The following is a 144,179-nucleotide window of genomic DNA, read 5'->3' as shown; positions in this document are numbered from 1 at the left end:
CAACGTCACAAAGTTTTACCCCTAGATTTTATTTTAAGAGTTTTATAATTTTACCCTTGCATTTACTTATTTGACCCATTTGAGTTAATTTTTGTGTATGGTGTAAGGAAGGGGTACAATTTTATTATTTTATATGTGGATATTCAGTTTCTCCAGTATCATTTGTTGAAAAGTTTGTTTTTCTCATTGAGTTGTCTTGGCATTTTGTTGAAAATGAACTGTCCATAAACGTGAGATTTATTTCTGGTCTCTCAATTCTAGTCTATCGGTCTATGTCTTTCCTTATGCCAGTACCAAAGTGTCTTGATTACTGTAGCTTTATAGCATGTTTTGAAATCAGGAATTATGAGTCTTTCTATTTTATTCTCCTCTTTCAAGATTGTTTTGGCTATTTTGAGTCCCTTGCATTTGCGTGTGAATTTTAGGATCAGCTTGTCAATTTCTGCAAGAAGTTTCTCCAGGATTTTAAGAGGAGTTATATTTAATCTGTAGATCAGTTAGGGAATATTTCTATCTTAACAACATAAAGTCTTCTGGTCTATGAACACGAAATGCCTTTCTATTTATTTAGACCTTCTTTAACTGCTTTCAACAATGTTTTGTAGTTTTCAAGATGTAAGTTGTATACTTCTTTTATTAAGTTTATTTCTAAGTATTTTATTCTTTTTGATGCTGTTGTAAATGGGATAAATGAATCTCCTAACCAAATTAGCAAATATTTATATTATATAATATAATTTGGATGACAGTAAGAATACGGAGCTGTTTCCTTGGGCATTAGAAATTATATTGTATTATTTAGGCAGTAGTGTACCTTGCCTTCTCCAAAGCATGTTCTTTGTTTTTTTGTAAGCATGTTTCTATTATTATTGTTATACACATAAAATGTCTAACTCAGTGCTTGAATGATTATTGCTTTCCAATAAATAATTGTTATTTTAATATTGTTATTATCATCATTAATATTAATTCAATATCCTCAGATCCAAACAGTTGCAAAATCTTTTTTTTTTTCTTTTTTGATACCACACATGCAGTGATCCGAAGTCTTTTAACTTTTATTTTAAGTTCAAGGACACATGTGCAGGTTTGTTACACAGGTAACTTGTGTCATGGGGGTTTGTACAGATTATTTCATCACCCAGGTATTAAACTTAGTACCCATTAGTTATTTTTCCTAATCTTCTCCCTCATCCTACCCTCCACCCTCCACTAGGCTCCAGTGTGTGTTCTTCCCATCTATGTGTCCATGTGTTCTCATCATTTAGCTCCCACTTATAAGTGAGAACATGTGGTATTTGGTTTTCTGCTCCCGTGTTAGTTTGCTAAGCATAACGGCCTCTGGCTCCATCCATGTCTCTGCAAAGGACATGATCTCATTCTTTTTATGGCTTTATAGTATTCCATGGTGTATATGTACCATGTTTTGTTTATCCTTTCCATTACTGATGGGCATTTATGTTGATTCCATGTCTTTGCTATTGTGAATAGTGCTGCAATGAACATATCCGTGCATGTGACTTTACAACAAAACAATTTATATTCCTTTGGGTATATACCCTGTAATGAGATTGCTGCATTGAATGGTATTTGTGTACTCAGGTCTTTTGGTAGCAAAATCTTATCTGAACTGACTGAGAAGTTATTCATGTCTTTATTTACTGTGTAAATAACCATATGTTTTGCTCTCTAAATATTAATGTATTTATAGTGAGAAAAGATATTTGGTTCAACTTCCTGAACTAGGTTTGCCTATTTCTTGGTCTGAACTCCAAAGGATGTTCTGAATAGAAATACAGTCAGGTGTCAAGCTAGACACCACAGATATTTAAATGTTAAAATAGGCAATAAGGAAGGAGATTATACATACAGACACACACAATTGTATATAAGGAATATATTACACACACATATGCATATGTATATCACACAAAACACATAAGTATCTTCCATTATTCATGAAAATAATATTTATGGAGTGTCTACTATATGCCAGGCACTATTCCCAACCCTGAGGGTATAGCAGTAAACAAAACAGAGATGTTTGGCCAGGCACGGTGGCTCACGCCTATAATCCCAAAACTTTGGGATGCCAAGATAGGAGGATCTCTTGAGGCCAGGAGTTCAAGACAAAACAGAGATGTTCCATTTTCATGGAACTACTATGTTAGATTACTTTGTATTGGCCACAGCAACTAACACATTGAGAAGCACACAGGATATGCTTAAACCTCCTGATTATCCTGGGAACACTATCTGCATCAGTCAGGGCTTGGTCAGAGGGGCACAGTTCCCTGAGAGTTATGGAAGAAGGGGATTCTGTGTGAAATTGACCTCAGAGAGTTGCAGGAGAACCTGGGGAAAGATCTAGGGAAGGAGTCACTAGCCTATCAGTCTGAGAAACCAAGATGTCCAGCCACAGCAGAGGGGCTGAGTGGAGGGTGATGGGAGCCACTGCTTTCATGTTGCTGTTGCCTCTGAAGGTCTTCAGTCAGTCTATGGGGTAGGCTGGGGCAGCTGTTGGCCAACATTTGAGAAAAGAAGCTGGATAGGAAACAGAGGAGAGCAGGACCTGCTGACACCGGCTGGGCATTTCTGCAACTGTCCATCACTGCTCTGACTGTGGCAACATCAGAGATTAATGGCCACTCCACCTGACATCCAATCTCATAGATGTTCTACAGAGACAAGATTTTCCCAGCATAACAAGGTTGATACAGTACAAAACACCACACCTGCCATCAAGACAATAATATGTTGTGTGGACAGACCCTAGGGTGGTCCTCATATTTCCTGCCTCCTGTTGTCAGTGTCTTTGATTAATTCCCTCCACTTGAGAGCAGGTGGGACCTGTGGCTTTCTTCTAATCAATAGAATGCAACAAAGGTAATGGAAGTCATTCCTGTGATTATGTTGCATTATATAAGACATTCTTAGCAGATTGGGCAAGCAAGACTCTCCTGCTGGCTTAAAGAAGCAAACAACCATGTTGTGAACTGCTAGAAAGAAGGTCACAGACAACTCTGTGATCTGTGAAGGAGCAGCATACTGAGAAACACAAATCAATCACGGAAATCACACATTCTCACTTCCAGCTTCTAAATATACTATTTCTTTTTCCATCCTAGTACAGAGTTTCATTAACATTTTGGGCCAGATAATTTTTTGTAGGGGACTTTCTTGTGCATTGTAGGAGATGTAGCATCATCCCTGGTGTCTTCCCTCTAAATGCTCACCACCCTCCCTTCATTGTGACAACGAAAGATGTCTCCAGACATGGCTAAATGTACACTAAGAGGTAAAAATGCTCTGGTTGAAAACCACTATTCTCATATATAAGAGCTACTGCAGCACTATGTTCTTTGTAGCCAAAGAGAAATCTTAAAAAAGAGAAAGATAAGCCTTGGGCGCAGTTAATTTGCACACTAGAAAATCTATTTTCTGGCCGGGCACGGTGGCTCACACCTGTAATCCCAGCACTTTGGGAGGCCAAGACGGGTAGATCACGAGGTCAGGAGTTCAAGACCAGCCTGGCGAGGTTGGTGAAACCCTGTCTCTACTAAAAATACAAAAAAATTTAACCAGGCGCAGTGGCAGGTGCATGTAGTCCCAGCTACTCGGGAGGCTGAGGCAGGAGAATTGCTCCGAGAGGCAGAGCTTGCAGTGAGCCAAGACCACGCCATTGCACTACAGTCTGGCCACAGAGCTAAACTCTGTCTCAAAAAAAAAAAAAAAAAAAAAAAAAATCTATTTTCTAACTCTACATCCCCAATTTCAGAGCTGGTGTTTGCAACCCTAGGTCCAGTGGTTTTTTCACTTTGCTCACCAGTTGATAATGAACAAAGTGCTCAGGTGAACACAGTATAGGTACAAATTGTTTGAAAAAGAAAACTATATTTTTAACAACACATGTGGAAGCATTTGACTTAACCATTGAATAACACAGTGTAGATGTAAGTCCTATTCAAACAGCTCCCGTTCTGTAGGAGAATGCATGAAAAGACAGACCTTGGGAGCTTCTGTACAAACAACTAAGTATACAGAGGGTCTTTCTGAAATATTTGCTTGGGATTTCAGAATATTTTCTCATCATATTTCAGCATACGCTGCTGTGCTGTATAAAGTGTTGTGACCCAGGTGATATTTTGGGATACTAATGCTGATATGAAATCCTATAAGTAGCACCAATTAGGCACAGAATTATTTTGAAACATGCCCTATATATAGTTGTGCTAGCAAAACCAGTCCTTTAGTAAAAGAGCTCTTTTAAAATAAAGTCAGCCAGAGTAAGAACTAATGGGTGGATAAATTCATTCTTGCAACCAGTCTTTATTAAGAAATGACTACACATCAGGCTCTCTTGTTGTTGTCAGAGACACACTAGGTAAAGGCAAAGATTTAATGGCTAGGGCTATGAACATGACAGGCTCATTGTCTGATGGGAGAGACAGAAGAGTAAATGGGAAAACAGGTGAAGTAAGTACTATGATAAGCCACGCACAAGGCACTGTAGGAGCTGATAGAGAAAGCACCTAACTCAGCATGGAGACCAGTGGCACTTCCCATAAAAAAGTGAAGGATTTGTTTGTTATTAGTCAAATGAAGAAGCTGGAGAAGTTGTGTGGCAAATGGAAAGACTGCTAGAAACCTGATTCAGGTAGGACTGAAGAAGAGACCAGGTGTATCCAAGTGGAAGGAAATGAGGCTGGGTGGGCAGGAGGGGCCAAGAGATAATGATGATGCCTTTTATGACATTCTCAAAATGTTTAAGTGCATCCTGAAGGTGACAGGAACCACTTTGTATTTCACGCAGGGCTGTGACATGACTGAATTTGCATTTGTGGAAGAGCTGACCTCTATATGGAGCATGGACTGTGCCCAGGCAAATCCTGAGGCAGGAAGGCTTTTAGGAGAGTAAGGCTCAAGTAGCTCAGAAGATACTCATCAAAGCAGGAATGGAGAGGAGAGGACCAAGAGTTTCAGCAAGCTCTCAGCTCCTCAGTGCTGGTCTGTAGAAGTAAAAAAGAAGAATGAGTTACTTTTCAGAGACCTTTATTTTTTGGGAAAAGAACAGGGTGGGTAACTGCTTCACTGGCCTTCACAGGACTCTGTGAAGTCCTTCACAGGACTCTGCGCCCCGTAAAAAGAACCATTCAGATGTGGACAAGCCACTGACACAGACCTTCAGAGCCTGCCTCTCTTGAAAAGAGAAGAAAGGAAGAAAGAATTAGCCTACTTGGGTTCTGGACGGAGGAAATACAACTTCCTAAATGTCTTATATAATTACTTTTATTATAGAGAAAATACATTTACTCCCCCTATAAGAAAAGATGTTGTTTGGAACACATGTTCATTAAAAAGGAATTATCATATTGTACTTTACAAAGTCAATCTGTCTACTATTGTCAAATAATGCCCTTAGTATCTCTGAGGAAAATCACCAACGTAGATATGCATGTAAACCACATGTCATTTTTCTCCCTTAGGCCTAGTCTGTAGACATCACTCAGTGTAGCAAACAATAAGTGATCTATTTTATACATTTGTGCTGAAGGAAAACTGCTGGATTCAATTATATTTCAAGTGGCGGAGCAATAACCCATAAATACGGAAAGTAGCAAGATGTTCAAACTAGGTACTTAAACAGTTTGAGGGCATGTATTTATTGTGGATGTCAAGGTGCTTTTCTGCTATAATAAGAATTTTTAGGTATATCATGTTGCTGACTTGGCACCAGTTTGTAACTTTAAGCAAAGACTTATTCTTCACCCATCCCAGGCCCAACAAATGGGCTAATTTTAAAATGATGGGAAGCAGAGATAGAATGTGATAAACTTACTTATATAAATATAGTACTGAAAGACTCGAGGATTTACAGTTGATTTGTCCAGAAACCACTAGACCTATACTTATCATTGCCTACATCATTTAAAATAGAGTGTACTCTAGATCAAGACTGAACTGGCAGAACTGCTCCAGTTGTTTCTAATTTCAAGTTATCTAGGCTGATCTGAAGTTTAAATACATTTTTAAGCTTAATTAAATGAAACACTTAAATTATACAAGCATTTAATACTTAGTTGGAAATTGAAAAACAGATACCATGCAATCCCTAGGTAAAAAGAAAAATCCAGCAACATCTGCTAGTTCCATTTCTCTATCACATGGGATGGATGTGTTTATAAAGACTCAAATCTTTAAATAACCAAATGCCTCTGAAATGATTTTAAAAAAACAAAGAAGAACCTCTTTTGCTCAGTAGTGCTTGTTGATGGAAAGGCCTGGAGATCCTTACAGAGCTGTTCCCCGGGGATGTTTTATAAGTCATCAGGATGAGACAGCACTCACCACAGGTGTTCTGATCATCACTTCTCGAAACTTAGAAACTCTGGAAAAGGCAGATCACGAGGTCAGGAGATCGAGACCATCCTGGCTAACATGGTGAAACCCCGTCTCTACTAAAAATACAAAAATTAGCCGGGCGTGGTGGCGGGCGCCTGTAGTCCCAGCTACTCCGGAGGCTGAGGCAGGAGAATGGCGTGAACCCTGGAGGCGGAGCTTGCAGTGAGCCAAGATCCCACCACTGCACTCCAGCCTGGGGGACAGAGAGAGACTCCGTCTCAAAAAAAAAAAAAAAAAAAAAAAAAAAAAAAAACTCTGGAAAAGGTAGGAGAGAACCTAACTCCTGGTCAAGGCTGTACCAGAAATCAAAGAGTGCTTACAATTTTGGTATGAATTTTATAGTGATCCATTTATGGAGGTTTTTCTCCCTGACATTTAGCAGTGCTTTTTTTTATAGTGGTGAAAAGGGAAAGTGATTTAATAAGTTATGGGGCAATTACAGGACAGTGCCATACACGTACTCAATAAATATTGCTTTAATGAATTAATAAACAATCAGCAAGAGCACCACTTCTTACAAAATAAAGCATGAGAAACAGAATTTGAAAACTGTAAGAAGCTTTGGCATCTCTCTTGGCATCTTGTGTCACCACACACATCCAATTTTAGAGATGCATAAACCAAGACCCAGAGAGGTTAAATAATTTGCCTAAGATCCTGCAGTTAGTAGTGAGAACTAGACATGCAACACAAAGGAGAGGAAATTATTCATTTATTTGCTCACTCCCTAGTGAATCAGCTGACTTATTTATATATACTAGGACCTCCCCTTAAAAGCCTGTACATTCTATGTATCCAATAAATGTGAGTGAAATTAATTATCTGGCATGTTTTTTATTTACTCATTTATTCACTCATTCATTCATTCAGTCATTCATTCATTCAGATCATCTGTATCTAAATACCTTGCCTTTGCCAGGTATCAATTATATCATCATTTGGATCTTTTTCTCCTTCCAAATAAAATATACTAAACCAAATACATATGTTCATTTCTTGAGAAAGAATTAAAATTCCTACTTGAAATCATATTATTAGCCTGTCTAGTACTATACTCTGCCTCCAACACAATTCTGTAGCTGGGATCTTGTGGGAAAGTTGAATCTCCCCATCCCAAAGCCCACGTAGCCCATTATGCAATGCTTTGCATCACCACGGGGTCCTCAGCTGACTGACTACCTTGGGCTGTCAGTTAATGCTCTGCTTCATAATATTTGACTACCCTTCTTAACGGTAGTTTACATAATGGCAAATGTTCCCTGGTAACTGCAAAAGAATTCAGCTCTTTCAAAATAGCTCTGTCAACCCCATGAACAACTCACTGAATTCCATGGTAAGCATAATATAGAATGCTTCTGTTTACCTTTATGTTATTTATAGCATGTGTCCTTTAACTTTATTACTTTTTTAAAAAATCTACCTTAACTTTTTAACCTGTTAAGTTTTCAGCCCAGTCTACTTTTGACCTTTCAAAAATCAGATTAGCCTATCTTAACATATTATCATGCATATTCTTGCTTAATTGAACAGTTTTTATTTCAAACATTACTACTTTTTTTGTCATTGTAGTATTCCATACTACACCCTTGTGTGCTTACTATAAGCAAAAATGTATTATATTTCATCCTGGGTCATATGCATTACATAGATTAGCTTGCTGTATCAAACATAATTTAACACATTCTGAAAAGAATTCTAGATTGGTCAAGATGACAATCACTACACTTTTATTTTCTATTAACCAGGAGTTCTCAAACTTAAGTGTATATGAGGATCACCTGAAGGATTTGTTAAAACACAGATTGGCAGGTGGAAGCAATCCAGTTTCCACTGATGGATGAATGGATAAACAAAACGTGGTGTATATAGACAACAGAATATTCATCAGCCTTAAAAATGCAGGAAATGTGGCCGGATGTGGTGGCTCATGCCTGTAATCCCAGCACTTTGGGAGGCCAAGACGGGTGGATCACCTGAGGTCAGGAGCTCGAGACCAGCCTGACTAACATGGAGGAAACCCCGTCTCTACTAAAAACACAAAATTATCCGGGCATGGTGGTGCATGCCTGTAATCCCAGCTACTCTGGAGGCTGAGGCAAGAGAATTGCTTGAACCCGGGAGGGGCAGAGGTGGTGGTGAGCTGAGATCGTGCCATTGCACTCTAGCCTGGGCAACAAGAGCAAAACTCCATCTCAAAAAAAAAGAAGGAAATTCAACACATGCTAAATGGATAAACCTTGAGTACATTATGTTAAGTGAAATAAGCCAGCCACAAAAAGACAAATGTTGTATGATTCCACTTACATGAAGTACCTTGAGCAGTCAAATTCATGGAAACAAAAAATAGAATGGTGGCTGCCAGGCACTGGGGGAAGTAGAGAATGGGAAATTGCTGTTTAATAGGTACAGAGTTTCAGTTTTGCAAGACGAGAAGAATTCTAGAGATTGGTTGTGCAGCAATGTGAATGTACCTGACACTACTGAACTGTACACCTAGAAAGAGTTAAGATTCTCACCATAAAAAAAAAAAAAATTAAAAGTGGCCAGGCACAGTGGCTCATGCCTGTAATCCCAGCAGTTTGGGAGGTCAAGGCAGGTGGATCGCTTGGGTCCAGGAGTTTGAGAGCAGCCCGGGCAACACGGTGAAACCCCATCTCTACAAAAAAGTACAAAAGTTAGCCACGTGTGGTGGTGCATGCCTGTAGTCCCAGCTGCTGGAGAGGCTGAGGTGCGAGAATCGCTTGAGCCTGGGAGGCAGAGATTGCAGTGAGCTGAGATGGCGCCACTGCACTCCAGCTTGGGTGATAGAGTGAGACCTCATCTCAAACTAAAAAAAAAAAAAAAGTATGTAAGGTGAATGTGAGGTGATACCTATGTTAATTAGCTTGATTTAGCCATTCCACAATGCATATACTATTTCAAAACAACACGTTGTACATGATAAATATAATTTTACTTGTCAATTAAAAATAAATTTTAAAGTTATTAAGATGGAAAATGTTATGTTCTGTGTATTTTACCACCATTACACCCACACACACAGATTGCCAGGTCCCACACCCGAAATTATTGATATAGTAGGTCTGTGGTAGGGCCTGAGAATTTGCATTCTGGGCCCATAGTCTGAGAACCACTGTGACACAGTTTGGCTGATAAAATCTTAAATTGCAGCTCCTGTAATTCTCATGGGTTGTGAGAGGGACCCAGTGGGAGATAATTGAATCATGGGGGCAATTTCCCCCATACTGTTCTCGTGGTAGTGAATAAGTCTCATGAGATCTGATGTTTTTATAAGGGGTTTCCCCTTTTGCTTGGCCCTCATTCTGTCTTGCCTGCTGCCATGTAAGACATGCCTTTCGCCCTCCACCGTGACTGTGAGGCCTCCCCAGCCACGTGAAACTGTGAGTCCATTAAGCCTCTTTGTATTTATAAAATTTTCAGTCTCGGGTATGTCTTTATTAGCAGTGTGAGAACAGACTAATACACGCTGCAGTGAACAAAGTTAGTGATGACTCCAGAATTTCTGTCTAAAAGGAGTTTATGAGTAACAACCTGGTTGGAAGAAGGACGAGGGGATTTGCCTTGCCAGTTAGCACAGCAAGCACAGGGTCTTCAGATTGTAAGTTTATTTGCAGAAGCTTTCATGGGAGAGCTGAAGAAATGATGACCAGCTGCACACACCCACGAGTCGCTTCTTGGTGACACAGCTGTACCTTGCTACTTGCTCAAGGCATCTCATAAATCTTAAGTATAGTGGGGAAAATATAAGAACTTGACATTTTTGCACTTAACAGATATATTCTCCTTTCTTTTATTTCACAATTTTTCTTTTAAATTGGAAGAAGAGTAAGTAGGCATTGGAAAAAGAAGATAGGAAAATATGAAACATAAATCAAATGAAGAGCTAAGTATCGAATACCTACTATAAACAGAACAGATATTTATTGTTTTGTGAAAATCAAGCATGAAGCAATGTGATAACCCCTATGACATTAAATTAAAATTCCTAATTAATTTATTAAAATTAAATTTTAATTAAAATTCCTGATGCTCCCTGGGAAGTGGTAGAAGAGCAGTCTCATCAATGCTGCTGAGAGTATATATTACCACAAGCACCCCGGAATGATTTGACCATATATGTGAAATATCCATATCCTCTCACTTAGTAATTCCATTTATAGAGATCTACCTTAAAGAAATAAAGTGTAGAATATAAGAATATTTAGATGATATAATGTATGCTAGCAAAACATGGAAACACCCTAAATGTTAAGGTGGGCACCAGAGAGAGGCTAGATTAATTTCAGTGCATCCGGACAACATAATTTGCAGCTATAAAAGATATCTGTTGTTTTAGAGTAGCCCACAACCTTTTGGCAGGGAAGGTGGACCTCAGCTTCCTTTATTCTGCTTGTTTCAATCAAGAGAACTCCCTATCACCTTCTCTGACACAGAGGAGGTGTTCACAGCTCAGTGAAAGTCAGAGTCCTTTTGTAGGGACAGATGTGGATGCTTGACAAGAGAAGACCTCTTGCCTTGTGAGACTGCAAGCTGGAAGGGCAATGAAAACCTGGCTAACACTGAGGAAAGCAGAGGCCATAGATGGGGAGAAAGAAAGATTCCTGTCAATAGTGTTTGAGTCCCTGGATCTCATTATACCTGACTAGCAAAGCTGCCTTTGACTTCCCAGTTATATGAATCAATGAATGCCTCACTTTTTTCCCTCTTAAACTCACAACTAAAACATTCTTAGCTAATACATTGTTATTAAAAACCACATTTTATATGAATGCATGTACATGTTACATTAATAACTCAATTTTTATATAGACACATCTTAAAATGTGTATATATAAAATTTAAGGAACATTAAAATGCTTTATGAGGTTGTAGTTTTATAGATAATCAAATATTTTTACTTTTAAAGATTATTCACTTAGGCCAAGAACGGTGGCTCACACCTGTAATCCCAGCACTCTGGGAGGCCAAGGCAGGCAGATCACGAGGTCAGGAGTTCGAGAACAGCCTGACCAACATGGTGAAACCCCAACTCTACTAAAAATACAAAAATTAGCCAAGTGTGGTGTTGTGCACCTGTAATCCCAGCTACTCAGGAGGCTGATGCAGAAGAATCGCTTGAACCCAGGAGGCAGAGGTTGCAGTGAGCCAAGATCGCACCACTGCACTCCAGCCTGAGCAACAGAGTGAGACTCTGTCTCAAAATAAAATAAAATAAAATAAAATAAAAATAAAAAAGATTATTCACTTAAAAGGTTTGCCAATGTCTTAATTCCCTGGCTATTGAGTATTCTAAGAGAAAAGGGTTATTGCATAAAATATAACCACATATCTTACTGGTCACTTGTAGAAATAAAAAATGGTACAATGCCTATGGAGGGAAATCTGGCAACACCTAACAAAATTACATATGCATTTGTCTTTGACCCAGCAATGCCAGTTCTAAGAATCTCTCCCACAGATACAGTAGCAAAAATATGAAAAGATGTGTGCATAAGCCTATTAATTGCAGCACATTTATAATAGAAAATGTTTGGAAACAGCCTAAATTTTCATTGATAGGGAACTGATTGAATAAACTCAGGCACATCGATGCAATTGAATACTATGTAGCTGTAGAAAAAAATAAGATCTTACTACACTGTATTATACAGAGATCTCTAGGATATACTAAGCGAAAAAAAACAATGTGCATAACAGAAAACAGTATATAGAGAGAGTTACCTTTTGTCTAATAAAAGGGCAAAACTAAATAGTAGAAGAATAAAGCAAAAACTAGTATACATGATTAGTATAAAGGAAAAACAAAATGAAAGCATGGTGAGATACCTACCAGAATGGCTAAAATTAATAAGACATAAATTATCAAGTGTTGTCAAATATGAGGAACAAATGGAACTCTTATACACTGCTGGAAGAAGTGTGCATTGGAACGTTCACTTTTGGAAACTCTTTGGCAGTATCTACTAAAGCCTGAACATACACGTACTCCATGACCCAGCAAATCTACTCCTGGGAGTATACCTACCAGAAATGTATACATTGTGTATCAGAAGACATGTACAAGAAGGTATTAAGAAGCAATATTGGTTAAGCCAAAAATGAGAAACTCATTTCTCCATCAACAGCAAAAGTCATAAACAAATTATGATATACTGTATGTTCAATATGATAGATTATGGTAACAGGAATAAAAAAGATAGAACATTTCTACTACACACAACATGGATGGATGTCATAAATATATTGCCAAGTGAAAAAAACCAAGCACAAAAGAACACATACTGTATTATTCCACTTACAGTTCCACATCTGGCAAAGCTAATTCATAGTGCTTTAGGAGAGCAGTTGTCTCTGGGGAAAATGGAGAGTAGCAAGCAGGAAGGGCACAAGAGCAGTTTCTAGGTTGCTGGTAATATTCTGTTTCTGCACCTTGCTGGTGGATACACAGGTATGCTCAGCCTATGAGAATTCATCAAACTCCACATTTATGATGTGATTCCATCATTATATGTATATTATACTTTTAAGATGTTTAAAAACATCAAAGAAGTCTTGTTTCCCAGTCCATCTCCTCCACCCTTCCCCTCCTTTCCTTCAGATGGGCTGGGAAACAAGATTTCTTTGATTCTGTCTTGTTACACAGTTTTGGCTTCAGAATAATGTGCATGTTTTACATATGCAAAGAAATAAATTATGTAAAAAGAAGAAAAATTCATAAATGCATGTATTAAGTGGCGGTAATTAAAACTATGTTTGGCCAGGTGTTAAATTCCAAAAGGTGTGTGTGTGTGTGTGTGTGTGTGTGTGTGTGTGTGTGTGTGTGTGTGTGTGTGTCTGTATTTTAGGGTTTAAGTAAGTTCAAAAATGGATGAGGCCAAGTCTTATGAAATTTAGAATGATAATTCTGGATTTGGCCTAACAGCTTGAAAATAAATCATGGATGCTAAAAGCTCAAGCCCTAGGGAAACAAAGAAGGAAGGTAGAAAAATAAACAGCTGGACAAGCGCTCGTTATTGTCCAAAACAAACAGATGTACTGTGGTTAGGCACGTAGTAACCTAATGGCCTTTTTGGAACTGACAAAAATGTGTTTCAGAAGCCTTAACATCAAGCCAGGCAGCTCTATGAGTTGAGCATTAAACTCAATGCCCAGACAGAGCCCTTCCCCACTTGTTTGGCTTTGGGCTGAGTCAGTTATTGAGTATGTTTAATAATACTGACTGCTGTGGAACTGTGCAAAATGGTGAGTGAAAAAGATAGTCAAATGGTTCACAATTTTTTTTTAATCAGGAACTCTAGCTCTTCTGCCAACTACTTGATGCCCAAGAGTTTCCCAAATGGTCCTAACTAATACAGAGTGGAGGATAATGGGAAGAAGGCTAGAATTTTCATCTTTGGGAGAGTCAAGGAATGTGATTATACAGGTGAATCAGATGAGCAACTGGAATCTAATCTATAGAGAATTCTGACCCCCAGTGGATCCTATACCACAAATGGGGTCAGAAGTTTGAACAGTCTTCTAGTTTGGGGGTTCAGTTCAAATCTAGCTCTGTAAATTCAAATTTTGTGACTTTGGCCATGTATCTTAATCTCCTTGGGCCTCAGCTTTCATCATCTGTAAAATGATAAGGAACACTGTTGAGCTGTTCTAGGATTAGATCAGTTAAGGCACATGAATAACTTAGTACTAAGTGTTTAAGACATCTAACACTATCCTTCTACCACACTGTGTCTTATCTTTATGCATTACTAACTAGAAAAAGGTGAATGGAATGGATGAACATTTATTCACCACCATTATTCACCTATTATTATGTGCTGGGTGTTTTATTAAGCATTTAAATAGTATAAATTTTATTTATTTTCTTTAATCTTTACAGAACCCTTATGAGGTAACAAGTGAAGAAGTGATGCTCAATGTCACACAGCAGATAAGTGGCAGAGCAAGGATTTGAGCCCAGAAAAAAAATATTTTTCTTTGTCTCTAAAACAGCAATCATCAGGAGGAAAAAAGAACCATATCAGGATGGTAGCCCATGATTGCCAAAACAGCATTCATTGGCCATTCATAAATTAGTTCCTACACGTATATCAAGAACTAAGGAAAAGGACTTTCTCCTTCTAAGAGTGGACAGAAACAGTTCTATTTGGAAGATGGAGGCGGCTGGAATGAACAAAGTGTGGGTAAGCTGGAATTGGGCCTGGAGAACAGAGTGCCTAACACAATAAGTGTCTGTTGAATGAACGAAGATATTTAACATAGAAAAAAAAGAGGTCCCCAGTCACTGTCAGTCCCTGGGTTAAGCTGAGGTCAGAATTTAGTGGACCAGGACAAAAAGAGGACTTAGGCCAAAAGAACATAAACTCTACACCAAAGCCAGGAATCATAGAATGTAAAATTAAAATTGCCCTGAAAAATCCAGGAAAGATGAATGGCTGCTGTAGATATAACCAACAGGTGGGCTCAAGTTGATGTTCGGAGCTCAAGTTTAGCCAGGGGTCATAAGTGGAGAAGAATATATGTATAAGGCATGAACAAATGCAGTTCAGGCTGGTCAGTAAAATAAACAGAAAGGGAAGAAAATATAGACTAAGCAGGAAAGCATAATCAGCTTTCATCTGTGGATCCCAGGACAGTGATGTTTGTCCACTGTTCTGGTTTTAGATAATAGTAGTAAGAGTAAGTACTGTTTCATGAAACTTCCACAGTGTGTTCTAGATTACATTGTAGAATGTATTTTATTTATTTATTTATTTATTTATTTTACTATGGACTATGGCCAAAATATTTGGAAATCTTCTACTTTAGGGACTATGCTACCTACTAGAAAATTACATCCTTGTCATTGGTAGTTAGGCAAATTAGCTACAGTAGTTGATTAGGAAAGAATTATGGTCTAGATATGCCTCAAGGGGCAGTGTTACTTTGATAAAATCACCATGTTCCAAGGTCTATTTTCACAGCTCCATGGGTAGGGAAATTTGACTATGCAGCCCATGAAGAGATGATCAGTATTTTAGGACTGACTCATTTACTAATTTCCAAAGAGAAATATGGATACACAAAGCCATTTCGATAACTTGCTCCCTGTGGGAAAAATCTGCCTGAGATGTCATATAAGAATGTGGCTTGGTGCACATTGAATCAGAGTAACAGTAATTAGTTTAATATTGTAAGTAGTGGTGACATTTGCGTAGGAAGCCTCTCTATGGTAATAATAGCAGCTAACATTTGCTGAGCACTTACTGCAGGTCAGGCATTGTACTCATTTTATACCTCATTTCATCCTCACCCTATGAGATTTTTCACTGCAGAGATATACCTGCCAAGCAGGTGACATATTGATGTCAATTAATCAACCTACCCCTCTTCTGAACACATGCTAACAAACTCTCTTTGACTCTATTTTCCCGAACTCTGTTAATCCTGCTTGCTAATACTGCTTTCCCACCCTCACCTAAGCATACTCCTAAAGGTACCCAAGGAGTGCCAGCAGGCACACCAACCACAGAATAGCATGGAAAATATTCAGAGAATCAATCTTACTTGATGGTAAACAATATAAAATATTTTTATATGAAATAAATTGGATGCATTAGAAAGGATAATGCAAAATTTTCCAGGCGCGCTGGCTCATGCTTGTAATCCCAGCACTTCGGGTGACTGAGGTGGGCAGATCATCTGAGGTCAGGAGTTCAAGACCAGCCTAGCCAACATGGTGAAACCCCGTCTCTACTAAAAATACAAAAATTAGCCGGGTGTGGTGCCACACACCTGTAATCTCAACTACTCAGGAGGTTGAGGCAGGAGAATCATCTGAACCCAGGAGGCGGAGGTTGCAGTGAGCCATGCCATTACACTCCAGTCTGGGTGACTGAGTGAGACTCTGTCTCAAATAAAACCAAAAAAAAAATGCAAAATTTGAATGAATGTTTAAGGATAAGTCTAGAAGAAATTTTACACTTGAAATTAAAATCTTGAGCTCTCTCTTTTTTGGTATTTAGTGCAAAATTTTGAAAATCATGATACTACACACAAGGACAACACAAAACAGCTGAATAGGCTTAAGTTTTCTAAATTATAATCACATATTTGTCAATCTCCCTATAACACTGCCCAGTTCTCTTTGATTGAATAGGGTGTTTTAAATTTCATGAGTCTTATACTGACAATTAGCTCTTAGGTTCTATCTATAACTAGTTTTATCCATTAACATTTTTTCAAAATTAGAATTTATTATCTTTCTCTGACTAAAAAAAGGAGTACAAACTTATTGTGGAAAGTTTAGAAAATCTAGAGAAACATAAATTTAAAAATTGGAAGTGCCTTAAATTCATCAATTAGAAATAAGATTATTAACCTGCTATGATCCTGGGCTACACTATGAACTAGATAGTCAAAATCCTTGCCTTAAAGATATTCTTCTTCTATTCCTGTAGATATGAGTATTAACATAGACATAGATATACAAATACACAAACATTTTTATAAGATTGGGATACTACTAAACGTATTCTTTTATTAGGTGAATTTATTTAATAGTATGCTATAACCATTACTGTGTTTTGTTTTATTATATTTTTATCTACACCATAGTTGTTAAAACTGCATGGTAATTTATTTTGGGGACATGATATATTATCTAATAAACCTCCAACTTATTGTTCATTGTTTTCAATTTTTTATTCTTATAAACATACAGTGAATTTTTATAGACAAATTTTTCTGCATATCTATAATTATTCCCTTTGGATGAACTCTTTTCAGAGCAACATGATCCTCGTTTGGAGTCAAAGATTAAGGATATTCTCAAGGCTTTTGACCCATTGCTAAGTTGTATCACAGAAAGATTTATACCAGCTTATATTTCCAAATGCAGTTTATGATGTGTATTTTCCCTTACCCTCAACAACATTAGGTATTTATTAAAAATTTTAAACCAATTTGTAGGTGAAAATTGGTTTCTTGTTTTAATATGCTTTTTTGATCTCTTATGAGGTCAAACATTTATTGGCCTCCGTAGTTCATCTTTTGTGAATTGCCTTTTCTTGTCTGTCCCTTGGCCATATTTCTGTTGGGATGGTTAGCTTTTCCTTTCCTATTTGTATGGGTCTTTTTTTTTTAAAGTATATAATGACTTTTTTCCTGACACTTATGATACAGCTATTTTTCCTAGTTTCTAACTTGCTTTTTCATTTACTTACTGAGGGTTTTTTTCTTTGAATTTTTGAATTTTATGTAGACACATTTATCAATAATTTTATAACTTCGGTTTCATAGCTTAGAAATTCCTCTACCACCTCTTCATCTATTATCTTTTTATTTCTTTCTAACTGAAGAATAACATCACCAAATGTGTTGGACACATTCTGAGTATCTTCCAGGTTTGACAGAAGCCACATGATCCTTCAGTTTTCAGAAGAAGGAATTAAGGGGTCTTGGGGAGTTGATGTACAGGCCTAGAGACAGAGATAGAGAGACAAATGGTAGATAGTGCTTTGAGGCATGCATATTTACTGGCTTTTTTTCCTAGAAAGGGACAAGGCTCTAATCCAGTGGTTTTAGATAGGGCCCAAGAACTTGCATTTCTGACAAGTTCTAAATTGAGGCTTGAGGCTTCTCTAGGTGAGAACACTGGAATTAATGTAACAAACAATTTGAATTCATTTATTTCTTCCTTTTCTAATCGAATGACTTTCTCTAATTTGATATATTAAAATAAGCTTACATGACCTGAGCAAATATTTTCTGATCTCTGTCCTCACTCAATAGCGACCACTCAAGGCTCAGCCAAGTAAGAAAAACCTTGTCGAGACACTAAGTTTCCAGCAGGGCTGTGTGGCTCCCTGAACACCTGTGATGTTCCTGAGTTGTCAGTGGCCTTGTCTACTTCTGACTGAGTACTGGAAGAGGGTAATCTTACTTTCCTGCCTTAGCAATCATTGTGAGATAATCTTTGTGGTGAATGTTGATTTACAGCTTCCTCTGAGCTAGAAAGCGGTTCTTTTCTTTTGAAGTAGCAAACCAAATTTCCACTTCTGAGATTTGTATTTCTTTTTTTAAAAATAGAAGATGATGGCAAGTCCAACCTCAAAGCTGGTTAATACCAACCTGCCTCTCATCCTCATCCTCCTTGTCTAAAAGGCAAGCCCCTCGGCCTTAATCTTCAATTCATGCTGTTCTATGTGTCCTCCTCAAAGACTGCTCTGCTTTGTTTGCACTGTGCTTTCTGAAATCCCTTGTTCTACTTCACATGAGTCCCTCTATATTTTCTCCTACTTTCCTCCCATCTGGGAGTCATTCCAGACCCCTTACTCATTCCTTACATCCAGACATCAAATCTGGGAGACTATGTCATCTCAGTGTCTCTCAAACTGGTCCAGGCTTTGGTTCATCATCATTATTGCCTTAATCCTAGCCCTCACAGTCTGTCCCCTGGAAAGCCAGTATGGTGCAGAAATAAACACACACATGATTTGGTATCACAGAGACCTGTGTTTGGATCTCACATCCATTCTTGTTAACTGTCTGATACTGGGAACAATAACTTGACTTTTTTGAGGTGGCCTCCTGTTTAAAATGGGAGTCATATCTATTTCATAAGCATGCTGTGAGGGTTAATAAGATACCACGAGTGAAAGCACTTCATATACTGCCTCCACAGGGTGCATTTTCAACAAATATTGGTTTTCTTCCCACACCCATTTGTTTGTTCTTTGGTTTCTATCAATGTTTCCTAACAGGTCCTCTCATCTCCAAACAAAAATACACACTATGACCACAGCAGCCTTTCTAAATCAGATATCTAATTTTTTAAAAAAGTAATTCGATCTTACCATTGCTCATAGGACAAAGCCACTCCACAAGGTGCTCCCTCCACTCACTGTCTTTCATCTTCATTTCATCTTCTATGCCTCCCTACTAGATGCTTCCCCAACTGCACACATCAAGTTGTTTCATACCTTCCTGATTTCCCAGTTCTCACCACTATCTCAAATATCTTTCCATTTTCCCAACCTTATCTAACAACTCCTTGCTACTCATTCCTTAAGTACCACCTTGGCTGGGCACAGTGGCTCACACCTGTAATCCCAGCACTTTGGGAGTCCAAGGCAGAAGGATCGCTTGAGGCCAGGAGTTCTAGACCAGCCTGAGCAACATGGTGGGTCTCTGTCTCTACGAAAAATTTAAAAACTAGCTGGGTTTGGTGTGTGGTGGTGCATGAATCTGGTAGGGGGGAGGTGGGTATTGTGGGGAGATCACTTAAGCCCAGGAGTTTGAGGTTACAGTGAGCTATGATCATGCCACTGCACCCTAGCCTGGGTGACAGAGTGAGGCCCTGTCTGTTTAAAAAAAAAGAAGTCCCACCTTAAGCATCTCCAACTCTAAGAAATTTTCTCTGAATTATTTACATAATTCATCTTACCTCCTTTTTTGTTTCTATTATACTTTGTATAAAACATAAGTACATCCTTTAAAACACTGTAGTGTAATAATTATTCGTGTGTCCATTTATCTATTGGACTGCATTCCTTGAGGATTAAGAGCACACGTTAAATAGCTTTAAATAGCCAACACCTAATAAAGAGGAACATTTTAACTCTAACCCATCTAGACTGCATCACAGTTTATACAAAATTAAAATGAACTCCCATTTCACAAGTAATACAACTCTTGCTATATTTTGAAAATATTTTATAATTGTGCTTTGAAAATTATTTAGCTACAAGCAACTGGTTTAATTCTAAGGGCTATGATTTCAAGGCAGTTATTAAGCAGACCCAAAATTATTGTTAAATATAATGAAATAGTAACTTAACAATAACATTTCTGTAGATATTTGACTAAACACTTCTTCTCTTAAAGTTGCCATTGTTTTTTTTTGTTTGTTTTTCATTTGTTTTGGAACTGATAAAGAGGTTTTTCAAGTCTCAAATATTTTCATACCCTCGAAAAGCTCATGGACCATAGGACTGTTCTTATGGTGTATAACTGACAACAGCAATCGTTCTACTGATACATATTAGGTACTAAATAAATAAGTGTTTTCATGAATTAACAAATAGCTATGGCCTTTTTATACTTTTAATATTTTGCTACCATTTATTTTGCCTTTGCCAGCTGCCTTGTACTGTACTAAGCAGTTTCTATATGTTTTAACTTAATGCTCACTATTATCTCCATCCTTACAGATGGAAAAACTGGATGCTCGGGAATATCAGGAAACTTGTTCACTCAGTTAATTGATGGCAGGGCCAAAATTCACCAGGCTGCCTGACTCTCAGGCCAGGTCTTAACCACTGTATAATCTTTAGTAGGCCCATCAAACAATCTGACTTATAGCTTCCTCACTTATAAACTTGAAATAATTACATATTTCTCAAACTGTGTATATTTTGAACAAGAAGTGAAAGGAGTCTAGCACAGTACATGGAACATAGTTGTTATTCAATAAATAATTTTAGTTTGTTGGGGATTGAAAGTAATTCCCCTGTGCTGGGATAGTAAGTGAGTTTGGCACTCCTATTATTTGCTCCCACAGCAGCCTGAACTTTCCCTATTAGAGCACCAGTATTGAATCTAATATACTTGTTTGTTTCATTGTCTCCCCATCTAGACTCTGAGGTCTGTGAGGACAAGACTCATGTCGGTCTCTGTCATCTTTGTAACCTAGTTCCCAGCCCGTTATCTGCCATAGGTATTAGGTGCTGAAATCAATATTAGTTGAATTGTTAATTTAGAAAGCACCTACCTCGTGGTAGGATTCCTTTCCTTTCGAAGAAAGGAATTGAAGTCAAGTCTTACGCTCATAAGTAGCCCACACCCTAGTTGGGATGAAAAAGTCATAGGATGGTATTTCTAAAGCAATACATACTAAAATCAGTTATACAGTAACATCTCACAAAACCTTACCACTTTTTCTCTCTGTAGAATCCCATTAAGAATATAATATGAAAAAAAACTGCCGTAATTTTACTAATATTCTTTAAGCATACTAAGATATGCTTAAGATGTAAGAAGAAAATGAAAAACATCAAACCCATAATGATATGCAAATGATATTGATCTAATCAGTCATGTTTGCTATCATAAAGAAGTCCACATGATTACAAAATATTTCACATATTGTGTGAGCATTATTATAGTGTACATCATCATCATTAAACACCCATCTGTGTAAGGCACCCTGGTAAGTACCATGAAAAAGACTTGAATTAAAACAAGTTAAATCCCTACACTTTAGGAATCAAATTTACTCAAATAATCCTCTCTGCTCAAAAAAAGAAGTTCCCTAATACTTTAAGTTTTAAATTTAAAGAAGAATAATTTGGGCAGCTGGATCCTATCCTATTGACACTTTCATTAACCTTCATAAATCATCGAGTGTAAAAAGATGAATCCTAAAGAACACTGATTCAACCAAGCTTACATTTGTCATTTATTAATTTAAACTGGATTTAGTTACTTATGTTTATACTAATTTTTAGATATTCTTTGTATATGAAGACTCTGAACACTTTGCAATGACTCAACTTTATTTCTAAACTTATTATTTAATTTTCAATTTTACTTATGGTATCTTTTTTCCCAAAAAATTCATCTAGTCACAGTTTTTAGTCCTTCAATTATAGTTTCTATCTTGGTATAATGGTGTATTTCTCTTTTAGGTTTAAATCTTTAGTTCAACTGGAATTTATTTTCTGAATGGTAATTTTAACATGTTTTGCTAATTATCTTCAAACTATTTATTGAGTGATCCAAACTTTTTCTACCAATTAAAAATAATCAATTTTGCATTCCTAAATTTCCATATACACATGGGTTTATGTCATGACTACTTTATTTCATTAACCTATTCTTTCTCTAGTACTCTATGTTTAAATTGCTTTGGCCTTATATTCTAATTTCTGGTATGGTACATTTTTCTTTCAATTGTGAATGGGATATTTTCTTTTTCAGTCTAGTTTTCTATCTAGCTATCATATATACAAAAAAACCAATTGCATTTTATAAATTTTGATTAGATCTACCAAATCTTTCTTTTTATTATTTATTATTTATTTTAGTTGATTATCTTGGGTCATCTAGAGAGACAATTTCATCATAAGTAAATAATGATAACTTTATCTCTCCCTTCCAATATTAATACCATATCTCTTACTTATCTCTTTTCTTTCTTATCTTATTGCACTGGCTAGAACTTCCAGATCAAGGCTTAGCAATAGTAGATAAAATGGAAACTTTGTCCTTTTTGGGAGGAAAGATAATTTAATTAAGAGCATTCTTTGCTTCTAATTATGCACCAAAGTAAATTAGCAAATGACTATTTGCTGTCCTACAACTACACTTTTGTGAAAATAATAATAGTAATTATACTCTTCTCTGAAAAAGCAACTATATCAGGCATTTGATGGGTTTAATTAATAATTCTTAAAACACCCTGCAAGGTAGGCCTATTATACTCATTTTGCATTTGAGAAAAGAAAGATTCTTATATACTGAAAAACATTCCTAAGGTTACTCAGCTCATAAGTGGTAAATCTAGAAATAGAACCTAGAGTTATCTGATTCTAAACTCTTCTTTTGTACCATATTACCTGCACTATACAAATACTATTATGATTTAATTCTGATACATACAAATGGATCTGTCTCATTGGTCAATTGGTATAGGGTTGCAATGATATACTTAATATATCTTAGGTATTCAACTTGTGAGAATTATAATACTGACTTTGACAGAAATTATAATTATTACTCTTAATTTAAAAATAGAATTAATCAAATAAATATTAAGTACCTACAATATGTCAGTGTCTTCATAATTATTTACCTAACTACATCATTTAATAATATACAGGTTGAGCATCCCTAATCTGAAAATCTGAAACTTCCTCAATGCCAACATGATGCTACAAGAGAAAAATTCCACATATAAGTACTTAACACAAATGTTATTTTATGCATAAAACTATTTTAAATATTATATAAAATTACCTCAGACTACGTGTATATGGTATATGTGAAACATAAATAAATTTCATATTTAGACTTGGGCCCCATCCCCAAGATATCTCATTATGTATTTGCAAATATTCCCAAATCCCAAAAAATCTGAAATCTGAAACACTTTTGGTCCCAAGTATTTCAGATAACGGATCGTTAACTTGTATTGATTAGACTGTGACTTAGTATTTCATAAAGGTATAGATTCTGCCCTAAATAAATCATCTATAAGTCAGAACTCTATTGGTGACAAGTGATGGAAACTCAACTCAAATTATCTTAAATTTTAAAAGGTCTCATGAATTTATGTAACCAGAAAAGTCTAGAATTAAGGCTGGCCTCACGCATGACTAAATTTTCCCTTTTTTGAGATTCTCAAAGTGTTGATTTGAAAAGAGAAAAAAACAAATTATCTTTTTTCCTACTGCAGTACAGAAAAATCCAAAATTTTCTTTATTTAGGTAACATGTCTACTTCTTGCACTAATCCCTTTGGCTGAAGGGATGGGGCACTCTGATTGACCAGGCCTGGGTCACATGGCCACTCTAGTAATTTAAGAGTATGGGGAGGATATGGCGATTAGTAGTCCCACCAGAATCTAATGCAAAATAGATAGCCTTTCCACAAATTCTACATTGTTAAAATACACACATACAGTAAGTCTGTAGATTGTGGTGGTGAATCTGAGTTAAATAACATGCTACAGAGAACCTCTAATTGTGGTAACTCGTATTATAATTCATTCCAGTTGAATTGACCTGAAAGTTACAAAGCACTCTGTGTATGAAGTGTGGGAATGAGCAGGAGTTTTGCAGGAGAGCTTCTTTAAACACTTCCTGGTTCTGAAGCCTGAGCCGTTAACTCCTCTTCACTTGTTTTCTCATTTGAAAAAGGGGAGTAATAGTAGTGATCCCCATGGGATGCTCCATATAAAGGGTATACACCAGTGTCTGCCACACAGGCATAAGCTCAATAGATAGTTGTTATTCACTATTATTACCAAAGCAGGATTTTTTTAAAAGACCTGGTCTTTCATATTTATAAACAGCTGATATTTTAAGGAAAAACTAAATGCCCTGTACTTCCTAGCATGAAGATGGCATTGCTTTAAAATGGGCCATTAACTTCCCAGATTGTTAACAGCCAAAACAGCTTGCCATGGCTGCCCTGACTCATACACATACACCCCGACTTCCATCATTGTTTCCAGGTCCCTTATCCTATCCATCTTTCATTCATTTATTTACCAAAAATGTCTTAAGAGCCTACTATGCATCTTCATGACTTGATCTTACCCTCATGACTTCTCCTCAGTCCTTTGGAGGAGCATCGGCCTCACATTTTGACCCTTTGCTTTTATGTTTAATCACCATTGACACCCTTTTTGTCTGTCATGCCAGAAGACTCTTCCAGAAGACCTCCAAGGCCCTCCAGGACTTCGTGCCTCTCTGTGTTTTCAATGGGGAAAGGTACACACTATACTGACACTATATATTTTTACAAATTTTTAAGAAAGGTTTTTCCTGTTTTCCTATTTCTTTTAAATTTTCTTTTTGATACTTGAGTAGAAGGATTTTTTTTTCAGTTCACATATATAATGGGAGAGGTAGAATTTAGAAGCCAATTTTAAATGAGGATCTAAAAGAGTTAATTACATATAGATGCCGGCTCCTGGTGAGATAAAGTCAAGCTGCTCAATTAAGGTCCCCGCTTGAAATCTGATTGTCTTTCTAAGAGCTTTTCATCTGTAACTTGCATACTCTGGAACAAGTGTTCAATTGTAATTAGCAACATTTTTCACTTAATTTTATTTAATTTTAGAAGTCTACCAACTAACAGGTTTATCTGTTTCAATAAATGAGCAGCTACTATGTGCAGTACTATGCCAAGTACTACAGGCTTTCCTGTACACAGCACCCTGGATTTTACCTGCAAGAAAGAAGGGGATGGGGCTGAGTGGTGGTAAAAAGAATGCAAAGATAAATATTTGAAAACATAAATGATGCTTTTATGAAGCAAAATAGGAAAGGAGCTATAAGATGCAATTAAAGTGCTACAGGAGTTCAAAGGAGAGCAATTACAGTAGTCCTTTCTTATCCAAGGGGGCATCCATTCCAAGCCCCCCAGTGAATACCTGAAACCATGGATAGTACTGCACTGTACATATTTTATATATATATATATGGTTTGCAAAATTAATGATGCTAATGGAAAAGTAAATTAATCTTTGATGCGTGGTTGAGGATAAACACAAAAATCACTGTTTTGGACAATGGACCTTCTTAATACATCTCCTCAATAGTATTTTCTCTCTCCCTTCCATGCCTGTATTCCATGCCTGTATTGTTCCTGTATTCCTGCTCCCAAATGTTGGGTCTCTGGTAGATGCAGAGATAAAGCAGTTGGCCAGGAGTGGTGCCAGCTTTAAGTCAGGAAGGTCTGCATGTAATTTGAGGGGCAGAGCCTCCCCTAACCCTCCCTCCCTAAAACTCCCTCAGTTAACATCATTCCACTTGCTGGGAGCAGGGGTAGAGTAGGTTAGGACATTGTTTCCAGAAGACCCTTGAGGAAATAAAAGTGCACTACTAAGGATCAGTAACACATCTGGAAATGACCAAAAAAATGACAAAAAAACCATAGTACATATATATATAGCACTTTAATATATATACATATATATACATATATAAGATATATATATTAAAGTGCTACAGGAGTTCAAAGGAGAGCAATTACAGTAGTCCCTTCTTATATATATACAGTACTTATATATATACAAGTACTATGGTTTTTTTGTAGACATACATACCTATGATAAAGTTTTTAATTTATACATTAGGTACATTAAGAGATTAACAATAACATAATAAAATAGAACAATTATAACAATATACCTTCATAAAAGTTATGTGAACATAGTGTCTCTCTTTCTCAAAATATCTTATTGTACCGTACTGAGGAAAACTGAAACCCTGGAAAGTGAAACCATGAATAAGGAGGGACTGGGGGACTACTGTACCTCTGTTTGAGGTGAGGCAGAAAGGGTTTCATGGAAAAGGAGGGTGTGAGATGAGCACACATGCTTGGATTTTGGCCAGCAGAGATGGCAGAAGGCAAAAACAGGGGTAGAAACATAAAGATACAGATATGACTAACTAGAATATCCAAACAGGGAAGCTTTGACTGTCATTGTGAATGACCTTGTAAATGGGGTCCCATAGGCAGTGAGGAGACAGGGATAAAATGACTGGCACCTGGCAGTCAGGACAAGGAGGCCCTGAGGCAGGGATATGAGTTAGGAGACTCTGTAGGACTAAAGGAAATAAACAAGAGAATCCATTTCTATAATTTTGAGAAAGTGGACTGCAAGGGATTTGAATATGTGTTTGCTCAGGAGACAGTAAAAGGAGGTAAAGGAAAGGAAGGTGCCAGAAAAACCAGCAGGAGCAACCCATGAATAGCTTATCTAGATGGAGATTTTCAACAGCGAGTTGAAAATATGCCTCAAGGGAGAATAGATACAGATGTGGAAGCATTGGTGCTAGAGTCCTAAGGATCCCTGGGATTCTCAAGATAAACAGTACTATCTGCTCTTTTTAAGTTTCTCCTCAAAAATTTATTTCATTCTTAACGGAACATTTTTCTTTAGGAAGTAGGAGATAATGCAACAAGGTAAGGGTCAGAGATGGAACAGTCAGAGAGGTCGAAAGAGCGCCCAGGTGGTATGGTATCAGAGAAGTTAAAGGAAAGGAGAGGTTTAGAGAGTGGGAGTATGAGAGATTAACCTCCTCAAACACTGCAGAGAAGTTCAATGGCATGAACACTAAGCAAAGACCTTCCCCACTAATTCTGTCATATACTATTAAGACACCTGGCATAGCACTTATGTAATATTTTGCTTATTATTCTTCACCATTAGGTAGGGACTACTTGATATGGTTAATTTTTTTATTTTCAGTATGCTTCACTAGTAAATGAGTGAATGAATGGATGAACACATGAATGAAAATGTTAATTGTGATGGAAATAGTAGTTTCAGTAGAGAAGTGGGTGTGGAAGCCCAATTCCAATGCCTAAAATAAACAAATAATGGTAAGAAAAGTCAAGGAGATATGCTGAGATATATAGTTTTCTTTTTTAAGGAAAAACCAAACAACCCCAAAACTCAAGTTCCTATAATGCTTGGCTTTAATTGTGATGATTAAAAAAAAAAAAAAAAAAAAAGAACTGCCATTGTATCAGGAAATGTTTTTTCAGACAGCTAGTTTAGAGGAGAAAGTTCTGCTAAGACATTTCTGTTTGAGACAGTTGACCCATTGGGACTTTTGGAAAGATTTAGATTATAAGAAAAGCCTCTGACAAATATCTATGAAAGCAAGATTAAAACAATAATGTACACAATCAACTGAGGTCCAACGGTTTGTAAACTAGTGCCAGTCGGGATGCTCAGAGCTGGGAACGGTGATCTTCAGGCAGCCAGGTGAGACTAATCTGGAGAAGCTTTAGGAAGGAGATAAATTTAAGCTGTTTTGAAAGGGGACTATTCTAGTCAATTGGCAAAGAGTCTTAAAGCACAGGATTAGGAATTTTAATTTGATTACTCGAGGTAATTTGGAGCTACCCCAGTGTTGTGAAGACTTGGTATAAATGTTGTTTGGAAGATGATTAATTTCCACAGTTCTTAACCCTGGCTGCGTATTAGAGATATCTGGAGAGCTCTGAAAAATCCTGGCACCCAGGCTGTGCTCCAGAGCAATTAAGTCTGGGATGGCACCAAAGCATCAGTGCTTTGTTTTGTTTCTTAAAGTTCTCTGGGTGATTTCAATGAAGAGCCAAAAATTAAGAAGCACTGCTCTGAGTATAGGATAAATTGCAAGGAAGCAAGAGAGAGGCTAGAATTAGAAAGGTTAGCAAGGAGGCTGGAAATTGGAATCTGACCTAGCTTTGTGAGCAGAGATAAAAGGAGTGAAGCTAAATAAAGTATTCTGAAGGAAAACTTGGTTGGACTTTGTGATGCATGCCAGTTGCATTTTTAAATAAAGCTATCCTCCAGGAGTGTCACTGCTTTTACTATGATGGATTAGTTGAAAAACAAGCACACAGGATTTGCTTTTGCTAAAATTTGAGGCTATTAGCAAAATTCTCAATTTCTGTAGGAGCAAAGCAGGTCACAAGAGAAAAGAAAATGTAATCACATTAAAAGTGTATGTTGTTTATATTTGAAGGAGGAAACAAAGTTGAGTGATGGATGCTCCTGAATTAAGAATCAAAATTCAAATTTTAAATTGAATTACCGTTGGGAGATACCGGGCTGTGGTAAAATTATGATCCCTTTAGAGTAACCTTGAAGGAAATGAAAAGTCAGACTATTAAGGACACTGAAGAGAAAGATCCACCATCATTCTCAATCATATCATTCCCCTTTCTTGGAATGAAGAATTTGTAACGGGTATGGGAAATGGATGGTGGTGTCTCAGTATGATGACCTCTCAGAAAGCTGAGTTGGGAAGCAATGATGGGAGTTCCAATGTTTAACTGAGAACACTTTAAATTTATCCTGGCATGTCCCACCTTTAAAGTTTAGAGGAAGGGCAGAATGTTATAAAATTGGACTATTATTTATAAAAGGAAATCGTGTTTCCTTATATAACTGTATACGAGTATTTGATACATATATAGACACTGAGAGAGGAACTTCACTGGCAAGAGCTTTCTGAAGGGGAGCAATCAAAGATAGTTATTGGAGCAAAATAATTTTTCTGACTCTAAGAATGAAGCTGAGTCTTACGGCAGTGATAAGCCTCCATCTGATAGCTGCTGTCATTACTTAGAGCACAGACTTGGAACTGTAAATGAAAGATAATTGTTCCTGTATTCCTGCTCCCAAATGCTGGGTCTCTGAGATAAAGCAGTTAGCCAGGAGTGGTGCCAGCTTTAAGTCAGGTAGGTCTGCATGTAATTTGAGGGGCAGAGCCTCCCCTAACCCTCCCTCCCTAAAACTTCCTCAGTTAACATCATTCTACTTGCAGGGAGCAGGGGTAGAGTAGGTTAGGACATTGTTTCCAGAAGACCCTTGAGGAAATAAAAGTGCACTATTTAGGATCAGTAACACATCTGGAAATGACATTCATACCCTACCTCCCACCCCAACCCCAGAGAAGCTTAGGGCAAGTAACTAAGTGGCTGGGTCCAAGGCGATGTGTTAAGGTTAAGGGTCAGAAGGGAAAAGAGTTCACAAGCATGGGTAGGGTACAGCAGGGTGGACCCATGGGTGTCCTGTGGGAAGCAAGTGGGCCTGGGGCAGCAATAAGGACCTGAAAGGTCTTGCTGACACCCCGAGAAGACAAACCCCATCCTTCCACTTTGTCTCTGCCTTGGGCTCCGAGCCCACTCCACTTCATTTCATCCCGCTAGCCTGACTACAGGGGGCCCAAAGCTACTCTGTGCCCTGGGCACGTTTGAGTCTCCTTAAATGCTTCCAATTACCTTTGCCTGGGTTTGTGGTTCCAGGAAAGAAGTTTCTAAATTAACACTGTACAAGGCCCCCCTGCATGTTGGTTTGCAAAATTAATGATCCTAATGGAAAAGTAAATTAATCTTTGATGCTTGGTTGAGGATAAACACAAAAATCACTGTTTTGGACACTGGACCTTCTTAATACATCTCATCAATAGTATTTTCTCTCTCCCTTCCATGCCTGCCACATTCACAAAGAGAGGAGACAATACAACTTATAACTTCATCGCTGAATCCAAAGGGCCATGATGCACGCATTTATTCTGCAAACATTCATTAATGGTCTGGTTTGTGCAAGGTGCCCAAGAGAAGCCAGGAAAGGCTGCACAGAGGAGGCCACCTGATAACACTCCTCACACGTAAAGTTTGACTTCCACTTTCTACATTCATGGTTTGAAAAGACTGCAGTAAGCATTTTGTAAAATGTAAATTACATTCTTCAATTTTAGGAAGAACACAATAGTTTTTCCAAAAGCCGCCTGTCACAGGTCTGAGGGTTCACAGAGCTCTTTTAAGGGGATCGGAAGTTCTCTAGCTGCCTTGCTATGTTTTTCTAGCCAGAAGTCTCTGCTGCAGTGCATTGCTCAGTTCCTTTCAACTGAAAAATTAAATCTGCACTTCTGTCAAAATGTGTCATCTACACACTCGGACACTCATCACAGTTCACCAAGCTCTACGCAGAGTCCAGGCTGAAAGGATGGCATGCCCTCCCCAACCCCACCCTTTTGAGGTCTGGGAAGCCCAGGTGCTGGGGAGGAGCTAACAACTGTGTCCAGGGAGTGTCTGACAAAGCCGACCCAGGGAGTTCCACGGGAGCCTCGGTGCTATGAAAAGAGCCAGTGTCCATCCATTCCACCGTGTGTGAATCACACTGCCCTGTCGGGCCTTTGGGGAAAAAATTAATGAAGGACACAGTCAGCGCCGTAGAACCTGCCAAATACACATCAGATCCAGTGGAGTCTGTGAAGGGGGAGGGGGAGATTTTTCCAGAGGCTTTTCTTCTCGTTCCATTTCTCTTTTGTGCCCCACGACCGGGTTCTTGAATGTAAAACTCTCAGAAAGGTCAGGGCGGAGCCTCTTTTATGCCCCGCGGAGTATCTTGCCCACCCGTAAACGCTGACAGACAGCGGCGACTTCGGCCCAGGAGACCCGGCGGGGACTGGGTCCGACCAGCCCTCTCTCGCGGGCGCAGGTCCGGGACCCCTGAAGCGAGGCGGCCGGGCGCAGAGCGCAGTCAGTCTGGGCGCTCAGAAGCTGGGAGGGGGCTCCACCTGGGCGCCCAGCCGCGGCGGGAGGGGCGGGGCCCGGCTTCCCGGAGGCGGTGGCACCTCCCCGCGCCCGGGCGCGCGCTCCCCGGCGTCCGGCGCACGCGCGAGGCCGGCTGGGAGCGCGCCCCAGCGGCGGCGGCGGCGGCGGCGGCGGCTGGAGGAGGAGGAGGAGGAGGAGGAGGGCGGCTGAGGGGAGGTTGGCTGCGCGCGCGGAGGCAGCGGCGGGGGCGACCGGAGCTGGGGCAGAGTGGGGAGCGAGGGAGGGGGAGGAGAGAGAGGGAGGCGGAGGGCAGTGAGAGACGCATTTCCAGTTCCCAACTACGAGCCACGAGTTTGCAGATGGGGCTGCTCGGCGGCGCCTGTGGCTGAGGGAGAGCAGCGGCGGCGGGGAGCGACCGGGAGCGGCGGCAGCGGCGGCGCGGAGGCGGCTGAGGTGCCAGCCGGTGAGTTATCGGGGCCCCCACGCCGCTCGGGTAACGGTCGCGCCGCGCGCCGGGCCGGCCGGGGGCGCCCTGTTGCTCGCCGCGGCGCGCCACGCGGGGACCCTGGTCTGCCCCGCCCCCCCGGCACCTGGGCTTCAGCGGGCGCGGGGAAGAGGGGCCGGGCAGGCGGAGGCGGCGGCGGCGGCGCGGGCGGGGAGGCTGCTGGCCACCCCCAGCCCGGCCCGCGCGGAAGGGGCGCTCGGCCGGGCTCCTGCCTCTCTGGCTGCGGGCGGCCGGTGAGGCCGCAGCTCGGCAACGTGTCTGGCCCATGCTGCTGGCCGCCGCTCCCCACGCGCTCCCTGGCGCGGCCCCGACTGGGGCTAGGGCCGCAGACGCGCGGGGCTCCTTTGGGCGCGGGCCTCGGGTGCCGACACCTCTGCGGCGGGAGTCGCGGTGGAGCCTAAATGGAGAGCCGGCCCGGGGGCGGCGTTGCTGTGACTGACACCTCCGGGGTCTGTCCCGAGAGGGGGCGATTCCGCCGGCTCCCGGTTCTCTCCCGAGCTCGGAGTTCCTAGGGGAGGAGGCTTTCTCCAACTACCGCCGCTACTTCCGAGGTACGAGACTCCAGTTGTTTGGCCAAAGTGGCTGTGGGCCCAGCACACGCTGCCGCGGGGGCGTTCGCTGCTGAGATCGTGCTCGCGGATCCTCGGTACGTTTGTTTGAAACCAGATAGGTGCTGGGGCTTTTTTTATTTTGGCTGGGTGGAGGGTCAGTAGGGGAGTCGATTGAGGTATCCGACCGTGTGGTGACAGGATGTGGATTGGTTGGTAGATGTTTTTTTGCCGAAGGACTTTTTAACACTTTACTGGGAGTTTATTCTCAATCCTACCAGTTTCTGGGATTGCAGCTCGAGATTACATTTGTTAAACTTCCATCAGTTGGGTGTGCATCTGTGTAGGGGGTGGGAGGTGAAGCGAGGAAGAGAATTGAAGACTGCCGGGGAAGCTCAGAAAATTCTCCGCATTACTTATAAACAGCCGGGTAAGGTCAGGCTAGCCACGTTTTATTCTTTCCTAGGCCTTTGGAGAGTGTTGGAATTTTACTTTGTGCTTCAAGTATATTACAAGTGGTCTTGTAATGTAGCTGAGAACGTTTGGGGTGCGTTAAAAGGCTCTTCAATTGGAGTATGATTTAGCAGCCATTTCTTCCCGTGAAATCTTGCAAATCATTTGTAAACTTATGTTGGTCTAATATGCCAGGCGAAGTAACATTGTTAGTAATGCGGTATATAGTTTCCGTATATGGGTATAGCAACGGACCTCAAGTAATATTGCTTATTGTAGGCATCTACTGTGCAATGATAGGGTAGTGGGTAGTGGGCCTGATTATAGTTATGTCTTCTGAGGCCTTGTTAACAGTAAACAGAGAAGTTTTGTGGGTTGTGTCATTTTGAGGTCATTTGTACCTTAAATCTATCATATATTTAAATAGGTGTTTAAATGCGTGTTTGCACGATGTGTTACTCTTTAAGGTCCATGTTTCTTTTATTCTAGACTACAGTTACATAATACACAAATGGTAACACTTTTAATTGTTCAATTTTGTCCTATGGAGACTGCAGACCATTTTTATGAAAGAGGTGTGTATGTGTCCTTACTGATGCCACCGAATTCTTGACATCTGGAACGTCAAAATGAATTATTTTACATTCTAGGTTAAATCAACACTGGAAAAATTAAGGTGCTTAAGCAAGTCTAGTAGCTCTATATAAGACAATCTTTTTTTTTTCTTTAGGCCAACTGTTGGATTTTTAAAAATGAATCATATTTTTAAACATTTGAGGGAGCAGTTTGCTTCTTTCTGAGTCTCATTTTAGGCTGAAATTGTTCCAGAACACTACATAGCCTGCTTCTCTCTTTCTCTCCCCACTCCCCCTCTTTTTAGCTTGAGATAACCAAGAAGACATAATTGTGACTCTATGTGTTATCTTTTTAAAAAGTTGTTTTAAAATTGAAGTTAATTGTTTGAATATTTACTATCCTTTACATGCTTTACTATTTAATAATGGATTAGCAGAAGACAACAGATGTTTTAATTAAATGCCTTTCATATTTTTGACATCTGAGCTTTGTTAAAATGGAGTAGCATCATATTATTGCTGAGAGAGTTACAAATAATACAGGGTTAGTGCTAGTCAAAGGCTAATTGTAAAAACACAGCCAGAAAATAAAATTAAAAGAAGTAAGAGGACCCATTTATGCTTTTGACATCACTTACTCTAATATAAATTACCTATTGCTAGGTGACTTTTGAAAAAGAGTATCTTGTAAAATTCACATTAGGTATATAATAGTTAATAATTTTTCCTTCCAGAGTGATTCACTTGATGAATGACTAGATTTTTTTTTTTTTTTAATCAGAACTCTACTTCAGGTAAGTAGTTAACCATGTAAGTGATGTGCTGATGTTTATTTCAGGAAGAATGAACACTTACCCATTTGATAAATACTGAACTGTTTGGGAATATGTCAGTTATTCCTTAAAACTTAGGCGGAGAAAAATTATGCTAGTTTTGTTTTAACTGTAAGTTCTTTAGAAAAGTAGTCTTCACATTTATAAATAGAAGAGCAGATAAGCACAAGAGATCTCTTTCCTGATATGGTGCTAGTATTGAATTAAAGATTTTATTTTTTTGTTGTAGGGACCAGTTTTGCTTAGTCTTCCTGTTCAGTCTCACAGAAGCTGCAATGATTTTCCTCCTTTTCTGTTACTTGTATCTGACCACTGGGGGGAGACTTTACAATTGGGCTTGACCATATTCCTCCTTTACATACATTGGCTGCTAATCATCCTGGGCACTTTGCCAAACTGCTGGTAAGTGTGCTGAGGAGGATGCACTCTGAAGCAAGTCTCAATCAAGGTATTTAATGACTTTTCTTTCTTTAACTCACACCACGCTTAAAAGTATCATTCTTTATAGACTGTGTTATTAACAGTCTACTGTTAAGTGGTCTAAGTATGCCTCTAACATAATGAAAGATAAGATTCCTGAATACATTATAGCTTTCAAAGATCCGACTTTACTTGCATTAATCTTAGAAGCAGTGTAGGTTTAATTACTTGCTTAGAGTACACAGATATTAGTTGTCTGGAACGATCTGGAAAGATCATCACTCCTCCGTGAAGTGTATCTATATCCAAACCTCTTTAAACAAATTGGTCTCCTCTTATAAAAAGCTTTTGGAGGAGAAGATATTAAAGCATCCCATGTAGCTAATTTTAGTGTTCATTTCACCACAGAGGGGAAGTTCTTCCTTTATCATAGTCATAGAGATAAGATTAAAGCCCACTACTTTGTTGATCATTAAGCTGTGACCATTATTACCAGATGTAATAAAGTCAAAAGCCTGCTTTCTACTTTTTCTTTTCTGACAGTATTTAACCTTGTTAATGTCCAATTCAATAATAATGAACTCAGTAAACAGAGGCTGTTACATTTATGGTAGTTTAGAAAGAACTTAAGTTTTATGGCCTTCCTTAATTATGATAGACTAATTCAAAGACCTTTCTATAATCTTTATCATAGTAAGTATATTCACAGAGTAATGAACAGAACAAAATTAGTTTCTATTGTTCCGTCATCCTAGGTTATTTTCCTTCTTTCCTTTAAGATGACTTTGCTTTCATCCGAAAATTCTTTTTTCCTTTTTCTTTTTAATATAGTGTACTAGAAGAGATACTTTCTGCTTAGGAATATATTCATTTCTGGCTAACTTTAGGATTGTGTTAAGTACTTGGGAATGGAAGTTTCTAAAAGCCTATCTGTCAGTTATCACTGATACAAGGCAAAATGAGAATTAAAGACAATATAATCTGTCAGAGTTATCACTGATACAAGGCAAAATGAGAATTAAAGACAATATAATGAGTATTTCATAAAGCTCAAGTTATTTTCAAATCCTTTCTACTGTTTGCTAGTTTTATACATGATTTAATCCCTCCTTCACCAGTTTACATCTTTTCCTCTTAAATCTATCATTTCTTTACCCTCTTCCTCCACTTTTTGCTATATTTCATCTACATTGCCCTTCATTTTGTTCCTCATCAATGCCATGGCTTGCTCCTAACTTAGGGCTTTTGCACTATGTTCACTCTGTTGGGAACTCTTTTCCTAAATCATTACATGAGTGACTACTTTTCATCATTTCATGTTGTAGTTCAAATATCACCTTTTCAGACAAGCATTGCTACCTAACCATCCTTCCAGAATGACACTGGCCTCATCCCCCTCAATCCCATTACCTTTTTTACTTAAAAATTTCTGCAAACCATTTATCACTGTCTGAAATTATGTTTTTATATTATTTTATAATCTCCATACTCACTAGAATATAAGCCCCGTGATATCAATGATCTTGTCTCTTTTTGTTTTTGAGATAGAATCTCACTCTGTCACCCAGGCTGGAGTGCAGTGGTGTGATCACGGCTCACTGCAGCCTGGAACTCCTAGGCTGAAGTGATCCTCCCACCTCAGCCTCCTGGTAGCTAGGACTATAGGCAACAACCACCATGCCCAGCTAATTAAAAAAAAAAAAAATTGTAGAAATGGAGTCTTGCTGTGTGTGTTGCCCAGGCTGCTCTCAAACTCCTGACCTCAAGGGATTCTCTCGCCTCAGTGCCTCAAAGCACTGGGATCATAAGCATGAACCACCACACCCTGCTGATCTTGTCTCTTTTGATTTACACTATGTTTCAAGGACTTAGACCTGTTCCTGGCACATAGCTGTCATTAAATAAATCATCTTTTAAAAAAATCTGAGGTCATGTTCTTTCTGAGGTTTAGGTGTTCAAATGCTCCTTTATAAAATGATAGTAGTATAGTAAACAGGCCTCTTTTGGCCATAAGTAATAGAAATCCATTCTAGTTGTTATAAAGGGGATTTATCGTTCAAATGCAGCCAATGTCCAATGGAATGCAAGGACTGGGACTCCAGTGCCTGCAGGGCACATCATATCTTTTCTCTCTTCTTCTCTGTGCATTTGCTTCACTCCTTCTCTTGCTGCAGAGGACCACTTCTAGTCCTCTTAGTGGAAAATATGGGCACCATTAGTTTCTGAGTTTTCATGATACCAGCCTGGGAAACTGGAGAAAGGTTCATCTAGTTCTTCCCTGTTCAATAAACTATATCTCATTATTAGAACTTGGTTGTACTTGCTGTAACCACATGTAATGGGATTAAACAGACAATCCAAGTAGGTGCCCCTGTGATAATTAATGTTCATACTTACTCATCTGCTGCAAAACATTCATCTCTCCTCTTTTTAAATTTGATCTTGAAATCTGAAGTATCTGAAAAGCACTCTCCTGGAGATATAGAAAAGAAATGTGATGTCTTTCATGGGGATGATTTGCAGTTTGATTGAGGAAGATAAAATATATACAAAAAGGAAATAAAATAAAAATAGCATGATGATAACGGAGGAACTGGTAGAAATATTTGCAATTTGTATGATAAATAAGAGTCTAACTTCCTTTATATAAAGTACCTGCTAACCAATTAGGAAAAGACCAAGCATCAAGTGGGCAAAGATCATGAACAGAGTAATTCTCAGAAAAGGAAATGCAAGTGTTTTGTAAGCATCTGTAAAGGTATTCAACCTCACACATAATACAAATATTATAAATAAAAACTATGAGATACTGTTTCACCTACTGACAGATGGAAAATGTTTGATAATACTTTTGAAGAGGATATTGGTTAACGGGCTTTCACATTGTTGGTGGAAACACAAATCAAAATCTGATGTGGTTGAAATTTCTGAAGAGCATTAAGGTAAATAGAAAAGGCTGGAAATATGCATTAATTGATATAGATGTTTGTGAAAGTGTAAAAAGTTAATACACAACTTATTTGAACACTAACTTGCATTGCTTTGTTTTTGGCTAAAGTCATAAACAAACTGAAACAGCAGGCTTCCTCCCCCAAAAAGAGATACCTTTTGGGTGGTATTTAGTTATGCCTTTCCATTTTCTCCATTCCCCTTTCTTCTACCCCAGTACTGGTAAAGTTGATTATAAATCACTGAGATTTTCCGATACTTTGTATCCTTCACACAGCCCAGCACTTTGTTACCTACTTAGTAGCACTAAGTAAAGATTTAATTGAAGGAGCTTAGCTTATTACCTTTTTATAGACCCAGTTCATAATTGTTATGCTTTTGGAAGAAATCTTTTATAAAAAGTGATTTTCAATTTCATTTGATAAATGTACTTAGAATATTTATTAGAACAGGCACTAGAGCAATTTTTTATAAATCTTGGTTTATTGTATAGCATATAAATGGAACTTTACTTTTTCATCGTTGCTTTGTTCTGTAGGATATTATTAGATATTAGTTGGGTAGGATTAATATTTTTAAAAGATAGAATAGGGCAGCTGGAGATATGTGGGACTTTTACAGAAAAATGTATGAGAAAGTGTGGGGAAAATGATTCTCTGAGCAGACTGGGGGCCATATGCTTAGGAAAGGAAAAGTGAAGGGTGAGGGATTTGTTTAGAGAAATTCCGTGGTGGAACTCAGAGGGGTACATGTTGGGAGAAGTTTTAACTTAGGAAAATACTAAGCTGATTTACTTAAATGCATACTTCAAGGATAAATATATACTTTATATTTTGTTCTGTAGGTCATTTTTACCATGAAGTGACTCTGGCAGGGATTCTTTACCTAAGTGGGCATCAGAATCCTTTGGAGCTATCCTACACTAAAGGATTCTAATTTAGTAGGTCTGGTATGGGGCAGGAGCATGTTTATATTGTTAAAATCCCCACGAGCCACTATTTGAGTGTAAAATAATACATCCTGTGGAATATTCCATTTTAATAATGAAATCATTCAACAAAGCTTTTGAGGTTGTATATCATTTAGGTAACTCTAATGCTGGGAGTTGGTCTCTCACCAGGTCAATACGTTTGCAAATCTCTCATTGATCCCCATTGCTTTACTCTCTTGCATACTCTTCCCTCCTCTGCTTTCTTGTTTCTTTTCTACTAATGAATATTCAGGCATGGTTCTCCAAGGAAGCCATCATTAGGTGGCCTCATCCATAATTTATCTTTTCAGTACAGAACAAATTATAACACAGCGCTTATACAGCTGGCAAGTACACTCATCACATGAGTAGATGATTTATGTGTTTTCATTCATATGAGCCTTGAACAAATATACCCAGTTTTACTATTTGAGCTTCCTTGTTTTTTCTTCTTGCTGTCAAGAGGTTGGCGTTTAGTCATAGTTAACGCTGATGTAAGCATTTGATAATATTATTGATACCACCATGTTTCAAGGTCTATGTTAAATGCTCTCCACGCATTATCTCATCTGCTTGTTGCAGATTTTAAAATTATATTTTTTAAGTCACTAAAATCTTTTTATGATTGTATTAGTTTTCTGTGACCGCTGTGACAAATTGCCACAGACTTAGTGGCTTATAAATAAATGTATTCTTTTACAATTCTGAAGGCCAGACATCTGCAATCAGTATAATTGAGCCAAAATCAAGGTGTCAACAGGGACATTTTTCCTCCAAAGAATCTAAGGGAGAACTTACTTGTTGCCTTTTCCAGTTTCTGGTGGCTTCTGGCATTCCTTGGCTTGTGGCTACACACTGCAGTCTTCAAGGCCGGCATTTGAAATCTCTCAGCTCTGTGTTTTTCATTTCCCCTCGTGTGTGTGTGTGTGTGTGTGTGTGTGTGTCAGAAAGAGAAATCTCCCTCTGTAAATGACACTTGTGAGGGCATTTAGTGCTCTGTGGAATAACCTCCCCATCACAAGATCTTTAATCACACCTGTGAAACTTTCCAAATGCGGTGACATTCATAGGTGTCAGGAATTAAGACATAGATATCTTGTGGAGGGGGAGACTATTATTCAGCCTACCATAATGGTAATTTAAATGGTTCGGAAAAGGGAGGAGGAGTTGATAAGTCTTTTTGTCCCATCTTCATCACTTTCTAAGTCAATATTTCTCAATCAGGGATGATTTTGCTGAACACTCTCCAGGAATATTTGGCTGTCACAACTGGGAAGGTGTTGCTACTACTATGTATAAGGTATAGGTCAGGGTTGCTGCAAACAGTGCACAGGGCAGCCCCCCTCAACAAGGAATCATCCAGCCCAAAATGTCAGTAGTGATGAAGCTGAGAAACGTTATTCTAAAGGCAACTATTGCCAATAGCTTTTTTGGGGTATCCAGAAAAAATTTTGATGCCTCTATTACGAGTAAAAGCCTTTAATCTGATTTGATCAGAACTGGTGGTAGTTTTGGCTGACTGAAAGTGATTTAAGTGAAGAGTCATAAACGATTGACACATATCTTAAATAATATATTACTTGAAAATCTACATTCATGTGTCAGTCTTTTCTTTGACTGTGTCTTTTCTTTGAGTATGTGTCTTTTGCCAGGAACTCTGGGTCATCATTTTTATATAAGCCAATGCATTATCACTGATTACCAGCTTTAGAGTGAGAACTTAAAAGTTTGTGAAGCAGTCTTGTATATAAGATCTAGATTTCTAATGTTTTCAATTGTTTATACTTGTTTTACCCTTAATTTTACAGCAGTTTATCATTTTGTTTTGTTGTTTTGTCACTTGCTTTTTTGGGGTCTTTCCAAAGCATCAACTGATTTTCATATAAAGAATATAACTCCCGTCATCTTGTATCAAATACAGCATATGATGCATATAAAGAAAATGAAATCCTATTCTGTAATAATGGCTTGCTAAGGAATTGGGAGTACTAATTCTAGTCGCAGCTCATTTGAACAGCATCCAATCTGGTGATATGGTGAGGGCTAATGTCAGTTGTTTACAAATTCTTGAATGTTTCACAACATTTTGTTTTAGTTCTGTAATGGCAGAGTTTATAAATAATCTATAGAATATTACTATAAATATTGGTATTACCAGCTTAGTGCTTGAGTTACTTTTCTAAAAGAAACATTGATTTTTTTTCATTAACTATAATAAGTATTATTTGAAGTTTGAATGTGGCTATCTTCGAGTGGATTTGTCTTCTTTTTATTTACTAGAATATGTATGTCTATATGCACATAATAAAATGTTATATGGAAAATCTAACTTTAGTTACATAAATAAAAAATTATTTGCCTTTTTTTATTCCTCTTTTAATATTCTTCTATCTTCTATCCTTGCATAAGGAGCTAGAAGGTATAAGAAATTCCAATAATTGGGTTTCTTATGAAGAGCTTTGATATAAGAAACTCAGATAATTGAGTAAAGAAGTTTAATTTATTAAAGTTGCTTATTTTTGAAATGATAATCATGCTTTTTTTTTTTTTTGAGACAGAGTCTTGCTCTGTCACCCAGGCTGCTAGATTGCAGTGGCGTGATCTCGGCTCATTGCCACCTCCACCTCGCGGGTTCAAGCAATTCTCCTGCCTCAGCCTCCTGAGTAGCTGGGATTACAGATGTGTGCCACCACGCCCAGCTAATTTTTGTATTTTTAGTAGAGACGGTTTCACCATGTTGGCCAGGATGGTCCTGAACTCCTGACCTTGTGATCTGCCTGCCTCGGCCTCCCAAAATGCTGGGATTATAAGCGTAAGCCACTGTGCCCGGAAATCATGCATATTTTTATACAAATCAATTTAAATGTTTTTTATTTTTTAACTAGTAATCTTTTGGAATGGAGGTCAGTAAAAAAAATGTAAGCCCTATTTTTAAAAGGTTGGAATATCTTGTGAGACAAAGTAGTCTCAGTTTGCCATCACCAACCAATCCTTAGCATTAAGCTCTTGAAAACCACTAGGTAGAGAAATTTTCTGTGAAGGAGTTTAATAATCTTTATAAAGTTTTACTATTCACCCAGTTAAAATGTTAGATTATCATTTTATGCTATTCAATTTGGAAATACCAGATACTATACAATTAGTTTCCATTCACCATTACTTTCTTGAAAGAAACTTTTCACGACTTTCAATAAGGTCCCCCGCCCCCAAATAAAGTGCTTATAAATCCTAGGAGGCATTTTTGAGGATATTTTATTCAGATCCTTTCTTATGTTCACTTAAAAGTTATTGATTCCAACTTCTGTCCTAGAGATAGCATAACTTGGATGTTTGAGATTAAAAAAAAAAAGCTTTTAGTAACCTTTATTTAACTCACTCAGCTTGCTATATAGCCAAGTCGGTATTTGTAGTTTGTTTCCACCCTTGATAATTTCATGCCAGTACTCATCAGAATGTAACCATGGAACACTGACTTGGCTCTGTCTGTCCTTATTCTCATCTCCATCCCCTCCTTTCCAACACACTGCAATTCTAGATTGAAGACTGCAAATTTATTTATTTATTTTTTTTTTTTTTTGAGACAGAGTCTCACACTGTTGCCCAGGCTGGACTGCAGTGGCAAGATCTCGGCTCACTACAAGCTCCACCTCCCGGGTTCATGCCATTCTCCTGCCTCAGCCTCCCAAGTAGCTGGGACTACAGGCGACTGCCACCTGCCTCTGTTATCTCTTCTAAAAGTGTGCACCACTAACATCTTCTACTCCTACTCTGCCATCTATCTAGTTCCCTTCTCTTTTATCATCCAAACCTGGAGTTCCCTCTTTTGCAAATTATCTCCAAAAAGAGCAACTTAGAATTTGTTACTCTCCAGTAGAAATTTTCACTAAAAGCAAGTCTGTTTATATATGTATACACTGGTATTACACAAATACAAAGATTATGTAGTTTATTTGAGGGAAGAAGCAGTTTCTTTGTATTCCCCCAGTCAGGCATCATCCATGAACATAGGCTTTGCTATTTTTTTTTTTTTTTAATTGAAGATGTTAGGGGAAAACACAGTTTAGCCATGTAAGTAGTGTTTTATCATGTGTGGCAGACTGTAAGTTCCGAAAGAATTCAGAAGAAGAAATGTTCACCTGTGGGGAGAGACTTGCTACTTATTTGCTACTTGATTGACTTAATTTTGAGATGAGTTCAGGGACTCATTTTAGCTCTAAAATTTTGATTCTACGTAAGCAAGAAATAGGTCATAAGCTGTGTAAGTATGGAATAACCAAGGAAAAAAAGTAGTCCTTAGATGGAATGAGTAACAAGAGTGAAGGCAATTGGGTGAGAATTAGATACGTGGTTGTGCATATAGGAAGTAAAATGATCAATGTGGTTATAACAGAGAGTTTATATTAAGGAATAAGAGTGCATTAGGTTGAATAGATGGAAAGCTAGATATTAAGAAGAGAAATTTAAACATCCCCAGATGATAGAAAATCATGTTTTTCTAATGCAATCTGGTCATTAAAATGATTTTTTAACATGATTGGTGTGATAGTCTTACGCCGAGTAGATTACAGTGAAGAAGAGAACAGTAGAAGAGGCTTGTGGTAATAATTTAAAAGTGAATTAAGGAGAGCCTGAAAGACAGTGGTGGCAGAGGGAAGGGAGAGTAAAAAATATAAGGACATTGCAAATTCACCAAGACAAACCAAATGACATAGGGTGTCTTGAGGTTTTCAAAGAATTCCTAGGCAAAGGCAGTGTCTGGATTTTCAGGGTTTGGAAATTCCCCGCCTGCCCTGCCCCCCAAGATTCTAGTTTTTTCCCCAAAATAAACACAGGTCTTGTTTAAAGGTTTTTTTTGTTTGTTTTGTTGTTGTTATTTTTATTTTTAAATAAGTTGTTATGGCCCCTAGATTTGAGCAGGTTGTTCTCATATTTGACTAAGTTAATACTAAAGGATGGAAAAGTTCTTTAGAGACTACCTACTTGGCTATTAATTTATCATTTATCCCTGCATTATATACTGTTAAAAACAGTGGAAGGACAAAGGACGTTAACTGGAATGACGATGGATGAGCGTGGGTACTGTCATATAGGGGAGGGGAAAGAGCAGAGGAACTTTTAAATTATTAAATTATTATTATTAAATTAGAGGAACTGAGAAAATAAAGATACTGATAGTAAGGAATATGTTATTTTTAATTTTTTAATTTTTTTTAGACAGCATCTCCCTCTGTCACCCAGTCGAGTACAGTGACCTGATTGTAGCTCACTGCAACCTTAAATTTCTGGGCTCTAGCGATCCTCCCAAGTAGGTGAGACTGCAGGTCCACACCACTATGCATAGCTAATTTTTTTTTTTTTTTTTTTTTAATGTTTTTAGAGTCCAGGTCTCACTGTGTTGCCCAGCCTGGTCTCAGAACTCCTGGTCTCAAGCCATCCTCCCTTCTTGGCCTCCCATAGTGCTGGGATTACAGGCATGAGCCACCATGCTAAGTTTTGTGGGGAAGTGTGGAAAGTACGTGGCTTGATTCTTATCAGAAAGTTTCACTTTACTTTTGGTCTGAGTCTTCCTCTCTGACATCTTCTTTTCAATTTCATAAAAGAACACTATAGCAAATACATCTTACAACCATGACCATACTGTCTCTAGAAAGCCAGAATATTATGAAACATTCAGTAGGTGAGCAAGAAAAGTGGAGTGATTCTGATGCCAGAAATAGCACAGAGCTAATACAGTTTGATCTATTTGTTATTTAGAATATACCAGTGATTCTCTAAGGGGGCAGTTTTGCCCCCTAAGGGACATTTGGTAATATTTGAAGCCATCTTTGGTTGTCACACCTAGGGGTGGGGTGCTACTGACATCTAGTGGGTAGAGGCCAGGGTTGTTACTAAGCAATTCATTGGGACAGACCCCACAACAAAGAATTATCTGGCCCCAAATGACAGCAGTGCGAAGATTGAAAAACCCTGGAATGTAGAGTAGGCAGGTTCTTCCCTGGACATGTTTGGAGACATAGGTTGATTTTTTTTTACTTCCTTTTCTTCTAGGCTTGACCAGATATCATCCTGCCAACAGCTTACAATACCATATAGATTCTTACTCTTTGTTTCATTGTGTTCTTATCTTAAGGGTATATCTTAGACACTTCAATTAGACAAATATTTCTAAATATTTCTACCCATCTTCATTTAGGGTTGCTTTTTTCTGCTAAGTTTGTTTTTCTGTTTTACCACTTTATCTCTTGAGGGATCACTCTAGTTTTAAATAATTGAGGGCCTCTGATGATGTATTTAGGTATTCTCTTTTACAACATTTTCATGTGCTTCAAGTCCCAGGTCTGGGTTGAGCTAGTTCTTGAGTCCAGGCTTTTTTCATATACTGTTTGAACCTGTTCTGATTTTTTAGTATATAAAAAGTTTAAACAACAAGACCCTTAAGGGAAAAACTATCTTGGAATTCTTTTAGAATAATTTTATTCTTGCCAACAGATGAAGATTGCCATACATATAACAGCTACATACAAAAAGACTTTATAATGGTTTATAGCACTAAGTGGAAAACACTGAAATTCTAGAATGAAACAGGGTTTGCAAGGACTTCTGTTTGGCTTTATTGTTTTTGTTAAGCAGAGTCAAATAATTCATCATAATATGAAGATAAAAGTTGAATGAATGTATCATAATTGAGAAAGGGGTATGTTTTTAGAAAAACAGTTTATTTTTTCCTTATACCACCTCCATTTGATGTTGATGTAAACATATTGGCCATTTAATATAAAATATAATTCCAGTCTGCCTATGTATAACAACTACACTGTACAATAAAAAGAGACGGAAAGCAAAAGTATTTCTATACTGTAGTGGTCAGGATGTGATTTGTAGATCCAAATTTTGTGTGTGTGTGTGTGTTTGGAAAATTTGGGAGGCAAAGTTCTCGAGTAAGTGCAGATCTTCTTTTAGTAGATACTTCCTGTCTGCTTCGTATACACATCAATTATATATTCATCTTCCATTTTCACCTGTACAGGTGTTTCATTAATTGGCCTCCCATCACATCCAAAACCAAGTTGCCTCATTGATAGATCAGTTGTTAACAATAGGCTCTCATTAGTTTGCTAAGTGATATACTCTTGAGCTGTACCACTGAACCATTCCAGCCCACCGCTGCAACTCTATATGGTTATTTTTTTGGGTCTTGACTCCTTTCTTGGGCTTTTTGTCAGCCATGAAAAACATTACTGTTGCAGCTGCTGCTTCTCGAAAGAAGTTTCAGGTACCTCATGCATGTGCACACAACCAGCATTAGTAAGTAAGCGTGTTTTAATTCTGGAGATATTTTACCTAAGAAATATTTAAGTGTATGAAGAGACTACTTTTCTGAGCATAGAAATTTCAGGGCAGTCAAATGCATTTCTGTATTCTTAATACTCTGAACAAGCTAGTATACCTGGAGGGAGGAATTTATGTTGGTTAATGAGTAACATAGTTCTGCTATCCCATTACTTATTTATGATCAATTTATTTTTAATTAAGCTTTTAAAATTATTAATGCTACATGACATGCAAAGTTAAAATCAGCATGGAAGAATGAATGTACCATGAAAGTTAAAGGTTTCTATCCCTACTCTTACTTCATAGAGTTAATCATGGTTAGTAGTTTCAGATTTAGTTATATTAGTAAAGTGGTTCTTAATTCATGACTGGCATTTTTGGCAGTACTATACTTTGCAATGCAGAATTGTCCTGACCTGAACACTACTCAGGTGTTTAGTGTCCCTTAATATTTGGTTTTCTACCACAGTTACTGAGACAATCAAAAATGGCCTAGTACCTTTCCAAATGCTCACTGGGGAGAGGTGGTATGCTAATTTTAAAAAATATACATCTTAGAAAGCATACGTTTATGTTTTCAATTTCGCACAGTAAGTATTGACTCTAGTATAAAAGAATATTTAAGTGCGCACAGACTTCTTGAGGGAGGCCCAGAGAAAGTCCACTTGGGAGGAAGTGTGCTTACTTCTAAAGTCTTAGATTATAAGATTTTTCAATCTTACCTGCTTTCTTTCCTGATAGTCTTACTTTCTTGTGTTTTCAGCTACCTGTCTTTTTGTTACTGTTTTATGATTTTTGAATTGTGTGCACTTGCTTCGCTGGGTTTTATTGGAGGAAATTCTGTGCAGCCCAGTTAGAGGACACATTCTTTCCAAGGTTTGCCAAGGCTTTTCTTTGGCACCTGTGGAAGCCACTGACCCAAGACCACTTTGTAGTTTTTCTGCTTGGGGTGTTCCGAACTAGGCAGGTAGGTATATTTGGAACCCTGAATCCTTGAGAGTAGGCTGTAATTACTAATTCTCAGGTGCTATTTTTTCTGCTAATATGGAGTCCAATCTGAGACAGGCCAACTTCCTTATTGTCTTCCGTGGCCAACAGGCATGTTTTTATTAGACTACTCTTACAAAGTAGGGGTTAGTCGTATAAGGTCTCAGCTTCATGTGGGAAGGTCTAAGTTGCATTCTTCATCTTGAACAGGCCAGGGCCTAAATGGCAGCTTCTGAACTCCTGGTTACTGAAATCCTAAACACCCCAGGGCAGTCATAACTTCAGTACCTACTTACTAGTTTGTTTTTTCCCCTTCATATTGGCCCACAGGGATATTCTTGGGGACTTTTTTTTTTTGAGAGGATGTTTTCAGTATTTTATTTTGCATTTTTAGAGGTTTTGTGAGGTAATTATTTTCAGATTTTCAAGGGTACCTTCTTTGCCAAACCAGCAAGCCTTTCTTATCTGTTTTCTAACTTCTAAGCAGTTCCTAAAACTTCTGGTTTGCTAGTCTCTTTCTCTTTTATTTTTGTCTCACCTCCCCTCCAGTATTACTGCTGTTTTATTCTTTTTTAAAATTATATACCTGTTTTGTCATTTCAGTGGGACCTCAGGAGGGAGGGAACATAGGCATGTGTGTTCAGTCTTCCACTTTAACTGGAAGTGTGTCTAATAGTTTTGAGGTCTACTATGTCTATTAGGGCCAACTGACCTGAGGAAAAATCAATGTAAGTACCTTTCCATTTAACTGTCATTTTAAGTTTAAACTTAAAAAGCATGGTCTTTGGCTGTAAAAGAGGGACAGGGTCGGGAATGGAGGATGACATGCAGACCATTATGCAGTTGAGCAAGGCCTCACTGAGATGGGGGGCAGTGTGTAGCTTGACCTACATGGGCTCTTACCATAAGGTCTAGCTATATAGAGCAAATCAGATTACAATGATGAGAAACCAGAATTTTAAAATTTCATCCAATGAGTATTTATTAAATATGATGTGTCTGGAGTAATACTAAGAATTAGAGTACAAAAATAAATAAAATGCCATATCCTCAGTGAACCCACTAATTTTGTGTTAGAGATAGGCATGTAAATTAAAATAGTTAGTTCTCATTATTCAAGATAGTTATGGTGTATAAAGTCTCTGCAAATGCAGAATTATCAAATACTGAGCTGTGTTGCTTCTAGGGGAAATGCAGGGTTAGGTTCCTGCAAGCCTTTAGTCACAGTATGTTCATCAGCTGGTCAATCAATATATAGCCTTTTTTATGTGTATTTCTCTTTAAAGATACTTTATTATATATTATTGATTCATTAACATTGTACTCATAGCCAAGCTTACTATATCTTATGCCTGAACAAAGCTTCTCTAATATGTATGTTTTTCTGTAAAGCACACCAGAGCCTTCTCATGATAAACACTAGATAGCACTTCAGTGGTATGATTGGGGACCATTTCGTGAAATCACAAACAACAGAAAAATGCAAAAAAAAAAAAAAAAAAAGTGGCACAAAATAAGCTATGAAAAAGATACTTGTTTTTAGTATGAGAGCTGAAACAAGAAAGCAGAGTATTGCTTTCTTCCACCTCAGCTGGGACTGTGCAATATTGGGTGACTCAAATTTTTCACCACTCTGTGCATATCCACTAATGACCACAAAAGCTCTGTAAGTATCGATTATTGGGTTAAGAGTAAATTTTAGCAAGTAGGCAAATTCGCAGACACAGAATAATGAGGATCAACTGTACTGTATAATGTGGTAAGTGCTGTATATTGTAAATCTGCTAGGATGGGTCAGGGAAGGCTTCATTTGAGACAATTAAGATGAATTTACAGCAGTATGAAGCAATGAATCTATGGAAGGCAAATAGTCCAGTGTGATTGGAATAAAAGGGCCCCTGTAAGGAGAGGCAAGTGGGGATGTTTGGACTGGCCAGCTAACAGAGGAGGATGTGAAGACCCTTATGCTATATTAAGGAATTTTGATTCTATAGGTGATGGGAAGCTATTGAATGATTTTAGCCAGAGGAGAAACATGGTCATATTTGTATTTTGGAAAGCGCACACTGCTAGTGGTATTGGGTATAGATGAAGTAAGGAAAATAAATACAGGCATACCTCAGAGATATCATGGGTTCAGTTCTAGATCGCTACAATAAAACACATATCACAGTGAAGCAAATCACACAAATTTTTTTATTTCCCAGTGCATGTAAAAGTATGATTACACTACACTGTAGATTATTAAGTATACAATAGCATTATGACTAAAAAATATACATACCTTGATTTAAAAATACTTTAAAGCTTAAAAATGCTGATAATCATCAGAGCCTTCAGAGAGTTGAAGTCTTTTGCTGGTGGAGGGTCTTACCTTGATGCTGATGGCTGCTGACTGATCAGGGTGGTGGTTGTTGAAGGTTGGAGTGGCTGTGGTAATTTCTTAAAATAAGACAGATATAAAGTTTGCCACATTGATAGACTCTTTTTTCATGAAAGGTTTATTGGTAATATGTGCTGCTGTTTGAGAACATTTTATCTATAGTAGAACTTCATTCAAAATTGTAGTCAATCCTTTCAAACTCTGCTACTTTACCAGCTAAACTTATGTAATATTCTAAATTCTTTGTTGTCATTTCAACAATATTTACAGCATCTTCACCAGGAGTAGATTCCATCTCAAGAAACCACTTTTTTTGCCCACTTGTAAAAACCAACTCCTCTTCTGTTAAAGTTTTATCATGAGATTGTAGCAATTCAGCCTGCATCTTCAGGCTCCACTTCTAATTCTCATTCCCTTACTTTTTCCACCACATCTGCAGTGACTTATCCGCTAAAGTCTTGAATCCCTCAAAGTCATTGATGAGAGTTGGACTCAACTTCTTCCAGACTCCTGTGAATCAACATTTTGAAGGATATTTTGCCCTTCTCCCATGAATCACAAGTGTTCTTAATGACATAAATGGTGAATCCTTTCCAAAAGGTTTTCAATTTGCCCACATCCATCAGAGGAATCACTATCTATGGCAGCTATCGTCTTATGAGATGTATTTCTTAAATAAGATTTGAAAGTCAAAATTACTCCTTAATCCATGGGCTGCAAAACAAATGTTGTATTAGCAGGCATGAAAATAACATTCATCTCCTGTGCATGTCTATCAGAGCTCTTGAGTGACAAGGTGAGTTGTCAATGAGCAGTAATACTTTGAAAGGAATCTTTTTTTCAGAGCAGTAGGTCTCAACAGTGGACTTAATAAATTCAGTAAACCTTGTTGTAAACCGATGTGCTGTCATCAAGGTTTGGTTCCATTTATAGTGCACAGTTAGAGTAGATTTAGCATAATTTTTATGGGACAGGATTTTTCAGAATGGTAAATGAGGATTGGCTTCAGCTTAAAGTCACCACCTGTATTTGCCTCTAACTAAAGAGTCAGACTGTCCTTTCAAGGTTTGAGGCCAAGCATTGACTTTTCACTAGCTATGAAATCCTATATGGCTAATAAAAGGCTATTTTGTCTGCACTGAAAATCTATCTGTTGTGTAGCATAGTCACCACCTTCATCAGTGATCTTAGCTAGATCTTTTGGGTAACTTGTTGCAGCTTCTACATCGGCACTTGCTGCTTCACCTTACACTTTTATGTTATGAGATGATGTCTTGCCATAAACCTCATGAACAACCTGTGCAAGCTTCAGACTTTTTTCCAGTAGCTCTTCACCTCTCTCAGCCTTCATAGAATTGAAGGGAGTTAGGGCCTTACTCTGGATTAGGCTTTGGTTTAAGAGAATGCTGTGACTGGTTTGATTTCCAGACCACTCAAACTTTCCCCATATCATCAATAATGCTGTTTTGCTTTCTTATTCCTGTGTTCACTGGAATGGCACTTTTAATTTCCTTCAAGAACTTTTCCTTTGCATTCACAACTTGGCTGTTTAGCTCAAGAGGCCTTTCAGCCTCTTTGCTTTCAACTTCTCTTCCTTATTAAATGTAATCATTTCTAGCTTTTGATTTAAAGTGAGAGACTTGCTACTCTTCCTTTCACTTGAACTCTTAGAGATTATTGTAGAATTATTAATTAGCCTCATTTCAATATTGTTATGTCTCAGGGATTAAGGAGGTCTGAGGAGAGGGAGACGAGGAATGGCCAGTTGGTAGACCAGTCAGAACACATACATTTATCAGCTGTCTTATATGGGGGTGATTCACGGTGCCCCAAAACAGTAAACAGTAGTAACATCAAAGAGCACAGATGTGATGGATATGGTAATTACCTTGACCCTATCACCATACTTTATATGTATCGAAATACTACCCCATGATTGTGTGCATTTATTGTCAAGTTTAAAAAGATTACTGATCATAGATCATCATAACTGGCATAATAGTAATGAAAAAGTTTGAAATATTGTGAAAATTACAAAAATGTGACACAAAGACGTGAAGTGAGCATATGCTGTTGGAAAAATGGCTTCAATAGACTTGATCAATGCGGGGTTGCCACAAACGTTCAATTTTTTTAAAAACAATATCTGTGAAGCACAATAAAATGAAGTGCAGTAAAATGAGGTATGCCTGTAGAAGGTTTTAGATATTCAGGTGAGAGATGATGAGAGAGTGAACTAAGGCAGTGACAGTGGAGATAGAGAAAATGGAATATTATTTGAGAAATATGCAAGATTTAAATTAAAAGTTCTTCGTGACAGATTAGATAGAATAAAGGAGATCAAACAGCCATTCATGGTTGCTATTAAGATAGGCAATATGGGAGGAAGACCAGATTTAGGAATTAACATGATACTTTCTGGATATGCTCATTTTTATGGTGCCCATGGGAGATTTTCTGTGGAGATGTAGGCAAGGAAATACGAATCTGAAGCTTGGGTGATATAGCTTTGAGAGACATCAGCTATATATATATGTAAAATATATATAAATATATATATTTGAATGTCTGCTGTGTGTCAAGCACTGTCCTAGTGCCAGAGGAGACAAAACAATGAGTGAATTTTTAGTGAGGGGAAGCATAAGCTAAAAATAATTTCAGATGAGTACTGTGATGAAAATGAAACTAATAGGATGGAGAGTGACAAGACTGTATGTAAGGGTGGTAGCGTAGTTTAGATTGAATGTTTGGGTTTACTTTCTGGGGAGGTAATAGTTACACTGTGACAAAATGAAGAGAATATTGGTATGTGTGTGGATCTCTGGGAAGAGCATTTCAAGGAGAGAGAACAGAAGTTGGTAAAGATGGGAAATGAGAGATGGGAGATGAACTGGTCTAGTTTGAAAACAGAAAGGAGCCCAGTGTGACTGGAGACAAGCAGACAAAGGGAAAGAGTTGGAGAAGTTGAACGCAGAGAGGTACAATGGGTGACAAATCATGAAGGCTCTAAGCGACCATGGAGTGTGGCTAGTTTTCTAAGTACAGTGGGAAGCCTTTGGGTGGTTTTAGCAGGAGAGTAACAGAATCTGTTTTGTGTTTTAAAATGATGGCTCTAGCCACTCTGGGGAGAATATTATTGAGAACGAGAGTGAAAGTAAGGGAACTGGTCAAGCGACTACTGCAGCAGACAGGCAAGAGATGATGGTGGCTTAGAGTAGGGGGATAGCAGTGAATGGGCAAGGGAGTCAGATGGCTTTTCTTCAGTCACCTCCATTGTGACTGAATTGAAGAACCAGTTTATCATTGGATCTGTTATGAATTCTAGGTATTTTTGTAAGTATATATATAAAGTATTATTTTGAAAACAGACCCTATCAATGAAATTTATTCTAAAATTGCATAGTTTTGGGATTCAAATTAGAATACTTGATAAAATATCTCAGTGATTCTATAATCATATTTCACATTTATGAATGTTTATTAGGTGTGTAAAACATTTTCAAACAATTTTGATTCATTATACTATATATTGTAAAATAGTGAAGCTTTGACTTGCTTTGTTAATTAGTGGTTGGGTGAATAAAAATTTACTCAAAGCAGGACAACTACATTGTGAGAGTAAATTGGCAACAGTGCTATTTATTTGAGCTCTGTTTAAAAAGAAAAAAAAGGGCTCTCCGTATAGCTAGCTTTCTCCTGTGTGAGCACTATACTTTAACAAGGGTATTTCTGGACATAGTAGGAAGCATGGACTGTGGTGGGGAGAGATTGGGGATTAGTATACCAGTTAAGAGGCTTTTAAAGTAGTCTAGGCAAGAGAAGATTAGAAACTCTAAACCAGACAGTGAAATTTTTAGAGTGGAATTGTGATGAGGATTACTTTGAGACTTTTATGAAGTAGAATGAAAAGATTTGAAGAAGAATTAGATGTCTGGAGGTTAGGGAGAAGAAAAAAATTGGATGATTCTGAGATTATAAGCATCAGAGAATGGGTAGTTGGTGATGTCATAATATAAATGAGAGGTAGAATCTATAGTCGCGGTAGGCTTGGTTAGAGTCAGTGAGTAGTTTTGAAAATGGTAAATTAAAGGCACCATCTTTGGGACTCCCTGGGGAAAAACGTAAAGAAGGCAGTTGAAGAAAGGTGAGTGCTGTAACTAATACTTGGAAATTGTCATCATATAGAAACTAGATGAAGCCTCAGAAATAAATGAGATCACTCAAGAAAAGAATGAAAACCTGAGAGATAGCATCAGCAGTGATAGTCTGTCCTTAAGTAGAATGAAGACAGTATGTGATTGGTTTGTCAGTTGTCATTCCTGATCTTTTCCAAGAAGTTTGAGGAGAGCTGTGGCTGAGATGGCACGGGTGGAGAACTGGAAAGATAACGCACAGTGCAGACTACTCTTTGAAAAGTGTGGTGGGGAAAAGGAGAGAGATAAGGCTGTGACTTAAAAGAGAAATGAGGTTCCATATAGGGATTTTTAAAAGTTATTATTTAAGGATGGAGAAGATGTCAGCACATTTATAGATATGCAGAAATATCAAGTGAAAAAATATTGAAGTTTTAGAGGAATAACCCATGGATCATGGTCCCACAGTGGGTGGGAAGGAGTTGATTCATTGACAGGTAGTAGCCTTGTAGAGGAGAAAGGGCATACTTTCTCCTGAGATACAAGGAATAAAGAATGGTGGTAATGTATTTGATTCTGCAAGTGAAAGGGTATTTCAGTAAATCATAGGTGATAAGCTCTTTTTTTCCTTTTTCTTCTGACAAAGTAATCTTTTGACAATTTAGTGTGGTAAATGTTTGAAATAGAGAATATGAGAGAACTTGAGAAGGGGCAAGTAATAGGATTGTGCAGCAGTATTTGGGAGCTTGTTTCTTTTTGTGGGACCAGGGCAATTTGAGAATATTGCAATACTTGGGGATAAGAATAGGAAGGAAGGCCCTGGAATGGAGGAAAGAGCTGTGGAAAATAAGAGGTGAGGGGAGATGATTACTTCATGATTTGCCTAGGGCTGCCTATATTGAAATGTGTGCAGGCAAGCTATTGCTAGGCCACTGGGCAGATCTTTTCACTGAGTCCAAATGTGAACTACATCATTAATGCTGTTTTATCAAACCAAAGTATATAAAGGAAGTTCTGTTAAAGCAGAAAATTATCATTATAGAAAAGGACTTGTGAAAAGTTCTACAACATTTGAAACAGGTATTTTCATGTAACTTAAATTTATGAAGGACAAGTTATTGTCTTTTTAGTTCATATTTTTAGTTCATTTTGTTACCAGTATTTTCAAAACTTACCCAGCTCAATCTTTAGTTGTTAGAAGTGAAGGGCTAGCAAGGATATCCAGTTGTCTATAGTGTTGATGCTTGCTATAGGGAAATTTGCAGTGAGAAAAACATATTAAAATAGTACTATTGTTCGGTTGTAATTTCATCTATTTAAAGTGTTCTTTCACTATGTTGAACAAATTATCAGATTGCCTAAGTTTCTTATAACCAGAAGTCTTTCATATAAGAAATGTGAGGTTAAAACTTAAAATAACCTGTTCATTATAGATTGGATAATCTGCTGTTTCACTGAGTTAGGACCTCTTTGGACTTTGCAAATTTCTGAAACTGTGCTAAATAAATAAGGCTATTATGAGCAAGGTTTTATCTGGACACACAGAATCAAAGTTTTCTAATATTTTGGACTGTGTTTTAATATTCCATGGAAGGATTCTGTGTACGGTGTGTCTGTGTTTCACTGTCTTGTTAATGTGAGCATTCATGCCCAGAAGGGATGACTGCGAGGCATTATACCTTTGAAGAAGATAATTTGTTTCCAACTTATTTTTACTGTCAAAAATATTTTTTGTGCTTATTTTTAATGCAGTGCTTCGTATATACTTTTGTGAAATATTTCGCCCAGTACTTTAAAGGATGATTCATAAGCAAAAGTAAAAAACACACTGAGTGTTGAATGAGGCAGGAATAAAATACAGTTGTGCATCACTTAACAAAGGGGATACATTCTGAGAAATGCATCATTGGGCGATTTCATGATTGTGCAAACATAGAGTGTACTAACACAAACATTGATTGTACTAACACACACATAGATGGTATAGTCTATTATACATGTAGGCTATTTGGCCTGTTGTTCCTAGGCTACAAACCTGTATAACATTTTACACTTGTGGCTTACCATGAATGGAGCTTGCAGAACTGGCAGTTGCTCTGGGTGAGTGAGTGGTGAGTGAATGTGAAGGCCTAGGACATTATTGTACACTACTGTAGACTGTAAGTAATTTATTTTTTAAAATTTTTTCTTCAGTATTAAATTAACCTTATCTTACTATAACTTTTTTACTTTACAAACTCCAATTCTTTTGTAATAACACTTAGCTTAAAATACAAATGCATTGTACAGCTGTACAAAAATATTTTCTTTTTTAATATCTTTATAAGCTTTTTTTTTTTTTTTTTGAGATGGAGTCTTGCTCTGTCACCCAGGCTGGAGTGGAGTGGTGTGATCTGGGCTCACTACAACTTCTGCCTCCTGGGTTCCAGTGATTCTTCCGTCCCAGCCTCCCAAGTAGCTGGGATTACAGGTGCGCACCACCACACCTGGCTGTTTTTTGTATTTTTAGTAGAGTCGAGGTTTCATCATGTTGGCCAGGCTGGTCTTGAACTCCTGACCTCAAGTGGTCCACCTGCCTCAGCCTCCCAAAGTGCTGGGATTACAGGCGTGAGCCACTGCACCCAGCCCTGTAAGCTTTTTTCTATTAATTTTTTTAACCTATTAATCTTTTTTGTTAAAAACTAAGACGCAAACACATTAACCTTGGCCTACACAGGGTCAGGATCACCAATATCAGTGTCTTCTACCTTCACATCCTGTCCGACTGGAAAGTCTTCAGGGGGCAGTAACACCCATGGAGCTATCATTTCCTATGATAACAGTGCCTTCTTCTGGAATCTCCTGAAGAACCTGCCTGAGGATCTTCTTGCGGGGGTGTCACTCTTTTCAGAAATCTGTTCATGGTGGTTTCCTTGGGTTTGTTTCTTTTTTTCATCATAGATTTGCTTGTAAGCAGATCTATGAACATTCCTCTCTAGTAATGAAAACCTTTCATTGTTGGGGTTCATGTTTTCAAACTTTTTAAGGAGCTTGTTGAAGTCTGCAAAAACTTCTGCTAAACCCTTCACTGTACATTTTCTTGAGAGAATTTTTCAGCTGCATTATAATCTTTTGGAACCACTATTGTATATGTGGTCTTTGGTCGACTGAAATAATGTTATGTGGCACATGACTGTATCCAAATTGATGAGGTAATTCTAGTAGCTTATAAAATATCTTATATATCAAGATCCATGTCATTTCCCCCTGAGTCAAGGACAAAGAAGAAAAAAGATCTGTTATTTTAAGTATAACATATAATATTCAAATGTGAATTATGTTTGATTATAGGTCAATCAATAATTTTTGAGCCCCAGTTTCTTATGAGAATGGAATTGGTAGTATGCCAGTTAAGGAAAATTTATGGTGACACTAGATAAACATGGCAGTAAGTAGAAGCAGTTCATTTTGTATAAGTTAAATCGTTACATTTATAAATGTAAAGAATAGCCATTTAACTATTTTTTATAGGTTTTTAAATTATAGTTTTTACATCTTACGTTTTAGTTGAATGTTTTACTGAAATATATTTCATGTCATAGTATATATAAAAAAGAATTTAACAAACCATGTCATCTAAGGATGACTTTGTCTTCTCCAGGTTTCTGTCCTCAAGCAAAAAAATCTTGCCTGTTTTTAACTCTAGAAAAGTGGTTATAATTATTTGATTTTTCAGCATGCAAACTGGTAACTATTTACACATGATAGATACATTCTTTTTTTTTAGGTTTTTATTTTTTATTAGAACTATTAATGCACATATGGATGAAAGACTAGAGGTGCTCCCCAACTCTATTTCTGTTTCTTCCTCCCAGGAGGCTACTACATCGAACATTTTTAGCTGATTCTTTTGGTATCGTGTCAGTAAATGGTGTGCTTATGTTGCTGATTCTTATTTTTTTGGTTTTAACCATTATGGAGGATGAGGATTTAGCTCTTTACATTTTCCTTCACCACGTATACATATCATATACTCTTCCAATCCCTCAGTTCTTTCACCCTAATTAAATTAGTAATTTTGATTAGTATTTGTTAGCAGATCCATTAGTAAATTGTAGTTGCTATTCTCTATTCCTGTATTTTCATTTTCTCAGACTTAATTTATTTGCTTCATTTTTTTGTACATACTACTTGGCTATAATTCAACCCCCAAATCTGTGCTTGTTTTCAAAATCAACTTTCAGTGTGTTCATTCAGATTTGTCAACTTCATTTTCTTGAAGATGTCACTCCTGGAGCCATATAAGCTGAATACGGACTCATTATTTTCTATAGCTGGTGTACACGTGTCACCGATCTTCTCAGAAGTTATCTTTGCCTTTTTCCTGAGTTGGGCCTTCTAGATCCTGTATTCTCTGTCTCCCTCTTTATGTTTTGCTTGTTTCATTCTTAGAGAGCAGCATGTCTTTTTTTTGTTTTTGTTCTTTATCTTTCTGAGGAAAAGTGTTTGTGGTAGGTTAATTTTGTGAAACCTTATGAGCAAGTCTGAAAATTATTTTTAACTATCCTCACACTTGATTGATGGTTTGGCAGGATAAAGAATTCCTGAGGGAAATGTTTTTAAAGGCATCATTGCATCATCTGCTATCTTTAGATGTCATCATTGAGCCGTTCAGAATCATTCCTGATTCTTGACATGTGATTTTTTTCTTTTTTCTCAGTATTCTGATATTTCACAACAAAATATCTTAATACGAGTCTGTTTTCATCTGTTTTGCTGGGTGCTCAGTGTACTCCAGCAACTTATATCTTTCATTTCTGGAAAATGTTAAATATTTTCAGTATTGTTTTTATCCCCTCCATTTTGTCTCTCCTTTCTTTCCAAAACCCATCTGGTTTAGATGCCCTCTAATCAGGTTCTCTAATTTTCTTCTATTTTTCTACTCCTGTGCTTTTCTACTTTTTGTGGTATTTCCTCACATTTACCTTCCATGATTTCCATTGAATTTTTTCTTTCTGCTTTTGCATTTTTATTTTCTAAGAGCTCTTTTGTTTCCTCTGTAACTATCTTATTCTAGTTTCATGAGTATGATATTCTTCTTTTTCTTTGATAATTTTTATAACTGTTGCTTTTTTCAACCTGAGTAGTTTTTACCTATTTGTTTATTTTAATCTCTTTCATTTACTAGGCTTTTCTCAGCTATCCAGTATCCTAAGATTCTTAGCTCATTGAGAGTGGGGGACTAAAAACCTGATGCTCTGATTTCATGTTGAATGTCACTGTAGCTGGTTTGTAGCTGGGTTATTTGGGGGTAATACCTGATCTTCATGTGTGTGTCTTTCTTGTTGACTGGTCATATTCTGTAGAATATGAAGAAGACTTCATATCTGCCTGGAAGGTAAAGACCAAGCTGAAGGCTTCAGATAGTCAGGAGGGAGAATCAGGTAGAGGGGTTTGTATCAGCATTTAATAATCCTGTCTTCCATATTATTTCATTGTCTTTGGTCGAGAGGTACCTCTTATCTTACTCTCTCCAGAAAATAAGCCCCTAGTTTTCAGTTCTGTGTAGTGGAGGAAGGTGGGTGATATGGTTTGGCTTTCTGTCCCCACCCACATCTCATCTTGAATTGTAATCCCATAATCCCCACATGTCATCGGAGGGACCTGGTGGGAGGTATTTGAATCATGAGGGTGGTTTCCTGTTCTCTTGATAGTAAGTGAGTTCTCACAAGATCTGATGGTTATATAAGCATCTGGTATTTTCCTTGCTGGCACTCATTCTCTCTCCTGCTGCCCTGTGAAGAGGTGCCTTCCACCATGATTGTAAGTTTCCTGAAGCTGAGGAGCCATGTGGAACTGTGAGTCAATTAAACCTCTTTTCTTCATAAATTACCTAGTCTTGGGTCATAGCAGCATGAGAACAGACTAATACGGTAAGAAGGCATCCCTCTGTAAACCAGGAAGTGAGCCAGCACCTTGATCTTGGACTTCCCCGCCTTCAGACCTGTGAGAAATAAATTTCTGTCATTTAAGCTACCCAGGCTATATTTTTGTCATAGCAGCCTGAATTAACTGAGACAGTGAGCTTAGGACTAGCTGAGAAAACCAGCAGCTTTGCTGCCCAAAAGTTGTGGAGTGTCTTGATTCAGGCTAGGAAAGAAAGAGAAGACACACAAACTAAACCTGTGACTTTGCTGGTGAAAAGTGGATTTGGTTGGAAACAAATAGAGAAAACCTGCTACTGTGCTAATTTGACATTGTGGAACAGCAGAAATGTAATAGGGAAATCCTAGAAATGAGAGAGCCATGGAAGGGCCAAGATGAGCTCTCTGCATAGAGACCCAAGAGAGCCTGGAAAAAAGTGAAAGCTGATGGGGACTTGACAACTGGCTGCAACTTTGAATGCATTTCCCAGTCCATCACAGCTCAACTCACTGAGAGTGAAGTCTTCAAAGCTTGAGGTTTTTGAACACAGCCTTTGCTGATTTGGCCACAACATTGGCTCAAATTGCTGTTGGAGCACAATATTGGTCCATCATTAAGCTTTACAGACAACCCCAAGAAAGTCAGACTAAAATGTAAAAATAAGAATTAAAATATTAAACAGATATCCTGACAGCATACCTTGGAGGGAAACCGATTCTGCAGTTTAAGTCTAGACCAATTATTTAAAAACTCAAACTCTGAAAAAAAATAATAAATCTAGAGTTACTGTTAAGGGTTCCATATTCAACCCCAAATTGCTAGACATGGCAAAGAAAAGAAATACCGGGAAAATGTGAGTCATCATCAGGAAAAATAGTCAATAAAACGGACTCTGACTGGACTCAGTGTTGGATTTAATGAAGACTTCAAATTGGCTATTTAAAATATATTGAAAGAATTAAAGGAAAATATAGTCTGGGCATTGTGACATGTGCCTGTAGTCCCAGCTACACAGGAGGCTGAGACGGGAGGATTACTTGAGCCCAGTAGTTCAAGGCTATGATCACACCTGTGAATAGCCACATCAGTCTAGCCTGGGCAGTAAAGACCCTGTTTCGTTCAAGAAAAGAAAAAAAAAAAAAAGAAAAGAAAAAAGAAAAATATGTGAACAAGATGCTAACAGGACACAATAAATAGAGAACCTTAGTAAAGAAGCAAACTCAGAAAGAACCAAGTAGAGATTTTAGATTTGAAAAGCACAGTATTTGAAATGAAAATTTCATTGGATAGGCTCAACAGATTTAAGATGGCAGAGAAAATGTGAAGATCAATAAAAAGTATTCCAACAAGAGAAAGAAAAGAGATTTGTAAGAATAGGGAACAAAGCCTTGGAGACGTGTGGGACAATGTCAAACATTCCAACATACATGTAATGGGAGTTTCAGACAGAAAGGAAAGAGGGAGACAGAAAAAAATATTTGAAGTAATAGTGGCCCCAAACCATCTCAAAGTTTTACTACATTTTGGTAGAAAATAAAACTTAAAAAGAATTTCAGTAAGATGAAATAAGCACACTATACCCTAACTTGGCAGAGACAGTGAGCTCTGGTCCTTTCAGCTTCTGATAAGGGCATTCCTGCCAAGATGGGGGCTCCACCCTCATGACCTAGTCTAACCCTAATCACCTCCCCAAAGACTCCACCTCCAAATACCATCCCACTGGGAATTAGGGTTTTAGCATATGAATTTGGAAGGGACACAAACGCCTAGGCCATAGCACTGATAAAGCTTCGGTTATCACCAGCTGAGCTGGGGCCCTGGGGGGGTACATGGGGACAGCCCCAGGCAAGAAGGCCAGAGTCACACTGTTCTTACCTCAAGCTCTAGCAGTTTTGCCAGAATAAATGTGCCTCATTTTTTTAACGGCCTTTGGGCAATTTTCAGCACCCTTAAAAGACTGTCTTTGATGATGATGTCCAGTTTTATATTTGCTTTTTTGCAGAGGGGAACTGCCAATCTCTTCATGCCAATATTATCAGAATTTGAGTAATGTTTGTAGTAAAAGATTTTCAACGTTTTAATATTACTAAACTTTCATAGTCACAACTTTGTTATCAAGTGAAAGAAATCATTGTGATATGGGCAATATTGTTTCTAATGATGAAATTCGTTAGGATGTTCACTGCAGCATTTCTTGAAGACATGGGAAAAATAGAAACAACTGCCATGTTCCTCAGAAGCTAAATAAACTACACTCATCCTATGAATCTGCAACAGCTAAAAGAATAAGATGGTTTCATATGTACTAACATGAAATGTTCTCCAAAATACATTTTTCTGTGGGAAAATAAGCAAGTTTCATATATCACTGATATAGTAAGATATTACTTATATAAATATATAAGTAATTTTATATAATAATCTAAAACATTATGTTTTAGATATTTATATAAGTATAGAAATGAAGCATACATAATGCTTCATATTTTCTACAGGTACAAATATGTAAATATATAAGAATAGGTCTATAAAGACATAAAAACAAAGTATAACAGGCATTACCCCTAGGGAAAGAGCAGAGATGGAAAGCTGGCCAAGTTAAAAAGGGTCTTGTCTCTATCCAGTAATACCTGAAATTTTTTACAAAATTAATTTATTTATGTATACCTGTGTAATAAAACAATAATTTAACAAATGGATTGCCCAAGCTATCAGCTATGTATATGGAAAGTCAACATCATGAGGAGTCCTAGAAGTTTCTATACAAATTCACAGGGATTAAAGAAAACCATTTGACCAAATAAAATTAAGCACCCTTATATAAAAGATTTTATAAGGTGAAACATGCTTGGCATCATTTCTCAAGTCATGGATTTGTCAACCCAAAGGTGATCTCCTTATATGGAACATTTCATCTTTTAAAATCCCATGCCTTATATGTTAGTTTGTGCTTTTTATCATGGATTTCTTTCCTAGTAGTAAGCCATTTCAGTATGTGTCACATTCAATAATATCTTTTAATAACTTTAACAGGTGCATTTCAAGTTACAAGATTTCTTTAATGCCTACAGTTAAGAATTACTATGAATGAAACTTATTAACAATTACTCTTAATTCTTTAAATCATCATCTTACGAATCAAGTATTTTCTGCTAGAAATACTCTACCCTAATTACAACCTTCATAGATTGTAAAAAGGAAACAGACTCCGAGACACTGTGGCAATAAATGGAAATAATTTATCTTCCACAGTTCTTTTAAGAACAGAATGATTTTATAGGTGATAGGAGAAGGCCTTGAGATACTGTGTCAAAGTGAATTTAAGTACTATCTTTATATTTTGAGCTCTGGCTTTTCATATTCTAGCATTTGTTGTTGAGATTAGTTTTTTCATTGACACTTTGAAAAATTAGTTTACTCACAAAGAGATGGTTGATGAGTTGCAGAATATAGATAGAATAGCATTTATGTTTTTAGTAAAGTAGCCATTTAATTAGGTTTTTTTTGTTTTGTTTTGTTTTTTGAGATGGGGTCTTGCTGTGTTGCCCAGACTGGTCTTGAATTTGGGCTTAAGCAATCCTCCTGCCTTAGCCTCCCAAAGTTCTGGGATTATAGGAATGAGCCACTGCTCCTGGCCTATTTACTTTTATTATACAGGTTGAGTATCCCTAATCTGAAATGCTTGGAACCAAAAGTGTTTCAGATTTGGGATTTTTCTGGATTTTGGAATATTTGCAAATACATAATAAGTCGTCTGGGGAGAGGACCCAAGTCTAGACATAAAATTCATTTATGCTTCATGTACGCTTTGTGTACATAGCATGAAAGTACTTTTATATAGTGCTTTTAATTTTGTGCATGAAACAAAGTTTTGACTATGACCTGTCACGTGAGGTCAGGTATGGAATTTTCCACTTGTGTCATGTTGGTGCGCAAGAAATTTTGGAGTTTAGAGCATTTCAGATTTTTGGATTAGAGATGTTCAACCTGTATAACCTTATGAGTTGTATCAATGTCATTTGTATTTTTCAGGTAAGAAGATAGATGTGTGGTTAGATTTTTAAAAAATACTACATTGGGGAAAATGAGATTAGAATTCAGAATTTAGTTTTTACTCTATTTTAATCACTCCTTTTGCCACACATGTCCTCAGCATTTATACTGGAGTGTTTCATGAAGCAATTCATTATTATTATTTTAACATATAATGAAATGAAGCCCTCTTAATGAAAATGTCATTGCTACAACCTGTTTAAAGGACAGTGTGACAGTATCTGACAATTGAAAAATCATGTATCCTTTGATCTAGGAATTCTACTTTTAGCTCTTAGTGTTTACTTGCTAATGTATGTGTATCTCTCTCTCTCTCTCTCTGAACACACACATATGAGATATATATATGTGTATATATGTGTGTATATATGTATGTATATATACACATGTGTATATATATATGTGTATGTATACACATATATCATATGTGTGTGTATGTGTATTTGTTTTTGGATGCTGATTGCCACACTAATTACAACTGCAGAAATGGAAGTTATGGAATTAGCTGTGTGCAAAATCCTACTTTTCTTCTTTGATTCAATGAAATATTACTAAATTACAGTTTCAAGATAGTAGTTTGAGAGGGAAGGTATGGACAGCATATTGTCATTTTATAGAAAATTATTTTTATTGATTTAATGTTTTAAGTGAACTCTGGTTATGGTCAAATCAGTATGTGAAAATAGTTGCATCAAAATTTAATCTTAAGAAAATGAAATTTCAATCAGTTCTTTTTTCTTTATCATCTCTTGGAAATGTACTTTACAAAAGAATGTTGCTGCTGTATTGCAAAAACATTAGAAATAGTGCAGATGACTTTTAAGTGCTTCCTTTAAGAAAATACTTAAAAATAATGCATAGAATGAGATTTTGTTTTTCATTTCATGGATACTGTAAGTTATGCAACATGGATCTGGTGAAATAATTATTTTATCTGTAAAATATAAGAGCAGAAGTAATTTTTAACATCTTATGAATGCTTAATTTAGCTGTCATATTTTCAATGGAAATTCAGTTTGTTGAATTAAATGGATGTGAACCTAACACCTAATGTAGTTACAAAAGGATTTTTAATATTAAAATAGGCACAGCCTAGTATGTTAAGAATAGCTCATTTACTTACAGTTCTAAACCTGGGTAGAAATGCTTTTGTAAAACAATTGTTACAGAAAACTTCTGGGACAGAATATAAGCAAATAAATACCACTTTTATTACATTTCCTTTACATAATGAACTGTATTGTAGACAGCTAGAAATACATTTATAGGCAGGAAGTATTACCGTAAAAGCTTGCCATTTTAGTAGACTAAAGATGCCACTTCTATCTTTATGCCTTGTTATGCAATTCACGGGAAGTTGATAGCTTTAAGAGTACTACTCTATAAACAATATCACCTTTTGCTGCTTCCAAGTATTACACAATTTTATTTATAAATAGTAATGTGTACATTTAAAACTATTCTTGATTTTGGTAACAGAAAAATGTAACATTTTTGTGACTGTGAAACTATGCCACCAAGAAGTAATGATGTCCCAGATGTGGCCTAGTTGTTGGGGATGCAAAGATGATTTCTGCACTCATAAGACTTAGAGTTTAGAAAGAAAGTTGTGCATTAAATACCAAAAAATTTAATTATATAGGTTTATCAGAATTATGAAGTATAGAGTACTATGAAAGTATGTCTTAGAGAAGTTATCCTAATTAGGGCAGTTAGGGACATTGATATTTTGCCCTTAAAGAATGAGTGTGAATTAGGTATGCAAAGTTGGTTGTGTATAGGTGGTGGTAAGTGCAGGGAGGGTTTTGCATCAGGGCTGGGGTAATACTGGTATGTCTAAAGCTGTGGGAGTGGTGCAAATTGAATCTAGCAATATGTTAAAATGCTTATAAGCCATAAAATCACATTTTAATTCCTCATAAGTTATATGTAGATGCCAGGCTGTTGGGGTAGTCTAGGTACGATATGATAATGGCAAGGACTCATTAGGGGGTGATGGAAAGAAATTGATAGATTCTAGATTCTAGAAATATTTACAAGGTAGAATTTACTGCTGCTTTGCTGTGTCTGTTTCTACTCCTACCACTTTTAAGCTTTGAAATACTTCTGAATATTTTTGTCCAGTGTTTCTCTTTAGCTATTCCCTTTGTTTATGTGGTTTTTTGCCTTAATACTTTACTGCTGTTTTAATAGAGATGGTGAAGAAAAAGAATATAAATTCAGGTAGTCAATCTAACATATTTTACTGAACCCTAGCCCACTGATTTGAAATGTTACCTTTATTGTATATTGTTTCATTTAACTACTCTGAAGATTTGTCTGTTCCTATGAAAATACTGCACTATTTGAATATACAGTGTTTTACGGTTGATAGCAGGTACCTCCTTGACATTTATGCTTTCCTAAAAAATCATGTTGGCTAGTTTTACATACTTTCTTTTTCAGGTAAATTTTAAGATAAATTTACCCAAAATTCTTTTGGGATTTCTATTAGGATTTATTCATTTTTTTTAAAGAATAATTTGGAGAGAATTGGCATTTTTACATTATTGAATCTTCTTACCTCAGAACATGGCTTCTCCATTTAATCAATTTATTTTAAATGTCTCAGCCTAATTTTAATAATTTTCATATCTGTCTGAACATTTTAGTCTTATTTAGTTATTACTATTATTTAGGGAAACTGTTGATTTTTCTGTGTTGCCCTTACTTATAGTCAGCCAAACTCATAAATAACTTTACTAATTTTTTCACTGATTTCTTCAGACCTTTCTGCAATTCTTGAGAATGCACTTATATCATCTACATTTCTTAAAATGCTGTGTCTTACTATATTACTTAAAACTTAAACTACAAGTTTGAAAAGTAGTCATCGTAGTGGGCATTGTTGTCTAGTCCCTGACTTTAATAGTAAAGCTTCTGACATTTCTCCATTAAATGTGATGCTTCCTATAGAACCTGGTATAAAATGACTCTTATTTCCTTCTATTTTTGCTAAGGTAAGGTTTTTTCCATCAGAATTGGGATTTGAATTCTATCTGATATATCTTAAGCATTGAGATGAGTTTGGGTTTTTTCCTTATTCTATGATATTATATTAAATTACATTATCATTTTTTAACTGAGTTTTGAAGTCTATGTAGAAATTGGAAAGCTTTCAGTCTTTTCTGTTTTGTTTTAAAAATGAATTATGTCCATCTTAAAGGTTTGATAGACTTTATTCTTAAATCTCTCCAGATCTCATGCCTTTTTTTAAAGAGAGGACCCTTGGAAACCTTTCAATTTCTTCTATTTGATCTATTTCATTTTTTACTTCTTTCTTTGATAATTGACATTTTCTTAGAAAATCATCTACTTGACTAGATTTTTAAAATAAAGTTGTTCATTGTATTCTTAAAAGAGATTTAAAAATGTCTATACCTACAGTTATTTTCTCATCTCATTTCTAATGTTATTTGTGTCTTGCCTTTTTTTATTAATTGACACATTAATAATTGTACATATTTATGGGGTACTTAGTGATGTTTCAGTACATACAATGTTTAGTGATCAGATCAGGATAATTAGCATATCCACTGTCTCAAACATTTTTCATTTATTTGTGTTGGGAGCATTCGAATATCCTCTCTTCAGCCATTTGAAAATGTATACTATTGTCAACTATAGTCACCTTATGGTGCTATAAAACACTAGAACTTATTCCTCATATCTAGCTGTAATTTTGTGTCCTTTATCACATCTCTTTCTACCCCTTCTTTCCCCCTATTCTTCCCTGCCTCTAGTAACCTCTGTTCTACTTTCTACTTCTGTAAGATCAACTTTTTTAGCTTCCACATAAGAGTGAGAACATGTGATGTTTAACTTTCTGTTCCTGATTTATTTCACTTAATATCCTCCAGTTCCATCCAGGTTGCTGCACATGACAGGATTTTATTCCTTTTTATGGCTGAATAGTATTCCATTATGTATATATACCACATTTGCTTTATTCATTTATCTGTTATTGGACACTTTGATTGATTCTGTATGATGACTATTAAGAATAGTGCTGCAGTAAACATGGGGGCGGTACAAATATCTCATTAATACACTGATTTCCTGTACTTTGAATAAATTCCCAGTAGTGGCGTTGCTGGATCATGTGGTAGTTCTATTTGTAGATTTTAAGGAATCTCCCTACTGCCCTCCATTGTGGCTGTACTAGTTTACATTTCCACCAATAGTGTAAAAGAGTTCCTTTTTCTCCACATCCTTGGTTAAATTTATTCTTAGGGTTTTTTTTCAGTTATTATAAATATAATGGCTTTCTTGATTTTTAATGTGTATTGTTTGTCTATAGATATACTACTGATTTTTGTGTGCTTGTGTTCTGAAACCTGACTAAATTTATCAGTTCCAAGAGTTTTTTTGGTAGAGTCTTTTAGGCTTTTCTTTATTGTAAGATCATGTCATATGTAAACAGTAACAATTTGACTTCCAGTTTGGATGCCCTTTATTTCTTATTTGAAGAGAGACAAATAAGGACATTGTAGTAAAAGGGTAAATTAAGCAACAGGCTAAAACAGTTGTAAATGCACACAACCCTGGAGCACCAGATATAAAAGGAAATATTATTACATCTAAAAGGATAGACCCTGATACAATAATAGTTGGAAACCTCAGCATCCCATTCTCAGCATTGGACAGATCACCTAGTCAGAAAATAACGAGATATCAGATTTAAACTGCACCATAGGCCAAATAGACCTAACAGACATTTACAGAACATTTCACCTGACAGCTGCAGAATACACATTTTTTTCATCAGCACATGAAACATTTTCTAGGAAAAATAAAGGCAAATGTACAATGTCAAAGGAAAGAAAAATAAGTAATGAGAAGTACTGCTAACCACATTTATGACCATATGCTAGGGCATACAAGTCACAAAAATTTTTAAAAATCAAAAATCTTATCTGACCACAATGAAATAAAACTAGAAACCAATAACAAGAGAAACATAAAACTGTACGAAAACATGGAATTTCAACCACATGATCCTGAATGACCAATGAATGAATAAATTTAAAAGGAAATTAAAAAATTCCTTGAAACAAATAAAAATAGAAACACAATATATCAACCTGTGAGATACAGCAAAAGCAGTAGTAGGAGACTAGTTTATAGCAGTAAATGCCTGCATCAAAAAAGGAGAAAGATTTCAAATAACCTAATAATGCATCTGAAGGAACTAGAAAAACAAGAACAAACCAAACTCAAAGGTAGTAAAAGGAAGAAAATAATAAGAATCAGAGCAGAAAGTAAAGACTAAAATAATACAAAGTCAACAAAAGAAGTTGGTTTTTTGAAAAGATAAAATTAACAAGAACAAAAGAGCAAATCCAAATAAAATCAGAAACAAAACATGTCACAACTGATATTACAGAAACACAAGGATCATTGAAGACTATTATGAACAACTATATGCCAATACATTTGAAAATCTAGAGAAAATAGATAATAAATTCCTGGACATATAAAACCTACCAAGATTGAGTCCAGATGAAATAGAAAACCTGAACAGACCAACAATGTATAATACGACTGAATCAGTAATAAAAAAAAAAAAGTCTCCCAACAAAGGAAAGTCCAGGACTGGATGGCTTCACCACTAAATTATCTTCTCAAACTATTCCAAAAATGGAGGAGAGGGAATTCTTCTAAACTCATTCTACAAGGCCAGAATAACCCTGATACCAAAACCAGACAAGGACATCACACAAAAAGAAAACTACAGACCAATATCCCTACTGAACATAAATGCAAAAATCCTCAACAATATTATCAAACCAAATCCAACAACACATCAAAAAGATCATACAGCATTATCAAGTGGGATTACAGGGATGCAACGATGGTTCAATATACACAAATCAATAAATGTGACACATGAACAGAATGAAAAATAAAAACCACATAATCATCTCAATAGATGCAGAAAAAGCATTTCGTAAAATTCAACATTCCTTCCTGATAAAAACTCAATAAATTAGGTAGAGAAGAAATGTACCTTAACAAAATAATGGCCATGTATGGCAAACCCACAGCTAATAACCACAGGAAAATAACCACCGGAAAATAATAACCACAGGAAAATAACCACAGCTAATCACCACAGGAAAAGCTTTCAGCTTTTCCTCTAAGGACTGAACAAGACAAGAGCATCCACTCTCACCAGTCTTATTCAACACAGTACTGGAAATTCCAGCAAGAATGACAGAAAGGAGAAAGAAAAGGCATCCAAATTGGAAAGGGAGAAGTCAAATTGTTACTGTTTACATATGGCATGATCTTACAATAAAGAAAAGCCTAAAAGGCTCTACCAAAAAAACTCTTAGAAATGATAAATTCAGTAAGGTTTTAGAATAGAAAATAAATACACAAAAATCAGTAGTATTTCTATATACAAACAATACACATTAAAGATCAAGAAAGCCATTATATTTATAATAACTGAAAAAACTTTTAAAGTCTGTTTTATCTGAAATGAAATAAGTGTAGCTTTTGGTTTTCATTTACATGGAATATCTTTTTTCATCTCTTTGCTTTCCCTCTGTGTGTCTTCACAGTTGAAGTGAGTTTCTCGTAGGCAACATGTAGTTGACTCCTGTTTTTTAAATCCGTTCATCCAGTTTATACTTTTTAATTGGGGAATCCAATCCGTTTACAGCCAAGGGTGTTGTTGATATGTGAGGACTTACTCCTGTCATTTTGTTGTTTTCTTTTCTCTTTAAAAAATATCCCTTGTTTCTTACATTCTCTTATTGTTTATTTTTGTGGATGAATGGTTCTCTGTAGTGATGTTTTGATTTCTTCGTCTATGACTTGATGGTTCTCTGTAGTGATGTTTTGATTTCTTCGTCTATGACTTGATGCTTTTCTTTTGCTGTTTTTAGAACTCTTTGTCTTTGACTTTTGACAGTTTGAGTATAATATGCCCCAGAGAGGACTGTTTGGATTTTATCAGTTCGAGGACTTTTGTGCTTCCTGTATCTGAATGTCCATTATCTCCCAAGACTTGGGAAGTTTTTTACAACTAGCTCATTAAATATTTCCTATGATGTTTCCCTTCTCTTCTTCTTCTGGAACTCTCATAATGTGAATATTTGTTCACTTAATGGTATTCTTTATTCTTTTTTTGTCTGCCTTAGTTATTTCAAAAGACCTGTCCTAAGTTCAGCAATTCTTTCTTCTGCCTGGTCTAGTCCTTTGTTGAAGCTCTTCATTGTATTTTCTTTTAATTTCGTTCATTGAATTCTTCAGCTCTAAGATTTCTGTTTTCTAATATCTCTCTCTTTTTGAATTTCTCATTCAAATAATGAATCATTTTTCCTAATTTTGTTGAATCATGTATCTATATTGTTTTGTATCTCACTGTTTCCTTAAGATTCTTATTTTGAATTCTTTTTGTGATATTTTGTATATTTCCTAATAATTGGGATCTGTTATTGGAGAATTACTGTATTCCTTTAGAAGTGTCACGTTTCTTTGTATTTTCATGTTCGATGTAGCTCCACATTGATTTATTTCTACACATATGGTAGAAAAGTTGCCTTTTCCAGTTTTATGGAGTTGTTGAAAAAACTTAAGAGTATTGGTTGCGTGGGGTGCATTCACTTTGTTTTTAGGTAGACCCAGTTGTGTAGTCTCTTTGCAGATTCTTCAGCAGTAATCAATTTTAGTGATGTTTGTAAGTGTTTCAGTGGCCTAAGCTGCAAGAGTTTGTGGCGGCGATGGTGCAGCTTTGCCAGGGGTGGGCTCACTGGGCTGTTTCTCAGGTTGGGGGTGCCTGAGTGAACGCTGTGATGAGGCAACGAACTTGGTGTCCGGCTTGCTGGGATTATGGCCATGGGGCTGTTACTCTGGCTGGTGGCATGGGCACATGCCTGCTTGGCTGGCTTGGAGACACAATGCCTGGGTTGGGGCCACTGGGCTATTTCTCAAGTTCTGAGGGGTGGTGTGCAACCACTTGGCCAGTCTGGGGGCATGTCTGCCAGAGGAGAACCTACTAGTCTGTTTTTTAGGTTCTGGGCTGGGTGTACAACTGCTCAGCCAGTCTGTGGGCATGTTTGTTGAGTTCAGGCCTCCTGGAGTATCTTAGGGTGTAGGTGCCAATGTGGAGCCAGTCCAAGGACATCTTCACCAGAGGCTAGCCTGCCAGGCTGTTTCTCAGGCTCAGGACATGGGTGTGCAACTACCCGGCCACCATGGAGACATGTCAGCTGCTCGTTGCTCAGAGACCTCTGCTGCTCAGGGGAGGGCATACAGTGGTGTGACTGGCTCAAGGGTGGGTTCTCCCTGGGTGTGTCCACCAGACTGTTTGGCCAGAAGTGCTGGCAGCAGGGATTGGTTTCCTTGCTCTGCAGGACCAGAGTCACAGCAGATCCTGGGCTCAGGCTCTGTGCAGCTGGGGTTGTGGCATTCAGACACCTGTGTGGACTTAGTGGAATGAAAACAACTCCTAGGCTGGAAAAGTGCAGGGTGTACTTCAGAAATGGTTCTGGTCTCAAGATGATGGGTGACATGCTGCAGCAGCTTGGCTCACAGGGAGTAAGTGCAGATCTTGTGCTCCCAGTCTGGGGGAATACAGCTGTGTGAATTCACAGCAGCTCCCCAAACTGCGCTCGGGGCTTGCAAGGACTGTGGATTCTCCTGTAGTAAGGACTGCATGTGTTTGCAGTGGGAGTGGAGGCTGCTGAGGTTCCTCTGATTACCTTCCTCCCCTACCAAGCCCCCGCCCCCACAAGGAGAAGTCCCTTCTGACTCTGGGCCATTCCAGGTTGGGGGGATGGGATGGCAGAGGCAGGATGCCTCCACGCTAGCCTTGTGGGCTCCCAGTCATCACAGGTACCTCTCCACTTCCCTGCTGTACTTCAGCACTCTCCCTTCAACACTCCAGTCAAATCTTAGCTGTTTATTTATTGCCATGGTCCTTTCTTGAAGCAGAGGAATGTGCGCCAGACACTTATAGTCAGCCATCTTACTGACATCACTCTTCGTGTCCTGTCTTTTTTTGATTAGACTAGCCAAGTATTTGTCTATTTAATTGGTCACTTGAAAAAGCCAGCTATTTATTGACTTACTGATTGAATCTGTCTCTTTTGATTGGATGACTTTTGCTTTTCCTTTTATTAATTCATTTCTGGATTTAATTACCTTGTTAATTTTGGTCTTTCGTGATCCATAATAGTTTACTCATACTTTCCTGCTCTTTGCCCTTTTTTAATGGGAGTATTCTTCAGCTTGATCTTTCTGTGTATCACAATTTAATCTTTGTTTTTGTTTTCCTCTCTATTTGGTAGTAATTCTATTTCTCTGGAGGCTCATGCTTTTGTTTGTTGAATTTGGTTAGTCTAATGCGTGCTGCTAGTTTTCATAAGTGATTGGTGATTCATGGTTTATTCATATCTGTAACTGAAGAGTCTAGATTAAATCTATTAATTTTTCTCTAACCCATGTAAGAATCCCATTTATGGCTGGGCGCGGTAGCTCACGCCTGTAATCCCAGCACTTTGGGAGGCCGAGGTGGGCGGATCAGGAGGTCAGGAGATGGAGACCATCCTGGCTAACACGGTGAAACCCTCTCTCTACTAAAAAATACAAAAAATTAGCTGGCCGTGGTGGTGGGTTCCTGTAGTCCCAGCTACTTGGGAGGCTGAGGCAGGAGAATGGCGTGAACCTGGGAGGCGGAGCTTGCAGTGAGCCAAGATCCCATCACTGCACTCCAGCCTGGGCAACAGAGCGAGACTCCGTCTCAAAAAAAAAAAAAAAGAAAAAAGAATCCCATTTATGTGTTATTGAATCTAGGGTCTGATTAAAATGTTTATCTCCTCTAGTGATTATTGAGAAGGAGTGGAACTTGTAGGTAACTTACCTTTTGAGTTTAGACTCTCCTTTCTTCCTGAAATCTCTAAGTAAATGGGAAAAATTTCCCTGTTTTTCTGGCTCCTATCTTAACTTTGTAAGGCTCCCATTCCAGAGAGCCTCTTATTTTATATATTAAGTTTTTACATATACTAGAGTTGTCTTGTGTTTATCGATATCTGAATAATTATTATAGATTTATGTTTTAATATTTTATAGGACTAAATCATTTTGCTACTTTAAAAAAATAATGAAAGTACATTATTTGAAGTTTGGAGAAGAAAGGGATTTGGTAACAAAGGACAGCTATTTCCATTTTAAGCAGAGAAACAGCAGGAGAGATTTCTGTAAGAAGGTGCCAGCTCAGATTCCATTGTTCATAATTTTGGTGAGAGACTCTGCAGAATCACTTTTACTAAGTTGGGATTAGGCCCATCTCATTATTTGTTACAATTTTGTCACATGGTTTTTCTTTATCGTTTCATATGCTTTTAGGATAATATAGTTAAAAAGAACTATGTATTGTATTTTGACTATAAATCCACCAAATATACAAACTAATTTAAGAATGATTGACAGCATTATAATATTTGAGATTTCTTTCCCAGGACAAGGGATGTTGTCAAGTTTATCCATTTCTAGATTACATTCCATATGATTAAGAATCAGTAACAACTTATGAAGATCTTTAAAATAACCAAAGATCTATTTCACAATTTCTATCACTTTTCTACTGACTTAAACACCAATTAAAAAAAAAAAGCACTTCAAGAATCAATACAGAAGGTACATTTTTTAAAAATCTTCAGTACAACTGGAGTTATGAACACTGACTAAACATTTGATAACATTAAGGAATTACTGTTAATTTGCTAGGTATTGCTAATTTGATGCTATTGCTGACAGTATTTTGGTTATGTTGTTTAAAAGGAGTGCTGACCTTTGAGACATATACATTGAAATAGGATTTCTGGAATTTGCTTCAAAGTTATATAAGGTAGAAAGTATATAGGAGTGTGAAACAAGATTGACCATGAGTTGCTAATTGTTGGAGCTGATCATTGTGTGGTTTATTATGTTGTTCTGTTTTCTTCATATATGTTTGAAGTTTTCCATAATAAAAGCTAAAAATAAAAACAAACGTACAATGTCAAAAGAAAGAAAAATAAATAATGAGAAGTACTGCTAACCACATTTATAGCCACAGGACAAAAGTACTTTTAAAAATTGATTCTATTGTTCCCTGCCCACTTAAAGGTAACTTGTTGACCTTAAGCAAAATTACTAAGTAGCTGTAGTTTATAGTCTTTATTTCTTATGTCATCTTTCTTCATCTTAATCCAATACTTGTCTTCCTTCTCCTTTGTCAAGGGCACATTGTCCTCGTTTGCTTCTTTACCTTCAAAAATTGTCAGTCATCCATGAAACCCCCATAGATGAACCTGTCCAAGTTAACATACAAGAGAATGCTTTGTAAGGGAGATCATGGATAGAAGACAGGAAATAGGTCTGATAGAGTATTAGAAAAATATTTGAATATTTAGAAAAATACTGGTAAAAATGTGAGAAGCTTGTTGGAACATTTGGAAAAAACTTAAGAGTTCCATATGAAAAACACTATTGATTTTATTTTTAAAAATTGAGAGTCTGAAGATAGGGAAGGTACAAGCTGAAACCTCTAGTATTCTAACAGAAAATAGATAATGTCCAAAATGGGTCAATCACAAAGTAGCAATATTAGCATATTATCCAGAAAGAAGAGAAACTACGAACAGATCTGATTAGAAGAAACAATTAAATTCCTAGTAACTACTTCTGGAAGTAGGATAAGTTAGGAGAAGGGTAAGCAGCATGGAACAGAAAACTGTATTTTATAAGCCACTTAGTACTACAATCTGACTTTTAACAGTGTTTATATTTTACTTTAATAAAAACAAAAGTTAATATTAAAAACGACTTCTGTATTTACTGTTGATTTATTCTATGAAACATCAAAAAGAGATAAAACTAATAAAATTAAGATTATAATATTGAATGAGGGGAGGGGTCTAGCGTCACTCTCTTACATGTACATATGTTGTCCCAGCACCAGTTGTTGAAAAGACTATTTTTTTCTTTATTGAATTGTCTTGGCACATTGTCAGAATCAATTGACCATAAATGTATGGATTTGTTTCTAGCCTCTTGTTTAGTTGTATGTATGTCTATATGCTAGTTCCATACAGTCTTGATTACTGTAGCTTTTTAGTAAGTTTTGAAATTGAGAAGTGTGAGGTCTCCAACTTTGTTATTCTTTTTGAAGACTCTTTTGGCTACTCTGGTTTTTTTGAGTTTCCATATGAATGGAATGAGCTTGTCAATTTCTACAAAAAAAGAAAAGGCAGTTCAGATTTTGATAGGGAGTGTATTAAACCTGTAGGTTAATTTGGGAATTGTTGCCATTTTAATAATAAGTCCTCTGATCCATGAACATGGGATGTCATTCCCTTTATTTAGGTCTTCTTTCATTCTTTCAATGATGTTCTATAGTTTCATCGTACAAATTTTGTGCTACTACTGTTACATCTATTTCTCAGTATTTTATTGTTTTTGCTGCTACTATAAAAGGAATGGTTTTCTTAATTTCATTTTTGGGTTGTTTGTCACTAGTGTATAGAAATACACTATGTGTAACAACATATTGGTTGTTTTGTATTAATCTTGTATACTGAAACCTTGGTGAACTCACATATTAATGATAAATTTTTGTATATTAGGATTTTCCATATACAGAATCATATGATCTGCAAATATAAATTGTTTTACTTATTGCTTTCCAGTCTGGATGCCTTTTTTTCTTTTTCTTTTCTTTTCTTTTCTTTTTTTTTTTTTTTTTGCTTAACAGCCCTGTCTAGAACCTCCAATACAAAGTTGAATAAAAATGCCAAAAGTGTACAGCCTTATTTTATTCCTTATTAGGAGTAAAAGCACCATTAACTATGATATTAGCTGTGGGTTTTTCATAGAAGCCTTTTATCAGAGAAAAGAATTTCCCTTCTATTTGTAGTTTGGTGAATGTTTTTATTATGAAAGAGTTTTGGGTTTTGTCTAATGATTTTCTTTGTCTGAAGTATCATTTGGTTTTGTTCTTTGTTTTATTAATAGAGTCTGTTGATTAAGTTTTTATCTGTTGAACCACTTGTTCATTCCTGGGATGAAGTGAACTTGGCCATTATGTACAATTGTTTGTATATGTCACTGGATTCAGTATTTTGTTTAAGATTTTTGCATTTGTATTTCTAGGAGAGATTGGCGGTAATTTGTGTGTGTGATGTTGTTGGGTTTAGTATCAGGGTAATTGGTCTCATAGAATGAGTTGGAAGGTGTTTCCTTCTCTTCTCTTTTTTTTTTTTGAAGGAGTTTGTGAAGTATTGGTTTTAATTCTTTTTTTAATTGTTTGGTAGAATTCAGCAGTGAAGGCCGGTTCTGAGCTTGTGGGAAGTTTCTGATTCCTAAATTAGAGTTTTTCCTTCTTATAAGTCTATTTGAATTTTCTGTTTTTTTTCTTGAGTAATGTTTTTAAATTTGAAAAACATAAAGCAAGTGCAAGGTTGTAAGTATGTATAAGGTAGTCTGATAAAAGTCCAAATTACATATAAAAATCTATCCTGCTATTAATTCCTGGGAAGTCAATTTGAAACTCATACTGTTTAACAATTTCATTTTTTAAAATGTTAGTTTTCAAAAGAGTATTCTTAATGTCTATTTGCATTATTAAAATAATCTTACTCCATAACGGCTTGAAATTTAAGTTTTTTTTTTTTGTTTTGTTTTGTTTTGTTTTTTTATGTTGCTTTTATCTCAGCAGCAATGCAGCAAGTCTTGGAAAACCTTACGGAGCTGCCCTCATCTACTGGAGCAGAAGAAATAGACCTAATTTTCCTCAAGGGAATTATGGAGAATCCTATTGTAAAATCACTTGCTAAGGTATATAGATTTATTCATAAGATTACTGAATTATTTTGGACATAGTTTTTATAGAGATATTTTCAGATATTACTGTTTTAGAATTTGGTTGATATACATTAGGTTTAGTTAGCAAATAAAAACATTTAGCACATAATGAAATCTTAACATATGCAAAAATTAGACCATTTTTCTCTTTTCTACTCTGACTTTAAATACAGGATGAAATGACTCTTAGTTTTGGCATAATGCCTTTAAGATTTAGAGAAATCATACCTGCATAGTTGTGTTTTAACAGGGCCTGTGAAAAAGATCCTGATCCTATTTCCATTTTCAACAATGGCAAAGTACTAATTTTCTTCTTTTGCATTAGACTGTGTACCTACTTTTCATGTAAGTTCTTGACTTCCTTTATCTAGTGCTTTTTTGAAATTTTGTTATTTGTTGCATAAGCCTGGCATTTTAAGTCTGTTTCCCTAGTCAACTCTGGAGTAATCTCTTTAACTCATTGATAAGTATACTTTACAACCATTTTTATTAAATAATTATTATATGCTAAAGCTTAATGTATTACCTATTTTACAAACCTGTTATACCATTCTTTAGAGTTCCCCAAAATGACTCTTGCTTTCAAGAATCTATGCCACATGCCTTCTTTGATCTTTTCTTCATAGAGCCATCTTGTTCCTTTTGGTTTTTGCTCTATGAGAATGTTGATTTCAGTCTCTTCTGTGATTTTTTCTTAGCCAAAGTCTGTTACTTGTTTTCTTCCAAGACCTCTGAAAAATACCTTTTACGAGGTTTTCTACTAGTGAGAGTGAATTAATGATGCAGATTCTTTTTTTTTTTTTTTTTTTTTTTTTGAGAGGAAGTCTCACTTTGTCGCCCAGGCTGGAGTGCACTGGCACGATCTCAGCTCACTGCAACCTCTGCCTGCTGGGTTCAAGTGATTCTCCTGCCTCAGCCTCCTGAGTAGCTGGGACTACAGGTGTGTGCCACCACCCCTGGCTAATTTTTGTATTTTTAGTAGAGGAGGGCTTTCACCATGTTGGTGCAGGCTGGTCTCGAACTCCTGACCTCACATGATCCACCCACCTTGGCCTCCTGGGATTACAGGCATAAGCCACCAGGCCCGGCCAATGATACAGATTCTTCATTTTATTTACATGTTTACTCATGCTAAAATCACATGGTATAAAGGCCCTTAAGTAGAAACGAATCCACTTGCAGATCATCCAACTGGAATTTTTATTTTAGTCATTTTTTACTATAGCCTTTCCAATGTTCACTAGATATTTTTATATTTTAATAATAATATACGGGGTCTTGTTTCAGATTCAAACTTGTCATAAACATTAATTCCTACTGTTTTAAAGTAATAGCTCCAGGGTCTGTTGAAATTAGTAGGAACTGTTTAAGTTTCTGTTAAATAGTTTACCTGGGTTCTTATTGTACTTTTAAAATGGTTTTTTACTCTTTTCTTGATGTTTTTCTGTTGATTGTCAGTTATCGTCCATGTATCTGTTACACCGTTATCTCCATGTTTATTTAATTTATAGCTTTTGATCTATAGATTTTAAAACTATATAATAAGGCACTTACAACATGCTTATAATTTGCAAAGGTCTTTAAAATACACTGTTTTGTCTTCACAACAACTTTATGAATTTAAAATATACTCTTTTATCTTTCAACAACTTTTGAATTGAAAAGTAAGACTCAGTAAATAAGTGTTGTATCTAAGGTCTCTCTGCTAGCAAAAGACAGATGAGGTTTAGGCTATGTGTTCTATCATCAAATTCTGTGTTCTACCTACTCCAACACCGGGTGATGGGGTATGTGTATGTTTGTGTATGCTTATTCTTAAAAACTGGTGTGAGTAAAAATTTACTGGTTTTGTACCATTGATGTTGGCCTTTCAGAGGATTATCTTGTTCATTATTATTAACAGTTGCAATGGTTGGATGACTTTTGAGCAGGTAAGGTGCTGGTGCTACTATACTCTTTTGATGATAAAAATAAAGCAAAGAATTATCCAATAATATGCAACATTCAGGCATATTCTTAATAAGGAAAAACTATGGTAGTTCAATATTCCTATAATATAGGTTAAAAAAAATCCCAGGAATAGGGGAGGAATTCCGCTTCTAAGAAAGAAATAGGAAGTCACAGCAGCTTAGCACTCTCAGTATAACAAATAGAAGGAAAAAAGAGGCACACATTGCTAGATATGCAGAGAGGCAGAAATATCTGGCCACTAACCATGAGAAAAACAACAGAGGCAGTCCCATAAATGGTTCTTTTATTAGCATTTATATACAAGGATTTGAAAATAACTTATTAATGTACTTTTAATAGAAGAAAAGGGAAAAAAATGTAAAATATTTTTAGAAAATCAGAATAATAATCAAATGAACATTTTAGGATCAAAAATACAGTATCTGAAATTAGTTCACTGATAGAAGACTAGACACAACAGAAGAGGGAATAAGTGAATTTAAAGATAGGTTATTAGAAAATATTCAAGCACAAACTAATAGAGAAGAAAGAATGAAAAAAAGATAATAGAATATGTGAAACATACTCAAAATATCTAATATATATGTAGTTTGTATTCCAGAAAGAAAGGAGAGAGGGAAGAAGAAATATAGGTAAACCCTATACTTTTGCATTTCACTTTATTCCCCTTTGCAGATACTGCCTTTTTAATAATCAACTAATTGGCAAAATAACTAGCTAGCATTATAATGATGGGATCAGATTCACACATAACAATATTAACCTTAGATGTAAATGGCTAAATGCCCCAATTAAAAGACATAGACCAGCAAATTGGATAAAGAATCAAGACCCACCAGTCTGCTGTATTCAGGAGACACATCTCATGTGCAATGACACACATAGGCTCAAAATAAATGGATGGAGGAAGATTTACCATACAAATGTAAAGCAAAAAAAAAAAAGGATTGCAATCCTAATCTCTGATAAAACAGACGTTAAACCAACAAAGATCAAAAAAGACAAAGAAGGGCATTACATAATGGTAAAGGGATCAATGCAACAAGAAGAGCTAACTTTCCTAAATATATATGTACCCAATGTAGGAGCTCCCAGATTCATAAAGCAAGTTCTTAGAGACCTACAGAGACTTAGACTCCCACACAATAATAGTGGGAGATTTTAACACCCCACCGTCAATATTAGACAGCTCAACAAGACAGAAAATTAACAAGGATATTCAGGACTTGAACTCAGCTTTGGACCAAGTGTACCTAATAGACATCTGCAGAACTCTCCACCCCAAATCAACAGAATATACATTCCTCTCAGCACCTCATAGCACTTATTCCAAAATGGACCACATAATTGGAAGTCAGTCCTCAGCAAATGCAAAAGAACGGAAATCATAACAAAGAATCTCTCAGACCACAGTGCAATCAAATTAGAACTCAGGATTAAGAAACTCAAAACCATACAACTACATGGAAACTGAACAACCTACTCTTATATGACTACTGGGTAAATAACGAAATTAAGGCAAAAATAAATAAGTTCTTTGAAACCAATGAGAACAAAGACACAATGTACCAGAATCTCTGGGACACAGCTAAAGCAGTGTTTAGGGGGAAATTTATAGCACTAAATGCCCACAGGAGAAAGCAGGAAAGATCTAAAATCAACACCCTAACATCACAATTAAAAGAACTAGAGAAGCAAGAGCAATTAAATTCAAAAGCTAGCAGAAGACAAGAAATAACTAAGATCAGAGCAGAACTGAAGGAGACAGAGACACGAAAAACCCTTCAAAAAACAATCATTGAATCCAGGAGCTGGTTTTTTTGAAAAGATTAGCAAAATAGACCACTAGCCAGACTAATAAAGAAGAAAAGAGGGAAGAATCAAATTAGCAAAATAGACCGCTAGCCAGACTAATAAAGAAGAAAAGAGGGAAGAATCAAATAGATACAATAACAAATGATAAAGGGGATACCATCACTGATCCCACAGAAATACAAACTACCATCAGAAAATACTATAAACACCTCTCTGCAAATAAACTAGAAAATCTAAAAGAAATGGATAAGTAATTCCTGGACACATAACACCCTCACAAGAGTAAACCAGGAAGAAGTCAAATCCCTGAATAGACCAATAACAAGTTCTGAAATAGACAGTAATAATAGCCTGCCAACCAAAAAAAGCCCAGGACCAGACAGATTCACAGCCAAATTCTACCAGAGCTACAAACAGGAGCTGGTACCATTCCTTCTGAAACTATTCCAAACAACAGAAAAAGAGAGACTGCTCCCTAACTCATTTTATGAGGCCAGCATCATCCTGATAACAAAACCTGGCAGAGACACAACAAAAAAGAAAATTTCAGGCCAATATCCCTGATGAACATTGATGCAAAAATCCTCAATAAAATACTGGCAAACCGAATCCAGCAGCACATTAAAAAGCTTATCCACCACAATCAAGTTGGCTTCATCCCTGGGATGCAAGGCAGGTTCAGCATGCACAAATGCATAACATAATCCATCACATAAGCAGAACCAATGATGAAAATCACATGGTTATCTTAATAGATGCAGAAAAGGCCTTTGACAAAATTCAGCCCCCCTTCATGCTAAAAACACTCAATAAACTAGGTATTGATGGAACATATCTCAAAATAAGAGCTATTTATGACAGACGAACAGCCAATATCATACTGAATGGTCAAAAGCTAGAAGTATTCCCTTTGAAAACTGGCACAAGACAAGGATGCACTGTCTCACCACTCTTATTCAATGTAGTATTGGAAGTTCTGGCCCAAGAGAAGGAAATAAAGGGTATTCAAATAGGAAGAGAGGAAGTCAAATTATCTCTTTTTGCAGATGACATATTTAGAAAACCCCATTGTTTCAGCCCAAAAACTCCTGAAGCTGATAAGCAACTTCAGCAAAGTCTCAGGATACAAAATCAGTGTGCAAAAATCACAAGCATTCCTATACACCAATAATAGACAAAAAGAGAGCCAAATCATGAGTAAACTTCCATTCACAATTGCTACAAAGAGAATAAAATACCTAGGAATACAACTTACAAGGGATGTGAAGGACCTCTTCAAGGAAAACTACAAACCACTGCTCAAGGAAATAAGAGAGGACACAAACAAATGGAAAAACGTTCCATGCTCCTGGATAGGAAGAATCAATATCATGAAAATGGCAATACTGCCCAAAGTAATTTATAGTCTCAATGCTATTCCCATCAAGCTACCATTGACTTTCTTCACGGAGTTAGAAAAAACTACTTTAAATTTCATATGGAACCGAAAGAGAGCCCGTATAGCCTAGACAATCCTAAGCCAAAAGAACAAAGCTGGAGGCATCACGCTACCTGACTTCAAACTATACTACAAGGCTACAGTAACTAAAACAGCATGGTACTGGTACCAAAACAAATATATAGATCAATGGAACAGGACAGAGGCCTCAGAAATGACACCACACATCTACAACCATCTGGTCTTTGACAAACCAGACAAAAACAAGCAATGGGGAAAGGATTTGCTATTTAATAAATGATATTGGGGAAACTAGCTAGCCATATGCAGAAAACTGAAACTGTACCCCTTCCTTACACCTTATTACAAAAATTAAGTCAAGATAGATTAAAGACTTAAACGTTAAGACCTAAGACCATAAAAACCCTAGAAGAAAACCTAGGCAGTACCATTCAGGGCATAGGCATGGGCACAGACTTCATGATTAAAACACCAAATGCAGTTGCAGCAAAAGCCAAAATTGACAAATGGGATCTAACTAAAGAGCTTCTGCAAAACAAAAGAAACTATCATCAGAGTGAACAGGCAGCCTACAGAATGGGAGAAAAATTTTGCAAGCTATCCGTCTGACAAAGGGCTAATATCCAGAATCTACAAGGAACTTAAACAGATTTACAAGAAAAAAAAACCCCATCAAAAAGTGGGCAAAGGATATGAACAGACATTTCTCAAAAGAAGACATTTATGCAGCCAACAGACACATGAAAAAATGCTCATCATCACTGGTCATTAGAGAAATGCAAATCAAAACCACAATGAGATACCTTCTCACACCAGTTAGAATGGTGATCATTAAAAAGTCTGGAAACAACAGATACTGAAGAGGATGTGGAGAAATAGAAATACTTTTACACTGTTGCTGGGAGTGTAAATTAATTCAAGCATTGTGGAAGACAGTGTGGCGATTCCTCAAGGATCTAGAACTAGAAATACCATTTGACCCAGCAATCCCATTACTGGGTATATACCCAAAGGAGTATAAATCATTCTACTATAAAGACACATGCACATGTATGTTTATTGCAGCACTATTCACAATAGCAAAGACTTGGAACCAACCCAAATGCCCATCAATTATAGACTGGATAAAGAAAATGTGGCACATATACACCATGGAATAGTATGCGACCATAAAAAATGATGAATTCACGTCCTTTGCAGGGACATTGATAGAGCTGTAAACCATCATTTTCAGCAAAATAACACAGGAGCAGAAAACCAAACACCGCATGTTCTCACTTATGAGTGGGTGAGATTTGAACAATGAAGAACATATGGACACAGGGAGGGGAACATCACACACCAATCCCTGTTGGGGCGTTGGGAGGCAAGGGGAGGGGGGATAGCATTAGGAGAAATACCTAATGTAGATGATAGGTTGATGGGTGCAGCAAACCACCATGGCACATTTGTACCTATGTAACAAACATGCACGTTCTGTACATTATCCCAGAACTTAAAGTATAGTAATAATTAAGAAGAAGAAGCTGCAACAAGTTATCCAGAAGATCTAGCTGAGATCATTGATTCCAGTGGCTACACTTAACAACAGATTTTCAATGCAGACAAAGCAGCCTTGTTTTGGAAGAACATCTAGAGCTTTCACAGCTGGAGAGAAGTCAATACCTGCCTTCAAAGGACAGGCTGACTCTTTGGTTCGGAGCTTATGAAGCTGATGACTTTTAAGTGGAAGCCAGTGCTCATTTACCATTCTGAAGATCCTAGAGCCCTTAAGAATTATGCGAATTCTACTCTGCCTGTGCCCTCTAACTGGAAAAACAAAACCTAGCTGACAGCACATCTGTTTACGGCATGGTGTGGTGCATATTTTAACCCCACTGTTGGGATTTACTGCTCAGAAAAAAAGATTTCTTTCAAAATACTACTGGTTATTGACAACACACTTGGTCACCCAAGAGCTCGGACAGAAATGTACAAAGAGAGGAATGTTGTTTTCATTCCTGCAGACACAACATCTGTTCTACTCATGGATTAAGGGGTAATTTTGACTTTCAAGTCTTAGTTAAATACATTTCATAGGACTACAGCTGCCATAGATTTCGATTCCTCTAATGGATCTGGATAAAGTAAATTGCAAACCTTCCAGAAAGGGTTTACTATTCTAGATGCCATTAAGAACATTTGTGATGCATGGGAGAAGGTCAGAATATCAACATTTACATGAGTTTGGGAGAAGTTGAGTCCAACTCTCGTGGATGACTTTGAGGGGTTCAAGACTTCAGTGGAGGAAGTCACTTTAGATGTGTTGGAAATAAGAAAACAAGAATTAGAAGTGGAACCTGAAGATGTGACTATATTGCTGCAATGTCATGATAAAACTTGAACAGATAAGGAGTTGCTTCTTGTGGAGGAGCAAAGAAAGTGGTTTCTTCAGATGGAATCTATTCCTGGTGAAGATGCTGTGAAAATTGTTGAAATGACAACGAAGGATTACAAATATTACATAAAGTTTAGGTGATAAAGCAGCAGCAGTTTGAAAGAATTGACTCCAATTTTGAAAGTTTTGCTTGGATAAAATGCTCTCAAACAATATTGCATGCTATGGAGAAATATTTCATGAAAGGAGAGTCCATCAATGTGGCAAACCTTATTATTGTCTTATTTTAAGAAATTGCCACAGCCACCCAAGCCTTCAGCAACCACTACCTTGATCAGTCAGCAGCCATCAGCATCAAGGCAAGACCTTACACAGGCAAAAAGATTTTGGCTCTCTGAAGGCTCTGATCATTAGCATTTTAACCTTTAAAGTATTTTTAAATTAAGACATGTATATTGTCTTTTAGACATACTGCAGTTGCACGCTTAATAGATCACCTTGTCATGTAAACATAACTTTTATATACATAGGGAAACAAAAAAATTTGTGTGACTTACTTTGTTGCAGTATTTGCTTTCTTGTGGTTATCTTGAACAAAACCTGCAGTATCTCTGAGCTATGCCTGTACAGCTAGTAGACTGTTGAAACCTTCAACTATAATAGTAGATTAACCTATCTCTTTTTGCAGTTCTGTCAGATTTTACCTCCCATATTTTAATGCTCTTTTGTTAAACACATGTTCACTAAGATTGTTATATCGTCTCAGAGAATTAACTCTTACCATTATGTAATGCCTCTCTTTGTTCCCAATAATTTTTCTTGATCTGAAGTCTACCCTGTCTGAAATTAATATAGTTACTTAAGTTTTCTTTAGTTAATGTTAGCATGATACACCTTTCTCCATACCTTTAGTTTTAATCTCTCTGTATCTTTGTATTTAAAGTAAGTTTCTGGTAAACAACGTATAATTCGATCTTTTTTAATTTACTCTGACAGTCTCTTTGTTTTTTTTATTTTTAGACAGACTCTCGCTCTGTTGCCAGGCTGGAGTGCAGTGGTGCCATCTTGGCTCACTGCAACCTCCGATTCCCTGGTTCAAGCAATTCTCCTGCCTCAGCCTCCCAAGTAGCTCGGATTACAGGCATGCCCAGCTTATTTTTGTATTTTCAGTAGTGACTGGTTTCACCACGTTGGCCAGGGTGGTCTCAATCTCCTGACCTTGTGATCCGCCCACCTCAGCCTCCCAAAATGCTGGGATTACAGGTGTGAGCCACCGCATCCAGCCAACAGTCTCTTTTAAGTGCTTTAGACCATTGATGTTTACATATTTATTGATATAATTTGATTAATGTCTTTCATACTGTTACTGTTCTGTATTTGTTGCCTGCTTGCCTGCCTGCCTTCCTTTTTTCCTTGTGTCTCTCACTCATTTTCTGTTTTCTCTGCTTTAACTAAATGTTGTATGTAATTTCAACTTTTTCTCCTCTCTTAGCATGTTAATTAGACTTTAAAAAAAAAACTTTTTAACAGTTCTCCTTGATTTTGCAGTATACGTTTGCAATCTAATGTACTTTCAAATAATACCATACCACTTACAGTGCAACTACTTTATAAATAACACTGTTTCCAGTTTCTCCCTCCTGTCCCATATAATATTGCTGCCATTCATTTCATTTATTCATAAGCTATAATAATCAAATACATTGTTGTGAATAAAACTATTATCTATTAAATCAATTAGGAATAAGAAAAATAAAAGATTTTATTTTACCTTTTTTTTTTCTCTAGCACTCTTCTTTATATCGACCCAAGTTTTGCACTTACATCATTTTTGTTCTTTCTGATGAATGTCTTTTAACATTTCTTGCAAGACAGGTGTACTAGTAACAAATATTCTCAATTTTTGTTGAAAAAGTCCTTTTTTTTTTTAAATTTTTTTATGGTAACTTTACAGGATAGCTAATTCCAGGTTGGTGGAGTTGTTTGTTTTTTTTTTTTTCTTTCAACATTTTAAAGATTTCACTCTATTCTCTGCTTGCATGTTTCCTGAAGAGTTCAATATAATTCTTATGCTTGCTCCTCTGCGGGTAAGGTTCCCCCCCCAACCCCGATCTTTCAGTATTTTGTTTTTTATTTTCTGCAGTTTGAATATAATATACCTAGACTTAGAATTCGGGGTTTTTATCCTGCACAGTGTTCTATGAGTCTCGTGGATCTGTGGTTTGGTGTCCATCATTAATTTAGGAAAATTCTCAGTTTCAGATTTTGTAGCATTTTGGATTTTAGATTTTTGGGTTAGGGATACTCAACCTATATTATGAATAATGCTGCCATAAACATTCTTGGACATACTTTTATGTAGACATAGTTTTTATTTCTCCTGGGTATATAACTAGGTAACTGTGTTTCATTGAGGAACTGCCAGACTGTTACCCATAGTAGCCGTACCATTTTTTATTCCCACCAGTAGTGTACAAGAGTTCTAATATCTCTGTATCATCTTCAGCACTTGTTATTATTTGATTTTTTGGTTCTTAACTGTCCTAGTGGGTGTGAAGTGGTATTTTATTGTGGTTTTGATTTGTGTTTCCCTGGAGACTAATGATATTGAGCATCTTTTCATGTGCTTATTGACCATTTGTACATATTTTTTGGAGAAACATCTGTTTAGATTCTTTGCCCATGTTTAAATTGAGTCATATTTATTTTTATTATGAAGTTGTAAGAGTCTTTTATGTATTCTGGGTACAAGTCTTTTATCAGATATATCATTTGCAAATATTTCCCCCATTATATAGATTCTCTTTTTACTTTCTTCTTAGTGCCTTTTGAAGCACAGAAGTTTTTGTTTTTTGTTTTTTATTTTTATTTTTTTGAGATGGAGTCTTGCTCTGTCGCCCAGGCTGGAGTGCAGTGGCACGATCTCGGCCCACTGCAAGCTCTGCCTTCCGGGTTCATGCCATTCTCCTGCCTCAGCCTCCCGAATAGCTGGGACTACAGGCGCCTGCCATCACACCCGGCTGCTTTTTTGTATTTTTAGTAGAGACGGGGTTTCACCTTGTTAGCCAGGATGATCTCGATCTCCTGACTTCATGATCCGTCCGCCTCGGCCTCCCAAAGTGCTGGGATTACAGTCATGAGCCACCATGCCCAGCCGAAGCACAGAAGCTTTTAATTTGATGAAGTCCAAGTTGTCTTTTTGTCTTTGTTGCCTTGTGATTTTGGTCTCATATGTAAGAATCTTTTGCTAAATCCATGGTCATGAAGATTTACCCCTGTGTTTCCGAAGAGCTTTATAGTTTTAGCTCTTACATTTAGGTGTTGGATCCATTTTAAGTTAGTTTTTTGTATATGATATTATGTTAGGCATCAACTTCTGTCTTTTACCTGTGCTTCTCTAGTCCATTTGTTGGGCTTTCAAATGGTGTTTCAGCACCATTTGTTGAAAGGAATATTTTTTTCCCCATTGAGTGGTTTTGGGCACCTTTGTCTTAACATGCAACAGTTGGCCGCTGACATGTGGTTTTATTTTTTTACTTTCAATTCTATTCCATTGATCTGTAGGTCTTTCCTTGTGGCAGCATCATGTTTTGATAACTCTTGTGTAGTACTTTTTGAAATCAGGAAATGTAAGTACTCCCAGTTTGTTCTTTTTCAGGATTGTTTTCACTGTTCTGGATCCCTTTGCAACTCTATAAGAATTTTAGAATCAGTTTGTCAATTTGTATAAACATGTCACTTAGGATTCCAATAGGCATTGCATTGAATCCGTAGTTCATTCTGGGGAGTATTGCCATCTTAACAGTGATGTCTTCTAATCCATAAACATTTATTTAAATCTTTAATTTCTTTCAACAATGTTTTATAATTTTCAGAGTATAAGTTTTGCACTTATTTTGTTAGTTATACTCCTAGGTATTTTATTCTTTTTGTTGCTGTTATGAATGGATTTGTTTTTTAAATTTCATTTTCAGATTTTTCGTTGCTAGTATATAGAAATATAATTGATTTTTGTACATTGAGCTTATATATCTTGCAACCTTGCTGAACTTATTTTTTTATTCGAATAGTCTTTTAGTGAACTCCTTAGGATTTTCTAAATACAAGGTCATGTCATCTGAATATAGACAGTTTTATTTCTTTTTAACCTGAATGGCTTTTTTATTTTTGTTGCCTGATTTTCCTGGCTATAACCTCCAGTACAAATGTTAAATAGAAGTGATGAGAGTGGACATCTTTGTCTTGTTTCTGCTCTTAAGGGGAAGTATCTAATCTTTCACTAGTAAATATAATGGAAGTTGTGGGTTTATACTGCTATCCTATAAACCTTGATTTTTTGCATAAGATTTTATATCAGTACCTGTGTCACAACTTTATTCTTTCTAAATGTGACATAATATTTTATTGTATGGATATGTCAGGTTTTTTGAGTCAGCCTGCTGATATTTAGATGGCCTTTTTCTTACAAGTTATGCTGTAATGTGTAATCTTGCTACATGTTATTTTGTACACACACACACACACACACACACACACACCTTTTTAGGATAGATCTGAAAAGAATCACTGTAAGGCCGGGCGCGGTGGCTCATGCATATAATCCTAGCACTTTGGGAGGCTGAGGCGGGCGGATCACCTGAGGTCAAGAGTTCGAATCCAGCCTGACTAACATGGAGAAACCCTGTCTCTACTAAAAATACAAAAATTAGCCAGGCATGGTGGCACATGCCTGTAATCCCAGCTACTCAGGAGGCTGAGACAGGAGAATCGCTTGAACCCGGGAGGCGGAGGTTGCAGTGAGCCGAGATCGCATCATTGCACTCCAGCCTGGGCAACAAGAGCAAAACTCCATCTCAAAAAAAAAAAAAAAAAAAAAGTATCACTGTAATTTTGGTGGATATGGTGAATTTGCTTACCAGTGTATGTTCCCACTAGGAAAAATATGTCAAAGTGCCTGTCTTCTCCCATATTCTCATTAGCATGATGTGTTATCAGAATTTTTATCTCTGCCAATCTGATAAAGAGAAAAGGTATTTCATTATAGTTTTAGTTTGTGCTTCTCTTATGAGTGAAGTTGTGTGTCTTTTCATATGTTTAAGAGATACTTGATACACAGTAGGTGACTATTGCAAATAACTATGTAATACATATTTCAAGATAGCTAGAAGAGAAGATTTTGAATGTTGGCATCCCAAAGAAATAAATATTTAAAATAATGGATATGGTAATTACCCCATTTGATCATTATACTATGTATATACATGCATAGAAACATCACATTGTACACCATAAATATGTAAAATACGTGTCAATTAGAAATATAAAATTAAATTTTTAAAGACAGGTTCCTGAATTTTTCTTTCTGTGAATTTTTTGCTCAAACTCTTCACCCAGTTCTCTTAATGAGTTGTTGATCTTTTTCTTATTGATTTGTAGAAGTCCTTCGTAAGTAGGGAAATTAGCTTTCTGTCTTGAATATGATTTGTGTTTTGACCCTAGTTTGTCATTTGTATTTTGACTTTGTCGATTTTTGATGAGAAATTTAAAACGTTCATTAAGTTAATTTTATTGGGCCTTTTTTGAAATAATGTATGTATCTTTCAGATTTTGTGTTATAGTTAGAAAGATCTTTCCCACTCAAAGGTTATAAAAAGGTTATTTTGTATTTCCTCTGAATACTATTAAAGCCAAGCTTTTAAAATGTTCTTTTTTCTTTTAAAAATTTAACAGATTCCCTTTTCTAGCTTTTTGACATCTGTGTGGTTCTCCTAATTCTATAGATATATCTAAGAGAAGCTCAGCAGTGCTATTTAGAAGTTTCCTGAGTACCTTGATATGTAACTTATCTAATCTCAGAATTTGTATTTTGGTTAACTAGGCGATTTCTGATATGTTGTTTACTCACTAGAGAATTCCATTCTGATTTACTTATACTTACTCATCTTTTTTTTTTTTTTTTTTCAGAGCAAAGCTCATCCTTTTTGATATAATGTATGCAGAAACAAAATAGAAATTGAGTTCTCCATTCTCTGTGTCTCATTTCTACTTTCTGCTCAAAAATTCTTTTTTATTTTTGAGTATTAGTGGACCTATGTTGATCTTGAGTTTTAGGTCTCTAGAATAAAAGAAGAGGGTGGTGCTTGATCACAGCCAAACTTATTTCCCATTTACTTAGCTTTTTCAAGAAATAATAAGTAACTACTACATACATAGCTCTTTTCTCAAAAGATAGAAACAAAATTTATGATATGGCCCTTGTGTTTTAGAAAGACCAGGTTTCTACACCTAATAATAATATGATTGTTATTAGAAAATAGTATTTGTCACTTTAGATATAGCCCACAACTTTTGTTTGCAAGCATGGTTGGATTGTCCTTGAGTGAAATACCCAGAAGTTCTGAAAGAACATTTTCTTCTCTTAAGTTCATTTCTCAAAGGTGCAGTGGTGAATAAAATTCTCAGAACTGGATATTTAAGAAGGCTAGGCCATATTTGTATCAGCTGCAAATACTCAATGCTAGTCATAGAATGTTCTTCCAACCACTTGTGGCAAGTGATATATATTTTTTATTGAGTTATGCTAGTGTTGCAATAGTGCTCTTTAAGTTAAAAAAAGGAAACAAGATTTATTTATTTAAATATTATATGGCTCACTTGCTCCTCTGGTTAATTTTTTGTGCGTGTTTTGTCTTTTTTAGTTTGATTAGTTAAATTTAAGTTGGTACTTGCCTCTTGAAAGCTAATAAAAAAAATCTGACGTTAAAGTGAATTAGAGGTTCCAAGTTTTTGACAACATCTCAGAGCTTAAAAAGCTATATATTAATAAATGTGGACCTGCATTTGCTTTCTTAGAAAAAGTAAAATTGATCCCAGTTGAACCCAAGTATGTTGATTTTCCATGTTAATATATTTATAGCTGCAGTTTCTAAAAAACCTTTTTTCTCCCTTCAATTTCTGTATTTTCTAGTGAGATTCTCTTCTTCCATAGAACCAAACTGTGAGGCTGATATGAAAAAATCTTCAGATGTTTTTGGATTCTTTTTCTAACATGATTCTGCCTTCTCACATGACTCTCCCCCGACCCCCAACCCCTTGCCATTAGTCTTTCCACATTCCTACTTCTCCTCACCCAATCTGGAAGCATTAGGTTAATACACATACTAAGGAATGGAGTTTTCAAGTCATTGATCATTTCTGTTCCTTTACTTCTCCTAAAGTCCTGAATTAAAGCAAGGACTACTGTTGTCTAAAGTACTGTTGCTGATCATATAACATTTTCCTGAAGAAATAAATGGTCTTTATAGCTCTTACTTAGAGCAAAGGAGTGAAAGTCTAAGGGACAAGTGGTATTCTGAACCATAGAAGTATAAAATAACTATGAGGGTAGATACGGTGTAATGGAATTAACACATCTAGACTGGAAGAGCCATGCTAATCAGCAACAACTAAATTAGACTGACTGAGATGTATGTCATACATTTAAGTGAATGAGAATAATGCATCATTTATTGGATTGAATAATTAACTGCAATTTAATGTTAGAGTGGCTCTCTATATAAAGATGAAGTAAAGTAAACTTTAGTAGATAAGATTTCAAGTCTTGGTATTAGACTACCTGACTCTGCCATTCACCAGTAATGTGAACTCACGCAAATCACTTCACCTTTTTTTCATCAGTTTCTTCGTCCATAGTGTGAGTATAATATACCTACCTTTGCTGAATACACACACGCACACACACACTACTTAGAATATAGTATCCAACGCAGAAAAAAAAGCCCTTCAATAGATGTTAAGGTCCTTTCCCTCCTTTTTTTTTCTTCGAAGCTTTCTTTTTATACTACGTTAAAAGAATTGGAGTATTACAAGGTTAAAGATGCTAAATCAGGTAGTGGCTGTTTATTCCAGCAAATATTTCTATCTAAACAATTGGCAATTCTAGCTTATTTCATAAGAGTTAACTAATTCTGTAGATTATTTTCTGTTTTTTTTTTCCAATGGTGATAGTCTTTTTATGATAAATATTGAGTGTCCTCATCTTCTCATCCTTATCTGGCTTGTATTATATGTTCAGAAAATTACAAATTTACCCGTTTTCATTTTTTGTGGCATTTTCTAGTCTAATTTTTTTTTTTTTTTTTTTTTGAGACAGAGTCTCTGTCACCCAAGCTGGAGTGCAGCGGCATGATCTCGGCTCACTGCAACCTCCGTCTCCTGGCTTCAAGCAATTCTCCTGCCTCAGCCTCCTGGGTAGCTGGGATTACAGGCGTCCACTACCACGCCTGCCTAATTTTTGTATTCTTAGTAGAGATGGGGTTTCACCATGTTGGGCAGGCTGGTCTCGAACTCTTGAGCTCAAGTGATCCGCCCATCTTGGCCTCCCGAAGTGCTGGGATTACAGACATGAACCACCGTAGTTTAATTTTTTTAATCTAAATCTCATAAAACTTCTTCCTCTATTTCAATTACTTTTGGTCTTTTGATATTTTTCTTTTTGTTTAGTAAGAGTTTTTTCTTCTTTCTCGGTATTTCATATGACTTTTAGAATTTCTTCTTTTAAGGTCTTTCTTTAAAATCTTGCTTAATATGTAGCTTTCTTTTCCACTTAAGAACTTATTTTACTCCTGTGAATTACCTAGAAAAAATAGATTTAAGCAAGAAAAATTGTCTTTTAAAAATTAGAATGTTTTATTTGGACTCTGAAGGATCCACTCTATATGGTAAAAATAACATCTAAAGTATTATAGTTTAGGTATCTGAAAAAGTTTAGTTGATACTGTTACCACTTGAAATGTGGATTTTTCTTTAGCAATCCTTGAAATGGATCTTAAAATATAAGATTTGCCATCTTACATGGTTTTGTTTATGAATTAAATTTTAATAATTACGCTTTTCCCGTCTTCAAAATTATACAGCAACCATTTATCAGAAAAGCAAGGAATGCTTAAAAGTTGGAGCCTGCTCAGTGTTCATTCTCAGTTTGAACTTAACACTCGGCTTTACTCCTACTATGAAAGGATTAGAATTACTTATTTTTGGCCGGGCACGGTGGCTCATGCCTGTAATCCCAGCACTTTGGGGGGCCAAGGCGGGCGGATCACGAGGTCAGGAGATCGAGACCATCCTGGCTAACATGGTGAAACCCTGTCTCTACTAAAAATACAAAAAATTAGCCAGGCTTGGTGGCGGGTACCTGTAGTCCCAGCTACTTGGGAGGCTGAGGCAGGAGAATGGCGTGAACCTGGGAGGCGGAGCTTGCAGTGAGCTGAGGTCGCGCCACTGCACTCCAGCCTGGGCAACAGTGCGAGACTCCATCTCAAAAAAAAAAAAAAAAAAAAAGAATTACTTACTTTCTGTGACAGTGTGGTTGATGGTCTATTTTCTGTGGAAAAGATTGTAAGATTAAGAAAAAAACTACTTATAAAGACAGGAGATGATCATTTCCCTGATTAAATTATATAGTCTTTTAAAATCCAGTTTAAGGGCCACTTGCTCTAAATTGACTTTTTTTTCCACTGATTTGCAACATTGGAAGATAGGAGCTTCCAGATTCTGGGGTTTCCAAAATTACTTTTATCATTTTAAAAAATATTAACATAATTATTACATTCCTATTCCTTGTTTTTATTATGCTTATTCATTTATTTTAATAAAATGTAGCAATAACATCTAGAGTTTGAGCTTTGACCCTAGGAAGTCATTAGGAAATTCTCTTGGTGGTAAGGGACTGTAATAGGTTTTGTAAATAGTCAGCTGACTTGTCCAGTTTTTTCATGGTTTAGTTATAAAAATGAGTTTTTCATGACTTTCAGGATAGAACTAGAGGCCAAGATTTATTATATTGGATGATATACTTACTGTAAAATCTATATATTGCCTCTGGTTGAAATATTAAATTTGGTTTACATGAATTAAACCTCCAAGTAATATATTTTAAAACTTTACGAAAAAGAAATAAACCATGGTCTGGTGCAAAACAAATAAGTATTACTACTTTAATATACTGTTATTTTTTCAGGCTCATGAGAGGCTAGAAGATTCCAAACTAGAAGCTGTCAGTGACAATAACTTGGAATTAGTCAATGAAATTCTTGAAGACATCACTCCTCTAATAAATGTGGATGAAAATGTGGCAGAACTGGTTGGTATACTCAAAGAGCCTCACTTCCAGGTAACTTTCCCTATCACTCAACGTTCAAGTTCCCTGTATTCCCAAAGTATTCTCCTTTACTTTCCAGTTTAAGGTGATGTTTTCTTCAAAGATTATTTAGGGCTATAATAGGTAAGTATGTAATTTCCAACCTTGGTATTTTAATGTCCTCATATGCTGAGGATATACAAACAGACATATGTAACTATAATGCTACATAAATGTACACTGTTACAGAAATACATCACAATGGATTTTTCTTTGTGCCATTAAAGAAAACAACCTTAATTCACCATCAGACCACATGCTGGAGCCATTTTCCTCACTATGATAATGGATTTTTTTCTTCCTCACTCCCATTCTGTTTCTTAGTCAATACCTTTTAGTATTGCTTCTCAAGATTGTTGTGCAGTCAGTGACCATGGAACATAGAGAGCTGTGAAAGTATAGAAACTATTGTATAACATAATCTCCACAGGTACAGAAATAAGTATGATTTTAGCAATGGCCTATACCAATAAAGAGTTCATCAGTTTTACAAAGAAGAATGCATTTCAGAAGAGAAAAGGCAGGAAAGATTTTTTGTAAATGTATAATAATTAAGACAATGTGGTATTGGGGAAGGTGTTAGAAAAATTAACTCATTGAAAAGAATGGAAATCCCCGATAAATACATCCAGCCGTATATGGTAACTTGATTTATGACTGGGCCACTGCATTTTAGTGTTAAAAGAATGGTGCTGGGATAGAATAAAGTAAATGTCACCTGCTTTCCCCCTGCAAATCTTAGCACTGAAAATCAGATGGTAACAGCCTTTTGCTCTTTCTCAGCCAAAAATTTTATGTGACTCTTCAACAATGATACTGCAAAATATGAAGGTTTATAGTGAGATCGTTCCGACATAAATTAGTATCTTAGGTACAAAAGAAATATGGACACATATCTCAGAGACGTCTCCTGTGCAGGTCCCAGTTGATTGAGTCCTTATAAAGGCATACTGAGTTATTTGGACTTTATCGTAAGGACAATGGGAAACTTTAGGTGTGGAGGGGGAGATGAATAGGAAAGGAGGATGGGTTGGGTATTAACCAGGGAAAGGTCAGGTTTGTGAAACGAGATGGTTAAGTTCCAAGGCAAGAAATTATGATGGCAGTACGTATAGATAGTAAGAAATTTAAAGACTTTCAATTGGAAATCATCATTCTCAGTAAACTATCGCAAGAACAAAAAACCAAACACCGCATATTCTCACTCATAGGTGGGAATTGAACAATGAGAACACATGGACACAGGAAGGGGATCATCACACTCTGGGGACTGTTGTGGGGTGGGGGGAGGGGGGAGGGATGGCATTGGGAGATATACCTAATGCTAGATGACGAGTTAGTGGGTGCAGTGCACCAGCATGGCACATGTATACATATGTAACTAACCTGCACATTGCGCACATGTACCCTAAAACCTAAAGTATAATAATAATAAATTTTAAAAAAAAATTGAATTGTGCACTTAAAAAAAAAAAGACTTTCAAGTTTTAATGAATAAAATCAACGGGATATAGTGATTGGTTGCATATGACAGTTGTAGAAGAGAGATGTGGGAAGTTGATAACACAATTTGTGACTTAAACGATGGCTGTTCAATGAGGTAAGGAACACTAGAAGAAAATGTTTTGGACATACTTATGTTAAGGAAACTGGCCACCTTAGGTTTGTGATACATTGGAAGCATCTAGGTTTTCAGGAATGCTACGTATTATTAGTAAATATTTATAATTTAATAAATATATAAGCACATACATTATATGAAGTGTAGCATATAAAAATTTTAGAATACCAGCAAATAAAAATACAAAAATGAAGACATTGCTTTTCTTCTACCCAGATCACTACTGTACTGTCTTAGTGCATATTCATCCATATTTTTCTATGCACAAATGTACATATATAATTTTTTTTTACTAATTTGAGATTTTGCACAAACTTTTAACTTTTTTTTTTAGTTATTGATTTCTAATTTTCTGTTTCAGTGAACTTCCATCTCATATAATACACACACCATATTCAGACTTCTCCATTTGATACCACAATATTATTTACAGGTGGTTTGTACATGTAAGTGTCCAGTTTAGGTCCATGTGTGGCAGCTGGTTGCACCATACCTTTTCCCCTTGATTATGACATTGACCTATTGAAAAGACCAGGCTATTGTCCTGCAGAATGTTCCACTCCCCGGATTTGTTTAGTTACTTCCCTGTGGTGTTGATGTTATTTCTTCTATTTCCTATAAACAGAAGTTCTATCTAAAAAGTTGATGATTCAAGTTGATTATTTGGAGCTAGAATGCATCTTAAGTGATACGATGCAACATGAATTAAACCACATTAGAAGACGTGTAATACCTTTTGGCCCACCACAGGGCTGAGATTGGTCCTTTGATTAAAGGTGGTGATGGCCTAATCCTTTCTTTGATTACTGGGAAGTAATCAATTGTGTTTTTATCTTAACATTATACAAATTCTGTTCTCTATCAACCATGTACCTACTGATGAACACAAGTTAATAATCCTTGCCTAAATCAGTATTTTCTTTTTTTTTTTACTTTTGTTTTAGGATTAGGGGTACATGTAAAGGTTTGTTACATAGATAAACACATGTAATGGGGGTTTGTTGTACCTATTATTTTACCATGCGGATATTAAGTCAAGTACCCAATAGTTATCTTGTCTGTTTCTCTCCCTTCTCCCACCCTCCCCACTCAGGCAGACCCCAGTCTCCGTTTTTCCCTTCTTGGTATTCATAAGTTCTTACCATTTAGCTCCCACTTACAAGTGAGAACATGCAGTATTTGGTTTTCTGTTCCTGTGTTAGTTTACTAAGGATAATAGCCTCCAGCTCCATCCATGTTGCCACAAAAGACATGATCTCATTTTTATGGCTGCCCTGCCTCATTGATCTTTTGAAAGGTTTTTTGGTATTCCATGGTGTGTGTGTGTGTGTATGTATGTGTGTGTGTGTGTGTATATATATATATATATATATATATATATATGTATGTATGTCACATTTTCTTTATCCAGTCTATCATTGACGGGCATTTAGGTTGATTCGTGTCTTTGCTGTTGTGAATAGTGCTGCAATGAACATTTGCATGCATGTCTTTATGGTAGGAAGATTTATATTCCTCTGGGTATATACCCAGTAATGGGATTGCTGGGTCAAATGGTAGTTCTGCTTTTAGCTCTTTGATGAATCTCCATACTGCTTTCTACAGTGGTTGAGCTAATATACATTCCCACCAAGAAAGTATGAGTGTTCCCTTTTCTCTGCAACCTTACCAGCATCTGGTATTTTTTGACCTTTTAATAATAGCCATTCTGACTGGTGTGAGATGGTATCTCGTTGTGGTTTTGATTTGCATTTCTCTAACGATCAGTGATATTGAGCTTTTTTTCATATGCTTGTTGGCCACATGTATGTCTTCTTTTGTGAAGTGTCTGTTCATGTTCTTTGCCCACTTAAATGGGCAAAGAACTTGTGAATTTGTTTAAGGTCCTTATAGATGCTGGATACTAGACATTTGTCAGATGCATCGTTTGCAAATGTTTTCTCCCATTCTGTAGGCTCTTTACTCTGTTGATAGTTTCTTTTGCTGTGCAGAAGCTCTTCAGTTTAATTAGATCTCATTTGTCAATATTGGCTTTTGTTGTGATTGCTTTTGATGTCTTTGTTGTGAAATCTTTGCCCATTCCTATGGCCAGGATGGTATTGCCCAGGTTGTCTTCTGGGGTTTTTACATTTAAGTCTTTAATCCATCTCGAGTTGATTTTTGTGTACTGTATAAAGAAGGGGCTGAGCTTCAATCTTCTGCATATGGCTAGCTGGTTATCCCAGCACCATTTATTGAATAGGAAGTCTTTTCCCCATTGTTTGTTTTTGTCAGCTTTGTCAAAGATCAGATAGTCGTAGATGTGTAGCCTTATTTCTAAGCTCTCTGTTCTGTTCCACTGGTCTATGTGCCTGTTTTTGTACCAGTATCATGCTGTTTTGGTTACTGTAGCCTTGTAGTATAGTTTGAAGTTGGGTAATGTGATGCCCCCAGCTTTGTTCTTTTTGCTTAAGATTGCCTTGGCTATTCGGGCCCTTTTTTGGTTCCATATGAATTTTAAAATATTTTTTTCTAGTTCTGTGAAGAATGTCATTGGTAGTTTGATAGGAATAGCGTTGACTCTGTAAATTGCTTTGGGCAGTGTAACCATTTTAATAATATTGGTTCTTCCTATCCATGAGCACGGGATATTTCTCCATTTGTTTGTGTCTTCTCTGATTTCTTTGAGCAGTGTTTTGTAATTCTCATTGTAGAAATCTTTCACCTCCCTGGTTAGCTATGTTCCTAGGTAATTTATTCTTTTTGTGGCAGTTGTGAATGGGATTGCCTTTCTGATTTGGCTCTTCCTTTGGCTGTTGTTGGTGTATATGAATGCTAGTGATTTTTGTACATTGATTTTGTATCCTGCAAAATTTGTATCCTGCAAAATTTGTATCCTTCCAAAGGATACAAAGGACTTTGTATCCTTTGCTGAAGTTATCAGCTGGAGGAGCTTTTGGGCTGAGACTATGGGGTTTTCTATATACAGAATTATGTCGTCTGCAAACAGAAATAGTTTGTCTTCCTCTCATCCTATCTGGATGCCCTTTATTTGTTTCTCTTGCCTGATTGCTCTGGCTGGGACTTCTAATACTATGTTGAATAGAAGTGGTGAGAGAAGGCATCTTTGTCTTGTGCTGGTTTTCAAGGGGATGCTTCCAGCTTTTGCCCATTGAGTATAATGTTGGCTGTGGGTTTGTCATAGATGGCTTTTATTATTTTGAGGTATGTTCCTTTAATACCTAGTTAATTGATAATTTTTAACATGAAGGGTTGTTGAATTTTATTGGAAGCCTTTTCTGCTCTATTGAGGTAATTATGTAGTTTTTGTCTTTAGTTCTGTTTATGTGATGAATCACATTTATTGATTTGCAAATGTTGAACAGACCTTGCATCCTGGGGATGAAGCCTACTTGATCATGGTGGATTAGCTTTTTGATGTGCTGATTGATTTGGTTTGCAGGTATTTTGTTGAGGATTTTGGCATTAATGTTTGTCAAGGATATTGGCATAAAGTTTTCTTTTTTTGTTGTGTTTCTGCCAGGTTTTGATATAAAGATGAGGCTGGCCTCATAGAATTAGTTGGGGAGGAGTTCCTCCTCAGTTTTTTGGAATAGCTTTTCTGTAGGAATGGTACCATCTCTTATTTGTACATCTGATAGCATTCAGCTGTGAATCCATCAGGTCCCAGGCTTTTTTTGGTTGATAGACTATTTATTACTGATTCAATTTCGGAGGTTGTTATTGGTCTATTCAGGGAATCAATTTATTTCTGGCTCAGTCTTCGAAGGTTGTATATGTCTAGGAGTTTATCTCTCTTCTAGGTTTTCTGGTTTGTGTGCATGGAAGTGTTCATAGTAGTTTCTCATGGTTGTTTTTATTTCTGTGGGTTCAGTAGTAACATTCCCTTCATCATTTCTAATTGTGTTTATTTGGCTCTCCTCTCTTTTCTTCTTTATTAGTCTAGCTAGTGGCTTGTCTATTTTATTAATTTTTTCAAAAAACCAACTCCTGGATTCGTTGATTTTTGTTGTTTTAATTTAACTTAATTAATTTTTTTTTTTTTTTGAGATGGAGTCACTGTGTTGCCCAGGCTGGAGTGCAGTGGCACGATCTCGGTTCTCTGCAACCTCCACCTCCCAGGTTCAAGCAATTCTCCTGCCTCAGCCTCCCAAGTAGCTGGGACTACAGTCGTGTGCCATGACACCCAGCTAATTTTTGTATTTTTAGTAGAGACAGTGTTTCACTGTGTTGGCCAGGCTGGTCTTGAACTCCTGACCTCAGGTGATCTGCCCACCTCAGCCTCCCAAAGTGCTGGGATTACAGGCGTGAGCCATCATGCCCAGCCTCATTGATCTTTTGAAAGGTTTTTTGTATCTCAGTTTTCTTCAGCTCAGCTCTAATTTTTGTTATTTCTCATCTTATTCTAGCTTTTGGGTTGTAAATCAGCATTTTCATTAGAGGTTGCAAAATGACGTTTTTCTGTTCTACATTATTAGCTAGTATTCTTCCATAATGTAGAGCTTCTCATCAACTGGGCTGCTTAGTGCATTTCCTACTGAAGAGGCAGGAATGTACTTGATCCTTCCTTTTACTAAGTTTCAAAGTGAAGAGCAGTTTAAAATTGCAGTTTCAAGTGGTAACAAATGAGTTTTTTCAGTGTATTTTTTTAAATAGCATTGTGGATCTATGGATTTTTTATTCAATGTTTTAATCCTTTACAGTCCCTACTTTTGATTTTCAAATTGCCATGACTTTGACGAGTTGTGGGCAAATTTTTACTATAAAAATCTGAAGCACATGAGAGTTCTGAACTAGGGATAGAAATTTAAGAGTTGTCAATGCGTAAGTAGTGGCTCAAGTCACAGGAGTAAATAAAACTGCCAAAGGAGGATATAGGGTGGAAAACTAAGCAGCGCAGGTTAGCAACTTCCAGCATTTATAGGAAGAATCCTTACATATGGATTTGTGAGTTGTTTTATTGAATTTTTTTCTCCAGTGTTTCACAAATTGTTTTATGAAATGACCAGAAATTACCAATTATCCTGATTGCTTTTTTCCCGAACCTGTTAATATCGGCTTCTTTCTATTTTGATTTATTAATTTTGAACTTGAATTCTATCCAGCCCCTCAAGAATGTTTAACTTAGCTTTATGTTGAATATGCACAGTTGCAGTAAAAATTATTCTTTTTTTTTTTTTTTTTTTTGAGACAGAGTTTCACTCTTGTTGCCCAGGCTGGAGTACAATGGTGCAATCTCAGCTCACTGCAACCTCTGCCTTCCGGGTTCAAGCAGTTCTCCTGCCTCAGCCTCCCAAGTAGCTGGGATTACACGCACGTACCACCACGCCCAGCTAATTTTTTGTGTTTTTAGTAGAGACAGAGTTTTGCCATGTTGGCCAGGCTGGTCTTGAACTCCTGACCTCACATGATCCACCTGCCTCAGCCTCCCAAACTGCTGGGATTACAGGCATGAGCCGCCGTGCCTCCCCTAAAAATTATTCTTTTAGGATAAGAAATGAAAAAAATTAACATTTTAGTATTAATTAAGAAATTCCTTGGGAAGCCGAGGTGGGTAGATCACGAGGTCAGGAGATCGAGACCATCCTGGCTAACACGGTGAAACCCTGTCTCTACTAAAAATACAAAAAATTAGCTGGGCATGGTGGCACGCACCTGTAGTCCCAGCTACTTGGGAGGCTGAGGCAAGAGAATCACTTGAACCTGGGAAGTGGGGGTTGCAGTGAGCCGAGATCACACCACTGCACTCCAGCCTAGGCGACAGAGTGAGACTCTGTCTCAAAAAAAAAACAAAAGCAATTCCTAGAAAGCTAGATCAAAACCACCCGTGCTGATAGCACATACATAGTAAATATAGGAGGTAAAAAAATACATTATGTTCAGGACTATTACTGACTTGTTTTTTTCCTCAAAAAATGTTCCTTTTATAAACTAAAACCTTTATTGGTAATATAAAATTTTTTGTCACTGATATAAGATGCTAATATTTATCCATTTTCTACTGGACATCTTTTAACAGACATTTTATACATATAAAAAGTATATCATATTACTAACATAGCAATGTTAGGTAAAAATGTCATTTGAATTTGAATTTTTAGTAAATATTTTAGTAAATAGGATTGATGGTAAATATTGAATGATATGATGACATTGGTGGCAATAAAATCCAGTACCTTCATTGCACCAGACTGGAAACCTAGGTTCTGTTTCCAGTGAACTTGCCAGTTTTTAAAAAGCATCACTAAACTCTGTCAATCTCTTCATATCTCAAAGAAGGAATATGATATTGTTTGATGATAATAAAACTATATATTTTTATATCTCTTAAAAATTATATATTTATTTGATCAACCTGATATTTGGGAATTTAATACCATGTGCCTTGGAAATTTTTAGTACTCCATTGGAATAATGAACTAACAAAGTACTTTTAGTAACATATTTCATCAACATATCGTAAATAACCACAGGCTATTTTGACTCCTTATAGTCACTGTTGGAGGCCCATGATATTGTGGCATCAAAGTGTTATGATTCACCTCCATCAAGCCCAGAAATGAATAATTCTTCTATCAATAATCAGTTATTACCAGTAGATGCCATTCGTATTCTTGGTATTCACAAAAGAGCTGGGGAACCATTGGTGAGTATAGATAAATCAGTGCCCTATTAAATCTGAAATATGACGTAATTTTTGGTTCAGTCACTACTCTGTTTCATTTTTTTTTCCTTTTCATAATGTTATGAAAACTGTATTCTTATTTGGCCTGTGTATAAAGACACAGCTGATGCTTTCTCACCTTGGTTTAGCCTGCAAAATTAAACTAAAATGAAAAGTTAAACTGAGCTAGAAGTAGAAATATGGCAAGGGGTAGCAAAAAATTTCAGAAGATGACTACTAGGTTTCTTCCTACCCTTTGAAGACATGAACTACCCTTTGAAGAAATACTGACAGTATCAAAATATAAAAAGAAGTTGTTATTAAAAATTGAAGCCATACTAGGACTCTCTAAGTAGTGAAGTTTACTATTCCTTGGTAAAATTATTACTTCTGGATCTTGACTATAAGAACAGTGAGTGCAAAAAAGGAAAAGCGAGGAATAAGTCCATCAGAATGCACAAATACCTTTTCCTGCTCTCTCGAGTTTCCATTTAGCCTGTAAGATACATCCTATCCACTAGTGTAATAAACTATACTAGTACACAGTTTAATGGGAGTGAAATATTGAGACAGGAGAGAACATGGGAAAAGTAAGAATGATTCATTTTACCTAGTTTTAGAATTATTTTCTTACATATGCTCATGAATATTTAAGCATTTCTCCCTAATAAATGAGAAATCTCTTTCTTATTTTTCATAGGGTGTGACATTTAGGGTTGAAAATAATGATCTGGTAATTGCCCGAATCCTCCATGGGGGAATGATAGATCGACAAGGTCTACTTCATGTGGGAGATATAATTAAAGAAGTCAATGGCCATGAGGTTGGAAATAATCCGAAGGAATTACAGGAATTACTGAAAAATATTAGTGGAAGTGTCACCCTAAAAATCTTACCAAGTTATAGAGATACCATTACTCCTCAACAGGTTAGTAATAAAATTTTTGGTAGTATTAAAAATACTTTCATGTTTTTAATCACGATGTTGAAAATAACTATCAGTTGCTACTATCTTGCTAAAGAAAAGAGAAAAAATTGATTTGAGTGTTCCGAAATGGCTTATTTTGTCATGGGTGAATTTTTGAATTTTTAAACAGTGCTATTTTACTATTGTAAAGGAAATAGTAGATTTCTTCATAAACACCGGGAACCCTGGCATAATAGTAACCTACAGCTAGGTATCAGAAGAACCATAAAGTCTTTGAATTATTAATCTAGCAAACATTTCTGACAGCTATTACGTTCAGGCATTGTATTAGGCCCTGGGAGAGGATAAAAATGCAGTCCAGATCACCTCCAGCTTAGTGTTTGTGTGATGGGTGAAATGACTGATGAGGCCAGAAAAGAGGATGGGTATAAAATCTTGGACCCCTGGTTTGCACACATTTGATCTGTATTTTAAAACTAAATTTAGGTAAACTAGATAAATGAACGGGAAAATGTTTTAGTTACAGAGATTGTCTAGACTCAGTATGTTAAGTGAATTCAAAAAGAAGAGAGATGAGATTATGTAACCAGGTGGCAGATTTTTGAAGGTGTGAGGTGATTTGTGAACAACAGCTCTAATGAATGGTTAAGATGACCACTTAGGTTCAAATACCAGTGCTGCCAGTTATCAGCTTACCTTCTCTGTGCTTCATTTTTCTCATCTATATAGTTAGGGATAAAATTTGTTTTCTCAAAAGATTGTTATGAGGATTAAACGAGTTAATTCATGTAATGCTCTCACAGCAACACCTGGCACATAGTGAGTGCTCAAGAAGTGGCTGCACTTGTTGTGGTGATGATGCAGTAGTGGTAAAATGGAACCGTAAAGAAAGAAAAAGAAAGTAATTGCGGAGGAAGAATTGAAAATTATGATAGGAGTGTTGGAACCACAGAGAGGGTTTTCAGGCCTAAGTAATGTAGAAGTAGATACCTGTAATGTTCAGGTTTATTCCAGAAATTTATTGTTTGATGTATGAATGAAATTAGAAGTTTTCTTACATAAGATACTGCCAGCGTATCTTATTTCATATTGTTAAAATGAGAGTTTAAAAGTCTAGTTCTTACATTTCCATACAGTTATTTGAAATAACATTTCAGTGAATGTCTATTTTAAACTGTTCTTTCAAAGGTAAGGATAGATTATTTAGTCATGAATATTAGCATGTAAATTGAACTTACGAAAATAGATAGGCTTGTAATTAACTTTGGATGAAATGAAGGTAGTTTTGTGGTCCTCAAGGAAAAGAATTGTGAAAAATAAATGATATTAGTACTTAGACATTTCATATCACTAGTACCTCTCAGGCTACCTTTATTCCTCAGTTGGCAAATTTCGATTTGTGACAGACTGAGGCCTTATCTTGGACCTGCGTACGCTGGAAGAGTAAAATCTAGGATTTACGTATTTTATTTATTATTATGTGTTAGTTGTAGTAGGAAGATCTTATTTTCCTTCTGTGGTCTAAACTCCAGAATTCTTCTAGCTCACCATGGCTATAATAGACTTTTACAGGCAAAATAACATTTTATAATATTAATAATAATAACTAGGGCTTTGGCCCAAATTCCTACATAGATTTTGCATCTGGTGAACTAACTGAATACCATGAAATGCAAGGACATTTAGCCTTGTTTAAACATAAGTTTTCCCCATTCCATACCCTCTCAAACTCTGCTTTTCACTTAGCATTTAGATTTGGGGGAATTAATTCAAGTAGGAGAGGAGGAGTCTTATAAGCCCAAAGTAGCCTGAGGCCTGTCCTCCCATAAAGAAGAAAAGAAACTATAACGTGAAGGCTTCCAAAAGAACATCCAAATTGAGACTTTTTTTTTTTTTTTTTAATGAAAAGGGGAACATTACTCATATGCTGGAATAATAGGCGTAAACCAGGGCATCTGCAAACCATGGGCATCCTACTAAGATGCTATAGGGAAGCAAGGGCATTTTGCCTCTTCAACTCTTTCACTAAAATCTCCACCATGTAGTGCTGTGGAGCTAGTCTCAGCTCTGGATTGCTGCAAGAGCAAATGAAAGCCAAGAACTCTTCCCTACCACGGTAATGTGTTTCAAAAGCATAGTCAGTAGATGATCTTTATCAGAATCGTTTCAGGTACTTGGTAAAAGTCCAGAATCTGCTATGGGACATAAGTATCTATGTTTTAAATTTTGAGGGCCAGAGTGAGTTAAAGTAGCCAATTCTGAAGTTCTTCAACTTTCTTATAGCTTAGATTCCCAGAGGCTATTCATAATTCCATTTGTTTATTAAGGCCAGCTGATAAGAATTCTCTCTTTATTCTTTGGAACCAACATGACCTGGACAACTAGAAACAATATAAGAAAATATATTACAGGACTATTTCACTCAAGGATATACATTAAAAATTCTCAACAAAATATTAGCAAATCAGATTTGATTGTGTATATAACAAAGATGATACAACATATCCAAGTTAGATTTATTATCCCAGGTATGCTAGGAGAGTTTCATATTAGAAAATCCATATGTAACTAAGCACATTAACAGATGAAAAGAGAATAACCTCAATGGAGAATTTGATAAAATTCAATGATTTTAAAAAAATGGTTAGTAAATTAGGAACAGAAGGGAAAAGCCTTAATTTTCTTACCAAAAAAAAAAAAACTAGAACAAACATTATTCGGAGTTAACTAATGTTAGAAGCTTTCCCTTTAAAGTCAGAAACTGGCCTTGCAGCTGGTCTGCCTGAGACCTCTAGTGCCAACCCCAATACCCCACGAAGTTTAATTTCCACTCACAAAATTCCACTTTCATTTTCATTATAAAATGAAAAAGCCCTCACAAACCATGAAAAACTTGCCAGATTTCAAGCACAATTGTGCACTGGTAAAAAGGAACTGCCCTCAGATGATACAGCAAACATTATCTGTTACAACAGATGATAAAAAAATCTTCAGTTTTCCTGAAAGAAAGTAGGAATAAGCAATATCTCTGATATTAAAGAGGTGTGTTTGCAAACCAAGGAATGGTGATCTACATTAACAATCCCAATGTTCAGACATCTCTAGCAGCAAACACTTTGACCATTACCAGCCATGCTGAGACAAAGCAGCTAACAGAAATGCCGCCCAGTGTCTTAAACCAGCTTGGTGTCAACAAGCTTAAGGAAACTGGTAGAAGCTGGATGGAAAAGTACCACTTACTATTGGGGAAGTGGTGATCTTGTTCAGAATTTTGATGAAGCTTCCAACAATGAGGCAAACTGAATTGATTCAGCTTCTAAAAAATAATAAAATTTCAAGAATTTTAACTGCTTTTAAAATTTTTGTTTTATATATGATAAAATGTAAGTCTATGATATTTTAAATTCCAAGGCCCTTGGACACTGCTACTTTTTGATTATTGATTGTATACAGTTATTTATTGGCAATTAATTAGCCAGAAAATAGTTTAAAACAAAGATAAAGCCTTTGCCTAGTTAAAAAAAAAAAAAAAAAAAAAGAAACTAGAGAAGGATGCTCACTAGCACCACTTCTATTTAATATTTTCTTGAAGGATCCATAAGTACAGTATGACAAAAATAAATTATAGAAGCAAAACATTTGGAAAGGCAATAAAACTTATTTACAAATATGATCATGTTTTTGCATAGAAACCCCTCAAAACTACAACTTATTAGAAATAATAGAGTTTACCAAGGTACCTGAAAATAAGATTAAGACACAAAACTCAATTGCATTTCTGTATGTCATCAGCAAACATCTAGAAATGTAACTATGACATCATCTATAGTAGAGTCAGAGAATGTCACATTTATGTCTAGGAATAAATTAACCAAAAAAATTCAAGACCTCTACACAAAGGAATTATGAAGAGGATCTAAATAAGCAGGTATATCATGTCATGGACAGGAAGACAATATTGTGAAGATGTTGATTTTTCACGCATTGACTTGTAGATTTAATGGAATTCCAGTCAAAACAGGGTTTTCCATGGAATTTGATAAGATGAATAGCCAAGACACTTTTGAATCAGAAAAGCAGGAATGGGGTCTGATTATTAATATGTAGGAATTAAGATATTGTGATGTTGGCATAGGAAGAGACAGCATGGTCAATGGACTTTTAGAGAGCTCAGAAAGAGACCTACACATACATATTACTTTGATATGTGACAGAGATAATGTTTCTCAATGTGGAAAGGAGATGATTCAATGAATGGGGGAAACTGGTTATTCTAGGGATACTGTTTGAAATTGTGTTTCACTCTACATAGAAAAATCAAGTAAAAGGGGACATATGTTCAGTAAACATATAAAGATATATTAAAAATCATAATGTGATATACAATTAAGTTGGTAAAAATTATAGCTGTGAATCAACAGCATCTTTTCTACATTGCTGGTGGCAGTGTGTATTGGTAAAAACACATTGGGGAGAAAAGTTTAATAATGTCTCTTAGTTAAATATTCACATATATCAAGCTGCAGTAATTCCCTAGAGCAACTCTTATGTATGTACAGCTGGAAACATGTTAATAAGCATATAGACTCCAAAAGATTACATGCATATAGCATGATACTATTTTTTTAAATTTAAAATAACTAAATATATAATTTTAAAGAGTACATATAGATGCAGTAGAACTATAATCAACATGAAAAGCAAGGAGTTTGTGAACCCAGGATTCAGGGTGAAGTGTGCCTTGGTTGGGGAAACTGAATGATGGGATGGGATGGAATGAGGGCAGGAAAATCAAGTAGGATTTTAATGTTAGTTTTAGGTGGCAAGTGCATAGCTGTCTATTATATTATTAAAATTAGTTAAATCAACAAAAGCAGTCCTTGCACGAACCAGTGATATAAACTTAAGAATTATGATTAGTATAATTTTGGCCTAGGTTAGTAGTTAGTAGATTTTTTTTTTTTTTTTTTTGAGACAGAGTCTAGCTCTGTCACCCAGGTTGGAGTGCAGTGGCATGATCTTGGCTCACTGCAGCCTCCACTGCCCAGGTTCAAGTAATTTTCCTGCCTCAGCCTCCCAAGAAGCTGGGACTACAGGTGTGTGCCACCATGCCTGGCTGATTTTTATATGATTTTTAAAATAAAATTTTTTGTTTGACTGAGGCTTCAATTTGTGGCCCTCAGGTATTTATCAGAAAGGAACGTGGATTGCCCTTCAAAACTTTTTTAACCAAACATATCTTCTTGTTATCTTGCTGTTCTCAAAAATGTGTGTGTACATCTGTATTTAACCAAGTAGACCAAGTTCGTACACTGAAAATTTTTAGAAAAAGAGCATCCTTCCTTGATCATCTCAGCTAGTGTCGTGGAAAATCTCTTAGCAATGATAATCACTTTGTTCACCATCTTGTCACTCACTCTGAAGTGCAGATTCAGATGGGCCTGGAACTATGGTTTAAGAGGTAGGTTCAATAAGCAACATTTGCACCATGTTTAGCCAACACATTCCCAAATGAATTACTAGCCATCTTCTTATTTAACATCAGGGTCAAGGTGGCGCTGTTTTTCTAGCCATTTCATCGATTTAATTTTTCTCCCACTAATTATTGTCATTTGCATAAGCATAGTGTATTCCTGTGCAATATTTTCTCAATACTTTTACTGTTTTTATCTTTACTTTTAAAAATATCCGAGATAAAGTTTATATAAATAACATAAAGTGTACAATTTGATACATGTTGACCTACATAATATACCCATGAAGTCAACACAATTGAGATGATGAACACTCCCAGAAATTTATTTGTGTCCATTTCTTTCTCTTTTTTTTTTTTTTTTTGAGACAGGGCCTCACTCCATCACCCAGGCTGGAGTGCGGTGACATGATCACAGCTCACTGCAGCCTTAGCCTCCCAGGGCTCAGATAATCCTTCTACCTCAGCCTTCTGAGTAGCTGGGACCACAGGCATGCACCACCACACCCAGCTAATATTTGCGTTTTTTCTTTTTTTTTGTAGAGACAGGGTTTCGCTACATTGTCCAGGCTGTCTTGAACTCCTGTGCTCAAGCGATCTGTCCGCCTCAGCCTCCTAAAGTGCTAGGATTACCGGCATAAGCCATTGCTCCCGGCCTCCCAGCTTCTTTGTGTCCACTTCTCATCCTTCCCTCCTGCTCCCTTTCTCTCTACCACCCCTGACTCCAGGCAGCTACTGCTCTGCTTTTTGTCATTTTAAATTATTTTGCATTTTCTGTATTTTTATATAAATGGAATACATGTATTCTTTTTTGGATTTTGTTTGATTCATTTGTTTAGCTTCCCTCACTCAGCATAGTTGTTTGGGGATTCATTCATGTTATGTATATTGATAGTTCATTTCTTTTTATTGACAAGTGATATTCCATTGCATGGCTGTACCACAGTTTGTTTATCCATTACCTGGCTGATGAACATTTTTTTGTTACCAGTTTGGGGCTTTTACAAATAAAGCTGCTGTGGACATTTACATGTAAGTCTCTTGAGTATATACCAGGGGTTGAAGGATTGAGTCATATGGTAGGTATATGTTGAACTTTTGAAGAAATGACTAAACCGTTTTCAAAAGTTAGTATACCAACTTAAATTTCCACCAACATTATATGAAAGTTCCAATTACTCTGCATTTTGGGCAACATGTGGTATGGTCAGTCTTTAAAATTTTAGCCATTCTAATAGTGTGTAGTGGTATCTCATTGTGATTTTAATTTGCATTTTCCTAATAACTAATAATATTGAACATGTTTTTATGTGTTTATTTGCCATACTTATGTGCACTTTGGTGAAGTGTCTTCAAATCTTTTGTCCATTTTTTGTTGAATTGTTTTTCTTAGTTTTGAGTATTCTTTATGTGTTCATTATACAAGTGCTTCATCAGAATTGGGATTTGCCAAGGCTTTCTTCCAGTCTCTATCTTGTCTTTTCATTCTTAACAGTGTCGTTCAAAGAGCAGAAATTCTGAATTTTGATGAAATCCAATTTATGATTTTTTTTCTTTGAGTCATCCTTTTGTGGCTTTAAGAAATCCTTGTATAACCTAAGGTCATGAAGATTTTCTCCAATTTTTTTTCTACAAGTTTTACAGTGCTGTCTATGCTGTACATCTGAGTCTATGATACATGTACTGTGTGTTAATTTTTATATAGGATGTGAGGAAAGGATCAAAGTTTATATTTTGCATATGAATATTCAATTTTTCAAGCTTGGTTTGTTGAAAAGACTATTTCTTTCATCAAATTTAGAAAAACTTTGACAATAATTTCTTCAGACATTTTTTCTATTTTTCTGTTTCTCCTGTCCTTTGGTGACTTTAGTTACATGTATATTAGGCCCCTTGAAGTTGTCCCATGGGTCACTGATTAGTTTATTTATTTCAGCCTTTTTTCTCTGTATTTTTCATGTTGGGTATTTTCTATTGTTTTGTCTTGAAGTTTACTAATCTTTTCTTTTGCAATGTCTAATCTGCTATTAATCACACCTAGTGGGTATTTTTCATCTCAGATATTTTGGCTTTCATTTCTAGAAGTTCAGATTGGGTCTCTTTTATATCTGCATGTGTTTAATAGACTTAATCCTTCCTATAGTTTCTTGAACCATGAATATAATATGTAAAGTTGAACCAATTACTGTAATGTCCTTGTCTACTAATTCTAGCACATTTGACATTTCGGGTCACTCTTCATTGATTTTTCTCCTTGTTATATAGGTTATTTCCTCCCTCTTTGCATGCTTGGCCATTTTTGATTGGCTGCCAGGCATCATGAATTTTACCTTGTTGGGTGCTGGATATTTTTGTATTAGAATATTCTTTTTTTTTCTTCCAACTTTTTTTTTTTTTTTTGGAGACAGAGTCTCACTCTGTTGCCAGGCTGGAGTGCAGTGGCGCGATCTCGGCTCACTGCAACCCCCACCTCCCGGGTTCAAGCGATTCTCCTGCCTCAGCCTCCCAAGTAGCTGGGACTACAGGCACGTGCCACCAGGCCGAGCTAATTTTTTTATTTTTAGTAGAGACGGGGTTTCATCACGTTGGCCAGGATGGTCTCGATCTTTTGACCTCATGATCCGTCTTCCTGAGCCTCCCAAAGTGCTGGGATTACAGGTGTGAGCCACTGCACCCGGCCCTTCCAAATTTTAGGTTCAAGGGGTATGTGTACAGGTCTGTTACATGGATAAATTGCATGTTTCTGGAGTGTAGTGCACAAATGATTTTGTCACCCAGGTAGTGAGCATGATACCTGATAGGTAGTTTTTCAGTCCTCACCCTCCTCTTGTCCTCTGCCTTCCAGTAAGCCCCAGGGTCTGTTGTTCCTCTTCTTTGTGTCGATATGTACTCAATGTTTAGCACCCACTTACAAGTGAGAACATGCAATAATCTGGTTTTCTGTTCCTGCATTAATTGGCTTAAGATAATGGCCTCCAGCTATGTCCATGTTGCTCAAAGGACATTTTGTTCTTTTTATGGCTGCATAGTATTCCATGATGTATACGTACCAAATTTTCTTTATCCAGTCCACCATTATTGGGCGCCTAGGTTGATTTCATATCTTTGCTGTTGTGAAAAGTGCTGTGATGAACATATGTGTACATGTGTCTTTATGGTAGAATGATATATATTCCTTTGGGTATGTACCCAGTAATGGGATTGCTGGGTCAAATGATAGTTCTGTTTTAAGTTCTTTGAGAAATCTCCAAAGTGCTTTCCACAGTGGCTGAACTAATTTACATTTCCACTAGCAGTTCCCTTTTCTCTGCAACTTTGCCAACATCTGTTATTTTTTAATAACCATTCTTTTTAATAACCAGTCTTAACCTTTGTTCTAGGATACAGATGATTCTTTTAAATCTTGCTTTTTAAGGTTTATTAGGTATGATTGCAGGATGTAGTTTAGCTCATAACCCTTCTGAGTATTGTACCTCACCTCCTGTGAATTATGAAGGTTTTTCCACTTGGCCTGGTGAGAACAGAAACTATTCTTGACTGTATACAACTTCCATATATTGTTCTCTGTAATGCTTTCAAATGATTCTTTACCATCACTGAGGAAAGAGCTACACAGAGAGGATGCAGGTAGCTTCCTCATACACATGCATTGATTAAGTACTCAGTTGAAAACAGAGGGAGTCCCTCACAATTCTCTCTCTATGCAGCCTTTCTTCACTGATAGTGTATTCCATGCACTGTAACCACCTTGATCTCCCAGGTCTCCCAGTTCATCTCCTCAACTTAGAGACCATCAGGCTTCACCTTTCTCCCTTCCTGATTTGCAGCCTGGAAACTCTCTGTGCAGTTAGCTGGGGCAATTGTGCAGCTCATCTTGTTTCTTCCATCTTTTAGGATCACTGTCTTCATTGCCTGATTTCGGACATCTTGAAAGACATTGTTTCAAATATTTTGTCAACATAGTTTTTGGTTGTTTCAAGTTGGAGGGTCCTTGTTACTTCATCTGAATCCAAATGGGAGTCATTTATCTTTATTACCTTAAAATTTTAATTTTTATATAGGTGAATCATTCCCATGGTTTGAAAATCAAAAAATGTAAATATGTATTCTGTTGAGATCTCCCTCTGAATCCTTCCCACTACCAACCTAGTCCTCATCCCCCCACCAGTAACAAACTGTGCTGTTTATCTTTCCAGAATTTCTTCATTCATATGGAAGTAAATAAAAATTACATATCCTTTTTCACCTTTCACCTCCTTTTTCATAGAAAGGTTGCATTGTATACATGCTATTCTGAACCTTATTTTTTTCACTTAACCATCTATCTTGAGGATATTTCCTTATTGGTGCATACACTTCCTATTGACAAACACACACACACACTTTTTTAGCGACTATATATAGTGCCGCATCATGTAGACGTACCATCATTTGTTTAACCAGTTCCTTTTTGTTAAACAATTAGGTTGCTTCCAATCTTTTGCTGTTGGAAATGATGTAGTCTTGTGCATAAGTCATTTTGGATGTATCTGCATAACATAGCTGTTGAATACATTCCCAGACATGAATTACTAGGTCAGAGGGTTTATGCGTTTGTAATCTTGATAGCCATTGCCAAATTGTCCTCCCAAGAGGTTGAACCATTCTTCCACAAGCCTATTAGGAAAATGAAAATGCCTATTAACCCACCATTCTTTTATAGAATGTTATAAAATACAAGGATTTCTGCTAATCTGATAGGAAAAAAATGTTATAGTTTTAATTTGTATTTCTACTCTGAGTGAGGTTGTTGAACGTCTCCTATGCTTAAAAGCCATTTGTACTTCCTTTTCTTTGTACTTTAAATTGTTTTGGTCATTCAGTTCTTTTTAGTAATAAAAATATGAAATAGAAATATTTAAGTAGGTGGTGTTTAGTTAATGATGAATGAACAGTTAACATCCATAGCCTGTAAGTGCGACACTTTAAATTGCATTTAATAAAATATAATTATGCTAAATCTAGTCATGTCTTTAGTGGTTTTAGAGTCATTACAAAACACTTAGATCAAAGGTTGGGTTAATTGATTTTTCGGACAAATTTTCAAAGTTCAAAGTAAAATCAGGTTAATCTGAGTTTTTTACCATAACAGTCATGTTCTAAAACTACTTTAATAAATGAAAAAAATAGAAATTGTTCTATAAATCTTTTACCTTTGAGAGATGTGGTTTGTATTCCACAGATAATGGCATTTCCATAACAATTTGACAGATGTTGGAGGAATGAATATTTGAAATTTGGACTATCTTGTAAAGTCTGAGCTTTATGGTTACAAAATATATTCTGTTCCACACATAAGAATGGTAATCACATTCATGGTTAGATGACAGGATTCTCTTGCTATTCTTCAATCACTGCATATTTCTTGAGAAGTAAGGAGTATGCAGGTATTTTTATAACTTTGCATACCAATCCTTTTCTCTGCCTGATCTCAAATACCTTTAACTTTTTGTTCTATCATTTATAACTTGCAGGTATTATACTTTGTGGACAATTAATTAGGGAGGTAGTTGCCTTACCAAATGAGTGAAGTAATAAAATGGTCTAGTAGTTTGTTTATGTTTTCTTAATTTATTATAAATTAAAAGTCTGGCTTTATTTATGCAATTACAAATTATTTTTAGAGTTGCATCAATATGGAGAGGCATCCAGCACACATCCATCAGGTATGCTGTCATTCCAGAACATTCTCTGGTACTTCATTTTTCTGTCTTATCCACCAACTAAATTTCCTTTGATTAAATTTAATTATTTTGGTTTTTTTCCCGTTGTCAAAACATGGAGCTGCATGACATTATCAAGTTAGCCAATTGTCACACTTTAGCAATCTTAATGTTTGTATGCTTGCTTTTTAGATCTAAAATTATATATAAGGAAAAAAATTATTGACCTACTGATTTAAGGATTAATATTTAGCTTTTCTAGAGTAGTTGAAAATGTTCTGAATGCTTTCTATGAAGATCATCTAATTATAAATAACTAAGATTTTATTACATGTTCCCAGATTTAGTTATTTTAAAATTATTTTGTATGCATCGATCACAATACTTTTACCACACTAATAATATAATATGTCTACTTGTGTTATTTGAATTTTGTTGGTTACAGAAGTATGATAAACAAATAGAAAAAGAACATTGTTATTTTGACTAATTGTGTGCTTTCTTGCTTATTAAAGTTTACATGCTGATTAATGCTAAGGCAATTCTTTAGAAGATAACATTTGAATTTCTATAAATATGTATAAAACAAGTCTGTTTTAAGAAAGCAGTTGGGCTGGGCGCAGTAGCTTTGCCTGTAATCCCCATACTTTGGGAGGCCGAGGCGGGCAGATCACTTGAGATCAGGAGTTCGAGACCAGCCTGGCCAACATGGTGAAACCCGATCTCTACCAAAAATACAAAAATTAGCCAGGCATGGTGGCACACGCCTGTAATTTCAGCTGTTTAGGAGGCTGAGGCAGGAGAATCACTTGAACCTGGGAGGCGGAGGTTGCAGTGAGCAGAGATCATGCCATTGCACTCCAGCCTGGGTGAAAGAGTGAGACTCCATCTGAAAAAAAAAGAAAGAAAGAAAGAAAGCAATTGGTCTGAACCTTCCATCAAATGCCAAAAATGCATAATTTAATTAGAATTTAAATTAAAGCAAATAAGCAAAATAGTCCAAATTTTGGAGATCATAACTAACAGTGTTAACTGACATACTTTTATTAATAATGCAAATGTAAAAGAAATGTGCATACACAAATGAATTTAAAATGGAAAATAGTTTCGAGACTTTTTCAGTATTTGTCTTACAATGAATTTAATGTTGATCATTTAAATTTAAGATGAGCATATAAATCAGAGCAAGATGATTCAAAAAAAGTATTTAAGGCTACCAAATATATTTCATATCTGACTTCAACATCAACTTTGATTGTTTAATTTTGGTTTTAGGGCCTTTTCACAGAGTTCTAATACATCTGAAATATATACCTTAAATCAACTACCTATATTATTTCATGATGTTAATTGGATCATAGCATTTACTTGCATTAAAAATTATGCAGTGTTGGTTGGAAAATCAAGTGAAAAGATTGAAGGAAAGTGGAAGAATGGTGGAATAGAATGATTATCAAACTCTTGTTGATTTAAAGTTAGATATTTAAGTAGAGATGAAGTTTTATTATCTTTCTGATACCAAAATCTGTTAATATTCTAATAACTTGATTTCCATTTATGAGAGACAAGTTCATTATCTGAAGTACTAAATACATTGTCAGTTACAATTAGAGTGGTTTGACAAGGATTTTTTAAATTCAGTGGCAAGTGATACAACTATAGTATTTTTAATTGTGCTGTGTGTTTTAGGTATTTGTGAAGTGTCATTTTGATTATAATCCATACAATGATAACCTAATACCTTGCAAAGAAGCAGGATTGAAGTTTTCCAAAGGAGAAATTCTTCAGATTGTAAATAGAGAAGATCCAAATTGGTGGCAGGTTAGTATGCTTCTCAGAAGTTCCTCAACTACTTTTCTAATTTTAATCTTAGATCTGATCAATATCTGAATATTCAGGAAGAATATTAGCATTTGTTACAATGATTTTTCCCACATGAACAGCTCCTGCTTCATGGCTACTAATTTTGTGGACATAAGATCAAATTGGGAGGGAATTTGCAACTTAATAAGTACAGAATTAACTAGCCTGTCGCACTAACCCATTGGTTTAGGGATTAGACCAATTGGTTTTTTTCACATGGGTAATTGCATTAAAATATGCTATTGGCCAAGAAGAACTCACTTGGGTCATCCCTTTTCAAAAGATACTTGGGTTTTGTTTATTTTAAGTAGGAGACTTTTACTGTGAAATAAGTGTGTCTCTTGTCTCCTCTCCCTCGTGTTCGTTCATAGCAAGTAAAGCATAATTTCTTAAGTTCTTAATGTCTATTTGCTCCCCTCTTCTCAGATATTGGGAAATGGAGGTTCACTCTATCAGTTTTGTTTGGTTTTGGATTAAAATCTGTGTATATGGAAAGAGATGTGTATTATCACTGCATTTTTCCCTCCTTTTTTCAGAAGATCTGTTTAATGGTATTCTTTTTTCTTCTCCTAATGCAGCTTTCAGAAACCCCTAGCAGCAGTAATAAGTCTATTTTTGTAATTGTTTATATTAGCTAACAACCACAATATTCAGAACTGGAGAAACTGACAAGTCAGGAAGTCTGAAATGCCTTAAACTATCAAAGCAAATGAGAGTTTTACTAAAGAACAAGGAGTAAGAGGAAAGGATCCAGGACTTAGCACCAAATTCTAAAATTAACTGAGATGTTGGTAACTCACATTAGCTCTAAAATATAGATCTACTTCTAAGGAGAAACATATCACAGAATGAGAACAATCTTACTAATGTGTCCTTAAATTTAACTTAAAACATTATGTATAAGTGCACTATGTGTTGAGACAGCTAAGAAATGGGTAAATTAAACAGAATCCGTGATTTCAAGAGGTTTCCCCTGAACTTTTTTTAGATCCCTCGTTTAAAAAATCTCTCTGTGGCTGTTTCCTTTATTGAATTATTCCAGTTTTCCTTCTTTTTTCTTTTTCCTATGAATACAATCTCTTAGTTTTCTCTTCTAACCTGTCACCATTCTCTCAATTTCTCCCTGCATTTTGATGGTCGGTTACTTTAATTCTGTTTTTCAGGATTTTAATTGCTAAAAGTTATACTAGATTTTCTATGCTAGTTGTAAGGATAGAAATACTAACTTTGTGAGATAAACCACTAACAGCCAGTTCTCCAGCCACTATTTTAAAATATTTCTCTTTGGAGTTTATTTTAAAAGTTAGCTATTTTACATTAGGTGAAGTTTCGCCTAGTTTAAATTTATAAACTCTTGGGATATTCAGACTCCTGGTAGCATAAATTAAAATTTACACTTTATATTCCACATAGTATCTCCTTTTCATTTGGTTTGGCCTGAAATACCAACATAGTAGGATTAAGGTTGACAGTAAATGTCTTACTAAAGGGTGCTAGATAAAATGTCCTGTTAATACATCTTATTTAGAGTAGCATTTTCCTTTTCTAACTTAGTATCATAAATAAGAAGTTTTAGCAATTTAATTTGTATTTTGGTCCCCACATTTCACTACCAGATGACAGATATGAAGAATTTTAGGCGCCAATTGATTCCTCAGTGCTGAATTGTTTAAATATCTTAACTAACAATGCTATGGATTTAAATCTCAAGGTTGTTTTTAAGAGCAAATGTGACTTTTTTTACTGACCACTGCTTGTCTTACTTAATAGAATATGGTCTTAAATTTTGGTCACTGAGATGTACAATTCATTAATTTGATTCTAGGCTAGCCATGTAAAAGAGGGAGGAAGCGCTGGTCTCATTCCAAGCCAGTTCCTGGAAGAGAAGAGAAAGGCATTTGTTAGAAGAGACTGGGACAATTCAGGTGATGAGCTCTACACAATAAGTAACAAGCAGTCCTTTGTGACCACCTTTCTTTGTCTCTTTTGTCTAAATAAGCAAATGCATTTATTTAAAATATGTCTAGAATGATCCCTCCCTCTGCTTTCTCTCGCTCGTAAGTAATCTTTTTGATCCCGTTCTGCCACCTGCTGGTAGAGTATCAAAATTCAGTGGCTTAACTCACCCCCACCCTCTTTTGCTTCCTAGGATGCAACATTGGGGAGATAATTCTCCCACCCCTATAAAATACTATAGAGCAATTTTTTCATATTCTGACATACTGCTTAAGTTATATTTGTTTTATCATCCTTCAGGACCTTTTTGTGGAACTATAAGTAGCAAAAAAAAGAAAAAGATGATGTATCTCACAACCAGAAATGCAGGTAGGTTTTAAATACTTTTTGAGAAGTCCAAGTGAAGTAGCCATATGTCATTTAGTGTGGCATAAACTCTGGATATACAGCTTTAAGTGAATGTAATTCAGATTAGTACCTAGTTGCAAGGGGCTGACATATGAGCACATGGTGCAATATAATATAAATTATTTAAAACCCACATTATGTATACTACCATGTGCTTTATTTTGTGAGTATAGTTTACAACATAAAACAAATTGGTTAAGATTTTTGTTTGTCTTAATGAAGAAGCAGTATCATAATTGAAACTATTTGTCCAGAGAATTTTGAAATAGTAATTTGTGTGCCATTTCTAAAGGGTAGAATGCCTTTGTCAAGATGTTAAAAGAGTTACGTTTAAGGGTAACTGTATCCTGCCATAACACTGACCATGATACTTTTAGAAAAATAGCACTGGACCAAATAAATCTTAGTCTGATCTAATAGAATTCTGTCTTAAATCTTTTAGTCATACAGAAAGAAATATTTTTAAAAAGAAAGAAATGGTAACTATGTGAGGTGATGGATATGTTTAATAGCTTGATTGAGGTAATCATTCACATTGTACACATTCATGAAAACATCAAGTTGTACACTTTATATACAATTCCTGTTTGTCAGTTATACCTCAGTAAAGCTGAAAAGATTTTTAAAAACAATGTAAAATAAGACCCCAGACCTGGAATGGCTACTCATTTGCTATTAAAAATAAATAAATAGGAAGGAAGGGAAAGAATGGAAACTACTACATTTATTCTTCCCAGTTGCAAAGGATGACAGAAGTAAAAAACAGCTCTATGAATCAGAAATTTCTGGAGGCTTAATCAAAGGAGTTGGCAGTTTTAAAAGTACTTTCTTGACTTCAGAGCTACCTCTATGCTGGTAATAAACTAAATAGCACACCATAAAAGAAAATAATATAGAAGGAAGAAGTAGGCTTGTTTTCTCTTAATATTGGTTTAATCTACTGTGGGGAAATTGTGCAAAGAAAGAGTTGCTATTAGGATAATAAGCTAAGGAAGGAGTGTTATTACTACAGATTGAGGGTTACAGTAATAACAGGTAATATAATATTTCAAATCATCACTTTGGCCCTATTATTCATAAAATATATGCCCATAAGGCTTTTTTGCAAAATAGAAAATTTGTAATTCTCCCATCAACTAAGATTATAATTTTGGATTATGTTTCCAGTGAAACAGTTGGACCTAAAATTTATTTTATATGTAAATTTCAAAATATTAATATTTAAATATATGTTGTCAGTAAATGTCAGTATGTTGAATTTTCTAATCAAACTGATAATTGTAGATTTGCCATACAATATTTATTCATTTATATAATTGGAAGGTCACTCGTTCCGTAGAACCTACTTAAGCAACCACACTAGGTTTACCCCGTCCTCTGTATTTGCTGCATGCTTTCTATATATACTGGTTTGTAATTTGATTATTTATATGAAAGGATTTTTACTGACAAATTGATAGTAAGTTTCAGTGGATAGAATCTCTGATAAATAAGGATAAAACGTAGAATTTTTCTAGCTTGATTAGATTTTTTTTTTTTTTTTTTTTTTCGAGATGGTGTCTCGCTCTGTCACCAGGCTGGAGTGCAGTGGCGCAATCTCGGCTTACTGCAGTCTCTGCTTCCTGGGTTCAAGTGATTCCCCTGCCTCAGCCTCCTGAGTAGCTGGGACTACAGGCGCGCACCACCACGCCTAGCTAATTTTTTGTATTTTTTTAGTAGAGACGAGGTTTCACCATGTTGGCCAGGATGGTCTCGATCTCTTGACCTCGTGATTCGCCCACCTCGGCCTGCGAAAGTGCTGGGATTACAGGCATGAGCCACCATGCCCAGCCCGATTAGACAAATTTTTAAGGGCAAATGGATGGAACCAGATGTTTAAAGCAAGATATAAAATAATTTACTGGGGCAGGCACAGTGGCTCATGCCTATAATCCCAGCACTTTGGGAGACTGAGGCAGGAGGATCACTTGAGGCCAGCAGGGCAGGCACAGTGGCTCATGCCTATAATCCCAGCACTTTGGGAGACTGAGGCAGAAGGATCACTTGAGGCCAGCAGTTTGAGACCAGCCTGGGCAACATAGCAAGATCCCATCTCTACAAAAAAAATTAAAAATTAGCTGGGTATGATGGCTCATGCCTGTGGTTTCATTTACTTGGGAGACTTCCTTGAGTCCAGGAGTTCAAGGGTACGGTGAGCTAAGATTGCACCACTATGCTCTACCCTGGGTGACAGTGAGCCCCGGTCTTAAAAACAATAATAAAATAATTATTATTTATTGTACTTTACCAAATTTGTAAAAACAAATCTATGCTCAGTGGGTACAAGTCAAGTGATATTTAACTATCAAGACAGCTAAGCCATTACTAGACAGAATTGCAGAGATTTCTTTCATGTACATAAAGGTTGACTTTGTTTCCCATTTCCTTTTTCATTTAGAATTTGATCGTCATGAAATCCAGATATATGAGGAGGTAGCCAAAATGCCTCCCTTCCAGAGAAAAACATTAGTATTGATAGGAGCTCAAGGTGTAGGCCGAAGAAGCTTGAAAAACAGGTTCATAGTATTGAATCCCACGAGATTTGGAACTACGGTGCCATGTAAGTTTTCTGTGTTTTCGTTGCTATGCAATTGGCAGGAAAGAATATGGGCATATGGAGGAAAGGGGGATTATTATCATTAGTTATTGCTATTCCCAAATAAGTTTTCTTTATGGCAGTGAAAGTGAACAAGTAAAAGACATTGAAAAATTTAGTAATTCTGTAGCTGTCTTGAAATAGTGCTGCAGTGCTGTTGGCTTGCTGTCTGGTGGCAAGTGCTTCTGTAAACTATTTAGTTCAGAAATGTTAGAATTAAATGCCTACATTTAAGACTTGTGGCAAGATAGGCATTTAGGATTTTCTTGTACTGATGTCTATCTAAAAAGTTGGATTTTTCAACCATTTTAGTGTAAAGAAAAGGGGAAAGCTTCTGACCCTTGGACATACCCAGTGGTGGCAACAGCTGTGTGAACTTACATGGCCTGGCTTGTAGCTCTCAGTCGTGCAAGGTCATAAACCTGATTTTTGATAGCACATAAGACTGATTCATCTTTTACTGCAGGCAGCATTCATTAAGGTTACAAAGTCTGATGTATAGAATAAAATAGTACTGATGAGAAGTACAACCGTTAAGTGAACCAAACACTCATTTTATGGTCTTTGCATTCATTTCTGTTTGCATATTTACATAGAAAGTTAAATCATCATGTCAGAAGTATGCTTGATGAGAATGGAATTAGATCAAGGAATTGGATGATGTTAATGATTTACTGTAGTGACTAATACATAATACACATTTGTCTCTGACTGTAGGTCATGTTATATTCTGGGTACAGGTTCCTTATTAGATATATGATTTGCACATATTAATACTTTCATTCTTTGTTGACTTCTCGTGTTTTTGATGGTGTCCTTTGATATACAAAAGTTTTTCATTTTGATGAAGTCCAATTTTATATATCTTTTGTTGCTCATGCTTTTCATATCATATCAAATATGGTAACATATCAAGGCTTTCCCTAACCCAAGGCCACAAAATTTTACTCCTGTATTTTATTTTAAGAGTTTATACTACTGACTCTTACATGCAGATTATATGATCAATTTTGTGTTCATTTTTGTGTCAAATGTGAGGAGGGGGTTCCAACTTTATTCTTTTGCTTGCACTTATCCAGTTGTCACAACACAATTTGTCAAAAAGAATAGTTCTTTCCTCCAGTGAATTGTCTTGCCACCCTTTTTGAAAATCAATTGATTGTAAATGTGAAGATTTATTTATAAACCCTCAGTTCTGTTCCATTAACCTAGATGTCTGTCCTTATGCCAGTCCCACATTGTCTCGATTACTGTATATTTGTATTAAGTTTCAAAACCAGGAATTGTGAACCTTCCCAACTTGTTCTTTCTTTTTTAGCTTGTTTTGGCTCTTCTGGGTTCCTGACATTTCTATATAAATTATAGAATAAACTTCCAGTTTCTGCAGAAAAGGTAGCTAGAATTTTAAGAGGGATCATATTGAATTCTAGCTACTTTTTCTGCAGAAACTGGAAGCTTATCTTATAATTTATATAGAAATGCCAGTAACTTGGCCTTGAGGACTACTGCCATATGTTTTGTTTTGTTTTGTTTTGTTGAGATGGAGTCTTGCTCTGTTGCCCAGGCTGGAGTGCAATGGCATGATCTCGGCTCACTGCAGCCTCCACCTCCTGGATTCAAGCCATTCTCCTGCCTCAGCCTCCCCAGTAGCTGGGATTACAGGCACCCACCATCCTACCTGGCTAATTTTTTTTGTATTTTTAGTAGACACTTGCTTTCACCATGTTGGCCAGGCTGGTTTCGAACTCCTGACCTCAGGTGATCTGCCCGCCTCAGCCTCCCAAAGTTCTGGGATTACAGGTGCTATCTTAACAGTATTAATTCTTCCAGTCTATGAGCATAGATGTCTTTCCATTTATTTAGGTCTTCATTTTAATGCTGTTTATGGTTTTCATTCTACAAATGTTATGCTGCTTTTGTCACATTTATTCCTGAGTATTTTTTTCTTTTTTATTCTATAGCAAAAAGTATTTTCTTAATTTCCTTTTTGGATTGCTCCTTGCTAGTGTATAGAAATAAACTGATTTTTGTGTGTTGGCTTTGTCTTTTAGCCTTATTGACCTCATTGATTCTAATTATGATTTTTTTGTGTGGATTCCTCAGGATTTTCTATATACAAAATCATGTCATCTGCAAATAGAGATCGTTTTACTTGTTTCTTTCCAATCTGGGTGCTGTTTATGTTTTTGTCTTGTCTACTTGCCTCAACTAGAACCTGCAGTATAATGTGTAATAGTGTAATAGAAGTGGCAAAAGTGAACATCCTTGTCTTGTTCATGATCTTAAGGAGAAAGGAGAAAGCATTCAATCTTTCCGTTTTAGCTGTGGGTTTTTCGTAGATGCCTTTCATCAGATTGGAGAAGTTCCTTCTGTTCGTACTTCGTTGGCTTTTTACCAAGAAAGGGTACTAGATCTTGCCAAATGCTTTTTCTTTGTTAGTGGTTCATATGATTTTTGTTTTTTATTGTCTTCTATTGATATGATGTATTACATTCATTGATTTTTATATATTGAACCAACCTTGTCTTTTTGTGGTAAATTCCATTTGGTTATGATGTTCCGTCTTTTTTTGTATACTTCTAGATTCAGTTGCTTGTAATTTGTAAGGATTTTTGCATCTATATTTATAAGGGATATTGGTCTATAGTTCTCATTCCTTGCGATGTCATTGTCTAGCTTTGATATGGTAATTCAGGACACAGAATGAGTTGTGAAGTATTCTTCCCTCTTTCATTGTTTGGGAAGAGTATGTGAAGGATTAATTACAATTCTTTCACTGTTTGATGAAATTCACCCATGAAGCCATTTGACCCTGGGCTTTTCTTTGTGGGAAGTTTTGATTATTAATTCAGTCTCTTTACTTGTTATAGGTCAACTTGGATTTTTTTTTTAATCAGTTTCAGGATTTCTGCAGGGTTCTTAGTAATGTTTTTTCTTTCATTTCTGATTTTAGAAATTTGAGTCTTCCCTCTTTTATTCTTAGTCTATGTAAAGATTTGTCAATTTGTTGATCTTTTCGGACAACCAAATGTTGCCTTTGCTGATTTTGTGTATTTTTTCTACTTCCTAATTTTTGCTATAATCTTGATTATTTTCTTTCTACTTGTACTTTGGGTTTATTTTACTCTCTTTCTGTTTTTTTAGATAGAAAATTAGATTATTGATTTGAGATCTTTTTTAACATAGGCATTCACAGCTATAAATTTCCCTCTAAGCACTTAGTTGCGTCTTAAAGTTTTTGGTATGCTGTGTTTTTGTTTTCATTCATCTCAAAGTACTTTTGTTTTGAGTGTTTTTTTTATATATATATATAAATAGGTTCAATGATACATGTCTCTGTAGATGGCTACAGAGACTTTAAAATTGTAATCCCGAATATACAACTATGCAACACAGACCAATTAGCCAGATCTAAAATAATAAACTGGCTTCTTAAGACAACTGTTCTGTTCCAGCCCTTCTTCCCTCCACAGTGACCCTAAACCTTGCATGAGTACAGTTAATATGGCAAAACGGGAACCCATCTTTGTGACCAAAAGTAAAAACCGAAGAAGAAATAGCAATTCATCCATTAGTTGGTGAAAGCAAGAAATGTAGTGCCCTTCACTGTGCTGCTTACTCTTACTCATTTTGTCCCTATTCTTCAGCCCATCCATGTTATCTCTTAATATGTTTGAATTCGCCATATGATTCAGCTCTTCAGTGCTCACCACAGTGCTGATCTTTTTCCCATCAGTAGCTTTTAAGACAATTATCAAGGGCTTAAAGCCCTCCACAGAACCTTTTCTTAGAATGAATGGGTTTAGTTCAACCATCATACATCTTCAGGGTAATGAACATGCTGCTGGACAACTGGCACTCTGGAAGAGCCTGGTCAGCTCTGTCTGTAACTGTGCTCTTCAACAGCACCATCTCCTCTCAAAGTATTTTCTTTCACTTGTGATTGCTTGTTTGATCCATTGGTTATTTGGGAGTATATTGCTTATTTTCCATATATTTTTGAATTTCTAAAATTTTCTCTTATAAAATTAAGGTGATTTAACTTTCTTTATATATTACAAAATGATCCTAAAATAAAATAGAAAAACATTGTTATTTTAGGGAAATGGGCTATGTTATGCATCCTGTTTTCAATTTAACATTGACATCTTGACATCTTGAGCTTAGTTAACAAATGAAGTATTACTTTGTTGATTGTTTCTTCATTATTTGAAGAGCAGCTAAAATTAAGAATTTTGCCTATCATAAAAAATTACTTCTAAAAAATCACATTGTGTAGTTGCTCAGTATAGAAGTCTAAGGAATCAGTTGTAGTCAAACCTTCATGTTCTAATTTCTCTGTTCTAGAAATGGAAAGCAGTTTAAATATGTGGCAACGTAGATTGTTTTTTGGAGTGTTAGTAGAGAATAGGATTGTAGTTAAAATTCACTTGTAAACTAAAGAACATTTCTCTAAGAATTAAGATTCCCTCAGCATGGAGGTAGAGGTAATACATGTACATATACATATTTATTTCAAGCAGCACGTTCCCCTATATGGTTTCACTGTAGGACTTCACCGAAAAAACAGTAATTTTTAAAATTAATGTTCACAATGTTGAACCAAGTCCTATTACGCATTTATTTGGGGAGTTAAAAGTTGCCTTAGAAGTTTTATTATACACACCTTTGGTGACTAATTCCAGAAACCTTAAAGATCACACAATTTTAAATATGAAAAGCCATCATAACATCTTGAAGATTCTCAAAGATACTTTATAAATACTCTTCACAGTAGTCTAAGACGACCACTCGCAAGGTTGAGCCAGAAAACAAGGGGAAAACAGGAGTCCTATTATACATAATGATCTCATTTGACCCTTATTTTTGAGCATGAGTTTGAAGTTCATTTTGTTCTTATAAAAGTTTTCTATGTCTTATGCTTATTAGAAATAGTCAAAACACGGTCATCTTTTTATTTGGATTACTTTCTTAGTTTAGTTTGGTGTAGTTATAATTCCATCATTTATTCTGCGACTACTTAGCTAATAGAAACAGGATACTTCTTATATCTGATCCAGCAAAGCCCAGAGTAAGGCTAAGCTTGAAATAACACACTCAAAAATTACTTTTCTTCTTCAAAGCTGTTGTTAACAAAGTTGTCAGAGAGTACACATTTGCAACAGTTTAAAAAATGGTAATAACCGTTCCTAGCACAGACCAACTTGCAGAGGGTTGTATGTCTCTGAAAGTATTCAAAGCTGTAAAATATCAGACAAAAGGATCTCCTACTTCTAAATTTTGACTTGAGATATTCAATCTCATTTTCCCAGAAATAATGGGTCAGAGGAGAGGAGGTTAATAGACCATAATAATAATGAGGCGGCTAGCTCTACCACTGAAGTGTAAAATAGAACAATTAACATTTGGGAATATCAATAAACAGGAAGCTAAAACAAAGGGTTGGTTTTGAGGTAAGATAAAAGATAGGTAATTTGTGGGTAAAACTGCACTTTACAAAATTGGTATTACAACTAAGAATAGGTGAACTTTGCTTGCTCACCTTTTGGGGCAGTTAGGAAGTGTTAACGTGGAAAGAAAAGATGTAATAGATTCCTAAGGAGGAGAGTGCTGGTCAGTTGAAAAGATACTCACTCACAACATGCCTCAAACTTATTAACACTTACCATAATTAAGAACTTCATTGAAGGCTCTGCTGCTAGGTAAATACATTTTGAGTTTCAAAGTGATTTTAAGAAGCATATTTTTGGATACAAATTTTATTTGGGGGACTACCTCTTAAAATATTCCTCTTAAGGTATCAAGAAACTTTTTCTATTAAAGGGCCACATAGTAAAGTTTTAGGCTTTGCAGTCCATACAGTCTATCACAATTACTACCACCATTTTAATGGGAAAGAAACCATGTATGATACATAAACAAATGAGTATGGCTGTGGTCCAATAAAACTTTATTTACAAAAATAAGAAGCAGATCAGATTTGGTCATAGCCTACAGTTTGCTGCACCCAGTGGAAAAATGTTAAGCCACCCTATGTATTTTAGTCTATTTTTTATGCCGTACAATTTCTTTGTACAAAAATCTCAACACTGTTTTATTTAGTTACTTCACGGAAACCAAGGGAAGATGAAAAAGATGGCCAGGCATATAAGTTTGTGTCACGATCTGAGATGGAAGCAGATATTAAAGCTGGAAAGTATTTGGAACATGGGGAATATGAAGGAAATCTCTATGGAACCAAAATTGATTCTATTCTTGAGGTTGTCCAAACTGGACGGACTTGCATTCTGGATGTCAACCCACAAGTAAGCTGCTTGGATTCCAAAGCTGTTTTATATTTTATTTTCTGTGGAGTTTTTTTCATGTGTATCGGGGATGTTGGGTTGGGGTTGTTTGTTTTGTCAGGGTGGAAAGGTGACTCTTTCCCTCCATTACCTTTGGGTGATAGAGAATGTTATTATGTATACATAGCTAGTTAAATAAATCTCTGAACAATTAGCCAACAGAGGCTTGGGTGGCAATAGAAACTGTGTGATTAGATCTACGGTAGAAGTTTAGTATGTATTTATTTACCTGTTCAAGTAATGCATAAATGCTTGTGTTAAGAAATGTTAAGTTTAAAACTCAAGTCTGCAATATAAAGAATAAAAAATTAAAGTCACTCCCCCTCCTACCTGACACACATGCACACCTCTACACTATTCATTTTATTCTTACTCTATATTTCTCTCTCACCTACCCCTTCCCACTCCACTACACTCAGCCCAACCTCACCTCCCTACTCAGAGATAAAAATTGTTAGTAGTTTCTTATGTCTCTTTCTAGTCATTTCACTATGCCTTAAGTACAAATATATATAAGGTAATGGGTTTTCTGTTTTTGTTGTTTCTTTTTACATAAATGGAAAAATTCTATATAGATTCTTCAGGGGTTTTATTAAATAATACTATTTCTTGGAGATCTTTTTATGGTAGTTACTGTAGAGCTTTTTTTGTTTGTAATTGCTATATAGTACTTTATAGTATGAATATATATTCATTTAACCACTCTCCAATTAATCAACATTGAGGTTATTTCTACTTTTTCAGTATTAACAGAATTCTACAATTAACATAAAAAAGAGTTTACATCACTCTTGATGATTTTTGAATCATTGTTTTATACTTTCATTTGTTCAAGAGGAACAGACTGAGTTCAAAACAAAATAAATGGATCACTGTTTTAAGAAAGTACTATATGGAATGAGAAGGACAGAACAGGGATAGGTATTAAGTTATGTGCTTTCATCCATAGAACAAGTGCAGACAGCCTTTGATTTATACTAAAGGGTAGCAGAATTCTAGTTCTAATGTTGTATAAATTGGCTTATAATTATTCTTTTACACAGGCACTGAAGGTATTGAGGACATCAGAGTTTATGCCCTATGTGGTATTTATTGCGGCTCCGGAGCTAGAGACGTTACGTGCCATGCACAAGGCTGTGGTGGATGCAGGAATCACTACCAAGCTTCTGACCGTGAGCTAACCATACGATTTTCCTTCTAAAGTCTTTCCTTTTCTTTTGAGCATGTTTAACTGTTATCTAATTTATTTTTATTTATTTATTTTTGAGGCAGAGTTTTGCTTTGTCGCCCAGGCTGGAGTGCATTGATGCGATCTCAGCTCATTGCAACCTCCCCATCCTGGGTTCAAGCGATTCTCCTGCCTCAGCCTCCCAAGTAGCTGGGATTACAGGCGTGTGCCACCAGGCCTGGCTAATTTTTGTATTTTTAGTAGAGACAGGGTTTCACCATGTTGGCCAGACTGGTCTCGAACTCCTGACCTCAGGCAATCTGCCTACCTCGGCCTCCCAAAGTGCTAGAACTACAGGCGTGAGCCACCATGCCTGCCCAACTCTTAGCTAATTATGCTTATGAAATAAACATGCTATATAAGGTGCTACAGAATAAAAATTAATTAGATGTAGTTAGGATCTGGAACAGTATTCTTTTACTTGAAAATCTTTGTACACTTTATTTTAAATCAAAAGTTTAGTTCCCCTTTGTAAAATGAAATGGACCAATATTAAAATATGCGTATTAATTGAACGCCTTCATTTTACTAGTGGGGTAACTGGGCTCCAAGATCATTAACAGGCATGTTTATTATATGGTTTGGTAAATATTATGTGGTTTGGTAAAGTGGGGTGTTCTGATGTTTAGTTTCGATTACATGTTTTTTCTTTTTTTCCTCTCTCCTTTTTTACTTAATGGAAATTCAAAAATACATACAAAAGAGGGAAAAAATGGGTCCCTATGCCCATCGCCTAGCTTCAATAATCATGGCAATTTCTTGTTTTAATTAGACCCCTCCCCACTTCCTCCTCACCTTGAATTATTTTGAAGCAAATCTTTGATACCATGTCATCCATAAATACTTCAGTATTTATATCTAAGAGATAAAGACATTTAAAACATACCATTAATACAACAAAAATTAATAAGCAGTATCTTACTATCATCTACATGCAGTCTGTATTTGAGTTTCTCCAAGGTTTGTTTGTTGTTGTTGTTTTTTTACTGTTGATTTGTTCAAATCAGGATTCAAACAAGATCAACACATTGAATTTACTCGTTGTCACCTAAATCTTTTGCCAGCTTAATTGAGGTATAATTGACACATAATAAGCTGTGCCTACCTAACATGTACAGCTTGATCAGTTTGGCCACATATTTGTACTCATGAAAGCCATTACAACCAAAATAATGAACATGTCCATCATCTCCACACATTTCCCTGTGCTCCTTTGTAACCTGCTCCCCACAACCTTCCCCCTACCACTCTCACCTTTTCCCCTCACTGTGCTTGATTATATGCCATGAAATCAGGTAGTATTAGTTTTCTTTGTTCTTTTTCAAGTTGATCCATGTCTCTTCTTTCTGAATGTGTGAAACATACTAAGTGTTTAATGTCTTTGCAGATTCTAACATTTGAGTCGGTTCTGGATTGGTTTTGATTGAATGATTTTTCTCTTTATTATGGGTATATGTTCCTGCTTCTTTGCAATCCTGGTAACTTTCTTTGGATGCCAGACGTTGTGAGCTTTGTTCTAGGATGCAGTTATTTTGAAATAGTTTGTTTTTTTCAGGTCTCACTTTTTAAATGTGTTAGGTAAGACCCAAGCAGTTCTCATTTTAGGGCCAGTTATTCCCCACAAATAAGGCAAGACCCATTTAGTACTCCTACCACAGGGCCTGTGAGTCATGGGGTTTTCTGTTCTGGCTCAGGGGGAATAGCTACCATTCCTGGGTACCTCTAATCCTTTCTGGTGGTTCTTTCTCAGCTTCAGGTCATTGTACCCATGTGCAGGTTGGTACTTCAGCTGAATGCTGGAAGGGGACCTTCTACAAATCTCCAAAGTCTGTCTGTGCTGCTCTTCCCCTCCGGCATTCCATCTTGCAAACTCTTGCCACCTGGGTCTCCCTGGACTCAGCTCTGTCCTCAACTCAGAGTCCTGTAGGCTCCTCTGGGCTCACTCTCCCCATCCTACTGCCCAGAAACTCTTTCAAGCCAGGAAGCTGGGGTAATCATAAGACTCACTTCATTTGTTTTCTGTCTTTCTGTGATCTGTTTTTAATATCTTGATGTATAGTGTCTTAAAAAGTGTTGTTTCATACATTTTGTCCATAAATTAATTGTTAGGTGGGAGAGTTAGTCTGGTGCCTGTTATTCCACCTTGGCTAGAAGCATACATCCCTTTAGTATCTTTTAATCTGTATATTCTCACTGCCACCCTCCCTTCCCTCTCTTTTCACATTGTACTTTAGTTGTTAAAAAAAATAAATAAATAAATAAATAAGTCACTTATCCTACAGCATGTTCCATAGTCTGGATTTTACCCATTCCGCCCCCATTGTATCATTTTCCTCTATCCCTTCTATTTCTTTTAAACTGATAGGTCGATCTAGAGGTTGGTCAGACGCAGATTCAGGTTATTCAGGTTTTTGGTTGGTTGGTTTTTGCAAGAATAATTCATAGGTGGTACTTGTTTTATTACATCATGAGGCATATGTCAGGCTTTTTGTCATAAGATTAATCAGTGGGGTCAGAAGTTGTTAGCCTGATCTATAAAGTTCCTCAGTAACTCTTTACCTACTGGTTTTAGCAAACTTTATTGATCTTTGCCTTGGATAAATTATATTTTTAGGGATGGCAAAGTGGTAGTATTCTAAATTTGTCATTCCTTCTACATTTATAAACTAGAATTCTTAAAAAGAACTTTTCCTCATCAAGTAGTTGATTATTCTGAGGTACGATTGATACAGGAAAGGCAGGATACATCTTTGATACTGTCCTTTGTAGGTCAGCTTTGAGTTTATTCCCCAAGAGCCTCTAGAGGTAACAGGTGACCAGCTGAGATTGGATTTGTTTTTTTAGTTTCATGAGCACGTATGTTCAAACTTATCTGGTGTGCTTTATTCTGTTGCAGTGATTATTCTTATTGATGCTAAGATTGTCCCATCATTGACCAATAGGAGCTTCTTCTAGTTGGCCCTTGAGACCTTTTTTTTTTCCAGGACACTGATAGTCTTGGATAGCTTCCTTGCTATCTGGTAGAACAAATGTTTCAGGCTCATCTTGTACATTTTCTGTTCTAGGCCAGGAATCAGCCGTTTTTCCAAGATACTTTGGTTTCTTTTAGGGTAAATGGTGTTTTAAGACCATAATACTAACAGTGCCCATTGTCACAGAGTTGATCACTGCTTCTTGCTAGACCTTTTTATGTGGACAGTGCTAGCATATATGCTTTTCTGTTTGTATATTTGAAGGAAAATATATCATGAATTTATTCTGATATTTTCCAATCAAATTCAAGATTACAGGATTTTTATTTAACTTTTTTTTATCTTATATGTCTAATTCCTTTCTCTTATGCTGAATATCCCTTCTCATAACACTGGAAATGTTAGAATTAGAATATCAAATAATTGCTCATTTGCTTTATTCTACAGTACAAACACAACATTCTGGGAATAAGTATATCAACACAACCACCACTAGTATCATTACTGTGAACAGTCCCCCCAACCGCCCACCTAGTTCTTTCTGTCTTTAGAGTATATCCCACTAAGTATGTACAGTCAGATCACTATGGGTTTTTTTTGTTTTTTTTGTTTTTTTTTTCTGTCGCCAGGCTGGAGTGCAGTGGTGCAGTCTTGGCTCACTGCAACCTCTGCCTCCCGGGTTCAAGCGATTCTCCTGCCTCAGCCTCCCAAGTAGCTGGGACTATAGGCACGTGCCACCACACCCAGCTAACTTTTGTATTTTTAGTAGAGATGGGGTTTCACCATGTTGGCCAGGGAGATCACTATGTTTTAAAGTCACTTGAAGTACCTCCTCTCTGTGTATTTAGGTCAGTTATTCTTTTTTAATGTTTAAATTGCGTCTTCAGCAGTAGGAGCCTATTCAACTTGGCTTCTGAGTCTTTTTAACATGATTCTAGTAATGTTTGATAATTCCTTGCTTTCTGATATGACAAGATGTTCCAGATTATTCTATATTTCCTGGCCCAGACTTGGAACCAGCCATCCAGAAGCCCTTGTTTCTTTTAGTGGGAGATAGCATTTAAAGATAATTCAGTCAGTAAGGGTGTACATTAAACTTAGTTGGACATTGTTTTTAGACCTTTTCAGTAACCAGAGGTAGGAAATAAATTTTTTGTTTTTAGAAAACATACATAATTAGTTCCATTTGATAGCTTCAAATGAAATTTTACATTATTCTTCTTTGGCTTTATATTTGCCTTTTTTTCCTCTTATCCTGAAAACCTTGGTTCCTGATGATGTTAACATCATTTCTTAACTTACATGTATATAAATATAAACTAAGTACATGCACATATGTAATTTCTGAGTTATATCTGTATTAACAATGTGATTATTGAAAAGTTTTAAGTTTCAGGCTTTTATTGTTCTTAGGGTGTATCCCATTAGATTGTTTTTTCCTTCAACTTTTGTTTTAAGTTCCGGGATACATGTACAGGATGTGCAGGTTTGTTACATAGGTGAATGTGTGCCATGGTGGTTTGCTGCTCACATCAACCCATCATCTAGGTATTAAGCCCAGCATCCATTAGCTATTCTTCCTGATGCTCTCTCTTCCCCGTGCTCCCACCCTGACAGGCCCCAATGTGTGTTAGTCCCACCATGTGTCCATGTGTTCTTATTGTACACCTCCCACTTACAACCCACTAGATGTTATCTTCTTTAAAGCCACTGAAATAATTCCTTGCTGTGTGGTTAAACCACCAACTTGAAACACAGGTTTATTTGTTTTATTTTGCTTCTGATTTTTAAGAATGGCTTTTTTTAATTTGAATTTAAATTTTGTTGTATAATTCTATACAACATTTTCATTGCTTCAACATAAATCTTAAAACAAATCCAGCTTTTCTGTGCCCTCTCCACTTTGTTTCCTCCCACCCACATAGGCTGCCATTATTGGTAGCCATTTTACCATATTAGTTTCCAGTATAAGCAAGTGTGCCTGTGTATCCTCCTCCCCCCCGTTTTATACATAAATCATACCTTATGTACAAAATGTGCCTGCATTTTTCCAATACCAGTATATCCTAGAGACCACTCTACAGCCAGAGAGAGAATCTTTATCCTGTTCCATCTGTATGGCATACTCCGTTATTGTTAACAGGTGTTTTTTTGTTTGTTTGTTTTTTTAGCAAATCAGATTGCTAATGGCTATAATAGGCAAGAATTGCTTTCAAGTTGAATTGTGGCCTGTTTACATATCTGTGATCAAAGATATTTTAGTTGTTTCAGACTCATTTAGAAATCTCAGTATTAGCTGAAATGTAAGTATTAGGGTCCTTCAGGCCTGGCAGTGAATCCACTTCTCTCTCTACACTTTCTACACAAATGACATTGGTGGGTGCTTCCATCAGCATCATTTACATCATGCCATTGTTATGCTAATGATTTATATACAGCTAGCCCAGACCTCAGAGTTCTGATTTGCATAACCCGTCACCTGCTGTACATCTCCACTTGGATGTCTCACAGACATCTTAAGCTTACCATATTACAAAGTAGCACACTTTGTTTCCCCCAGGAATTATGCTCTCCCCACCCCTCAACTCTGTATCTCCCACAGCCACCCATTTACCTAAGTTAGAAACCTAAGAGCAATTTTTGACTCATTCATTTTCCTCCCTTTTCAAATTCTGGATGATGTAAAAAGCTAATCCTGATTATTTTATCACCAAAATAAATGTCCAGTCTGGTGTCATTTTCATCTCCTCTGTCACCATCATAACCTAGGCAACCCTTCTCTCCAACCTGGATTCCTGCCATCAGTCTCCCTGCTTCCACTCATGGCATGCCACATTTTCACTCAAGGCCCACAGAGGTCTTTCCATATCGTAGGGGTCCTCCATGACTTACCTTGTTCCCCAACCCTTCACCCATTCTGGTCTTCTTTCAGTATCTTGAACGTGCCAGGGTCGTTTCCTTCCTCTGGGTTTTGCCCTGCTGTTTCCTCTGCCTGAATGCTGACCTCCTTATTTTCATTTAGTTCTCAGCTTAACTGTAATTTACTACTCAGTCTTTTTCCAATCACTTTATCTAAAGTAGATCTCTTAAAATTCTTTGTGCCTGTTTTGTTTCTTTCATGGTAGTTATCACAACTTGGAATTTTTTATGTTTATTTCCACTTTATCTCCTCCACTAAAGGATAGGAATCCTCTCTCTTATTCATTGTCATACCCACTGATTCTGAAACATAGTAGACACCTTAATAGGAACTCAATAAATATTTGTAGAATATGTAGAGGTATAGTGAAATTCAAAACACCATCTTATGAAAAGCTTTACTTATGTAGAACCCATTGCTTATGTACTCCCCACATCATTCCAAAATGACTAAAATTACTTTATGAAATATAAACAGTGCCTGGACAAAAACATAAATAAAAGTATGTGAGTATGTGTTTTGGTGGAGGATGAGCAGCATGTAAGGTTAATCTTCAAAAAACACTTCTAAGATTCTCTGATCTTATCTTAGAGAGAGGTAGCAAGTTTGGCTTTGAGCTTAACAGCCACTGCAAATTGGGTTCCATGTTGTACATGGGCCATAAGATAAAAATCTTTCGAAAAGGATGATATAGTGGAGCTGGAAACCAGTCACCTGCAGTAATTCTTTTGGTACTGTAGATTCATTCCAAGATTATTGTCAGCAGTCTTTTAATTAGGAATTTTATCCTAATATCAGTGAGGCAAAAGATGCAGAATACTCATAAATGTAAACATGAGTGTTGTTGGAAAGAATAAGACATGAACAGATGGCAGTATTGTCTTTAACACTATATGGATTAGATTTTGAAGATTAATACCAGAATTACCAGAAATATATCTAACCTATTTATTATATTCACTTCTAGTTGGAGTTTGAGCAAGTAAATATGCATTGTAATACAAACATTTCCTTTTAAAACTCTTCAACAGGACTCTGACTTGAAGAAAACAGTGGATGAAAGTGCACGGATTCAGAGAGCATACAACCACTATTTTGATTTGATCATCATAAATGACAATCTAGACAAAGCCTTTGAAAAACTACAAACTGCCATAGAGAAACTGAGAATGGAACCACAGTGGGTCCCAATCAGCTGGGTTTACTGATGATTCAGTAAGGTTAACAATGAAAATTAAACTTTTAAAAAGTGACTGCAACAAATAAACCTTCTACTGAGAAAATACATCACAGATAGAAGATTATCTGCCAAGTCCAGGCATTTTTATGGTGTAGATTGAAATAATAGTACACTTCTGAATTTTTATATAAAATGTGGTTGGAAGGTGTACTAATATATAATTTATCTTAATTTTTCTAACTTTGTATGGATAATCTTTCTATTCCTATCACATAAAGAAATGCGTTGAAGCATTTTGTATGTGTTTTGATTTAGTACCCTTGCCTTTTTCATCAAAGGAATTTTCAAATCATTCACTCTAACATTGGTCTCACATTTTCACTGTGATAATGAATATTACTTGAAATAGTTTTGTAAAGCTGTCATTTAGTTCAGTATTCAAATAGTGAAGGGTTAGTCTTAATAGAAGAAAATATAGTTATTGACCTTCCTTCTTATAAATTTCTTACAAAAGCAGAATTTTAATGTCAGTGTTATAGCTAGTCTACTACCATCTAAATCTGACATCAAAAGTCTGATCAGTTTACATATTTTCATTATTTCAGAGATGTATGGCTATCCATTCTAATTTATACAGCTATATTAGTTTTGTCTCTTCATTTCTGTCTTTACTGAAAAATTGAAGAGCAATACCTTGCACTCTCTTATGAGGTTATTCTTTTTATTTGTTGCAGTGATATGATGCTAACTAATTTAACATGTACACAGTAAGCTCTGGGGCTGGAAGCAAGGTCATGCAGACTGAGAGAGTGCCTTATCCTGTAAAACCTTACAGCAAAATGACACTTGAAGAAAGTTTATTTTCACATGTAAAATTTTAACTGACAAAAGGAACCTACTACTTTAAACAATGTTTTTATTAGAATGTGGTCAGCAAATGTATCATGCCTCTGCAAATTTTAGTGATGTTTAGAGATGCCTCTAAGTTTGCAGTTGGAGGTTTTTGTGAATAATCAACGTGCTTTTAGAAATGTGGTGTGATCCTTAGGGTACCTGTTCTGTCTGTTGTGTTGAGAACCAAATCCATTGAACAACTTAAAAAATTGGGAAATAATTGTCAGCTATTTTGTATACATACACACAAAATATATACATTATATAATATGTATATTATGTATTATATAATATATATTAAATAATGTTTTGTATATTTTTTACATATCTGTTAAAAAATGTACTTTGTTTTTTTGTTTGTTTGTTTTGAGATGGAGTCTCTCTCTGTCACCCATGCTGGAGTACAGTGGCGCGATCTCAGCCTGCTGCAACCTCTGCCTCCCGGGTTCATGCGATTCTCATGCCTCAGCCTCCCAAGTAGCTGAGATTACAGTTGTGTGCCACCATGTCCGGCGAATTTTTGTAGTTTTAGTACAGATGGGGTTTCACCATGTTGGCCAGGGTGGTCTCGAACTCCTGACCTCAAGTGATCCACCCACCTTGGCCTCCCAGAGTGCTGGGATTACAAGCATGAGCCATCGCACTTAGCCAAGAAGTGTACTTTTTGTTTAATGATTACCGAAAGAAGTTCTCCTTTAGAAGCATTGACTTATACAAATTCCCACATTCACCTCAGTTAATGTCTTCCTTTAGGATTCTTGGATAATAGAAATTCTTCCTAAAACATATTCAGAGATGCAGCTCATTATTAAATTAAGGTAACCACCTTCTGTATTGTTGCTAGCTTTTCATGTAAACATTATTCACACTTTAAAGGGTTAGGTGTTTAAATATTGATGGTCATCTTTGTCTGGTGCTAGGTGCCAGACACCTGGCTGCTGAATTTGTTTTTTCCCTCACCAAAGTTGTCATTTGGAATGCCAGCTGGGAGGACTTTGAGGGAAAAGAAAATGTATGACAATAGGCAGTATTGACACATTGTTTAAAATTTTTTTCACAATAAAACAAAACACCCAAGTTGTCATATTGTTAAAGTTGGAAATCTGTAGGTTTTTCTTTTTTTTTTTTTTTTTTCTTTTTTTGATTCTAGATTTTATGGCCAGAACACAAATTCACGTTTCTTGTCCCAGGACAGGGAATTGGTGACAAAATGGATTATACTATTTTAATAACAGTGGAAACTTTCAAACTATGTGTATTTACACCAAATTCTTGGCTTCTCAAAGCAACATGAATTAAAGCACAGTATCAAGGTGATGCCCTATGACTTAATGTTTCAACACACACTTGAAATTTTAAGAGAAATTTCAGTTCTCCACTCAGGAAATGTGCTGTATTCTCTAATGTACTTTCATGCTGCAGCATGGGGCCTCTTTAAACAGCTTTGGAATAATTATAGCAGCACAAGAAGTTTATCTGCAAGATATTTCAATCATCTTGGTACAATAGATGACTTTTACATCATGTATATTAGCCTTATGTGATATAAAATGTATTACTTAGAAAATATACTTAAAGGAATTATTTCTATTATAAATGGTATTCATGATTGACTACTTAATTAATGCACATTAGATTTCTCCTAATATAAAATGAAATGATGCAGTTTAGTTCATTTCAGTCTAGATGCCAGTGCTAACAAGAATACAGTTAGATAAGTTCATTGTATTTCAGTGAAGAATCATTGAACTTGAAACCCAAGTCCCATATTAATCTGCAGGAATGAGCAGTGCTCTGCTGGGGCAAAAAGCCCCAGAGGTCCCAGGGTTCTTCCTAAGTAATGAGAGTATAGCTGTGATGAAGGAAATGTGAACTTCTCTTTTGGGAAGATTTGCGATAATTTGCTTTATGGAAGAGAAAATGGTTTAGAGTGGTGTTGAGCAATTGTTAAGGGTTGAAATAGACACACACATGCATGTGCTTTTGGGAAACATGATGTGCCAACGCATTAATGTGCCTGAGGGCTCCTTGTGCATAGGTCAGTGTCCACATTTCAGCACTCAGGGCATGACTGTACACAACCTAAGACTATATATATATTTTTTCATTTTCAAATGTACAAATACCCATAGAGGTGATGTGCCTGGATAAGTCATTTAACCATAACTTAGTGGAATAAATGTGATGGCCCTACAAAGTAGAATTTTCACTTTCATTACAGCCATGCCTTTATTATGCAGTCTCCATTTCTGTGTGATATTTGGTAATATCACATGTCAAATACATCAGGACTTTATTTTGGCTAACTCTAACTATACAATTGCTGAACATAGCTTTCTGAAATAGAAATTGTAAGAGAAACCCAGTATGCCTACAGCAGTAGTAGCCTAAACCCTAGATTCTAGAATACCGTAAATTTATAGTAGTTTTTAAGAAGTTTCCTTTAAAGCAACAAATAGATTATTAAGGCAAATTTAGATAATAACCCAAGTTAGCAATAAAACCGTGTGACATTATAGATTATGTCCAGATACTAACTGCTTTGACCATAATATCCCAATGACAATAAAAAATGATCCTTGCTTTAAAAATTATTAAATGGTACTTATTTTTATGTATAACAAGTGTCATGATCCCAGTGACTGGAGTTGATTTTCAAGGTGGATAGCCATAAAGTTAGGTAAAATTATTTTGAATTGGCAAACTAAAGATAACAATTTTGAAAATTGCTCAAAATAATAATCTACTTATATTTTACTTTTGTAACTTCTGAAACAGTACTCCATTATCCAGAAATCACAGGCTAGAGAGCCAATAATTTTGTAGTGATGAACCTTAACTAAACATGAAAAAGGCAATCCTGAAGTTTTATGTACATAGATAGCAGTTCATTTTTTAAATGTTTGAGTTGCCATATATTATGTATGTGTGTATATATATATATACAGCTATGTGTATAATATGTAAAATTCTCCCAAAATGTATGAATATAAAACTGAATGTATTCATTCATGTAATTATAACTAGCATTCTAAAATTTTTAATTACTCCCATTTCTTTGACATTCTGAAACTTTTTTTAGATTGTTTTAAAAGGCTCTGGTTCCACCTTGAAGCTGATAATCTTTCTGAAAAATATATGAGAAACTCAGAAAGTAGTCATTATTATAATAATTTTAATTTTCTTAGGGAAAAAGGGCAGGGTTCTGGATGGAAACCCCTTTGGAAATTCTTATTTAAACTTTTGAATGAATCTATAATATGATTCAGGCTGAGATTATGATACCTGCCCTTGTCTTATTTCAAGAGGTTTGCTGTGAGAATTCATGTAATAACATCTGTAATATATTTGGAATTTTTGGGAGAAATTCGTTCTTTTAAATAATGGGATTATTGTATATAGTACAAATGAATACTCACAAAATTTAAGAATACATTTGACTAATAATTGAGCATCTTGTCAGTTTTTATGCAAGCATATATTGTATACCTGAGGAAGATGACAGTTCTATAATTTTTTTAAGGTAAGGTAATTTTTAAATTGCATTTTTGTTCTAACGTTTTGCAATTTATATTCTTTTTAAAATATTTTCCATAATTCATCATGCTACCTTCTGTGTTCTTGGAATGGTTTTTGAAAAATGCACAGATTCGAACATGAGTCCTTAATATACTAAACAGTGAAAGAATGATGATATCTCATTTCTAAAGTGAGCATGGTTCACACCACTTTGGCAATACACTGCAGTACTTTTTAAAAAATATTCTCTAGTGATAAAAGTAAAGACAGGGTACTGGCCAAGATCCTAATTCTGACTTCTGACTGTGAGATCTTCGATGAAATTTATATTTCCCTTTATCATTACTATTCTGCTTGTTAAGTAAGGCTAAGTTAATATTTGTCTTCGCCTTAAATTCTAATTTGTAATTTGTAACTCTGGTGTGGTAACTGTTATATGCTGAACTGAAAAATCCTTATTAGGCTACTTTATCTGTTGTCTTTTAGTTATTTTAAAGTGTACCTCTTTCTGAAGTAATGTAGTGAATGGTGAATACTTTTCAGGAATTCTTCTTCCAGTTTTAAAATAGCCCCAAAGATAAAGTTCCATCTGGAGGAAGGTCTGTTCTGCTCTTAGTCCTAATCAGAAAGTCCCTTTTAGCTTATAATCCCATACTAAATCCAAACCCTTAGCAAATCCTTGCTGCCAACCAGACCACTCACAAATCAAACAAAATGTAAGCAAGCAATCCAGTACTCGGTTACACCAGAAGACTCTGATCTTTGCCCCTGAAAACTGTCCTACTTTATCCTTATACCTGAAATCACTGCAGCCCTATTGTTTTACCCATACCATTAATTTAAAAAGGCATCTATTTCTTTATAGAAAGAAACATTCACAGTGAGGTCTTAGTTTGTGAATCTCAAAATCCAGATATGAATCCACTTTAGTTATTACTTTCTAATTGCTTCTCAGTCATTGGCTGATAATGCAGTGGTGTGATAAATTTGACTTATCTCCACATACAAAAGTCGATCAGAAGGAATAGTTCTCTTCCTTTTTTCTTTTTTTCCCCTCCTACTGGCTCTTACTGTTTTCTAATGTCCAATGTAAATGGAATGAACATATCTATAGTTAAGGTAAATGCCACTAATAAAATCAGAAGATTGAGTGATTTACTGCTTGTAAAGCAGCTGTCTTTGAATCTTATGAAATAGGTGGTGTTGCTACCACAGAAGCCAAAAAGGTCTTAAAATTGGAAATAGATGTCTTTATTGTACTTCAGCCAACAGCAAGCCAGGAGAAGGAACATACATAAATATGACAGGTCATATATGAAATTTGGCTCTCCTCCTATCAAAGTAGCCTGGGAGCTTGGAGGAAGCCTAATTAACTGACTTAAACAGGAAAAAAGTATACTCATCTGATGTAAAAACTCATCAGCTGTAAATTACCGACATTAAACCAGAAGTCATTACCAGTTAAAATATGTGGTTTTCATCTTATTCTTAAATAGGAGAGGTGGACAGTAGTGTAAGTAACATTGCGTTAAAGACATGAAGCTTGTCCAGGTAAACATGGTCCAAATGAGAACTGCCTCCATCTTTTCAGGTAGAACCAGATTTCAGGCATAGCCTAGCTACATCTGTATTTGAAATACAATAAAAATACTTCTTATGTCTCTGTATCCTCTTTTAAAAAGAACTGCTGACTGGCTCCTGTCTCTTCAGTAACACTGATTTTTTTTTAAAGAAGTGATATGTTGGACTCTGTTGTAGAAGAATGAGCACTAGTATTCAGCAACAAGTGCAATTTCTCCGTGTTATGTTGAGCTCTGTTGGAGCCTATGGTGAGTATTGATGTGAAAACCTTGCTGTGGCAATTTTTTATTCTTCCTTTTCCCCCCACGCCAGTTCGTTTTGGTAAATCTTTTATTTGAACACAAGACACATGCTTTTTTAAACCTCTAGTTTTTGAAGTAACTGTAGAAGAGAATCTTTTAAAAAAAAAGGAAGGGCAGAATGCTTGTTAGCAATCTGAAAATCAAAGCTGAACAAGCTGCTTAAAGTTTCTGATTAAGAAGTTTAAAAAGAAAAATTAATTGCTACTGCTTTCCAGGTAATTGTATTATTAGTTTCTGTATAAAAGAAACATTATTGCTGGTGTATAAATAAAATTTTCCTGTAGTACAATTAAGTATTGATTTTTCAGAAACTGTCCCTATAAATCTTTTCACATATTTCCCTGTGCTGTCCAAAACAAAAATTATTGAAATGTCTAATCTGTGAGATTATATACTCCTGGTAAAATATTTTTGTATATATAAAGAAATATTTACTATTGGAAAAAAGTGTTTCATTTATAGGTAGAACTAAGGTTTAGAGATAATAATGGAGGATATCTGATTAGCTTTGATAATTTTTTTTAACTGTTTGCATTTTTTAACTTTTAGGTTTGGGGGCACATGTGAAGGTTTTGTTACATAGTTAAACACGTGTCACAGGGGTTTATTGTACATATTATTTCGTCATCCAGATACTGAGCCTGGTACCCAATAGTTATCTCTTCTGCTCCTCTCCCTCCTCCCACCCTCCCCACTCAAGTAGACCCAGTGTCTGTTGTTTCCTTCTTTGTATTTATAAGATACTATCATTTAGCTCCCACTTAGAAGTGAGAACATGCAGTATTTGGTTTTCTGTTCCTGTGTTAATTTGCTAAGGATAATGGCCTCCATCTCCATCCATGTTCCTGCAAAAGACATGATCTCATTCTTTTTTATGGCTGCATGGTATTCCATGGTGTATGTATATATCTCATATTTTCTTTATCCAATCTGTCATTGATGGGCATTTAGGTTGATTTGTGTCTTTGCTGTTGTGAATAGTGCTGCAGTGAACATTTGCATGCATGTCTTTATGGTAGGAAGATGTATATTCC

The 144,179-nt window shown here is 36.2% G+C and overlaps 1 protein-coding gene across 16 annotated transcripts; it reads left to right on the top strand.

The window, feature by feature from the left end:
- Positions 1–31,395: 31,395 nt before the first annotated feature.
- On the top strand, positions 31,396–137,139 carry PALS2 (protein associated with LIN7 2, MAGUK p55 family member). 16 transcript variants are annotated; one of them, XM_024250373.3, is made up of 13 exons: positions 31,396–31,657; positions 76,990–77,108; positions 94,776–94,928; positions 103,070–103,222; positions 103,941–104,168; positions 115,305–115,346; positions 117,033–117,164; positions 119,032–119,131; positions 119,463–119,531; positions 122,008–122,169; positions 128,308–128,510; positions 129,593–129,721; positions 136,701–137,139. In XM_024250373.3, the coding sequence occupies exons 2-13, from the start codon at positions 76,992–76,994 to the stop codon at positions 136,875–136,877; spliced, it is 1,665 nt and encodes a 554-aa protein (XP_024106141.1). In that variant the 5' UTR covers positions 31,396–31,657; positions 76,990–76,991; the 3' UTR covers positions 136,878–137,139. The 16 variants fall into 16 exon arrangements, with proteins under 16 accessions (XP_024106141.1, XP_024106142.1, XP_054415353.1 ...); XM_024250374.3 differs by having other exon boundaries at positions 76,987–77,108; XM_063726050.1 differs by lacking the exon at positions 31,396–31,657 and adding an exon at positions 31,907–32,345 and having other exon boundaries at positions 76,987–77,108.
- The last annotated feature ends 7,040 nt before the right edge of the window (positions 137,140–144,179 follow it).

The sequence above is a fragment of the Pongo abelii genome, chromosome 6 (genome assembly GCF_028885655.2).
Source record: "Pongo abelii isolate AG06213 chromosome 6, NHGRI_mPonAbe1-v2.0_pri, whole genome shotgun sequence".
NCBI classification, from domain to species: Eukaryota; Metazoa; Chordata; class Mammalia; order Primates; family Hominidae; genus Pongo; species Pongo abelii.
The sequence above is the reverse complement of the archived record's forward strand: the minus strand, read 5'-3'. Positions and strand labels throughout refer to the sequence as shown.

What these genes read in the sequence shown, in the direction of transcription:
- PALS2 (XM_024250373.3), top strand. Translation starts at nt 76,992, where the DNA reads ATGCAGCAAGTCTTGGAAAACCTTACGGAGCTGCCCTCATCTACTGGA. An exon ending in ATCCAGCACACATCCATCAG is followed by an intron (nt 115,347 to 117,032) that starts GTATGCTGTCAT and finishes TGTGTGTTTTAG; the next exon opens with GTATTTGTGAAGTGTCATTT. An exon ending in TCTCACAACCAGAAATGCAG is followed by an intron (nt 119,532 to 122,007) that starts GTAGGTTTTAAA and finishes TTTTTCATTTAG; the next exon opens with AATTTGATCGTCATGAAATC.